The sequence below is a fragment of the Mytilus edulis genome, chromosome 13 (genome assembly GCF_963676685.1).
Source record: "Mytilus edulis chromosome 13, xbMytEdul2.2, whole genome shotgun sequence".
NCBI lineage: Eukaryota > Metazoa > Mollusca > Bivalvia > Mytilida > Mytilidae > Mytilus > Mytilus edulis.
In genome coordinates, this window is record NC_092356.1 from 69,766,872 (window position 1) to 69,895,820 (window position 128,949).

Sequence of the window (128,949 nt, forward strand, 5' to 3'; positions counted from 1 at the left end):
AAACTAAGAAATGTTTTTACAAGTGCAAAATGTTCTATGATAGATATCATTTTGTCAGACACTTTTCTTTTTTTGATTTGGTGCTTATAGCATGCCAAAAATCTGTATATTTAATAGAGTTTAACATTAAATTAAGCGTTTTACTCTTAACAGACGTATAACCAACCCGATTAACAGACCAATCGCCCATATAGCCGCATACTCAATATAGCTTAACTGACCAATCTCTCGGTTAGCCGAGTGTCGGCCGTGACGTTACAGTGTGATAAAAGACCAATAAATTTCAATTGGGAAGGATTTTTTATGTAATATGTAGGTATATACCTTTCTCTTAAAGACAATAATTTGTTTATTGGAACATACAAAAAAATAATGATATTCGTCACCAATGGTATTTGAATCGCAGTGACAGCATATACGATTTTCTCTTGCATTGTTTTGTATGAAGCATAAAACACACCTCTAGATGAGTTTGTCATATCAGCAGATAGACTCTGTCCGAATTGATCAACCAATCTCTGTTTTATTTCTTTTTTAATATCCGAACTTTTGATATCACCCTGCGCATTCCAGACAAAAGAAAATCCTGTATCATCTAAAATTTGTTTCATGGAAGATAACCATTTAAATTAGTATTGGCCTGAGTTATGTAAGTTATACATTAAATGATACAAGATCCCAGATAATGTGTTACTACCGCTTTGCACTAGCCTTGACCAAAAGCATAGTAATTTAGTTTTGATATTAATATTTAATGGAATTCTGCCAGTTTCCCTATATACCACATAGTTTGGTGTTGTTGATCTCACATTCAAGACTCTTTTTAGCAAAACGCAAGTGCACCTTTTCAATCGGGTGTTGCTAAACGGCGGAAACGGAAAACGGAACGGAATACGGAACGGAAACAGTAAACGGAAACAGAAAGAATTAACATCTTTTCTTTTTGTTAATTTTATCTACATAGGCATGTTTTGTATAGTATTTCACATGTTCACAAGAAAAAACCCAGAGGAATGAATTTGAAATAAAAGATTTCAAAGCATAAAGTATTGAAATAATTACCAGGAGATGATGAGACTATGTTTTTGAAATATTTGATAAAGTCATGTGTACGTAGTTCATGCGATTCAGGATAGTCTGTTCGATTTTTCTTTTCTTTTTTAAATTTTGATCAATGTCAATAAGATAGCAACCCAACATCACGAAACAAATCTCTATGGGCCTATAAAAGATTGACATCGGCCTTGATTCTATAAATCGAATGTGAAGTAATAAACTTGGGGGAAATCCTTTGCATCAGTTTTCTTCTTTGTTTTTTTTTTAATTGCCTTGAAACAAAATTAGTGATGTGGTGTATCTTGTTGCGTTTTGGTAGTTTTTAATGATTTTGGTGTTATGTCAAGACATGAAAACTCATTCTGCTCTGTTCTTTTTTATGACGGAAATGATACTTTATTTCACACTACGCATCTGATCATTTTGATGTTTCTATTGGCCATACACCCATTTTTTTCAAGATATCACTGATATCATTTACTTTATAACACCTGACCAGAACAGTTCCTTGAGATACCCCAGAATCAACGGTCTGTTGGACCCACATGTTTGATGTTGTTCAATTTACCACGACTCTTTGCTTGCGGAAGCATAGGAATGAGTAAATCCAACATTGCATGTGTTTTACCTGGTTTCCTGTAGCTGTTTAATTTTGATTTGATAGTTTATATGGGGCGACGCGTTTTCAAAATATGAAATAAATATATCTGTAAGGTGTTCTAACGATTTTTTTGGCGCAATACATGTAATTGCAACTTCGACATTAACGTAAATATATAAAAAGAAGATGTGGTATGATTGCCAATGAGACAACTCTCCACAAGAGACCAAAATGACACAGAAATAAACAACTATAGGTCACCGTACGGCCTTCAACAATGAGCAAAGCCCATACCGCATAGTCAGCTATAAATGACCTCGAAATGAAAATGTAAAACAATTCAAACGAGAAACCTAACGGCCTTATTTATGTACAAAAAATGAACGAAAAACAAATATGTAACACATAAACAAACAACAACCACTGAATTACAGGCTCCTGACTTTGGACAGGCACATACATACATAATGTGGTGGGGTTAAACATGTTAGTAGGATCCCAACCCTCCCCCTAATCTGGGACAGTGGTATAACATTACAACATAAGATTAACTTGAAGTGGACGTGGCCGGGTACTTATATATCCCAACAGCAAAAAGACACTAGGTAGTACTCGCAGTTAACTGACAGCTAGTTCAAAGCCACTATAACAACCAACAAAAAATCATGCATCTAAGACGTAACCATTGATGGTACTATAATAATCTAGACGAGAACGCATTATGTTGGAGCATACTATATGTTGCAGCATCCTGCAGTGAATGCATGTTTGATATACTTCATACTTGAATAGCGGAAATGCACAAATGTCTCCTGATGTCCATTCATCACGTATCATACTGGAATTGATGATTGTTGAAAAAATGGTGAATAATAATATGATAGCTGCTAATTCATTTTATATTTTTTTTTAACATTCTATAACCTATTTCGTCTGGCCCTCATACTTTTTATGTATTGAATCAATATTCAAATTTTGTTTTCGTCCATACTTAAGTTATTATGTCTTTCCAATTTGGATGTAACGGTTTATTTAGTGGTATATAAATTTAGTTGATGTCTTCTTAGTTGATACAATTATAGTGATATATTCATTCAATATTTTTTGCTCTGTCATGGTCGTTTTCTGCTAGTACTAAGACCTGCTTTAGTCTTTAATGGTAAACTTTGAGAGTTCTTTTTTTAACAGATCTGGGTCCTGCTAAGTGAGCTTTTCTCATCACTTGGCGTTCGTCGTCCGATTTTCGTCTTTGTTAACTTTTACAAAATATCCAGGCTCAGTCTCTGAAACTACTGGGCCAAATGTTATTGAACATATGGCTTTTAAGGAGTCGTCCGATAGTTTTGGTTAAACTTTGCAACAATTATCATCGGTGTATCTAGTTTAAAAACTGTGTGAAAAACATGTCTAATCTGTCATCGGACTCGGACTTCTTTTAAAATTAGGTTTACTGTGTATTGCTTCATATGTGTTTCTTAATTCTAAATTGGCTAGAGGTATAGGGGGAGGGTTGGGATCTCACAAAATATGTTTACCCCCCCCCCCCCCCTTCCGCATTTTTTCGCCTGTCCCAATTTCAGGAATCTCTGACCTTTGTTAGTCTAGTTTATATGTTTTTGGAGTTTAGTGTGACGCCCATTTTCACTGAACTAGTACACAATTTTATTTAGGGGCCAGCTGATACCTCCTCCGGGTGCGAGATTTTCTCGCTGCGTTGAAGACCAATTGGTTTTCATCGGGTTGTTGCTTCTTTGACATTTTTCATTCTCAATTTTATTAGAATCTTGAGCTCTACCTTATGTTCATTCACGCCAAAACGGTCAAATGACTAGGAGTTATCGACCTTATTTGACGAATTTTCTCACTTACATGTTCGCCTGTTATATTGAAATATATGATAAATAGATAGAAACTTTTAATAGCAAAAATTACAACCAAGATCTATTGATGTTCATAGTTCTTTTTTCCCTCCCCTTAAATTCCGTCTATTTAAAAATTTCTTTCCGTTTCCGTTCCGTTTTCCGTTTCCGCCGTTCAGCAACACCCCTTTTCAATCATGTCAATATTTTCATGACCCCAGATTTCCGACCCATAAAGTAAAATTTGAGCGACCATACAATCAAATAGTCGAAACTGCAGATCTGAAGGGATATTTATGTTTCTTAACTTATAGTATAATGCATACAGTGCTTTTTGTGATTGTTCAACAAGTTTTTTCTTTGATAAATTAAAATTACAATTGTATCTTGTTAATAATCCCAGGTAATTATAACTGTCGGTGAGCTGTAACTCCTCGCCCCTTAGCATTAATCTCATATTTCTTTTCCGCTTCGCCTTCTTAAACACCATTCATTACTTTTGTCTTATCAATGTTTACATTTAGTTTCCAGTCAATACAGTATTCATCAAACTTGTTTAACATTATTTGTAAATCGTTAGCTGATTCTGCCAATAATATTGTATCATCAGCATATTATAACAAGAAAATTCGAATATAAATGCCTAGTTCATTTAGACAGTTCATTTACCTTTTCTAAACCTGTCATATCATGCTGAATAAAATAGCTTTCAAGATCATTAAGGAAAAGAGAAAAAAGAAAGGGTGATAAGTTTTCACCTTGCCTAACTCCAACTTTGCACGGAAAGAAATTTGAACAACTCGAGTTATGTCTTGTGTTTTTACTTTTTACACATGATTTGACATTAGAATAGAGGTTATGAATAGAGTTGAATATTTTGCCGGTTATGTTACTAGAAATATGCTTTTGCCACAGTCCTACCCTCCATACAGTATCAAAGGCTTTCTTGAAATCTACAAATGTGCAGAATAAACGTTTTCCAGAGAGTAAATAAAGTTGAATCAAACAGTATAAACTAAATATCCTTATACCCTTTCCTAAATCCCGCTTTGCATTTTGAGAGTAATTCTACTACTTGTGCAAACTTGTCTAGTCTGTTATTTAGTATAGCTGTACTATACTTTACCTAAACATGATACCAGTGTAATACCTCGATACGAGTCTGGATCGTTAAGAGCTCCCTTATTCTTATAAATGGAATTAATTATTCCCATTGACCAGATTTCGGGTATAATCCCTGTGTCGAACACAAAATTGAACAATTTTACGTAAAGAGGTAAACATACGGTAGACATGATAATAAACTCGTTTCTTATTCCATTATATCCAGCGGCTTTGTTATTTTTTTAAATTTCTATCTTTGTATCTGGTTGATTATATAGGGAATCATTGAAGCATGACTGGAGCGGCCCCCCTTAGGTCAGTCATCGGGCCCCCCTTAGGAAAAGTTCTGGATCCGCCACTGATTACAATGCATTTAGAAATTTGCCCCTTAATAAGTTGCGTAACTCAGTGAATTGGACGTCACACTTAACTCCAAAACGTATAAATGAACTCAAAATAAAGACTAACAAAGGCCAGAGGCTCCTGACTTGGTACAGAAGCAAATATATGGCGGAGTTAAACATGATTTGTGAGGTCTCAACCCTCCCCTTATATCTTATACTTAAATGGTTTTATTAACAGGTAGACTAATTGATTTTTGTTTAACACCCAGTGGCAAATATTTCATATATGTTCCAAGATTTGGCTTTTATAAGACGTCGTACTAAAGTAAAGTATCAAGCGTAGCTTGGACCAAATCAATTGTTTTTCCCCGACAACACACTTTATCATATGGTTTAACATTGAAAGGATAAACAACATTTGTTATTCTTAAATCTCATTGAAAAACATTTAACAGAAATAATTAAGTCATCTTACTTAAGATAATCAAGATTATTAGCAGCTTGACTCTTTGATGTTTTCACTTCTTGTAATTGAAGTGTGATTATCCTTATCTGTTATAACTGTATGACTATAATTGTGCCAAATATTAAATCATGCACAAAAATTATGAAATATACTTTTGGGGTTACCAAAAAACAAGTAGCTTTGATGTTATGTCTAAATAAGGGAGATTTGCTATAATACATTTGTATGTTTTAAATTTTAATATGTTGAAATATGCTCACAGGTTAGAGAACACAAAGGACGGTTTACTATATGACGCATATATTTGTAAGAAAGTGTTACATCGGCAAATATTGCAACATGGTTTTCGAGTATAAACTTTTCATGAAATAACTAGACTTAACATGTTAAAAATAAGTGTTAGTCGAGTATGTTACATTGTAACAGTTATGAATAGTTTATGTGAAAACTTCTAAATTATTGGAAAGATTTTAGAAAAAAAGCGCTTAAATAAGTTAAAGTTAAACTTTAGTTTTGTTTTATGTTTTTTTATGAGTGTGTGAAGTGAGTTTGTGTTATGAATCGCTACACGTATCCTTGAGTTTTCGTTATAAATGATATTGTCAGTAGTATGTATTGGTTCGGTGCATTACGTTTGCCCGCATTACCATTACATTTGCGCAAAAGACTCATCAGTGACGCTCGATTCAAAAATATTAAAAAGGTCGTTTGACATCGGAACTACATGTATCATCATTTGATGCACACACGTTCTATGGTGTACTTGATATTGATAGTGTTGGTTCTGTGCAATCAAGGGATAATGAGATACTTAGTATGCGTTTGCAGTTCCTTTCTCTTTTCGAATATTTTTGACTGTTAGTCAATAAAGTCAGATACATTTTTTAATATTTTCACTGAAGTATTAAAGATCTTCATACAAAAAGTGCTATAATTTATTTAATACCTTCAGTCATGCTGAAGAATATTAAAAGATACATAATATTTTTACATAACAACGACTTAAAGTCACAATGCATTTAAAATGTTTGAATTAACGAATAAAAAACATGATAGTGTATAATGTAGAAATGTTCTAAATTTTATTGTGTAATTGTTTTACATAATAAGAAGGGCAAGCATTGCTGACAGTATTGCAGTCAGTTCGAGAGCACGCAAACAGACACGTGCAATCGCTGTTAAAATCTTTTTAAAGAAAAGAAGTAAAATTTATATTTTATATTTATATATATCAAGATAACTTTATAGTTTACAATCAGTACTACTATCATGTTTTATCTTTATCCCGACTTAGAAAGATTGATGAATTACATTTATACCATTGGAAGACTATGAGAACATGTAGTGTCAACCAGATACCCAAAGTCTTAAAGAGCTGCAGGTAACTATCCGTAAAAATGGTTAAACCTCATATCATGTACTAATTTTTAACTATACAAGACCCTAACATGACAAAAAGTGATTCAATAAAAAAAAAAACACAAATAAAATTGAGAAAGGAAATGGGGAATGTGTCAAAGCGACAACAACCCGACCATAGAGCAGACAACAGCCGAAGGCCACCGTTGGTTTTCCCGTTTGAATGGTTTTACACTTGTAATTTTGGGTCCCTTTATAGCTTGTTGTTCGGTGTGAGCCAAGGCTCCGTGTTGAAGACCGTACATTGACCTATAATGGTTTACTTTTTTTTAATTGTTATTTGGATGGAGAGTTGTCTCATTGGCACTCACACCACCTCTTCCTATATCTATACACACACACACACACACACACACTCACACACGACAATTACAATAAAAAAGCAAGATATGACAGCGCGCCCCAGCACTAATTTACAAAAAAAAAAAAAAAATAAAACGATATATAATAAGACAATTTTATATGAAAGTAGAAATGAGACCGTCATTAATTTTCTAGTTTTTCTTCTTCTTCATAAATTAGTTGTACTACACAATGAAACTCAAACAATTGTCAGTTATGCAGATGACACACTTATATCTATGAGAATCTTCTGAACACAGCTATTACTGCAGTTAAAATTCCAATAAGACTCAAGTTGAGGCGAATTTGCGTGACGCCACTTCCCATGTCTGAAATGAAATATAAGTACTGAACTGTATAGGGCCAGTAAGAGAACAAATGATTATAAGTTGAGAAGTCGTAAAATATTTAAGCAAATCCAGGCAATGCTTTTTGGGACTTTGAAACTAAAACAATGGTGTTAAATTGTCAAATTGACATTTATGTTAATTCATAACATTGAAGCTGACCGAGTTGTCTTGATAGTCCAACAACTGTATCACTAGTTTGTGAACACTGAGGTTATGAGTTCAAATACTGCACGTGGCAAGTTCGTTCGACTACAATTTGAACTGACTTGAATTTCAGTTTTCCTGCCGAGGATCGAAGGGTCTCTCCTTGCTTTCCGGTCTCGTCGTATAATAAAATGTGACCACAAATAGCCAAGAAATTAAAGTGGCAGTTAAAACAACAATAATGTCAATCAATTATAATTGTTAATGAATACGTGAAAATATCATGACTACAGATCTACCATTCAGTTCATGCGAAACAGTCGAAAAATGCTGCGCACTGAATTATTTCTATATACCGGTGATGCATTTCATTGCTGTAAGTGATTATTCTAAGGTGCGCTCTTTTTATATTTGCCTTTATTCTGTGGCTGTTTTTCATATTTGTATTGTTTATGCATAAATCAGGTCGTTGTTGTTTTCAATTTTTTTTTTTTATAAAAATGCAGTTTTTCAGAACATATTACAAATTTAACCAAAAAAAGTCCACAACCTACACACAGTAAGACAAACGAATAATGATACGGAACACATCCATCCGAGCAACTCACAGGTTCACTACTGTACAACCCCAAGACATCTTTATGAACTGATTTTGTATAAGTTTCATTCGATTCTTTATACCAAAGGTTTGTATATTGATGGTCGATTATATCATTTGTTGCAGTGTCACAGTCTTATAAAGTAAACATGAATAAAACACCAATCAATTTAAATAAGACTCAGGACTTGTCATTTTCAAAACTGATTCCAACAGCTACTAGTAGTTAGTTGTCTGTTTCCACAAGTTGTGTGGTTGTTAGTTCTCCAGTAATAAAACAGATTTATACCCTAGAAAAACGTCAAGGTCAAGCAATTGTTTATAGTTGTTTACATCCACTTCATTTAAACTATGTTGATTTGTTGTCTTATTGAAGGTAGTGCCACATCTCCTTTTTTATGTAATAGTATAGTATTTGCCATTTCCGAAGCTCTTTTGTTACGTGGTAACCAAAGATACAAGTGACAGGTTTATAAATATGGCTATATCTTGAAAATTACAGTAATACGTACCTTGTGCGATTTCGCCTAAAATGTATAAATATAGTCATGAAATTGTTTTAAAACAGAGTTATGATGCGGAAAATTGGGGTTTTGTTTTTTCTCCTTCTATAATGAGCAATATATAATTTCAAGAACAGTAAAAAAAGAAAAGAAGAGAATAATACCAAAGGGACAATTAAACTCAAAAGTAAAAAAGAAACTGGAAAAAAAACCAAAACGACCAGCATACAAAAACTAAAGACCACGCGATACAGACACAACCAAAAACCGACAATGATCTCGGGTCATCCGGAAGCATATGACAATATAATTTAACGCCTTTACTTACACTTTTAAGAACAGTTAGATATTATCCTCTTTCTACATCCGGTTTTGTCATTTTAACGATATTTTTAGTACCAATAGAACTAGACGTTATCCACACTTAACAAAACAGAATTGTGTGCCTTGTAGTCTACATACAGGAAGTAAAATTACGAAAAAGAAATGTTTTTCTTATCTAATTTGTCTTTACCTTTAGTTGGACATCCTACTGCTTCACACGATGATGTATCTGTTTCATTCCCAATGCAATACCTTCCACCATTTGTCGGTACAGGGTTTGTACAATTTCTCTCCCTCGACAATATCTCTCCGTCACAACTGTCTGGACAATCAGTCCAAGATGACCATGATGACCATTCTCCATACACTAAAATAAATTACCAGACAGTACAACACGGATAATTGGATTGAAGAGACACAATAATTGAGTCCGAATAAAATAAATATTCCGACGCGAAAATTTCCATGCTCCCCTCATCATTACGTCAAATAGGTGTCCTGCTGACATTATTGAAAAAATCAAAGAGATGTTAATCAATGGATTCTTGTTTCATTGACAATCATACTAAAATTCCTAGTTTTCATATCATATAATTTATAAGAATACTATACGGATAAATTTACCTGGACATTTTGCTGTGTGGCATGACATGAAATCTGTATCATTTCCCATACATTCGTTTCCATTGTTTTCTGGAATAGGGTTTGAGCAGATTCGTGTTCTGTTTAGATTTTCATCTGCGCAGGTTTCTGGACACTCAGTCCAAGGTGTCCAATTTGTCCAGTTACCATCAACTGTCGAAATATGTAGAAAATAATCGTACCATGCAGACATACGTTAATTCTAACATACAGTGTTTTGTCCATTTGAATTAATTACCGATTTGGGTAAACATCTCCATCATCGATAGATTAATGCATTAAAGGGGGACATCTTTACATGGAATGTAAACATTGATCATCACGATCAACATTGTAATTCCATTATTTTTTTAACCTTAATATTCTCCTTATAAATAATTACGTAAGAAATAATTTATGGAAGCCATAGATTTGTTGGAAAATCACACATGGCCTGGCCCGTGATATTCGATTTTTGTCCAAAGCATTAGTAACATTCATTATGACATGCATCTCTGAGTCTGCGCTAAGTATAGATATATAGAGAATTTTATCACGGTGATGTTTACAAAGCAAAAGAAGCACATCATATCATAATTAATGATAAATAAAACCTTTGCATTATGTATTATCCTACCTGGACATTTTGCCGTGTAGCATGACATTGTATCCGAATTGCTTCCTTCACACGTTTTTCCGTTATTTTCTGGAGAAGGATTTGTGCAGGATCTAGTCCTGATAAGGTCATCATCATTACAATTTTCTGGACAATCACTCCAGACTGACCATTCGGTCCATCCACCATTCACTGTAATGTAAAAAATATTTGATTTTTGAATTTGTAGTTTTATGGTTGGTTTTAAATAAGTAGCTCATGATGACCCATTTAGGTCACACACATGTATCTTTGCAATTTATTCAAGATTACTAGAGTAATAAATGAAAAGTAAGTGCATAGAAGAGTAAACAATTAATATTTTTGCAATTTACCTGGACATTTTGCAGTGTGACAAGACATGAACTCTGTATCATTTCCTTGACAATCTGTTCCTTCGTTTTCTGGAGCAGGATTTGAGCAGGATCTTGTTCGATTTAGATATTCATCATTACACGTTTTCGGACAACTTGTCCATGAAGTCCAAGTTGACCATAGTCCATTCACTATCAGAAAAAAGATATCAACATAATGACAGATAGATAGGGCAACAGTAGTATACCGCTGATCAAAAGTCATACATCGGTTGAGAGAAAACAAATCCGGGTTACAAAAGCTAGGGAAACACATCAACTATAAGAGGTACATAAATAAGAGCGTACGATGTCTCGTCTCACTTCCATTTAACCCGTTAAATAGCAATCCAAATGTCTAAACCAAACATGACAAAAAGTACAGTCATAGCTGAGCAAGGAATCAAAGCTTTGCATTTAAAAAGTTTACTTTCTTTTTTTATCGAGACTGTTCTTCCCTTACGGATGAAGCATAGCTAGCAGAAAATATTTACCCACCAACAACACTATATTTGAATTAATAGATTTCTGTATTATTAACAATTTATTAGCCCATGTTACTTTTAAGTTTCAAAGCATTAGTTTTATATCGGTATAAATTATTTTTTTTGTAATCAATATTCAATTGATTGTAATATAATATGAACGTGAAATAAAATAAGGTTAAATGACATTTGAAAATACTTTCATATTGCAGTTGCAGTGAGAACCCCTCTGATTTTGATATCTTCGGGAATTCAGACTATCATTATTTGTCGCCTGTGATAATTGAACCATAGATTTTATTTCAGACATTTATATTCAAGTACTACTAGTATAATTGAGGACGATGACCTATAAAAAGCAAATGTATGAAAACATTTAACATATCAATGCTATATCATGTGAATATATAAGTTAGCTGCTTTCTGGTACTATCATACTTTATCTCATTTTATCACTATCATCATCATTATTTTTGTTGTTCTTATCAATTTTGCTCTTTATGATATCATTTTTCATTTCAATTAATATCTGACCTGGACATTTTGCCGTATAACACGACATCACGTCTGAGCTACTTCCTTCGCACTCTTTTCCATTGTTTTCAGGAGAAGGGCTGGTACAAGATCTACTCCTAATTAAATCCTGACCACTGCAGGTAAATGGACAGTCACTCCATGCGGACCATTCTACCCATTCGCCATTCACTATACAATAGTAAAAATATGCAATTCTTTACATTAATTGTTATTTGTCTAGCTTACTTAAATGAAAGTAGTATTCTTTATTTCAGTATACAATTTTTTAGATTGGAAATTTTTCCTCTTTAAAGTGTAGTTTCTGTTTGGAAACCAAACTGAATTTTTATATGTTTTACTAAGTTTCAAAATTTAAACCAAGAACTAAGAATACACTTTATAACACGAATAAAGAAACAAATTAATAGAATATTTTAGAATTTCAATATCGAATCAATTTCCTTGATATCACTAAAATTAACACCTCTAAGCACTTCGAATGTTTTGATTCTTTGAGCGGTCATGAAGACGATAAGTCATGAAAACCGCTTTAAACAATTAAGCAATTCTTAAAAAGTTTTGATAGTTACCTGGACATTTTGCTGTAAGACAAGTGATGAATTCTATATCAACTCCCTCGCAATCTTTTCCATTGTTATCAGGTTCTGGGTTTGTGCAGGATCTGGTCCGATTCAAAGTTTCATCATTGCATGTTTCCGGACAGCTTGACCATGATGTCCAACTTGTCAATCCTCCATTCACTGTCGTAAAAAGAAGAACCAATATGACCTTGTGAAATCATACGAGATCTATTTTCATTCAAATTTAACAAGTAATATGGCAATCACAATTAATTGTATGTCCTATAATTTCTCCCATTTATTTGTATTGTAGTCCTGTCATGTAATGTTGTTATTTTAATGTTATATTTAACATTGCCAATAAAGCGGGAGGTTTGGCATGCCACAAAACCAGGTTCAACCCACCATTTGTTTTTAAAATGTCCTGTACCAAGTCAGGAAAATGGCCATTGTTACATTATAGTTCGTTTCTGTGTGTGTTACATTTTAATGTCATGGTTCTGTTTTGTCATAGTTATCCTCTTATATTTGATGCGTTTCCCTAAGTTTTAGTTTTTAACCCGGATTTGTTGTTTTTTTCAATCGATTGATGAATTTCGAACAGCGGTATACTACGTACTGTGCCTTTATTTAAATGTATGTCTATTTCAGCTTTTATTATCTCCTTTTAACTTTCTAAGTTGCGATTCAGGAGTGTTCTCACTTGACGGATGAAGAAGACATATCAGCGATGCCTTACCTAGCAACGTCTTTTCTCGAATTTGCCATTTTTCTCATTAAAAAATATGTAACCATATTTGTTAAATATTGAGTAAAACCCTCTCGTTTGTATATAAAGTACCATTAATAAATTGCTTAAAAATATAACATACATGTATGTGAGTTTTTTTTTTGCTAATGATCCAAATATCTTCCAGAGATGAAATTAAATAGATTTTAAAAATCAACGATAACGGGCTTATGATTGTGGGCGCCAGACGCGCGTTTCAGTTTTATTAGATTCATCAGTGACGGTTACATCAACTTCGAAGTCGTAAAGCAACATCTATGTAAAGATTTCGAAGAGTAATACTAACTAGCTATAGTAATACGACATTCTATACCTACCGAAAAAACCAAAACAGTTGATATACCAAAACAAACAACATATTAATGATATTTCATGTCAACACAAAATTGTTGACTACTGCGCTTATGCAAATAACACTATGCGTTACTGTATGGCCTTCGATGACAAGCAACATTCATCCTATCTTAAAGTTATAAACGCACCCGACGGCATCATATCTTGCTTCTAATGTTTCAATTCGTTTCCAAATATAGATTACATTTAACTTTGTATCACTTTGTCTTTTTAAGTGTTTGTTGTTTCATTTTCGCGTTTTACTGCATTGATTAAGGAACCATGTACCAAATAAGGTCGCAATAACAGGTTTATTGGCCGACCACTTGAAGATTTTCTTTTTTTTTTAATTTTATACTTCATATCGTTATCATATGTTTTATCATTAGTTGATTTGTATTGTGTTTATTGCGTCAGTCAAATAAAATTGAGAATGGAAATAGGAAATGTGTCAAAGAGACAACAACCCGAACATAGAGCAGACAACAGCCGAAGACCACAAATGGGTCTTAAATGTAGCAAGAAACTCTCGCACTCGGAGACGTCCTTCAGCTAGCCCCTAAACAAATATGTATACTAGTTCAGTGATAATGGACGTCATATTGAACTTCGAATTATACAACAGAAACTAAAATTAAAAATCATACAAGACTCACAAAGACCAGGGGCTCCTGACGGGACAGGCGCATAAATTCGGCAGGGTTTATATTTGCTTATATATTAATTAAGTTCTTATGAATAACCTGGACATTTTGCCTGATAACACGACATCACTTCTGTCTTGCTTCCTTCACACTCTTTTCCATTGTTTTCAGGAGAAGGGTTGTTACAAGATCTACTTCTAACTAAATCCTCGCCACTACAGGTAGCTGGACAGTCACTCCATGCGGACCATTCTGTCCATCCGCCATCAACTATAGCAAATAAACTCATCATAATTACCAGACCTAAAAAATTTCACTTACGACAGACGCGCGTTTCGTCTACACAAGACTCATCAGTGACGCTCGAATAAAAAATGTTAAAAACATTGTAACATTAATTATATTTGCATTTGATCTAACAAGTTTGTTTTTTTATTGATTTTTATAAATTGGCGTTGTCAGTTTATTTTTACTTATATGTGTGAATTTGAATGATCTTTTGGTATCTTCTACCTCTCGTAACCAGAATGTACACTGCTGACTTATCCCGCCAAAATATTTACATCTGCTGACTTATCCCGCCAAAATACTTACATTCTATTAACAGTTATCCAATGTCTATACCTTTTATATTTAAAATTTCTAATAATTTGCAATGAGGTCTCCTTGAACTCTCATTAAAGGATTCATATACTTCACAATTCAAGGATTAAGCACATTCTTTTCAGCGAATTCATCTAATAACTCGGAAAAACATAAGTTTTATCTATTTAACCAAATACAATCGATTTGATATCATATTAAATGCACCTGGACATCCCTGCATATTGCAGGACTGTGACTTAGAATCTTCACCAATACAATCAAGTCCTCCGTGCTCAGGTTCAGGATTATTACAGTGACGGGATGAGTACTGGATACCACCCCCACATGAGACTGAACAGGTACCAAATGCATCCCAATCGCTCCATACACCATTAACTTAAAAACAACGATATCACAAGTAGAGTCTCAATGTGTTTTTTTTATCTTAACAATAATGGAAGTAAGTACAGCTTATAGTATATATTCTTTGTTTGACAAATTAATTTTGCATGCACCATATTCCACAAACACACACGTAATAAAAATGTTAACGACATTAAAATTCATTAAATCACTCTACTACATAGCACAAAATAAAAAAACATAATGAAGAGTATGCCATACATAAAACTATTCAAAAATAATACCATATTTTTTCAGCTAATATCAAGTTGGTTTACTTCTTCATAAGGCAAACAAATTGAAATACTTGCCCGAAAAACATTATACTTATAAAGATGTAGAATTTACTAACACATAAAACGTTCGTAGAAAATTATTTATACCTGGACATGGTTCAGTATTGCATGACCTTGATTGTGATGATAGTCCACTACATGTTACACCAGTTCCAACAGGTTGTGGATTAGTACAAGTACGTCCACTGGATTGTGTTCCTCCACCACATTCAACAGAACAGATTTCCCAACTAGACCAGTCGGTCCAACCACCGTTAACTGGAAAAGTACAAAAACCTCAATAAACAACATTGAAAGAAACTTATTCGAATAAGAAAGTTGTGTACTATTTCTACATCGAGTGTTTGTATGAGCAGAATTTATTTCTGAATATTGCTAGTAGAACCTTCAACTTCTCTAGGGAAAAAAAAGAAAATCGGAACATTGTATGATGCTTGTAAGAGCATATAGATATCAGATACTCATGTTTTTAATTTCATTTACTTCATCTTAATATAGGTAAAGATGTAAAGTAATCATCACCATATGTATATGTTATCTAGATGGTATTATGTGACCATCATTATTGTTCCTATTTCTAATCGCCGTAATAACATCATTGTCGTGTAGTGGTCTCTTGAATCCTTATTTTTCTTATTTTTACCCTAATTTATCATCAAGGTCTTTTTATTTTTAATCTTCTTTTTTATTTCTTACTATTATATCAGATGAAAGTTCAAAAATAATTTCTTACGATTTTCACATCTGTCTCCGAAGTAATTCTCGTTACAGCTGCACGTGCCAGATGACCCGGACGCAACACAACTTCCACCATTTTGACAAATTACACCATCACATGGTTGTATGCCTGAACAAAAAACAATAAGTTAAGGAGCTGAGCTCATATGGTTAAAAGTCGCTGTTCGCAACTCAAGCAATGGCAAACTGTGTTTTCATAATATTAAATTGCTTATTAGAGGGGGTTCAGAACATTTTATATAATCACGAAATATAATGATTCAATTTTCTTTTAACTTAATTACTTAGTTATCTATGCTAAAAAAATCTATGTTTAAGAACCTTTCATTATTAATTTATATGCATACTAAAAGGTAATCCAAGTGACGCTCTGCTGTTTGACAAATAGTGTGACGTCATGAAACCACCACATCCGCCCATGTGCATTTCCCAGTCACAGTAAAAATCAGTATCCATATAGTTATTCGTTGACAGTACTGTAGACGAATCGATCCAACCCGTCATGAAACTATTGGAATCCCCTAATCTTCCAGGTGATGCGTTGTTTGGATTATAATAAAATGTGATATAACTGTTCGGATTGGCATCACAATTTGAAAACGTAAAGTCCTTTCCGGCTGCACGGAACCCTTGTGTGCCATAGTTTCTTACTAAACTCTCGGGTAAGAATCCGAGAAATAAGTACGGTTTTAAAGCTGCGTTTCGACTGTCTGGTCCTTGATACGAAGTATGGGCATTGTAACCAAAATATAAAGTGGACGAGCTTTTGAATGAAGACAAATTTTCAACGATAACCTCTCGTTGTTCGCCATTGCTACGTCTGAGGCGGATTTTGGCAAAATCTCTTGTTGTGAACAACAAACTCATATCTACAGCTGAATTGTGGGATGCCTTAGAGATGTACGTGTAACCATAGTTACTTTCGAATGAACAATACACGTTGATTGCGTTCCCATTGTGATGAATGACGTAATTTCCATTTGAGTTCCGGTTGTCGGCCAAGTATATGTCTTTGCAAGAATCTATTCGAAAAAAAGATTTAAAAAATTTAATTATTATCATTTACGTTTAATAGCATATTTTAATTGTGAAAGTATTAAAACTTGTATTTTTAACATGATATTAATAGTATATTTTAAATAGGCCAACTCAAATAGTTTTAGTGTAAGCATATGACATTTTTTTCAAAGACGCACAATATTTTTTTTTTTATCTATGAAACTATGATAATTTGTCATTGATAGTATTTATTTTTTTTGACATTTGTACAAATTTAATTATCCATGCAATTATAATGAAGGTATTTTATGATTCCTACTCAGTCATATTAACTGTAATCTTTTGATATTATTCAAAAGATACCTTCGATACACATTATTTTGATTTGAGCCACACAAGTGGCAGGTGCATTCGACTTCATCCTAAATTGATTATATGATGACTAGGATCGATGTGTCTCTCCAGGCATTCTGAATTCCTCCAACTAACCACCACAAAAAAGCAATTGTGATGAAAGTGGAATTCAACACAAAGAATCAATCAAACAATTATTTAATATTAAAGCATTGCGCCAGTTATTTGAATGTGACTTTTATATTGTTTTGTTTCTGTCTTATTGTAAACGTTTATATATTACAGCCACTTCTTTTCGAAGATTTTTTGTGCAGACTTAATTCAAGCACTATTTTATTGTGAACAGTGCTTTTACAAGATAATATTGATCATGCTGTCAACAAAGGGTTTGAATACCACAGATATGTTTATCAAATATCCATTTTTCCACCATGTGTTGTCTTTACTTACCGTAGGCACTTGTCCTGTAAGTTAAACAAACAACAGCCCAATACAGGAACCACAACTGTGATTTCATTGTTTTACGTTAGTCACTATCTTCACGCCCTAGAATAGACATTAACCATAAAAAAATAAAGTTATTAAGTCAGTGCAAATTTTATCCCTTGCCGCATTTATAATTAAGTTGTTGATTGGTACACTTCAAGTGACAATTATCATATGCATGATAAGAACAATCATTGTAATCTCTTGATGCATGTATCAGGGCTTGCTTTTCCGGAGTTCATTCAATTAATTCAGTGGTTTTTTTTTAAGACTTCTATCTTTAAATAGATTTGTGACATTTGACAATTATTTAATAACTATTGTCTCTAATTAACAGAATATCCAAAATAAGCAACATGTAAAGAAATGTTGACACGACTCTGTTTCAGTGCACTGTGTTTTCAATGCTTTATATTTTCTCATATTTAACCCGGTAATCCATTTAACATTCTTTTGATGAAAAAGTGATAGTTATTTGAAAACGGTTCTATTTTACAATAAATATAAATTAATCACAGCCCGAGCAAATGTCTAAGCACTAGTGTGCCACAATGATCTCGGTGCGATCGATTCTAAATTGTTTATAATGGTTTTTTTTCTTTCAAAATTACATTATTAAAAATAATTGATTCTCTTATATACATTGAATAGTTTAGGTCTATACTACAATCCCCTTCCCTTTCATGAATGTGACCTACTGGAATAGACTATTAACCTGATTTGTTATCACATAAGCAACACGACGGGTGCCACATGTGGAGCAGGATCTACTGACCCTTCCAGAGCACCTGAGATCACCCTAGGTTTTAGTGATATTCGTGTTGTTTATTCTTTAGTTTTCTATGTTGTGTCATGTGAACTATTGTTTGTCTGTTTGTCCTTTTCATTTTCAGCCATGGCGTTGTCTGTTTATTTTCGATTTATGAGTTTGACTGTCCCTTCGGTATCTTTCGTCCCTCTTTTAGGACAAATGTATGTTTATCGTTGACTGTCCAATCCATCTTCACACATGAACATATTCACCTTAACATAACACATGGTTTTTAAGTTAGAATTTTACCGTTTTATTATCTTAGCTATGTCATGCTAGCCTAACAGAAAGTAAGACTTTGTTGGATATTTATCTCATCTGCAAACACGAAACCTATTCTTATGTTTATATTAATAATGATTCGCCCTCTCAGAGTCATAGTCGCGTAATGGAAAAATGGATTTATTACATAAAATATAAATAAAAAAACTCAATGTCTTTTATCATTGTTATAAGTTTCAGGATATTATATTGACTATATTGAAAAATAAACATGCATTATGGAATTTGTATTTTCAAAATTTAGAAATTCCAAGACAAAAACAATTTTTTAACTATATTTTCCTCACATTTGAACTGAGGAGTTAAAAGGCATTATTTATATAAATGTCCATATAATAGTAAAAGGTGAGAAAAACAACTATTTATAAAAGCATTTTAGAAATAGATGATATGTAAAATGAATAAATGAAATTAATGAACGTATGAATTTGTAATGTCTTTAATAGAATACTTACGAGTTGGACTTCTTTCTTATGGACTAAATGAGAAATTTTGTTTTTCCCTTTAATTAATGAAACAATATTTGAATGTCAATATAACCTTCTTTGTAAGCTGTAAACATTAATTTATGAAAGGAATGTTGACTAAGAAAAAACCCACCAATGTACTTTTTATCTGATACCACTGAAATTGCCTTTATCTCTCATTTATGGAAAGTTCGTTTTGTGCAATTAACCAGAAGTATTTAAAGAGATTGCAATTACAGTCCTTAAAAATACTTGACCAACTTTTTAGCAATTAGAAAAGTAAACAAACAAAACACTGCCAATTATATATTTACTTTCTGATTATAATACACAACAAAAGAACTTATCTAAACTTTATTATTCTTAAGGAACTGACCCACAATTTTTTGAGTTATTTCAAATTAAAATTTAAAATTAAAATAAAAAAAAACAGCTGGTATTTAAACAATTTAAAACAATTGTTGAAAGTGACATCTACTTTGACATCTAAAGAAAAAAAAAACGAAAGTATTACAATATGTTAAACTTCATTTTAGTACTTTTCTATTATAAAGTTCACTCCTTATCTTTAAAATTAACTCTTTATTACTTCTATGTTCACACTACAATAATAGTCAAAATGTACCAAAATTGTACTAATATCATGACAGTTGATAATACTTGTTACACTAACCAAATAAATTTGAAAAAAAACAAAATGTAAATGATTTTTTTTTCAAGGATAAAAGCAATTAAAAATGTATATTCAAAAGTTTAAGTATTGAACTTTCAGACAACGCTCATAGTATAGTTACTGTATTTATTCAAGTTTTAGTCATTTTAGTAGTTTACTGTGAATAGTACAAAATCTTTTTTTATTTTGTATGTCAAATCTTTTTGTAATTAGAACTATTCTGACCAATCAATCCCTTTGAATGGTTTATAGCTTTTTGTTATAATGTCATACAGGTATAACACTGTTGCAGTTTATAGGAAGGGGGATGATCGTGCGAAAACATTTTAAATCCCGCCAAATGCGTACTGATGTTGTTTATCATCTCAATAACGTGCTATATTGTTCGTTTATTTGTCTTTGTTCTATTATTAATATTACTTTCCCTGTTTGGTCTGTTTTCTGTGATATCCATTTGACGTGGTTCGGTACTTATGCATCACGTTTTTGTCATTCTTTGTTACATATAATCAAATGTACCAGGATTCTAATTTAATACGCCAGACGCGCGTTTCGTCTACATAAGACTCATCAGTGACGCTCAGGTCTTAAACATTTGACTTTTTTGTTTTGAATTTTCCTTGGAGTTTTTTATTTTTGTTATAAATAAAGGCAGCAGTAGTATACCGCTGTTCAAAACTCATAAATCCAGGGACAAAAAACAAAATCGGGGTAACAAACTAAAACCGAGGGAAACGCATTAAATATAAGAGGAGAACAACGACATAACACCAAAACGTAACACACACAGAAACGGACCAAGCATCAGACAAAACACCACGAGAATAACAAATATATATAATACTTTCCCCAATATGCGCGACTTGAACGATGTATAATATTCAGGAGACGTTTACCCTGTCGATACATTCTGTAAAATTGCTGATGTTCAAAAGTATTTAAAACAAAATGTGTTTAATGATTATTTTATTCAAAAGCTTAAGGATCGTAAATTGGTGCGACAACAATACCCGTGCTTGTGATTTGGGTTGAATTGATCGTTGAGGATATATAAATTCAAAGTATGTCTTTTCTTAGTAAGCCTTTGGATCTTTGGATCATTTGCTTGTGTTGGCTAAGTGAAACACCATTTTTGATTAGAAACATTTTTTAATGTACCTCCATGTGGTATGTTTCATTGCACTAGTTCTGCTCCACGTTGTTAATGTCAATCCATTATTACGACCAACTGAGAGTAGAACAGGATTATCGTTAACATGTCAACCTTTTTGAAGACAAGCAAATCTAATATACAGAACAGACGACTTTTTTGTCCTCTAAAAAATACAATTTAGAAATATTTTTATTTCTCTCAGTTGGTTAAACTGATAGTTGTGAGATATAGCTAGGTTTGGAACCTGGTTTAATCCACCATTTTCTACACAAGAAAATGTCTGTACCAAGTCATGAATATGACAGTTGTTATCTATTCGTTTGGTGTGGTTGATCTTTTGATTTTGCCATTTTATTAGGAACTTTCCTTTTTGACTTTTCCTCGGAGTTCAGTATTTTTTTGACTTTACATTAACTATAACTAAATTTTATAGACTTAAAAATTAACTGAAAGTCTTACATGTTCACTTTGAGACGAAGAAGAGCAAAACAAGGCTTACACGATGTTTTTGTCATAAGTGTGGAGTCATTAATTCCAACATCAGTTTGTCAGTCTTTTTAGCAAACTTCATTTCTATGGAATAAAACACGAACTTGTGAATTTATTTGCACTTAATTTATATTTTTGATTGTAAGCTTATACAATAAAATACGTAAACAATGTCCCTTTAATGTTTTAAGAAGGACTGATTTTTTTCAATCCGTATTTTTGCGACTTTGTCTAATTGCTTGCTATAACTTATCTGCATATTTAAAAAGAGAAGCACAATAATCGGTGCATGTGCAGTAGGATTTGTCTACCCTTTCCGGATGACCTGAGATTCAGCCCGGTTTTTTTTGTGGTGTTCTTGTTTTTTTATCTTTATTAGTTTTCTTTGTTGAATTATTCATAACAATCAAGCCAAAAAAGTGTAGCATATAAAAAAAAATAAAACAACGACTTATTGTGAAACAATTTATTTTAATTTTTTCATACAACGAATACAAAAAAAAAGTATTATACTATAGAAGATATATAGAAATGTGATAACAATTTTTTTTTAATTCTGTAACTGTTTTATATTATAAGCACGGCAAATAGTGTCGACAATATTGCAACCAGTTTCCAATTTCCAAGCAGAATCATACAGTCGCTGTTAAAATCTAAAAACAGAAATTGAAACTGATTATATTTAAATTCTTAAAACTCGACATGGAGTGTCCATGTTGTCATGAAACTTTCGAATGAGTTGCCAATGCAGTTTTTACTGTTATATGTCAACTTTGTCAAAACAAAACGGGTGTCACATGTGAAGCAGGACGATCAACCCTGTTTATTATGGTGGGGTTCGTGTTGCTCGATTTTTTCTATGTTGTGCTTTGTGAACTGGCTTGTCATCATTTTTTATTTCTTGCCAGATTGTTTTCGGATAATGACTTTGAATGTCACGTTTATAAATTTTGCGTCTCTTTTATAAAGAATTAAAAGTAATACTATTTGAAGGTTACAGATGCAGTTTCATGTTGAATAAGGATTAGCAAAGCCTATTGTCATAATCCCCCATAATTATGTGTCATATATTTTATTATTTGGTGTGGGTTTCTGTTTCTGCTGTTTATATTACTTTCTCTAATTCTTCGTCAATTTATCCCTTTCTGCACCCATTGTATAAAAAAATTTAATCAACGTGTGGTTCGTTTGATCTCAGTACTTCATTGGTTAAAATCCGATTGTGACGTCGAATTTTCTTGCTGTCCTCTGAATTTCCTATTGTGACGACATGAAAAAAGGCGACCATGTCTGACGACGTCACATAGAAAGAACACATCTTTTTGCAGATCATTCGAAAAGAAGGAATAAGTTTGCCTGCATAATGTTAGAAAATCATTAGAGAAACAGATTCCACCACCAAATCTCGTGTAATACGATATTTATCCACTCTCGACAGTTAAATTATCAATTTTAAAGTCCTCGCCGAGGCGGCTCGGACTTTAAAATTGAAAATTTAACTGTCTCGAGTGGATAAATATCGTATTACACTCGATGCAGTGGTGGAATCTATATTTATACATCTCTCTACAAATTGAGTATTGCTATCGTAATCCAAATCTCGATATTACTTACCAGGTTCTAGTTGTACTTCAGCTGGAAAAAGAAAACAAATTTTATAACTGGAAGAAGACCATCGTCTTGGATATACGTATTCAAGATTTCTTCATAGTTTATTTTGGTATTGCAATATGAACTTTATCTGCATAAATGTGATTTTATTTTTAATTATACTAAATGCAATTACCAGAGCTCAATTTATAAACATGTTGAAATATTGTTGGACTCAGATCTACGGCGTACATATCCGCCTGTGTAAGGCAAGTCATTGGTCGTCAACTGCATTGTTTTCTATTTGCACGACATTTGCCATAGATTTGGAAACAATTAAAACCGCCATAGATTAGGAAATTATAAAGGAGAAGGTTCACGAAGGGTTAAAATTGGCCTTTTTTTAAATTTAAAAAATAAAATCAACTTATTACAAATTTCACAAAGAAATACTTGTGATAATACTATTAAGCAAAAATATTTTTGTTTGTACCTACCTTTAAAATTTATGTAGCTATGACCCCCTTAAATAAACATTATTTGTATTTCAGGTCAATTTGGCATTTGTTTTCCATAAGTGTTATTGTTTTTTGGATTATTTAATTTTGGCTGCCATCCATGATCCAAAACGTTTTTATGTTGATGAATTCTATATCAAAATTGGAATCTTTTGGTTAAAACACATTTTTGATCATAGGTGGCGGCCAAAGTGTTTCTAAAGGTCTGAAAATTGCACGCAATCATTATATTTTGACAAAATGTCCAAAATGGACTTACTTTATGTACATTTATGAAAGGAACTGATTCGATAATAACATGAATAAGGGTTTTGAAATAGACCAATTTACGAACCAAACTGTGACCTTTTTGGTGTTTTATGATAAAGTTGATATTTATGCCATTTTGTGCCATAAGCGAACCTTGTCCTTTACCGTACATTAGAAAATTATAGAACTTGTCATAGATAGATAAGGATTGTTAAAAATCTGTAATAGATTTGGGATAGCATGACGTCAGATTTGCCACATATTTGGAACACACAATTTATTTAAGGAGAATAATAAAAAAAATCCTATTTAAGGTAAAAAGAAAATTCCCTGGAATAAGTTATAGATATAATCAATAGTGTTTCAAACCTGTTGCAATCGTTGTCGTTGTAGAAATTCCATTGTTTGTTGTTGAACCTGTTCCTTCTGTTGAGCTTGTCGTATTAGAATGTTGATCCCTAGTCGATGATGCTGACATTCCTCGAGTTGATCCAGTAGGATCTGAATGAGGATCTCTGGCGGTCGATGATACTGACGTTCCTCGATTTGGTCCCGTAGGATCTGAATGAGGATCTCTGGCGGTCGATGATGCTGACATTCCTTGAGTTGGACCTGTAGGATCTGAGCGAGGATTTCTGGTGGTCGACGTTTCTGACATTCCTCGAGTTGGTCCCGTAGGATCTGAATGAGGACCTCTGGCGGTCGATGATGCCGACATTCCTCGAGTCGGTCCCGAAGAATCTGAATGAGGACCGCTGGCGGTCGATGATGCTGATATTCCTCGAGTTGGTCCGGTAGGATCTGAATGAGGACCTCTGGCGGTCGATGTTGATGACATTCCTCGAGTTGGTCCTGTCTGATTGAAATGGGGGTTCCTGGTTGTGGATGTTTCTGACATTCCTCGAGTTGATTCAGTATGCTCTGAATGAAGATCTCTGGTGGTCGATGTTGCTGACATTCCTCGAGTTGATCCGGTAGGATTCGAACGGGGATCCCTGGCGGTGGATGTTGCCGACATTCCTCGAGTTGATTCAGTATGATCTGAATGAGGATTACTGCTGGTTGATGTTGCAGACATTTCTAGAGTTAATCCAGTAGGTTCTGAATGAGGATTTATGGTGGTCGATGTTTCTGACATTCCGCGAGTTGGTCCTGTCTGATTGAAACGGGGGGTTCTGGTAGTCGATTGTTCCGATATTTCTCGAGATGGTCCTGTCTGATTGAAATGGGGATCCCTGGTGGTTGATTGTTCCGATATTCCTCGAGTTGGTCCTGTCTGATTGAAATGAGAATCCCTGGTGGGTGATTGTTCCGATATTCCTCGAGTTGGTTCTGTCTGATCGAAATTGGCATTTCTTGTGGTCGAATGGTTTGACATTCCGAGAGATTGACCTGTTAGATCTTTATACGGATCTCTGGTAGTCGATTGTTCCGATATACCACGAGTTGGTTCTGTCTGATTAAAATTGGGATCCCTAGTAGTCGATTGTTTCGACATACCATGAGTTGGTCCTGTCTGATTGAAATGGGGATCCCTTGTAGTCGATTGTTCCGACATATAACGAGGTGGTCCTGTCTGATTAAAATGGGGATCCCTAGTAGTTGATTGTTCAGACATACCACGAGGTGGTCCTGTCTGATTGAAATGGGGATCCCTAGTAGTTGATTGTTCAGACATACCACGAGTTGATCCTGTCTGATTAAAATGGGGATCCCTAGTAGTCGATTGTTCCGATATACCACGAGTTGGTTCTGTCTGATTAAAATGGGGATCCCTAGTAGTCGATTGTTTCGACATACCATGAGTTGGTCCTGTCTGATTGAAATGGGGATCCCTTGTAGTCGATTGTTCCGACATATCACGAGGTGGTCCTGTCTGATTAAAATGGGGATCCCTAGTAGTTGATTGTTCAGACATACCACGAGTTGGTCCTGTCTGATTGAAATGGGGATCCCTAGTAGTTGATTGTTCAGACATACCACGAGTTGATCCTGTCTGATTAAAATGGGGATCCCTAGTAGTTGATTGTTTAGACATATCACGAGTTGGTCCTGTCTGATTAAAATGGGGATCCCTAGTAGTCGATTGTTTCGACATACCATGAGTTGGTCCTGTCTGATTGAAATGGGGATCCCTTGTAGTCGATTGTTCCGACATATCACGCGGTGGTCCTGTCTGATTAAAATGGGGATCCCTAGTAGTTGATTGTTCAGACATACCACGAGGTGGTCCTGTCTGATTAAAATGGGGATCCCTAGTAGTTGATTGTTCAGACATACCACGAGTTGGTCCTGTCTGATTAAAATGGGAATCCCTAGTAGTTGATTGTTCCGACATACCACGAGTTGGTCCTTTCGTTTCGAAATGAGAATCCCTTGTTGTCGAATGTTCCGACATTCCTAAGGATGGTACAGTGGAACGTACATAAGAATCTCTTGAAGTAAGTGTGTGCAACAATCCATTTGTTGTTGAGGCATGCATTCCTGTAGGATCTGCATAGTGATCACGGGTACTCGATGGTTGCATTCGATTGGTTGTTGTGGACATTAATATTTTAATTGTAGTAGTTTGAGCTGAAATATAAATGTATTTACTTAGCTAGTACTTTGATGATAACAGCTACTTATTTTAAAGATATATTGCAATTCGATGATGATTATTTATCTTTTATACAGTATCTCAATAAAATGGTTTTGAGACAATAAAGATATTCTATGTTTTCTTTCTCTTAACGCGCAATTTGTAACACAAAACGCAATATATCTACATAAGAAAATGACTGTACAGAGACAGGAATATGTCAGTTGTAACTTATTCGTTTGATGTTCGAGTTTTCGGTTTTTTCTGTTTGCGTAGGAACTTTCCGTTTAGAGTTTTCCTTGTAATTCGGTTTGTTTTTATATTATTTTGTTTTATACCCTCCACATTAATTCATCTTACCGACATACCTGAACAATCGTGCATGTTACAAGGTTCTTCTTTTGTTCTGATTCCAGTGCAATGAGCACCACCATTGGTCGGAGCAGGATTCGTACAAGTTCTGTAATATGTAACAATGCCACCTCCGCATTCGTTACTACACGAAATAGACACTAACCAGTCGCTCCATTCCCCATTTAAAACTTCTACAAAATAGATTAATATTTATTGCAACTTTTAGCTATTTAAAAACCTCCACTTAAGAACTCTACTATTTAAACAAAAACTGGTATGTTACAAGCGCAAATTTGGAAAAAGTTCAAAAACACATATATTAACCTTCTGTTAAGGATGTTCCCTCCTATGTTACAAATAAAGGCCTTGTATTATAATGTTTTTAATCGATAGAATTTAAACAAGTGACCTAAAACAGCAGAATAAAGTAAACGTCCGTATTCCTATTTTTGAGATACAAAAAATTGCTTTAACATTTGACAGGACATGATTCTCTTTAACGTTTTCATACATTTTAAATTTGCTTCTTTTTTCTTTAAAGACGAAGAAAAACAAAACAGCTTTTAAAATTACATGTAATAGAATAATAAAAGGAAAAGTAGCGCTTCGCGGACAAAATTACAATTACCACTAAGTGGATAAAACCCTAGGATTACGAATATTTGACAAAAAGTCAAAAATAAGAGTAGCCAACTTTCTTGATCCGAATTCAAATATAAAACTATTTATTCCTAAAAAGCGAACAGTTTGAAACTTTTAAATCATATTTTGGATTTTGTAAATCAATAAACCAAGATATATACGTGATTTGCGCTGGAGTTTTTCAGTACTAGTATTCAATTCAATTTATTTTACTTGTATTCTAACATGTTTTTATAAGATAGAGAAAATCTAGTAATTTTTATATCGAAATTGAGAATGGAAATAGGGAATGTGTCAGAGACAACAACCCGACCATAGAACAAGCAACAGCACAAAGTCACCAACAGGTCTTCAATGCAGCGAGAAATTTCGCACCCGGAGGCGTCCTTCAGCTGGCCCCCAAACAAATATATATACTAGTTAAGTAATAATGAACACATACTAAACTCCAAATTGTACAAAAGAAACTAAAATCAGAAATAATACAAGACTAGCAAGGCCAGAGGCTCCTGACTCGGGACAGGCGCAAAATTGCCGTGGGGTTAACAATGTTTATGAGATCTCAACCCACCCCTATACCTCTAGTGAATGTAGAAAAGTAAACGCATAACAATACGCAAATTAAAATTCAGTTCAAGAGAAGTCGGAGTCTGTTGTCAGAAGATGTAACCAAAGAAAATACACAAAATGAAAATAATACATAAATAACAACAGACTACTAGCAGTTAACTGACATGCCAGCTCTAGACTTCAACTAAACTGCTTGAAAGATTATGTCTTCATCATATGAATATCAGGCACAATCCTTTCCGTTAGGGGTTTAGTATCATACCATCATAACATATATGAGAAGAACATAACCCATATCATGCCAACAACTGTTTAGAAAAAAAATATAAAAAAAAAATGTGTTTACTAAACACTTCTTTATTTATGACGCCTATAGGTTCACCCCAAGATGTATGTTCGTTTTCTGTTATAGACACAATATGAGACATCTCATTCAAATGATAAGATCTTATATCAAAACCTAACGTTTTGAGTTGACATCTAAGATCATTTTCTAATACTTACCCGACTCACAAACTTCGCCTGTATATGACGACGGACACAAACAGATACCAGTTATGCAAGTACCACCATTTGTGCACATGATTCCATCACATTCATCAACTGAATAAAAGCAATCGTTTCATTGAAAAAATGACAATTACATTGATACCAACAATTCATTTTATTGCTTGTGTGTTGTCGAGAGAATTGGGTTGGCAGTCACAATATAAAATGACATTTTGCAAATTCATTACTTTTAAAATTAACGCAACAGTAGTATACCGCTGTTCAAAAGTCATATATCGATTGAGAGAATACAAATCTTGGTTACAAACTAAACCCGAAGGAAACACATCAATAAAGATTAATGTTAATATATATACTAAAACTGGTCTTTCAATGTATGGATTTTGTTTTTGTGCTGTTTACTAATTTCTGTCTGTCTGTGTTCTACTTTACAGGAATACATCAATTTTTAGAATTTTAAGTGTAACTCTTTTGTTAACAAATTAGATTACATGTGTAACGTTTATATATAGAACCTTATCTTTTTATTTAATGTTCACTTACTTGGACATTCCTGTTTAGTACAAGTTTGTGTTTCTGAGTCATCATTACCACAATCCTCCCCGCCATGATCTGGAGCTGGATTGGAGCATGATCTTGTTTTTGTTTGTGTTCCTACACCACATGTCACAGAGCACGTGTTCCAAGGTGACCAATCAGACCATCTACCGTTTACTGTAAATATCAACTAAGTACACTAACAACATATAAATATATGATAACTATCAGTTGCCTGATAAAGATAAAATGTCAATCAACAACTTTATGAAACTTGTGAAACCGAAGCTCTGACGATGTTTTTTATCAACCTTGAGCAAAGACAAGATAATAGTTTAAAGATAAATGCTCAACGCCGACGAATTGGCCTTATACTTATTCTGCAGTACTTAAGGTATGAATTGAAAGGCTTGTGAAATATACATATCAGGACACACTTACAAAGTGGCGCATCCTCTTTGTCTCCTTTGGGATTTAATACACTCCTTCATTTTGTCTTTGTAACCTTGATGCCTCCTCCGAATGATAACAAAATGTAACAATGAGTGAATAAAACAACTCAGAAATACAGAACTAAAAAACAGAGGCGAATCTCTCAATTGATTGGAAATTTGGAACGTTTGACTTACTTGGACATTCATGTTTAGTACAAGTTTGTGTTGCTGAGTCATCATTACCACAATCCTCCCCGCCATGATTTGGAGCTGGATTGGAGCATGATCTTGTTTTTGTTTGTGTTCCTACACCACATGTCACAGAGCAGGTATCCCAAGGTGACCAATCAGACCATCTACCGTTTACTGTAAAGATCAACTTAGTACAATAACAATGATATGAATATATAATAACTATCAGTTGTCTGATAAAACTAAAATGTCAATCAACAACTTTATGAAACCGAGGTGCCCAATCAGACCATCTATCGTTTACTGTAAAGGCAATATATACATTTATTCCGTATCTACGTCCCAAATAAGACATGATAGCCTTATCGTATAGATTCTAGGTACTAACCTTGTTTATTATCTGAATTACGTGTCAAATTTCCCCCTTTCTGTCATTGTATATTCTAACTTTACAGTTTATTCATTCTTGATTATATACTTATGAATCGGTACTTACACATCTCGATATTTTGTTATTGTGGTATGGTAATTTGTGCGATTTTTTATTTCATTTTTGCTGTCTATATGCCATCTTGTGTTTGTTTATATAAACAGTTATTTGTTTTAATATGGATTATATGCATCCCAATTTTTGACATTTGAACCTATTATGTCTGCTTACACATAGTGGTCAATATAATGGAATTCTATGCAATTGCTATGTAAGTGAGAGGTTTATCTAGCTGTAAAACATGTTTAAGGTAGATATGGTGTCTTGCTCCCTCTTGGATTTAGAAATACAAGAAAACAAGGTCTATATCTTTAATAGAATGTGCAAATTTTGAGAGAAACAGGAAATTCATGTGTGAGAATTTCAATATAGAAACGACATGTTCTATCATATTTATAATTGTATTTTACAATAACCAGAAATATTTTCTTTGATTATTTTTTTTTCCAACTTTGCAACATAAGGGGAAGCAACTCAAATACAAGGGCAGATGATTCAGGTAAAGGTTCTTTTAAAAAAGAATGTGTTAGGAATTTACCTATTTTATTATGTAACAAAAAAACGGGTCTGGTGACCCCCTTTTTTCATTTTCTTAACTGAAAGCATACTATTAAAGCTATCTTCTCGTATGTTATCTCAAATTTCTATGGTTTAGTTTACACTTCATTGCAGAAAATTGGGTTTGCAAAGCATAATCTATACAAAAATCTGTCAATTTGTAACACCTTGTAAAGTGAAAATAAGCCCCGTGACCCATTTTTTTATACTATTTTTTAAAAAGCATGATATAAACTACATTTTGGCAAAATATTAAATAATTCTATAGATTATAATTAAGACACCCTATTAACCTTAAACCCAATGTTTGCCAGACGGAAATGTCTTTATAAGTGAAACAATGAGTACATGTAAAATATATGAAGCAACGTGTATAAAAATGAACATGATACAAATGTTCGCATACTTGGACAGAAGTGTGTATTGCAGGACTGTGAAGCTGAGCTGTCACCGCCACAGTCTAATCCATCATGCGTTGGCGCTGGTTTTGTACATGTTCGAGTCTTTCTTTGTGTTCCACCACCACAATCAAGCGAACATGCTGCCCATGATGTCCAATCACTCCATCCACCATTAACTGAAGACAAATTAATGTTTCCGTAAAAACAAATGAATCAAAGCTTATACAAGTCTGACTATGCAATGGACTTATACAGGTTATATGTATGTTCAATTAGTAAAATAATTGTTTTAGGAACTCCCCTGCTCATTTCGAAATAATATTTTGTCGTCTATGTTATATTTCAGCACAGTCGACTTTAATCAATTATACCACCAGAAAATTAAGTCAGTATACAATACATGCTGACATTGCAATTACTCGAACAAAATATGCATAGCTCCTACCTGGACAACTCTGAGTATTACATGACTCTGACTTAGTACTAGAACCGGAACAATCGTCCCCTCCGTGGGCCGGAGCTGGATTATTGCAAGTACGTGAATATGACATTGATCCGCCACCGCAGGCAGCAGTACAACCAGATGCAGTCCAATCGCTCCATTCACCATTAACTAAAAAAGGATTTTTCTAAATAAAAGTTAGATTGAATTGACTCTATCTGATGTAAACAAAGGCAACAGTTGTAAACCCCTGTTCGAAAGTCCGGGTTACAAACTTAAACTTAAGGAAACACATCAAGTATGAGAAGAAAAAAACGAAACAACAGAAATACTAAAGTGCAACCAAAAAAAAGACAATGTAACACACACATAACAACTATAAGATGACTTTTGCCATTTTCCTGACTTGGAACAGGACATTTAAAGAAAATAATGGTAAATTAAAAGTGCAGGCGATCCTTAACTTTTTTAACTATTTTACTAACACTGAAAACAAACTTTGCAAAGGTATTCATGGAAAAAGGTACAACTAAAAGTATGTCAAAGCGTTTAACAGCGGTATACTATTGTTGGCTTTATGTATATTGCTAAGCTTCTCGCCAAAATTGCTGGTATAAATTGCATTGATAATAGCGTTATTGTATCCTTGAAAAACATTGAGGTCTTTTGATGTTTCATTTTCCACAAATCTTTAGAGACATATCTAGATATGTCACAAAGTAAAACCTACATATCGCAATGGATTCCTACATGAAAAGTTTAATTTCTGCGTCGCGGGATACGAGTTCCAATAATATGTGTAGTAAACGATATGAAAAATCGTTTTCGTTGTAATAAAGGCTGCAAACAGATTTGATGCATCTTCTGTAAAACCTCGTTTAAATGGATTTTGTGATGGTAGTAGCTCATATTCTTGTCTTCCTTTAACAATGGATTAAAAGATTATAAAAAAAAATACTTCAGGTATGGTTTTATCCCTCTTCTTTTTAAGGACAGGTGTTAATATACCATTCTTTATACTTTTTGTTACGTCCAGATTAGTGAAAATGTTATTGATTATACTTGCGATTTCCACAAATATTTTATCTACTGCTTCTTGATAATGCTCAAAACAGATATCCTTTTCATCTGATGTTTTGTCAGTTTCCTAATTGCAGTTTTTACTTATAGCAGTTTGCAGTTTGCTAGGCGGAAGCTTTCCAGATCAAAATTGTTTTCGCCATAAATTGGTGTTTCAAGCTTTTTGAAATGCCCCCAGGCTTCAAGTATATTTTCTCCTTCATATTTTGTATTTCCAGTGTAAAGTATATCAGTATTCAATGGTTGGATCTTTGTTGTTTTATTAATCTTTGGGATATTTTGCTGTCTTTTTCCGAAGCTTGCATATATTTTTTGCAATTTTCCTTATTGGATGCATGTGCCTGTCTCTTTAATTGTCGCAGACGGCGCTTTCTGTTTTTGAGATTTAGCACTTTTTAATCCGCATCCTGATTTTTGATGGTTTTATCTATCCAGCTTTAATGTGCAGACTTGTCTTCATAACATTCTTGGCTAATTTTGCAGTTCAATTTGACTTTGCCGACAGATGTGAGTGTTTTCAGTTTTCTATAGCTTTAAATAGATTTAATACCAGCTTTATGTAGTACTTTGTATACGTGACTCTACGTTGTTTGGTATATTTTTTGGTCTATATGTTTTACCAAGACTATTTTAAATAGTTGACTTGAAGAGACTTTTATCGCATTTTCTCAAGTTTGGTCTCGTATGTATTTTGACAGGGCAAACAGTACTGGTATATCTTTTCACGTTTAAAACAAAAGCAAGGACAAGGTACGATAAGACCAGTTTTTGTCCTCCCTTTTTTCTCATTTTCTCAAATTCTGTTTTGAAAAGATAATCATTATGTTAAATTATTCCCGGATGCTTGAAGTTTGTTTGGATGAACTTCAAACCCATTAATTTTAGCAACTGGGTGAGGTGACAGGGGTTAAATTTCTGTTATTTTTCAAATATTGTAATTATTATCACTTTGCATGTGTTTCGTATAACGAATTTTAGTTTTAAGTGCCTGCGCTAACGTAACTCGGGAATATTTTTCTTCCAATGTCATTAGCACTGTTTTTACCGTCTGAATCGCCGTAATTTTCTCCGGGTCACGTAGTGACCCTATTAAATTTTAAGAAACAATGACCAAAAATCGTAATTTTCCCTTCTTCTGGCGTTTTTTGTGCCCTTTTACCCCTCTTACCTTACCCATTTTTTTAAATTAATGGTTTTGAAGTTCATCCAAAAAAACTTCAAACCTAAGGGAATGTTTTAACGTGATAAGTAGCTTTCTAAAACAGAATTTGAAAATGAGAAAATAGAAGGGGGCATAAACGGGCCTTATAGTATCTTGTCCCTTGCTGTTACAGGCGTATGATCGGAAGTATTTGTAGTGTGACTTAAAGCTATCTTTACAGTCAGTTTTAATTGCTGTATACTTTTTTATTTAACAAAAAATAATCAATTTGTAAGACTTATTTACCACCGTGATGGAAAAGAGTTGGCTTTATTGGGTAGCTATCTGGTAAATGTAATTGTTTATATTTTTGACATAGTTCGTGGTTCTGTTGTGCTGTTCTATGTTGTTTTGTATGTTCTATTTTGTTCTGTGTTTAGCATGTCGAAATATGCTATTGTTTTGTTTATTTGTGTATTTCTCTGTCCTGAGTGTTCTTGCATTTATTTGAACTGTATTCCTGTCATGTAGTGTTGTCATTTGAGTGTAAACTTTAACATTGCCACAAAAGCGTGAGGTTTGTCTAGCCACAAAACCGGGTTCAACCCACCGTTTTTTTTCTTAAAATGTATTCTTCCAAGTCAGGAAAATGGCAGTTGTTGTCTTTTAGTTCGTTTCTCTGTGTGTCATGTGTGTTGCATTGTCGTTTTTGGGGTTTTTTTTTTGCAAAATCATTGTTTCTGTTGTTTTGTTATTTTCCTCTTATAGTATAGTTGATGTGATTCCCTCGGCTTTAGTTTGTAACCCGGATTTGTGTTGTCTCAATCGATTTATGACTTTCGGACAGTGGTATTTTACTGTTGCCTTTCTTTGTGAAACCTTCAAATACTTTGTTTCATTTTCTATAATCAGGATGCAAGGGTGCATTCATATCGTCACATAGGATGATCTGGTAAATTTCTTTATATTTATCCATAATTTTTGAAATTTGATATAGTGTATCTTTGAAACTATTGTCTCCACTAATTTGGGCAGATGGCATATATAAATCAATTACTAGTAGATATATTAAATTTGGGTTACTGTCTGTTGTTAGTACTTGAATGAGATCATTCCCATCCGGCATTATATTAACTGCATTGGTCAAGTCTTTCTGCCAAAAAAATGCTGTTCCACCGGTACCATAGCCACGTATTGATGTATAGACTGATATCGGGTAATCAGTAACAAAAAGATGGTAGCCAATGAAATGATTATAAAATGACAGTGTATATAAAGTGACTACTGAACAGACCTCTGTCAACAACAATGTTTTGTATGTATATATTACAGGCATTTTCTAAATTTAGGCATTTTGTAAAATGCCTGAAAACTTTTAAGGCATTTTCTAAAATACCTGCAAGATTCAGTAATTAAACACAATGTCTAAATTATCTAGGCATTTTTCAAAATGCCTGGAAAAAATTAAACGGCATTCTACAAAATGCCTGAATCTATTTTAACATGAATATCATTAATGTGGTCATTTTATAAATTTCCTGTTTACAAAACTATAAATTTACCGAAAAACTAAGGATTTTCTTATTCCTGGCATAGATTACCTTAGCCGTATTTGGCACAACTTTTTGGACTTTTGGATCCTCAATGCTCTTCAACTTTTTACTTGTTTGGCTATATAAATATTTTGATATGAGCGTCACTGATGAGTCTTATGTAGACGAAACGCGCATCTGGCGTACTAAATTATAATCCTGGTACCTTTGATAACTATTTACACCACTGGGTCGATGCCACTGCTGGTGGACGTTTCGTCCCCGAGGGTATCACCAGCCCAGTAGTCAACACTTCGGTGTTGACATGGACATCATTAATGTGGTCATTTTATAAATTTCCTGTTTACAAAACTATGAATTTACCGAAAAACTAAGGATTTTCTTATCCCAGGCATAGATTACCTTAGCCGTATTTGGCACAACTTTTTGTACCTTTGGATCCTCAATGCTCTTCAACTTTTTATTTGTTTGGCTTTATAAATATTTTGATATGAGCGTCACTGATGAGTCTTATGTAGACGAAACGCGCGTCTGGCGTACTAAATTATAATCCTGGTACCTTTGATAACTAATTATAGAATGAAAAGTTAAAAAAAAACTCATTTGAAAGCTTTCAACAGTTTTTATATGGTATTACTGAATAGAAAAGGGTAAAGTTTAAATAATCAAGAATATATTTTACATAATTATTCCAAATTTATGACAAAATAATAGAAATGTTATACATATTTTCTGACATAGTGATGATAGATTGAAAAAGGCAACATCAGTTCATGTTTTGCAAGCTTCTAAAGTCGAATACTCAACTGAAAAAATCAGGGACATTCATTTTACTAAAAATAATACGTTTTGTGTGAGGGTGGAGTAAAGCTAAGAATGGAAATCAGGAATGTGTCAAAGAGACAACAACCCGACCAAAGAGCAGAAAACAGCCTAATGTCACAATGGGTCTTCAATACAGCGAGAAATCCCGCACCCGGAGGTGTGTATCAGTCCTTCTGCGATTTTGACATAATAATAACAAATTCACTACTGGTATTTGAATACAGAGTGAGTATGTATTTAACATAATTTCACTAAAAAGAACATAGCAAATGACATATTAACCTTCCAAGCTGGGTTTTGGAGAATAAATCAAATTTACCGAACCAATAGTTATTTTCTTTGCAAGAATCTGTGTTTTGTCCACTTTTGTCATATATGCATCTCAATGATATCCTTCTCCTATAAATTACCTGAAACTGAACAGGCAATTAGTGGAATTTTTAGTTACAAGTTTTATTTATTAATACACTTTTAGTTGCAACCATATTAAATATGGTTCAAAAAAATCAACACAAAAATCGATTTGTTTTTGCCCCAGATGACTTTTAAAATGGTGCAAAAATGCCATTTTTTGCATTGAAATTGAAATAGCTTTTATTAACTCATCGGTGACCTATAAAAAAAATTCAAACAAGCTGTACTTAAACTAAACCGTGATTTTAACAAATTAAGCAATTACTGTAAAAAAAGTTCTTTTTTTATTTCGATATTATACCTTTATTGCTCCAATAAGTTCAACAGAAAAAAGTACTTTAAAAAATGAATGCCTTTCGTAGGCAGATCGTGAGCTTGAATAGACGATGACCCCATTGTTTTCATTTTATTTTGCTATTACGTATATATTTTAAAGTTTATTTACAGATAAAATAGCGATATCCTTTATCTTAAAAAAAAAAGAGTTATGATACCCTCGAGCCCCTTAACCTATACTAGATAAATTATCCTTTAGATTTAAATCTTATCCCTGCTTAACTTTTTACTGAAAACAGTATTATCCTAGATTCGGTATGTATAAATATATAGTGTTATAAGATAAGATAAGATAAGAAAACTTTATTTTGATTCGGCATGAGTACAAATAAGCAACACAAGCTCTAAGGAGCTTTTGACCGAATATAAAAACATATAAATAACATAAAAACAGTGTATTTTGACATATATAAAACAACCTGTAATACAAAATTGAAATCTCACATACAAAGCATGCAATAAAAATAAGCAACACATTTTCGAATGAAGTAAAAACATGCTTGACCAGAGCAACCAAAATCAGCATAAATAATAAACAGTTCAAGAATTATCTGCAAGCAGAACACTGTCATTCCAAACCGTTCCAGGACTGAACAAGACTTTTAAAATGTGAAAACCTGTTTTCAGTCCTGAAATGGTTTGGAAGAATGTTCCATAAAGTAGCAGCAGCAAATTTGAACGATTTTTTACCGTAACGGGTTGACTAGCTTTACCTGTGGAATTTCAAGAATATTTACATACCTGAAAGAATATTTAGACTTTTTGACATTCACCAAATTTTGTAAACACACAGGAGCTATGTTGTTTATAATTTTAAAAGTTTCTAGAGCCATTGTTCTTATCCGTCTGATCTGCTAGGAAGGCACCTTAGCTTTAAGTAAGAGGTCCTCGTAGGAGCTGGTAAAATCCTCATACACAAAACGGAGTGCTCTTTCCTGCACCTTTTCTAGTTTTTTGAAATTTTTCTCAGTGCAAAAATGCCATGCCAAAAGGCAAAAATTAAAATTACTAAGAATAAAAGTATGAAATATAGTAAGTTTACTAAGTCTATCCAAAACAAAGCCTAAACGTTTTAAAACATTTAATTGCTGTGATGCCTTCCTACAGATTGAGCTGATATGAACATCAAAATTTAGCTGGTAGTCTATTTCAATGCCTAATAATTTTACTGTTTTTTCACATGTGAGGTTCGAATTTTGAATATACACAGATGGGTTCTTTTCAAAGGTCTTTTTGCCAACAGCCAAAACTTGAAATTCGTCAGGATTTGCTTGCATTTTATTTACCATGAACCACTCAATAAGTATTTTTGAATCCGATTCCAAAGTTGATCGAAATCTGGAGTACAAAAAGACAAGGTATTTGTCTCAAATACTCAAATGTTATTTTAGTCAATTTACTTGAAATATATTAATATAAATAAGTATTAAGATTTGTGACACATTTTAATACACGTACACAACTGTTTGTGGTGTTCCATAACAAAAAATAAGAAAAAAACTTTTATTGCGCGCTTACAAAAGGGTCTGGAGGGGGTCTGTTATTCTGTAAACATTTAATTTCAAGTCACCCCTTTTTTCTCTAATCTTTAAAAAATTAACCCCTTTATTCTCTAATCTTCAAAATATTAACCCTTTTTTCTAATCTTCATTTTATGGCCTCATTATTCTCTAATCTTCATTTTTTAAAGGGTATTATTCTTTAATCATTTAACCCGATCCAAACCCTTTTATAATATTCATCCGAGATCGGAGTATTTGAGTCGAATGTGTTTTGGGGTTCGTTATTGGTCTCTTCGGGTTTTTTTTGCTTTGTCTAAAGCTGCGAATAACAGTGAACACTTCCGGGTTAAAATGTGACGTCACATATTGGAAAAGAAGAAAACACAAAGACACTTTTACCTTGATTTAAAAATAATAAGGAACTTTATGGTAGAAAAAATCGAATCAAATATCTAAGTAGAGAAGAAATGAGTGAACTCACTCCAGACGAGGTAGATTATTGAAGCTAAACCAAAAAAAATCAACAATAAATTGATTTGTCATGATTCCTTATTTTCAATGTTTTGACCGAAATTATTAGTGAATGTATAAAATTATGGCTAATACTCTTTAAAACCCTTTGACTGTTTGTGTTACATCACATAATTATCCATTTAAGTATATTATCTGTATCTGCATTATGGAAATTTCTGTTGCAGATTAACCACATAGAAGTAGATGTAAAAGACATTGATAATGTCATAATTCATTATGTCTTGAAGATCTAATTCATTGTCCTGTGACAACTTTATTGTTGATAAATAAATGTTATCCCATAAGTGTTGCATATATAAAAAAGGATAACTCATCGCAATAGACCAAGTGACACAGAAATTAGAAATTATAGATCTCTGTATGGCCTTCAACAAAACACTAATACACTATATGCCCGCCATTACTGGACATTACATAGGTTCCAGCCAAATTTTGACATCAGAATACAAAATATCTAAAGCCACAATAAAAAGGATTTATGTGTGACATCAATAGCTAAAGTGGCACGGATTCTCGGGTCAGCCGGGATTAGTGATAGGTGTCTAATTAATGTCTAAACAAATGAACGAAACAAAATATGTAACACAGCAACAAATGACATCCACCAAATCACAGCCTCCCCACTTGGGACGGTATCAGGTCCGTTCGTGCCCAATATACTTTCGCATCCTACACGTTCGCACCCAAGGTCCATTCGCACTCTACACGTTCGCGCCCAATTTTAATTTAAATTCCAGTTGAATAATTGGAAAATCATTATTGTTAATTTTAATTACTTTGATGTAAATACTGAATGTATTTATAGCTTGGTATGAGTAAAAGATTAAATATTTTAAATGAAAAACACAAAAGATAATTGTTTTTAACAGCTTGGTCCCTTTGATCTGAAACAATGAAATAATAAAATATAGCAATACACTATTATATAAACCAAAACATGATAAAATTTATTTCATTTTGAAACAAGCCAATGAAACAAAGTTTTATAGGCAATACACTAAACAAAACATGATTAAGTGTTATTCAACAAAAAATAAAACATTGACAGAATCCCACTTTAATTAGAAAGGAATATTATTTTTTTTAACAATACACTTTCAAAAACATGATTAAGATTTATTCAACACTTAAAAAATGCTGTCTCGCTTTATTTTGAGACAATGAAATCAATTATACTTTTAGGAATACTACTTGCCAAAACTTGATTACAAATTTATTAAACACAAAACCAATAAAAATTGGGCGCGAACAGACTTTGGTTGCGAACATGTGGGGTGCGAAAGTGAAAGGGGGCGAACATGAGTGGGTGCGAACGTGAATGGGCGGGAACGGTCCCAGATTCACTTGGGACAGTCACATTCAAACAGAATGTTGTGGGTTTAAACATGTAAGTGTGATCTCAACCCTCAACTAGGACAGTCATGACCGTGGTGTAACGGTACAACATAAAAATGAACTACATTCTGTATAAAAATCAGTTGAAAAATGCTTAACTCATCAGATGGATCCATACAAATAGATCTAACACATACATGTAGTAAGCCAAGCACATGATCAATTACATCAATTTTTTTTTGTTTTGTTTCTTTTGACTTTTAACCTTTAACCTGTTAACTGAAACCATTGTATGAAACCAGAGTCAATTTCAGATTAAAATAAATGTTTTGGGATTCTTATTAACAGCTAAATGATAGTTGTATCCATGATGATATATAGGACCCAGCTAATTAAACATGGGTATTACCCACTGATGCACAGGTTTCTGGGATGGAAAATCATTTGTCCATGATGTGGAATATAGAAATATTTACATTTACTACAATGTACATATACTGACAAAATGTCAGATACATTTAGTCCAAATGACTTCAAATGTCAGAACTAAATAGTGTTCAAGTAGGTGCTGTATACTGACTACTGTTTGTGTCAAATTGTGGGTATGATTGTCAATGAGAACTATCTTTTGAAAAGGGCTTACCTCATCAAATTGACACAAAGCAAAAAAAACACAACATGCTCAAAAAGACTAAAGACACAAGTCATCGATCGAACACGGTTGTCAGTAGTAATGCAGATAGAGATCACATTATAAACAAAATAATATCTGGTTTGAGATTTAATTTTCCACTAATTATAACAGATAAGGAGAAGACGTCTGGCCAGGTTAGCAGGAAACCAGACTACCCCTCCAGATGGAGACAGGTCATCGGGAACCCAGTCTACACCTTCTAGTCAGTCTTCAGAAAGACAATCAAGTCAGTCAACACCAAGTCAATCATCATTAGACACTTCACAGAGACGAACTCTTCCAAGTAAGTCATTAGTAAATTGTAGATCCTAAATAAGTCATCAGTAGATACTAAACTAATACGAACTCTTCCAAGTAAATCATCAGTAGATACTTCACAAAGTAGACATGTTTATGCCCCTTTCGTAGTGGAGTTAAGATTTACCCTTGTCTGTAGGTCCCAAAGTTGGTTTCTGTTGTCTAACTTTAGTTTGCCTCAACCAAATGTTAAGAAACGTATACACGTATATATATACACACAATGCTTATTACCACAAAACACAGATTAAGATTGAATTTTGGTGGCATCACTATAACTTTTCTAGAGTTATGCCCCTTTACAAATGGGAAAATTGCTGAATGCCTAAAAGTAGCATACATGTATCTGCAACAAGAAAGATGAGTTTGGGAGGAAAAAACAAAGAGGTTATTCATCATGTTCATTTTTGTCAATGTATAAGAAAAGACCTGTTTTAAAAAAGATTGCATTACAAAAGTGTTTTTTCCTAACATTGTGCCCTCATATTCTTGCTTGAACACCGGTTTACGGAAATGTTTTAATCTAATTTTCAATGATTTTTTTTTAGGTACTTTAAGTGTAGACCCAATCACACCAGACTCGCAGAGAAGTATGGAAGTGGATTCAGAATGCTCAGAAAAACAGTAAGTTTGATTTAGAAAAGTATGGAAGTGGATTTAGAATGCTCAGAAAAACTGTAAGTTTGATTTAGAGAAGTTTAGAAGTGGATTCAGAATGCTCAGAAAAACAGTAAGTTTGATTAAGAGAAGTTTAGAAGTGGATTCAGAATGCTCAGAAAAACAGTAAGTTTGATTTAGAGAAGTTTGGAAGAGAATTTAGAATGCTCAGAAAAACTGTAAGTTTGATTTAGAGAAGTTCAGAAGTGGATTCAGAATGCTCAGAAAAACAGTAAGTTTGATTTAGAGAAGTTTGGAAGTGGATTCAGAATGCTCAGAAAAACAGTAAGTTTGATTTAAAGAAGTTTAGAAGTGGATTCAGAATGCTAAAAAAAAAAGTAAGTTTGATTTAGAGAAGTTTAGAAGTGGATTCATAATGCTCAGAAAAACAGTAAGTTTGATTTAGAGAAGTATGAAAGTGGATTTAGAATGCTCAGAAAAACAGTAAGTTTGATTTAAAGAAGTTTAGAAGTGGATTCAGAATGCTAAAAAAAACAGTAAGTTTGATTTAGAGAAGTTTAGAAGTGGATTCAGAATGCTCAGAAAAACAGTAAGTTTGATTTAGAGAAGTTTGGAAGAGAATTTAGAATGCTCAGAAAAACTGTAAGTTTGATTTAGAGAAGTTTAGAAGTGGATTCAGAATGCTCAGAAAAACAGTAAGTTTGATTTAGAGAAGTTTGGAAGTGGATTCAGAATGCTCAGAAAAACAGTAAGTTTGATTTAAAGAAGTTTAGAAGTGGATTCAGAATGCTCAAAAAAAAAGTAAGTTTGATTTAGGGAAGTTAAGAAGTGGATTCATAATGCTCAGAAAAACAGTAAGTTTGATTTAAAGAAGTTTAGAAGTGGATTCAGAATGCTAAAAAAACCCAGTAAGTTTGATTTAAAGAAGATAAGAAGTGGATTCAGAATGCTCAGAAAAACAGTAAGTTTGATTTAGAGCAGTATTGAAGTGGATTTAGAATGCTCAGAAAAACTGTAAGTTTGATTTAGAGAAGTATGGAAGTGGATTTAGAATGCTCAGAAAAACAGTAAGTTTGATTTAAAGAAGTTTAGAAGTGGATTCAGAATGCTAAAAAAAACAGTAAGTTTGATTTAGAGCAGTATTGAAGTGGATTTAGAATGCTCAGAAAAACTGTAAGTTTGATTTAGAGAAGTATGGAAGTGGATTTAGAATGCTCAGAAAAACAGTAAGTTTGATTTAGAGAAGTATGGAAGTGGATTTAGAATGCTCAGAAAAATAATTAGTTTGATTTAACATTGCTGTCATTGCTCTTTGTGTTGACATAATCTGTGACTAGAAGGGCAATAAATTATATTGTAAGAGTATTCTTTATATTTAAATTAGATTATGGAGACCCATTATATTATATAAAAGAGCATGTTTTATATTTAGATTGGATTCTGGACACCCCTTATAAGAGTATGTTTTATTTTATGATTGAATTCTGGAAACCTGTGAAAAATGTGCTTTATTTTTAGATCGAATTCTGGAAACCCCTTTTAAGAGTATGTTTTATTTTTAGATTAAATTCTGGAAACCCCTTTTAAGAGTATGCTTTATATTTAGATTCCAGTCTCAGATGGATGTTGATTCTGGAATAGAAACCATGGAAGTTGATGAAACAGAGACTAAATATGATGTGAAACGTCGACGGGTAAATATAAGTTTAAACAGACACTAAATACAATGTGAAGTGTCGACGTGTAAAAACAAACCATGCAAACAAACATATATAAACAGACACTAAATATGATGGGCAACTTCAACAAGTATATGTTAACATAAGTATAAACAGACTTTAAATATGATGTAAAACATTGACGGGTAAATACAAACAAATATATAAACAGCCACTAAATATGTTGTGAAACCTCGACGGGAAAATACAAACATAAGTATAAACAGATACTAAATATGATGTGAAACGTTGACAAACAAACATATAAACAGACACTAAATATGATGTGAAACATTGACGGGTAAATACAAACAAAAGTATAATAATGGATCATGATAATTATTGTAACATTAATAAAGAGCCTGTCTAAAAAGCTTTGAGCATGCATGCTCCGAGCTTCCTTTTAAGAATTAATATATGATCCCTAAACAGACATTTAATATGGTGTGAAACGTTGACGGGTAAATACAAATGAACATGTATATAACATGTATAAACGTAACGTCTAGGGAATGTGAATTGATGGTTTTCACTCTTGAAATGTAAAATTCAAGAGGAACTGTATGATCTTTAAGGGAATGTAGATTGAGGTTTTCACCCTTGGTGTCAAACCTAAGAAGGCAAACAACCAATCAGCATGATAAGACACATATTTTGCTTCATTTTGTATTTCTCAATGATGTATATCTCACATCTCTTGTTATACTTATTGTGACAGATAAAATGCTGACTACTAGGCATGTCAGAGAACGCTGGATAAGAAATAACAGAAACATGCAAATTTTAAGAAAAGATAACCAGGTGAAGTAGCCACTCAATATATTGTGAAATACAAATATTTTCTCGTAGTTTGACTTTAAATCAAGACTAATAACGTGATATTTCAGGAGGTCGGTGCTGAAGCTAATGAAGAACAAATGTTAAGTGCAATAAGGTCAATATTCCTGGTGTCCTGGAAAGAAAGTTCATCTGATACGCTTCATTTACCACAACTTAAGGAATCAGTAGAGGAAGGTTAGTATTGTCTGTTAAAAGGTATTGTGTGACTTATATATGTATAGATTCCACAATTGCAACAAGTGTATTACGATATTTCTCCACTCGAGACAGTTAGTTTTTAATATTAAAAGCGCCAGGCTTGCCAAGCTTTTTAGATATTTAAAATTTAACTGTTGAGAATGGAGAAATATTGTAATACACGAATTACAGTGGTTGAATCTGTTTCTTTAATGATTTTTATCCTTCCTTTTCAAAGATTTGAGGAAAGTTGTGTACTTTTGATGTAACGTCATCAGGCATGGACGCCTTTTTTCGTGACGTCACAATAAGAAAATAAGAAAATTTAACGTCACAATTAAATTTCAAACAATCATTTGCAGAGAACAGATTTTTCATTAGTGAGGAGAAATATTTCTCACACTGGTCAGAAAATGTGAAGATAGCACAAAAATTAGAAAACAGGCCTGTGAAGACAATGAAGATATTCCATAGGCATACGATAATTAATATAGAGGAAAATCAAAGCGTCAAAAAGTTTAAGTGTTCAAGTCTTATATGTATACGTATTTCTGACAACCTCCCAGAGTAAACAAACAGTTTATAATTTTCATAATAAGGTCTTCATGATCAAAGTATTAATGCACATGTATGCTGCTCATTTTTATGCCCTACCTACAATAGTAGAGGGGCATTATGTTTTCTGGTCTGTGCATTTGTCCATCCACCTGTTGGTCTGTCTGTCCTGTTTCAGGTTAAAATTTTTGGTTAAGGTAGTTTTTGATGAAGTTGAAGTCCAATCAACGTGAAACTAAGTACACATGTTCTTTATGATATGATCTTTCTAATTTTAATGCCAAATTAGACTTTTGACCCCAATTTCACGGTCCACTGAACATAGAAAATGTTAGTGCGAGTTTCAGGTTTAAGTTTTTGGTCGAGGTAGTTTTGATGAAGTTGAAGTTCAATCAACTTAAAAAACTTATGTACACATATATTGTTCCCTATGGTATGATATTTCTAATTTTAAAGCCAAATTAGATTTTTTACCCAACTTCACCGTCCACTGAACATGGAAAAGGATAGTGCAAGTGGGGCATCTGTGGTCATGGTGTTTGAATACTGAATAACAGCACTTCAGCTCCCTAAAAAAAATCACTTTGTTATCAATTTTATATACAGGTTGTATAGATTACAAAGATTTAGTGAATGAGACAGTAATGGAAGTATTGTTGAAGATACAAGAGAGCTCTGATAATCCTATCCTGAAACTTAGAACTGCATCACCAAGGAAACCAGGCTCCAGTCCTAAAACGTGAGTCTCCAATCCAAACAATTGAGGTTCATTGGAAACAAGTCTATGTAAAACACTGATAATGAAAGCAACAAAATGTACACTTAATAACAAAATGAACTTTATATAAGGATGACAGGTATATCATAAACAAGAAAAGGAAAAATTCAAAATTGTCTTTAATTTTTTGTATAAATAATTCTTCAAGAAGTTTTAATATCAAGGTTTTAAAAGAATCACTATAAATTAGGCCATAGTATCTTCAATATCAATATGCTACCAGGAAAATTGAATTATTTCCTCACTAATTTTACATTTCAAGACCAACGGTATTACATGTTTTATGGTTTTGATGGTGGACTACTTCTGTTGATAAGTATCAAGGATAATTTGTCCATGAGATTCGATTGTTATATTATTCCATATGTTAATTAAAAGATTAGTTATGAAGTAGAGACATTAATATTGTATTTATTTATTTAGATCTTTAGCCCCAAGTTTACAATTACGAAGAGAATTTAAGTATGAACCAGAGAAATGTAAGGATACAGATTTGATAAACTATTTACTGGACAGCTATGATAGAGTGGCTATTGAAGAAAGAACAGCTCCTAAGGTATATATATATGAATTCTGCAAAAAAAATTTAATTACTGTGGATTCATTAATATTCCTTAGATATTAATTTTTTCTTGGATTTCGTGGGTACAATGGAACCAAATTCAAATTCAAATATATTTTATTGCTAATCAAAGCGCCCACAAGGAGCAGAACAATCAACATTAATTACATACAAATGATTACAAGTGATTCAATATGATTAAGACACAATGTTATAAAAGAAAAAGAAACCAAAAAATATATATCAACACAAATACAAGGAACCAAGAATTTAAATATTCAAGGAATTGCAAATTTTGTAAAGGAATGTATGCAGACTTTATCAATACCAAGAAATTAGATATCCACGAATATGCAAGTGTTTCTCAAACCCCAAAAAGTAGTACCCACGAAAAGAAATGAATCCACAGTATATGAAAAGCAATGGTTTCCTTATATATCAGTATTGGTATATTATAGTCACTGTCATCTCATATATGATAAAGTGATATGACTCACACTAACAGTATTGGTATATTATAGTCACTGTCATCTCATATATATGATAAAGTGATATGACTCACACTAACAGTTTCTAGGTTTGTCCTTAATAGTCACTGTCATCCAATATATGATAAAGTGATATGATTCACACTAACAATTTCTAGGTTTGTCCTCAATAGTCACTGTCATCCCATATATGATAAAGTGATATGATTCACACTAACAATTTCTAGGTTTGTCCTCAATAGTCACTGTCATCCCATATATGATAAAGTGATATGATTCACACTAACAATTTCTAGGTTTGTCCTCAATAGTCACTGTCATCCCATATATGATAAAGTGATATGATTCACACTAACAATTTCTAGGTTTGTCCTCAATAGGCATAAATATAATTGCTACAGGACATAAAGCAAACAGAAATCAATCAATCAAACACTTAGTGTAAGACAATCTTTGTGATGTCCTTTACTTTTAAGTTAATTTGGATATATATCTACATGATTAACTAACAATAACTTCTTAGGTGAGGGGCCATTTTGCATTTTTACTATTTGACATAATTCAACTATATATAACAGTCTTAAGCCTTGTCACATAGTTAAATTTCTGTCACATCGTTTTCCATTGACTTAAAAGTATTTTGAAGATGAAATTCACTATTTATTCATTTGCATCAATATTACAGAGAGCAAGTATGCCACCTATGAGTACGATGTTATCTTCAGCAAGGAACCAGTGTGTCTGCCATACAGCTATGGTTTTACAAGGAGTGTTTACTAGACCAAGGTAGATTTGTATGAATGTCATTGAGATATAAAAATTGTAGAGTTAACAATAATTAGTTTTTGAAAATGTCCAGATCTGTGGTGTTGTATTTATTGTGTCATCATTATACCTTGCTTTAAAAAAGGGGGGGTATACTGTTTTACCTCTGTCTGTCCTTCCATCAGTCTGTCCGTCCCATGAATATTTTTCGTCACATTTTTCTCAGGAACTACTCTATCAGGATTTCTGAAATTTGGTTTGAGGCTTGATATAAGTCAGCTATACCGTGTGATGCATTTTCAGATTCATCACTCAACAACTTCCTGTTTACCGAACACTTGTATGATTTTACACCTGATAGCCAAGTTGAAAATTTTTCGTCACATTTTTCTCAGGAACTGCACTACCAGGATTTCTGATATTTGGTTTCAGACTTGATAGAAGTCAGCTATACTGTGTGATGCTTTTTTAGATTCATCACTCGACAACTTCCTGTTTACTGCACACTTGTATCATTTTTACACCTGGTAGCCAAGTTGAAAATTTTTCGTCACATTTTTCTCAGGAACTGCACTTCCAGGATTTCTGATATTTGGTTTCAGACTTGATAGAATCAGCTATACCGTGTGATGCATTTTCAGATTCATCACTCAACAACTTCTTGTTTACCGAACACTTGTATCATTTTTACACCTGATAGCCAAGTTGAAAATTTTTCGTCACATTTTTCTCAGGAACTGGACTAACGGGATTTCTGATATTTGGTTTCAGACTTGATATAAGTCAGCTATACCGTGTAATGCGTTTTCAGATTCATCACTCGACAACTTCCTGTTTACCGAACACTTGTATCATTTTTACACCTGATAGCCAAGTTGAAAATTTTTCGTCACATTTTTCTCAGGAACTGCACTACCAGGATTTTTGATATTTGGTTTCAGACTTGATATAAGTCAGCTATACTGTGTGATGCGTTTTCAGATTCATCACTCAACAACTTCCTGTTAACCGAACACTTATATCATTTTTACACCTGATAGCCAAGTTGAAAATTTTTCGTCACATTTTTCTCAGGAACTGCACTACCAGGATTTCTGATATTTGGTTTCAGACTTGATATAAGTCAGCTATACTGTGTGATGCGTTTTCAGATTCATCACTCAACAACTTCCTGTTTACCGAACACTTGCATATTTTTACACTATTAATATTATCCACTTGTGGCGGGGGTATCATCAGTGAGCAGTAGCTCGCAGTTTCACTTGTTGGTCATTGCATTACATATGGGAATTTTTACAAGTAATTGACACAAAAAATAGTGAAAGTTTATTTTAGCATTTGTCCACTCTATATCTTGAGGACAAACTCCAAAGTTTATACTAAATACAGTAACCAATACCAGAGGATGTGTCATAATGTATGTACGACTTCCTAGGTCAAAGATCAATGTAAAAAACTAAGGTATCAGCTGACATCCCCATGTCCTATGGTCAAGACACAAATTATTTGCCACACATTATTCACAGCGAGGCCGACATAGATAGCTCCCATCTCAATGATGTCTAGTTTGGGTTACTTATGATACACTGTATGGGTATTGTCTAGTTTTTTGTATGTTTACTGTTTCTTGCTCAACCAATCAAATCCTGTTTCCTGACGGGTGTGTGTAAAAACATGTGATATAACTGGAGATTCTTATTTCTTTCAGTTTTGCAAATTTATGACAAATTCATTTTTTGTGAATATTTGATTTTGTGGTTTAGCAAAAGTCTACATACATGACATACAAGCCTTAAGATTTTACTTCTTTGAATATTTTATTTTTTTCTTCACATATTTCCACAAAATTGGTACTAATGAATAAAATGAGTTCACAGTATTTGTTTTTTTGTACATAATTGATTTTTTATTTATTTTCAGATCTGGAATGTCCTTATTATTACCTTATTTATTGTCTCATAATCTTCCTCGAGGATTTCTACCAGAACTTGTACAGACAATCTGTCCTGATAAAGATTCATTCTGTATGGTAAGTTACTAAAGTCCTCTAGGGAGCTTTTCTCATCACACAGCATCCATTGTTCATCGCAGTCGTCAGTTTACTTTTACAAAAATATTATCTGAAACTACTGGGCCAAACAAAACTAAACTTAGCTTAAATCATTCTTAGGGTATCTAGTTTAAAAATGTAACGATGACATTACCCATCAACCAAGATGGCGGCCATGGCTTAAAAAAGAACATAGGGGTAAAGCATTTAAAAAGAGCAAATCTGACATTGGTATAAAAATGTTCCTCAGGTCAAGATCTATAAGCCCTGAAATTTTCAGATGAATCAGACACCATGTTGTTGGGTAACTGTCCCATATTAGAAATTGTTAGGAAATTTTCCAGTTTTTCGTTTATTATGTTGAATATTATAAAAGGGAGAGATAAACTGGACACAGCAAAATTGTTCAGCAAAGTAAGATCTACAAATATTAAAGTCAACATGACCAAAATTGTCCCAAAAATGAGTTATTGCCCTTTAAAGTAGTTTTTTTGTAATTTGTTATCCATACAAAAATCTTCTTTCATCCTTACGCTCTATGGTTAAAAAATAGGTAACCTATGACCCCGACCATTAACCAAGTTGGCTGCCATAGCTAAAAATAAAACATGGGGTAAATTGCAGTTTTTGGCTCATATGTATCTCTAAAACTAAAGCATTTAGAGCAAATCTGAGGAGATATATTGCTTATCAGGTCAACTTCTATCTAACATGAAATTTTCAAAAGCATCAAACAACGCTTTGTTAAGCAAAGTAAGTTCTACAAATAATTCAACATGATCCAAATTGACAATTGACGCCTTCAAGTTATTTGTCTTTAAAGGCAATTTTTGTAAATTTGTACAAAAATCTTTTTCTCTAAATTTACGGGGCCACCATCACCAAAACAAACTGAGAGAATTTTGTCATGAATTCTGTTCTTTTCTATAATGTGTGTCCCTTGTTTAATATGCACATAGACCAAGATGAGCAACACAGACTCTTTAGAAAGATAAATTCTATGGAACGTCAACACTGTCTTGTTATGACCATTTTCATTATATGATGTGCATTTACCTTTATATGATGTGCATTTACCTTTATATGCTGTGTTTTTACCTTTATATGATGTGCACTTGTCATTATATTATGTGCACTTGTCATTATATGATGTGCAAACACCTTTATATGATGTGCAAATATCCTTATATGATGTGCAAATATCCTTATATGATGTGCAAACATCATTATAGTATGTGCAAACATACTTATATGATGTGCATACATACTCATATGATGTGCAAATATACTTATATGATGTGCAAATATACTTATATGATGTGCAAACATTCTTATATGATGTGCAAACATTCTTATATGATGTGCAAACATTATTACATGATGTGCAAATGTACTTATATTATGTGCAAAGATCCTTATATGATGTGCAAATATACTTATATGATGTGCAAAGATCCTTATATGGTGTGTACATATCCTTATATGATGTGCAGTTTCCCTTATATTACGTGCAAACATCTTTATATGATGTGGTTGTGTCATTATATTATGTGCTTGTAATCTTATATTATGTGGTTAGGTTTACTTCATTATATGATGTCGAAACGTCATTATATGATGTGCTTTCATCGTCGTTATGGTCAATGAACATGATTACGATTAGAATGATTACTGTCTACGTCATAACTGATTCCGATCTGCTTCTGTAAATTATTAACCCGGCTCAAATATGTGTCTATCGCTAGCGAAAGTGCAATTTATAGGGAAAATGAGACAAAGCAATTTAACAAAATCAACGTTTCAAACATTTCGGTTGAAGATTAAAATCAGTTGATACAGGAGCTAGTTGAAGAAATCTCCGGCTGTGGAGAAAATGATAACAAATAAGAGCCTTTTATAACTTGCTATTCGGTTTAAGCATAGGCTCCGTGTTGAAGGTCGTACTATGACCTATAATTGTTTCCTCTTACAAATTATGACTTGGATGGAGAGTTGTCTCAGTGGCTCTCATACCACATCTGCTTATTTCTATTTATTGCAAAAGACACCATTGAAATCACAGTCTGTTTCAAAAATATTTCATAACAATAGCTATACAATTATCTACTGATGCATACTATGGCGAGATGGTTTGTTTTATAAAATGTTATTGAATAATATTAATCTGTAAATGGTAAGATGTATAATGTAGTAATGAATATGTACAATGATATTACATCTAGTATATCATATAATCTGTGCTACTAAAGGAGTAGACCGATTTCATTGAGTCGCAACTCCTCTAAAACCATACCAAGTCGGAAATATGTGTGATAGGACTTTTAATTTGTCTTTGAACCAATCTTTTTTCCACAGAAAACGCCAATTATGTGAGAAAATACCCAATTTCGAAGACTGCAAGCTTAGTCGACGTAGTGCCCACAAAATGCGAAATGGCTATGTGGGAAATTATAAAAAATGAAAAAGTGGTATCTTTGCTAATGAGACAACTCTCCACAACAGACCAAATTACACAGAAACTAATGACTATAGGTCACCATACGGTATTCAACAATGAGCACATATTGGCATATACAGATTGTTTATTTTCAACTTATTTTAATAAAGATTTTTTTAATTGCTAATAAAATTCTGAAACATTAGTACTAGTATGTCAACAGATTTGGAGTAGCGTTAACGATTTCTGAGATATAAGGGGTTGATTCCTGATGAAGTGTTTTAGATTTAATTTTTCGTCCAATTAGATCGGATTTTACCTTTGTGGTACTTATTTTGATCCTTTTCGGTAATGGCAACGGATTTTACGTAGACGATACAGTTATTGAGTTAAAAGGGGGGGGGGGGGGGGGGGGGGACACTGAAAATCACACTTTGCCACACTTTTTCCAATTTAGGGTATTTAATATTTTTATTTTCCAACCGAGATGAATGGGGTGACGCCCGTCTTTCGCATTTTGTTCCTCTTTTCCGTCTCTTTAACAAAAAATAGAATAAAAAGCATTAACTTTGTAATTACTGTGTCCACCTTATTACTGTATCATCATTCTTTGTTTCAACACTTGCCCACTCGCTGGCGTCTCCTTGTATCATCGGTACAGCGGATATAGGTACTAACCAAGGGGTCGTGATCGATTTTTCTTCTGACACGGTACGAAAATCTTTGTTTTGTTTACATTATATCAATGTGTACTTCAATCTAAACATATTTGTTGTTTTAAGAAATGTTTTGGTCGTAGGTTGGTGATTAGTCTCACTATTTGCCCAAAACAAGAATCCTTACTAAAAACATGAGCAAATACTTTGTCATCCGATATGATTCTATATTCATTGCAACTCTTTTTCTGATAGAAGGCCACTGTTTGTGCGTAATAAGTATAGCTGTTTCAATAATTGGCATTGAAATATTTTGTACATAATGTTATTTTTCGATATTTTATTCCGACAAGAAGCGTTGTGTATAGCTGACCACATGAATCGTTCTGTACGGTGCATAGTTAAATGAATGTACGGTATATAGTTTTTCATGCTTCGAAGTACCTACAAAGCTATATCCGCTGTACCGATGATACAAAATAGTAATTATAATTCGGAATACTTTGCTTGCTTGTGACAATGGTGTTCGACAAGGAGAAAACTTATCACCTTTCCTATTTTATTTACTTTTGATTGACTAAAATAATTTCTTAGTGACTAGAAATATTACATGACTTAACAGAACTATACCAGAAGATCTGGAAAGAGAATTAGAAATATATCTTAAGTGTTTTGTTATATTGTTTGCAGATGACACGGTGTTGTTGGCTGAAACAGCACAGGACCTGCAGACTCAACTCAATGCTTTCCATGATTATTGTAAGGCTTGGAACTTGAAAGGAAAGTTGTCAAAATTAAAGTCTTAGTGAGTTTTTTTTTTGGACGGATGCCAAAAAATCTCCGATTTTCTTACAATGATACTAACATTGAGATGATAAAACAATATAACTATTTGGGTATTGTTGTTACTAAAACGGGAAATTTCAATATGACAAAAAACATTTATCCGATAAGGCTTTAAGCCATGTACGAAAACTTGAAAACAGGAAGGATGTATAAGATTTCTGTAAAATGTCAACTTCAGCTTGTTCGTTTATAAAAAATATATAAACACGTGCGTTTGTCCTCCAGCTGGCTTAGTAATTTTGAAACCTCTCTCTCTCTTGTTTTGTATATACTGTAAATAGTTATTATTTTTATCTCTGTATACTGATGTCATACATTGACATTGCTATTATATAGATTTAGAGGCCATAAGTATACCGGTATGGATGATTGATTGACTGTTATTTCGCGCAACTTTCAACACTTTCATGCTATTTCGTGGCGGTGAGTTTATATTGGTGGAGAAAGCAAAAGTGCCCGGAGAGACCCCCTGACCTTCGTTTGGAAAACATACAATTCTGGTCAATTAAGATTGGAATCGAGCTTACCTGCCACGTGCGGGATTTGAAATCGCACACCTAAGGGTTGACATGCTAGTGATACAGCAGTTCGACTACTTATAAAAAAGAAGAAGTGGTATGACTGCTAAAGAGACAACTCTCCACAAGAGGTCAAAATGACACAGAAATAAACAAGTAAAGGTCACTGTACGGCCTACAACAATGATCAAAGCCCATACCGCATATTCAGCTATAAAAGGCCACGAAATGACAATGTAACCACTCGACCACCCAGCGCCCATCACTTTCACCCGAAATGGATGAAAGGAGATATGGAATGAACCTGAACTCGGTGTATTACATTAACGTGCAGCTTTTTATCATGTTTTTTGTGCATATATTTCACAGTTTCAACTATAGATGATTATGGGTGGATTCTTGAGGTCCAGCAGCAAATTGATATATGCATATTCGTACAAGAACATGTTTAACCCCGCCGCATTTTTGCGCCTGTCCCAAGTCAGGAGCCTCTGGCCTTTGTTAGTCTTGTATTATTTTAATTTTAGTTTCTTGTGTACAATTTGGAAATTAGTATGGCGTAAATTATCACTGAACTAGTATATATTTGTTGAGGGGCCAACTGAAGGACGCCTCCGGGTGCGGGAATTTCTCGCTACATTGAAGACCTGTTGGTGACCTTCTGCTGTTGTTTTTTTATTTGGTCGGGTTGTTGTCTCTTTGACACATTCCCCATTTCCATTCTCAATTTTAATGTGGTATGAATATTAACCCTGTTTTGTACTAGACCGACACCCTGAGCCGGACTTTTTAACATGCTAGTTCAAAAGGAAGCATTCCGAAGGAAGACATGTATTTCACCTTACCCGGACACATTTTTATGATTCCGAGCCGACCAGCTTTTGCTCTTAATCCTTAATCCCGCGTGCTTATATAATTAGCTGGGAAGCAGCATGTAAATAAGAATTTTAAAGTCTTTGGTTTTGACCCGGCCGGGGTTCGAACCCACGACCTCTCTCACTCAAGGCGAACATACTACGACGAAAGTACCACCACTAGACATGCAGTAACCCGCAATATAAAAGGTTTCGTGGGAAGCCGCTCATATACTAGTATTCACCTCTAGACTCAATTAAACAGGGCTAACTTACCGACCATTGATATTTTTATGTGAGGGTGGGGGGCAAGTTGTTTTTTAAACGTTTGATTCTAAATTTCTTGAAAGAGATTTTATCTATTTCAGAAGGGAAGCGAAATAGTTTGTTTCTATTTAAAATGAGGAAAAAATAAAACAATGATGAAACTTAAAAAAAAAATAAACCATGTTTTTTGTTGTTTTTTTAATTTCGAAAAAGGAAATACACGTGCTCCTTCCCTCAAACTAGTCGGTGTCTAACACATTTATTTATTTATATATGATGTACAGATCATCTGTTTCAGCTTTGGATACAAGGATCTGACAACACTTCATTTTATTTTCTGTCCTTGTATATATTACATCAGCCAATGACATTTCAGCCTTCAAATTTTTGAAGGTGTGTATCAATCCAACAAAACCAGAGAATTGAGCGTTTTTAATCTGGTGTCTAAATGAACTTAAAACATGCACTGCATTTATTTATTTTTTACTGAGACCTGTTGTTCTCTTACATATAGAGAGTGGTGTTTTGGATTTCCAAAGTGAAGATTTACGGCAGCGGCTTTTAATGTTTTGCGTTTATCCTGGAAACATAATAGATTTAAAAAAAACAAATAGTGCAATGTGTCTGGAAAGTAAAGGTACTTTTTGGGCAGTTTTGGCTTTTCAGAGTTTTGTTGTTTTATTGGCTATTATCTTGATAACTAATAATAGAGAAATCTTTTCTTGCAAGGTATAGACAAGAACATATATAATCAAAGTACTGAAGTATGAAAATCGTTTGCGACTTCAGGGAACTAGTTTATTCTTATGTTGCACTGTTATACCACTTTCCAGGTTAGGGGGGGGGTGTTGTGATCCCGCTAACATGTTTTACCCCGCCACATTATTTATGTATGTGCCTGTCCCAAGTCAGGAGCCTGTAATTCAGTGGTTGTCGTTTGTTTTTGTGTTACATATTTGTTTTTCGTTCATTTTTTTTTTACATAAATAAGGCCGTTAATTTTCTCGTTTGAATTGTTTTACATTTTCTTATCGGGGCCTTTTATAGCTGACTATGCGGTATGGGCTTTGCTCATTGTTGAAGGCCGTACGATGACCTATAGTTGTTAATGTTTGTGTCATTTTGGTCTTTTGTGGATAGTTGTCTCATTGGCAATCATATCACATCTTCTTTTTTATATTAGTTTGGATTTGCCGTTTGTGGTTTCATTAATATTTACCACACCTTCATTCAATAATAGCATCAGATGAAAAATTCTCTGCTAGAAGAAATTGTTGAAACTAAATTTTCAGGTTTTAACAATTCAGATGAGCGAAACGAGGCGTAAAGATTGATGCCTACGGTTGACGAAGAATTCGCCATAACATTATACCGCGGCAAATTTATAACTATATAAAATTGAATGCCACTTTTCCTATCCCCTCTTTTTTTGTTACAAATGACCGGTTCCTTATATGAGCCATTACTCTATCAGAGTCCGATTTATTCCCAATTGTTTGTGTCTATCTTGAGAATATATAAAGAGAAACTCGAACAGCTAACCATGATCAGAAAGGCAATATTTACATAAATGAAAATACTAACATTCGTGTATTATCTTCGTATAGAAAAATTGCTAACGTTAGGTATACCGAAATTGACAAATATAATGCCTTCCCTCGTTAAAACGATCATATAGCATGATATAAAAGAATTATTTATTCAATTCAATAACCTTAACCGTATTGAAGACTCCGTATGTTTATTATTAAAGATTTGCGATTTAAACAAAACTTTGCAATTCATATATATTTTTTACAATTTTCCAACAATATCAGATGTGATTTTTTTGCATCTTAAAACGAGGTACTAACATGCTAAGGTTTATCTCAAGTCTCAACCATTTTCCAAACGGTAGCAACAGATTTGATCCTAATTAGAAGTAACGGTTACTCCGCAGACGCAGATCGGAATCAGTTATGACGTAGACAGTAATCATTCTAATCGTAATCATGTTCATTGACCATAACGACGATGAAAGCACATCATATAATGACGTTTCGACATCATATAATGAAGTAAACCTAACCACATAATATAAGATTACAAGCACATAATATAATGACACAACCACATCATATAAAGATGTTTGCACGTAATATAAGGGAAACTGCACATCATATAATGATATGTACACATCATATAATGATATGTACACATCATATAAGTATATTTGCACAGCATATAAGTATATTTGCACAGCATATAAGTATATTTGCACATCATATAAGGATCTTTCAACATAATATAACTATATTTGCACATCATATAAGGATCTTACAACATAATATAAGCATATTTTCACATCACATAAAAATGTTTGCACATCATATAAGTACATTTGCACATCATATAAGTATATTTGCACATCATATAAGTATATATGCGCATCATATAAGTATGTTTGCACATCATATAATGATGTTTGCACATCATATAATGATGTTTGCACATCATATAATGATGTTTGCACATCATATAAGGATATTTGCACATCATATGATGACAAGTGCACATCATATAAAGGTAAATGCACATCATATAAAGGTAAAGGCACAACATATAATGAAAAATGGGCATAATAAGACAGTGTTGGCGTTCCATAAAATTCCCTCAGGTATATGCTGTGAATGGTACTTTAAAAAGAGAAATAACAAAAAAATGATGAACGGCAATCAACACTTACCAAGTACCTTTACTTGGATTCTTTCAGGAAAAAAAAAATGAACAAGCAGTAACAAACAACGTCAAACAAATACATATAGTTCAGATATCTTGACCTGGTACCTTATGGGGAAACATTACTTGGTAAACTAGTTATACTTATGGTAAAATAGCAGCTCTTGTTACAGATAGTCATCTTATTTATGATAGAATTCAAATATCTTTTAAAAACAATATCTAAAATCTGTTTCCTGCAGTGTTAATTATCTGGTTCCCTCATTGGTCTACACAATATGTTTATACTGCTCCTCTTTGTTTACATTGTAGATATTTGAACCAGTTCTGCACTGTTTAACATGTATGTTTATACTGATCCTCTTTGTTTTCATTGTAGATATTTGAACCAGTTCTGCACTGTTTAACATGTATGTTTATACTGATCCTCTTTGTTTACATTGTAGATATTTGAACCAGTTCTGCACTGTTTAATATGTATGTTTATACTGATCCTCTTTGTTTTCATTGTAGATATTTGAACCAGTTCTGCACTGTTTAACATGTATGTTTATACTGATCCTCTTTGTTTTACATTGTAGATATTTGAACCAGTTCTGCACTGTTTAACACGAATGATCCATCCTTTGTCTCTAGATAGTGATGAGTATAAGGACCCGCTCTGTGTGTTGACAGAGCTATGTGATATAAAAAGTGGCAATACAAGGCCAGTCTGTTCACTGGTATGTACAAATCATTGTTGTTACTTTTAAAAGCCAAGGGCAGATAACTTTACTGAAGTTGAAAGGACATTTTGTAGGGTGTTTTTTTTCAAGAAAATAAGGCCTGTGACAGCTATCGTTTTAAACATGTAAGTAACACCAAAAACCTTTGACTGCATCTTTGTTATTACATGACACAATGTAACAATAAAAAACAGTTTTAAAACTCTTTCAATACAAATTTTGTGATGTGTGATATTGATGTTCTTTCCATTGTATAGATCCAGAAACAGGACATAATATAATAATTCATTTATATATATATATTAATAAAAACTCCTTCAATACATGTGTTGTGTAAATTAATGTTCTTGCATTTGTATAGATCCAGGTATTGGGATTGCATGTTTGTATTCCTTTAGATAATTCTTTCTTTGTTTTTTACAGATAGTAAAACAGAATAACTGGTTACCCGATTCTTTAACACAAGCGGCAGGGATAGAGTTAGAGAAGTTGTCCATGTTAGGACCATTTCTTGGTTTATCATTGTTTGCTGAAGACAATGTGAGTTGGTAATTTAACAATAAAAACTAGCAGTGTAAAATATTATAGTAAAAAAGAAATTTCACGGTAGATGGTTTTGAATGCATTTTTCTATAACAAATACAATACAATTTTCAAGAAAGCATTCATTAAGCATTATTTGATTTAATGTAAAAGTTCCATTTGAAAGTGGCTATTGTGAAGTCTTCATACAATCATTTATTTGCTTTTGGAGTATCATCTTGCAGTTAATTTAGTTTTATGTCTAATGTAAATGGCATAAATAAAGGCAACAGTAGTATACCGCTGTTCAAAACTCGTAAATCGATGGACAAAAAACAAAATTGGGGCAACAAACCAAAAATGAGGGAAACTCATTAAATATAAGAGGAGAACAACAAATACAACATCAATACCAAACACATGAATCTGGGATAGTACCGTGACACATCTTATAGTTATGTGAATTCAAACTCAAATATAAGAGAAAAAACAAATGACACAATGGAAATGTAACACACACAGAAACAAACTATAATATAACAATGGCCTTATTCCTGACATGAAAGAAAATAATGGTGAGTTGAACCTGGTTATGTGGCATGCCAAACCTCCCTCTTTAATGGCAATGTTGAATATAACTTTGAAATGACACCATAACATTACAGGACTACAATACAAATAAATAGGAAAATGTATTAGACAAAGAAACACATGAATAATAGCATTATGTAGTAAAGGAGATCTGTAGTACATTTTTACACATTGTGACTTGGATGGAGAGTTTTCTCTTTGACGCATCTTTCTGTATATTTCAAAAAGGCAGCAGTTGAAATGACATATAAAATCAAAACAGAAAATATCATTTCAACAATCAGCCATATTCTAATATGTATCATGTCACAAATATATGTTGTATTTTTCCTATGTATTTAATGTACATGTATCATGATGTATGTGAATGGTATTGAACAATTTATATTTCAGACTAGAGTGGTAGAAAAATATTTTTCTGGCCATCAGTTAACACCCGACAATATCAGGATAACACAACAGTCATTACAACATGGCTTAGAGTTTGTACGAGTAAGTACACATCCACTACTTAATTTAAATGAGAAAACCAATGGACTAATTTTTAAATAAAAAAAAAAAGAACAAAAACAAATATGTTACACATCAAAAAACCACAACCACTGAATTACAGGCTCCTGACTTGGAACAGACATATATGCATATAGAATGTTCCATGGTTAAACATGTTAACGGGATACAAACCCTCCCCTTACCTGGGACAGTAGTGTTACAGAACAACATAGAAATAAACCATAAAAAGCAGTTGAAAAAGTCTTAACCCATCAGATAGATACAAATAGATAGTCTGCATAGAAAGTTATTTTCATGGGTGTAAAATTTCACGATTTTCATTGAATAAGGTATATAAAATATTCTGGGGGATCAAAACTTTTATCATTACCTTTGCATGTACTCTTTTAAATTGGCATAATTATACCCCCGCTTTGAAAAAGGGGGGTATACTGTTTTACCTCTGTCTGTCCGTCCGTCCATCAGTCCGTCCATCCGTCAGTCAGTCCGTCCCATGAAACTTTCGTCACATTTTTCTCAGGAACTACAATACAAGGATTTCTGAAATTTGGTTTCAGGGTTTATCTAAGTCAGGTATACCGTGTGATGCGTTTTCAGATTGATCACTTGACAACTTCCTGTTTACCGAACACTTGTATGATTTTACACATGATAGCCAAGTTGAAAATTTTCGTCACATTTTTCTCAGGAACTACAATACAAGGATTTCTGAAATTTGGTTTCAGGATTTATATAAGTCAGCTATACGGTGTGATGCGTTTTCAGATTCATCACTCGACAACTTCCTGTTTACCGAACACTTGCATATTTTTACACTATTAATATTATCCACTTGCGGCGGGGGTATCATCAGTGAGCAGTAGCTCGCAGTTTCACTTGTTTTTTTTGGCGATTTTATTCTATCCACAAAAGTAAGCAAAATTTTCTCCCTGCGAAAGTTACCCACTATACAGTTCATCTAACAAAAACACAGAGTGGACGTGGCTGCATACTTGTTAAACCCAACAACAAATAGACATTAAGTACAGACCTGAGAGTACTTACAGTTACTGACAGCTAGTTCAAAGTCATCAACAACTGATCATGCACCTAATATACATTTGTTTATGTAAATTTAGATGGATGTACTTTTTATTTATATAAATGTAAGGTTTTTATATATATTTTTATTAGTACAGTAGACTCCGGCCAATCGGATACCCAAAATGTCAGCTAAAAATATCCGATTGTCCGATATATTCAATTAGCCGATGAACGTATATTCCTCCAAGTTTGTTTTTTTAAATTGACAGACACAACCCTAAGATACCAATAGCTATTATAGCTGCTTTATTAATGGAAATTTGTAACTAATCTCAATGTTTTTTTCAGGTACAAGTTCGGATAAATCGGTTGATTGAGTAATAGATCGATCAGTTGATTACAATGTATTTTGTTTAACTGTCAGTCTGTTGATTTTTTAATTATGTGTTGATTATCTGAATAAAATATGTACCTCTTAAATAATGAGACTTGTTGTTTTTGCGTGATTTGTTTCATTTGTGTGTTAAAACAGGTAAAAGCTAAAAATAACTATGAATTCTCGGAAGTAGGCCACAGGTAAATCTATTAATAGCTTAAGAAGGTGATCGAACTCGGATCTAATTTTCTACAGTTTTTTATTTATGAAACACATTTCCATTTCAAGTAATACAACTACTTTTATGATTATAAAATTGGACATCAAGATGAGGAAAATTAATTTACTTTTCTATCATCTCTGCCGTGGTTCAAAATAAAAGGCTGAATATTATGTAAATTAGGAAAATGGCGTACATGTGTACAAGTTACATAATTCTATTTCACCTGGGATATGCTATTGACACACGATTCCTTATTTTTACACGGGACTTTTATATATATTTTAATAAATTGTTGAGAAAGAGGTACTTTTCATTCATATTTAATAATTATTGATGAACATCACGCACAGTTTATTATTTCTGTCGTGTCCTTGTTTGTGAAGTAAATGATAACGATCACATTTTGATAAACACATAACAAACACATCTTAGGCAAAATATAATATCAGATTCATAAAATAAACAAGACAACAAGAAGAAACATGTTTTATTTGACTATTAAAGATCGTTTTATTAATAAAATGAAACATTTCTGTACTGAAATTTTCTTAAACTTCGTAATGGCGCAACTTCCGGCTTCATTTCCTGTCAAGAAAAATATGAAATTATTTCAAAATATTCGATTGTACATGGTTTCACACATTTTTCATGAATATTCTTATCCAATTAGCCGATATATTCTAATAACCGATATTCGATTATCCGATGTATTTTGACTGAAATGTATAGGGAATGGTTCGGTGTTTTGAAATAATATTACAATAGCCGATATATTCGTTTAGCCAATATCCGATTAGGTGGAGTCTACTGTATATTGTCATAAATTTATTTTTCATATCAGCATATTATTATAATTTTTAAAATATTTATTTCAGAATGAATTATATAAGATAATGCATACTATTCTAGTCAACTCTGAGAGCAGAGATTCAGCCTTGTCTTTCATAGCCACAGCTTTAGAGAGAAACTCCAAAAAATCTCAAATACAGGTTAGTTTCATCTTACAGAACTATTTCAAGTGATGTTTATGTTAGTTTATTATAAACAGATTCCAAGATAGTTGCTGTTGTTTCTTATGGACAGTGCACAAACACTTTTTGCTTACTTGATCTTTATTGTTAGTGAGCTGTATGTTTATACCCCTGCTTTGGAACCCGCTTTGAAAAAGGGGGGTATACTGTTTACCTCTATCTGTCCGTCCCATGAATATTTTTGTCACATTTTTCTCAGAAACTACAATACAAGGATTTCTGAAATTTGGTTTCAGGATTTATACAAGTTGGCTATACCGTGTGATGTGTTTTCAGATTCATCATTCAACAACTTCCTGTTTACTGAACACTTGCATATTTTTACATCAGTGAGCAGTAGTTAGAAGTTTCACTTGTTTATTCTTTGAACTTTATAAATGGCATGTTACTTATTTCCGTGATATAATTTATTTTCCAGGTAGATGAGCGATATGTTGCAGGAGACGGCTTTATGTTGAATTTATTGTCAGTTTTACAGATGTTAACTGTCAATAAAATTAGTCTAGAAAAGGTTGGTAGCATATTCATATTAAGTATAAAGAAGATTGTTGGATTTTAATATGAAGTATGGTGGGCTGCTGCCAAAAAGTTATGTGCTTATTTGTCATGAAGGTACCACCATTAGGACCCTTATGAAGGTCAAATTTGATATTGTTGATGGTCACTTTTATTGTTCAAGAGTTATGGTCCTTGGTAGATTGGAAAATGGTAATTTATGGCCTTTCTGTGCATTAATTTATGAACTATTCAACTTATTCTTTCAAATTTTATTACATTGTTACAGAAGACATAATGGAGGTTAGTTTCGATATTTATGATTTTCTTTTTTACTGTTTTGAGAGTTATTGTCCTGGATAGATTAGGATATGTCACTGAATATAGTCTCCATGCAATAACTCATGAACCACTCCACTTATGTTTTTTCAAAGTTTGATATGTTGTTACTTCTAACATGTACCAGTTTGATGTTTACAATTTTAATTTTTACTGTTCATGCCATTTATCAATGTTATAAATACGATCCTTGATAGGTTTACATTATTTATAAAATGAGCGGAAGGTTTACTGTTGTCAATGTTAATGTGCAAGTTAATAATGGTGGTCCTAATGTGACAAATTCACTCTTTTTATAGGTAGATCCTTATTATCCATTTCATCCTAATTCCCGTGTCAGCATTAAGTCAGAAACGAGACTTCGAGCTCTACCTAATGATTGTGACAAGTGGACAGAAAAACTCAGTAAGTGATATTTATCTATTCTATTCTTTTAAGTACCGTATATTTTCGAAATTAAAGCGCATCGTTTTATAAGCCGCACAGCCGTTTTTAGGGGGGAAGATTGTTTTTGTCCTTACATAAAACGCACCTGAATATTAAGCGCACACTGAAGAAAACGTATATTTATTCTACTGACCTTAGAGTGTTATGAATGTTCACTCCGTAATATGTTTCATTTCTATTTTCAGATTGGTGAGAAAGATGAAAGTATTTTTGTATTTATTTATTTGTGTCAGAATTAAATAAAAAATGTTAATAAAATGATTATACTTTTCTCATTGTTTTACTGACGCCGTTTTGTTTGTTGTTGTTTTTTTGTCAACAATGGCCATGTGTCTACAGCGTGGGTGTCTATTGATCATTTGTGGACTTATTGTTTTGATTGAAATTAATTCTTTGGTGATTGCTTGTAAATTGTTTGAATTGGAATCAATAATTTTAATTATTCTTGCAAATGTATTCATTAAAGGTCACTCAAGCCATAAAACTGCCATCGTTTACCTTGATGATTACGTAACTACCTGTAAGATGTTTACAGGTCACAATAAGTTGTGAAGAAAAAATTGTCAAATAAAATATCGAGAGAATTTTATTGTTGTTTATAAAATAAAAGTTGAAGTTTAAGATAGCCCTAAACATTTTTCAATTTAAACTTGGTTAAAAACTACGACACAATCCAATTTGATTTCTGCAAGGTCATTGTCTATTTTTAACTGAAAGTGAGATGGGGCACGGAAAGGGGAATTCATATAAGACGGCGAGATATAAAACTTGTCTGTTGTTTATCATAACTAAATAAAGTTTAATGGTGAAAATAGTGTGATATATTTTTTAGAAGTGTTATATTTAACACGATTTTCTTTTGAGTACTTCATAGAAATAAAATATGCATAGAATTAGAAAATAAAGATCGATAATTTTAGCACATTTTTATCTTTTTTAATAATTTACGTTCTATAGAGAAAAGATTAATTAAATAGAAGATAGAATAAATATTTTTTTGTAAAAAAATGAAATTTGTTAAATCATATTTATTTGCAATAGTTAAAAAAGATTTGGTTCATTAGATAGGCGTGGAAGGCGTGGTCATTGTTTAAAAAAACATTGAAGCCAGTTTTCTCAAATGTTTTTGAAAACCAATAATTTAAAGGCTATTCTAAAACAATGCGCAATATTAAGAATTTTTAAGAGAAAAAAATTGGACGATCTCACTTGTTCCAATGAAAATTATTTTATGTCATACGTTAGTTTTCAACCCAAGCCGAGATTTGTAATATAATGTCCATTTTTTTATAATGAATATAGTTTCAAAAATGCCACCGAGAAAGAGTTATACCGCCACTTTCAAGCTAGAGGCCGTGAAATATGCTAAAGAGAATGGCAACCGAGCTGCCGCTCGCAACTACACCATCAATGAGTCCATGGTTCGCTCCTGGAGAAAACAAGAAGACCAACTTAGACTGACTAAGAAATCTAAGCGTGCCAACAGGGGTCACAAGGCAAGGTGGCCTGCCCTAGAAGACAAGGTTGAGAGCTGGATCCTAGAACAGAGAGCATCACTTCGTGGTGTCAGTACTACACAGATACGTCTGAAGGCCATTGCCGCTGCCAAGGAGCTCAACATAGTAGATTTCCAAGGTGGCCCTTCCTGGTGCTTACGTTTTATGCGCAGGAAACAGTTATCCATTAGATCCAGAACAACCGTTTGCCAGACTCTTCCTGCCGACTTCGAAGAGAAACTTGTCAACTTCAGAGCGTACTGCATAGACAAAGTTGCTGACTTCAACATTAGTCCAGACTCAGTCATCAACATGGACGAGGTCCCCCTTACTTTTGACATGCCACTTAATAGAACAGTTGAGAAACGTGGTACAAAAACCATTAGCATCAAGACCACCGGGCACGAAAAAGCAAGCTTCACCTGTGTACTATCGTGTACTGCCTCTGGGTTCCTCTTACCACCAATGCTCATCTTCAAAAGAAAAACCATGCCTAAAGAGAACTTCCCAAAAGGCATCATCATCAAAGTCAACGAAAAGGGGTGGATGGACAACGAGATGATGAAATCCTGGGTCACAGAATGCTATGTCAAACGTCCAGGTGGTTTTTTCCACACCAGAAGAGCCCTCCTCGTCATGGACAGCATGAGAGCCCATATCACCAAAGAAGTGAAAGATGTTTTAGAGACAGTTAACACCACTCCAGCAGTCATACCCGGTGGAATGACAAAGTTATTGCAACCATTAGACATCAGTGTCAACCACACCTTCAAGATGCGTATGAGAAGCCAGTGGGAAGAGTGGATGACCTCCGGGGAAAAGTCCTTTACAGCAACAGGAAGACTTCGTCGTGCCACACTAGCAGAAGTAGCTACATGGGTTGTGGACTCAGCAAAGTCTGTACCTAAGTCATGTGTCGTAAACGGGTTCAAGAAAGCTGAAATATTCGCTTACAAAGAAGATGCTCCAATGGTTGAGTCCGATTCTGAGAGTGAAGACGATGAGCCTCTCATCAACATGGATACCAGAATCACACCAGAGTTAGCAGAGCTATTCCATTCCGACACAGAAGATGAAGACTTTGATGGTTTCAGTGACTCAGAAGACTAGATAGCATCACTTTAAGAACATTTGTGCTGAATACAAACTTTTAGTGCTTTTCCTAAAGATAATAATTTATTGTGCTTGACTTGTTATGTTTATATCTAATTTATTTGTTTTTGTTGAACTTGTCTTAGCATATTAAATTATGAAACTGAATTATTATTTTTTATTTCAAATATCTGAATATGCGAGGTTACAATATTTCATCAAAGTATTTCATTTTGAAACACAATAAAACAACAAGCAGTTACTCCTCAATAGTATATCCTGTATGGTGCCTCTTTTCACACACGGTTTATCGTTCTTTGTTTGTGTAATACCTGAGTTCATTTCAACACATGGTTATCATCACCTTCGTTTTTTAAAAGAAACTTGGAACATTGGAAATAAACAATCACTGTCTTTATTATTTCATATAGAAGAAAATTAAATATGATTTTTCAACAACATTAAAAAATTTAAACAACAAACAGTCGCATCTTCTAGGTGAATACACAAATAATATCCTTTATGGTACCTCTTTACAAACACGGTTATCTCTCTTTGTTTATGTAACATTTCGATTCATTTGAACACATGGTTGTCAACTTCGTAAACAAAGAATGAAATAAAGAACAAATGATCAAGTAAATATATTTATTCATGACAAAATAAAGCACATCAACAGTTTATAAAGTCACTGCAAGTACTTGACAATCTTCTGACGATCTCCATAAAAAATCCATAGATATTTTTTTCACGCTTGTCCCTGAAACACAACAAAAATACATACATAAAGCGCATCTGAGTATAACACGCAGGGTCAATGACAGAAAAAAAATCCCGCGGCTTATTTACCGATTTTAACGGTAGTCATTATTTTACATGTACCGTCTTGTTTTAAACAGTGAATCAAAGTTAGGTCATCAATGCTTTCTAATTACCAATAGCTATAAAGCAAGCAAAAATTGTTCAATGTGATCAAGTATTTATCAGCATGTATATATATATAGTCTCTATCTATAATACATTTTTTATACTGGTTGTTTTTGATTAAAAAAAAATTAAGGAAGGAAGAAATTTTTTCACCTAAAAAGATCATTGATTTTTAAAATTATATATCGTGTATATAATTAGTAGTTTGATGTATCAACTTAACATGAAGTATTTTTAGTTATCTACAACCTTTATTCATATCAACATAGGGATAGTTAGTGAGATGATTCAGAAATCCTTTTCATAGAATCTTTTACAGCTCTCACTCTAAATTACAACCAATAATATTCATTTTAGAATAAAGACAAATTCATTTATCGATTATTTTTTTTCAAAATATTTGTTTAATGAAAAAATATTTAAACCTGCTCGTTGTATTTTTCTCCAGAATCTGAGAAGAAGCCCCCATGGCAGGATCCTAAGTTTCCTACAGAGTGTTTCTTTGTGACGTTACACTGTCATCATCTCTCTATTGTACCTGCCACACGACGTTATCAACAAAGGTTAAAGGCCATTAGGGATGTCAGTCGTATGGTGGATGAACTAGAGAACACAGAACCAATATGGAGTAAACTACCTAATGCTGCTAGAAATAAAGAACTTCTAAAGAAATGGAAATCTCAGGTCCAGGTATGGGGTCTTATATCTCTGATAGAAATAAAGAAGTTCTTAAAAAATGGAAATCTCAGGTCCAGGTATGGCTCTTATATCTTTGATAGAAATAAAGAACTTCTAAAGAAATGGAAATCTCAGGTCCAGGTATGCATATGGGGTCTTTATAACTCTGCTAGAAATAAAGAACTTCTAGTGTTAAATTTTATTCAAGTAGACCTACTACTTCAGGACCATTTACTTTACTTTGTTGAATATTTAAATTTCTGTTTCATGTATTATATCCATAAGTTCTATGAAAATTGAGGTCCAATGAATAGTAATGAATCAACAGTATCCTTAAATCTAAACACAACCAACTATCCTTAGCATTACATCTGTAATTATTGGGATAATAAGGTTTATATATTATTTTATATTACAGAGACTAAATAAAAGTAAACTTTGTGCTGATGCTGCTGTGTTAGATGAATCTCTGTTAAGAAGATGTTTACAATTCTATGAAGTACATTCTGATTACATGTTAAAAGTAGCCGATCCTAAAAGTTCAGGGTAAACAATAGTTTTGTTCTAGACTTTATTTGTTATTAAAAAAAGAAGCCTATATGATAAAGAAATAAATGCATACTTTGTGTAGTCATCAAGTTAATTACAATATTTATCTAACCCTCTGTTGTTGCTGTATATATTAGTCCCAATATTATCAGTCAAAGCTTTATTTAAATCAAATCAAATCATTTTATTTCCTAATTAAAGGGCCCTTAACGGCATATCAATTACAAACAAGAAAGTAGTACACAAACATTTACATACATCATTTTAGAAAAAAACAATTATTAATATAACATGTACATAAATAAACAATTTGTGAGAGCGCTGCAAGTGTGCAAGAAAGATAACTCCAATCTAAATTGACACTAAGAATAAAAACCTATATTTTCTGTTTCAATTCATCTATTTATCTATTTTAGAGTAACCCTACCACTTCCCTCAGACGTCCCCATGCAGTTTGCTGCTTTACCAGATTTTTACATAGAAGATTTGGCAGAATTCTTACAGTTTATTCTTCAGTAAGTTGTAAAGATCAACCTTTACAAATGTATCAATATTTAAATTCTCTAAGGTAGATCAGGTTTGGGTTTAAAAATATTTTACCAAGTATTATTTTAAAAATATACAAAGGACACTTCTTATCCTTAAAATTAAATGATTAAAGTCCAAAAAAATCTTTTAGTGTATTTGAAATGTTCAGTGAAAATTCTTTCATAATTAATCAATGGCAGATAATCATATAGAATTTAACAGTTTGTGTTTTCAAGAACATCAGGTCAGGTCCCCTTATTTGAATTGGAAATTTTAAGTTCATTGTATTACATCAGTAACTATGACAACAGAAACAGAAGTAATTTCAGTAGTAAGTATGACAACTTATAGTATTTGTATTGTTATAGATATGTACCCCATGTGGCAGACGATCCCTCTATGGACAGAATTCTACACTTGTTGGTAGTATTAGTGTGTAGCAGTAATTATATTGGAAACCCATATCTGATCGCTAAACTAGTAGAAGTTATCTTTGTGATGAACCCTGCCGTACAACCCCGGAGTCAGAGTCTCAATGAGAAATTTTTAATGCATCCATTAGCTTTACAACATTTAGTTCCAGCTCTCATGAACTTTTATACAGGTATGTAATTTAGATCCTCACTTGTAACAAAACAAAAATGTGGTATGTTTGTCCATTAAGCCTCTTGTCTATTTTGCCAGGGTTGACTTCCAATCTCCTGTCTAATTTTTCTAAAAAAAACTACTGGATGATACTGTAAACTTATTTTTGCTGACACTTTGTTACAGGTTTAGCACTTTCTAGCCCATTTCGCGGAAATTTAATTTCATGAATCTTAAATTTACTTAATGTAGTTTAGTAAGGAAACTTGCAAATTTTACATATTCGCAAATTTTTCTACTTGTAAAAGTTGCAAATATTAGTTTACAGCAATGGATATTGATACTTTAGTTATATTCTTCAAGTTGTACAATCAATGATAATGTATGACTCAAGAGGTACATGTAATCTTCTTAAGCTCTTGCTTTAGTCCTTCAACTTATGTTCATCAAACACAATCCAAGGGCTTGTTTATAAGAAGTTGTGGTATGATTGACAATGTGACAACCCTCCACAAGATACCAAATGAAGCAGAAATTAACAATTGGTCACTTTAAGAGTTCTGAAGTCAAAAAGTCTGCTACACATCCAGAACACCATATACTCAAAATTTAACCCTAATAATTAAAATTATCTTTATCTATCTGAAATCTATGACTACTTTATTTTTTGTTATTCAGCAGTGACTAGAAGAGAACTTTAAATAAACTTTTGATTTAAATATTTCAGATATTGAGTCTACAGGAGCTAGCAGTGAATTCTATGATAAGTTTGCTATAAGATATCATCTAAGTATTATACTAAAAGTAATGTGGACAATACCAGCTCATCAGAACAGAATGATAGAGGAAGCCAAGTAAGTATTTTCTTTGTGATTAAATGATTTAATGGGGGACCACTACTTGTATGCCAATGATAAGTTGGTTTGCTATTTCACATTTGGTATACTGTTTAACATTTGGTATGCTGATTGATATTTAGCATACAGTTGTATATCATTTACAAGCCTTATTTCCAAAGCAGAGGTGGATTTAGGGGGCCCGGACCCCCCTTTATTGGAAAAAATTTGGTTGCTTATATAGGGAATCACTTAAGCATGACTGAAGTGGGCCCCCTCTTAGGCAGTCAATGGGCCCCACTTATGAAAATTTCAGGACCCGCCACTGCATAGAATTACATAACCACTTTTCTCATCAAACTAAAGTTTGTATTACGGTCAGTTTAAAGAGAATCGCTTATGATTAGTCAATTGTATTTGGTATGCAGTTGTATCAACTTTGGTATATTTTATTTCCACAGAAGATATTTGGCCCTGTATCTCCAGTCTTGATTGTTTTCCATTATTTACATCTTACTATTTTATAAACATTTCTTATTATAATGAATTCATCGATGATAGGTAAACCATTTGTAAAAACCTTAACATGTTTAAGTTTTATTTTTAGGAAAGGCAAGTCATTTGTAAAATTCGTTAACATGTTAATGAATGATACAACGTTTTTGTTGGATGAAAGTTTGGACTGTTTAAAACGTATTCATGAAATTCAAGAGGCATTAGAAAATACAGAAGAATGGGAGAAACAGTCAAGGGTAAGATAGTAGTAATATTATTTAGTAAATTCAAGAGGCATTAGACAATACAGTAGAATGGGAGAAACAGTCAAGGGTAAGAAAGTAGTAATATTATTTAGTAAATTCAAGAGGCATTAGAAAATACAGACGAATGGGAGAAACAGTCAAGGGTAAGATAGTAGTGATATTATTTAGTAAATTCAAGAGGCATTAGAAAATACAGTAGAATGGGAGAAACAATCAAGGGTAAGATAGTAGTAATATTATTTAGTAAATTCAAGAGGCATTAGACAATACAGTAGAATGGGAGAAACAGTCAAGGGTAAGAAAGAAGTAATATTATTTAGTAAATTCAAGAGGCATTAGAAAATACAGAAGAATGGGAGAAACAGTCAAGGGTAAGAAAGAAGTAATATTATTTAGTAAATTCAAGAGGCATTAGAAAATACAGAAGAATGGGAGAAACAGTCAAGGGTAAGATAGTAGTAATATTATTTAGTAAATTCAAGAGGCATTAGAAAATACAGAAGAATGGGAGAAACAGTCAAGGGTAAGAAAGTAGTAATATTATTTAGTAAATTCAAGAGGCATTAGAAAATACAGTAGAATGGGAGAAACAATCAAGGGTAAGATAGTAGTAATATTATTTAGGGGAGAAACAGTCAAGGGTAAGAAAGTAGTAATATTATTTAGTAAATTCAAGAGGCATTAGAAAATACAGTAGAATGGGAGAAACAGTCAAGGGTAAGAAAGTAGTAATATTATTTAGTAAATTCAAGAGGCATTAGAAAATACAGAAGAATGGGAGAAACAGTCAAGGGTAAGATAGTAGTAATATTATTTAGTAAATTCAAGAGGCATTAGAAAATACAGACGAATGGGAGAAACAGTCAAGGGTAAGATAGTAGTAATATTATTTAGTAAATTCAAGAGGCATTAGAAAATACAGAAGAATGGGAGAAACAATCAAGGGTAAGAAAGTAGTAATATTATTTAGTAAATTCAAGAGGCATTAGAAAATACAGAAGAATGGGAGAAACAGTCAAGGGTAAGATAGTAGTAATATTATTTAGTAAATTCAAGAGGCATTAGAAAATACAGAAGAATGGGAGAAACAATCAAGGGTAAGAAAGTAGTAATATTATTTAGTAAATTCAAGAGGCATTAGAAAATACAGAAGAATGGGAGAAACAGTCCAGGGTAAGATAGTAGTAATATTATTTAGTAAATTCAAGAGGCATTAGAAAATACAGAAGAATGGGAGAAACAGTCAAGGGTAAGATAGTAGTAATATTATTTAGTAAATTCAAGAGGCATTAGAAAATACAGAAGAATGGGAGAAACAGTCAAGGGTAAGAAAGTAGTAATATTATTTAGTAAATTCAAGAGGCATTAGAAAATACAGAAGAATGGGAGAAACAGTCAAGGGTAAGAAAGTAGTAATATTATTTAGTAAATTCAAGAGGCATTAGAAAATACAGAAGAATGGGAGAAACAGTCAAGGGTAAGAAAGTAGTAATATTATTTAGTAAATTCAAGAGGCATTAGAAAATACAGAAGAATGGGAGAAACAGTCAAGGGTAAGAAAGTAGTAATACTATTTAGTAAATTCAAGAGGCATTAGAAAATACAGACGAATGGGAGAAACAGTCAAGGGTAAGAAAGTAGTAATATTATTTAGTAAATTCAAGAGGCATTAGAAAATACAGAAGAATGGGAGAAACAGTCGAGGGTAAGATAGTAGTAATATTATTTAGTAAATTCAAGAGGCATTAGAAAATACAGAAGAATGGGAGAAACAGTCGAGGGTAAGATAGTAGTAATATTATTTAGTAAATTCAAGAGGCATTAGAAAATACAGAAGAATGGGAGAAACAATCAAGGGTAAGAAAGTAGTAATATTATTTAGTAAATTCAAGAGGCATTAGAAAATACAGAAGAATGGGAGAAACAGTCAAGGGTAAGATAGTAGTAATATTATTTAGTAAATTCAAGAGGCATTAGAAAATACAGAAGAATGGGAGAAACAGTCGAGGGTAAGAAAGTAGTAATATTATTTAGTAAATTCAAGAGGCATTAGAAAATACAGAAGAATGGGAGAAACAATCAAGGGTAAGAAAGTAGTAATATTATTTAGTAAATTCAAGAGGCATTAGAAAATACAGACGAATGGGAGAAACAATCAAGGGTAAGAAAGTAGTAATATTATTTAGTAAATTCAAGAGGCATTAGAAAATACAGAAGAATGGGAGAAACAGTCCAGGGTAAGAAAGTAGTAATATTATTTAGTAAATTCAAGAGGCATTAGAAAATACAGACGAATGGGAGAAACAGTCAAGGGTAAGATAGTAGTAATATTATTTAGTAAATTCAAGAGGCATTAGAAAATACAGACGAATGGGAGAAACAATCAAGGGTAAGAAAGTAGTAATATTATTTAGTAAATTCAAGAGGCATTAGAAAATACAGACGAATGGGAGAAACAATCAAGGGTAAGATAGTAGTAATATTATTTAGTAAATTCAAGAGGCATTAGAAAATACAGAAGAATGGGAGAAACAGTCAAGGGTAAGAAATTAGTAATATTATTTAGTAAATTCAAGAGGCATTAGAAAATACAGAAGAATGGGAGAAACAGTCGAGGGTAAGAAAGTAGTAATATTATTTAGTAAATTCAAGAGGCATTAGAAAATACAGAAGAATGGGAGAAACAGTCAAGGGTAAGAAATTAGTAATATTATTTAGTAAATTCAAGAGGCATTAGAAAATACAGAAGAATGGGAGAAACAGTCAAGGGTAAGAAATTAGTAATATTATTTAGTAAATTCAAGAGGCATTAGAAAATACAGTAGAATGGGAGAAACAGTCAAGGGTAAGATAGTAGTAATATTATTTAGTAAATTCAAGAGGCATTAGAAAATACAGAAGAATGGGAGAAACAGTCAAGGGTAAGAAAGTAGTAATATTATTTAGTAAATTCAAGAGGCATTAGAAAATACAGAAGAATGGGAGAAACAGTCAAGGGTAAGAAAGTAGTAATATTATTTAGTAAATTCAAGAGGCATTAGAAAATACAGAAGAATGGGAGAAACAGTCCAGGGTAAGAAAGTAGTAATATTATTTAGTAAATTCAAGAGGCATTAGACAATACAGAAGAATGGGAGAAACAGTCAAGGGTAAGAAAGTAGTAATATTATTTAGTAAATTCAAGAGGCATTAGAAAATACAGACGAATGGGAGAAACAGTCAAGGGTAAGATAGTAGTAATATTATTTAGTAAATTCAAGAGGCATTAGAAAATACAGTAGAATGGGAGAAACAATCAAGGGTAAGATAGTAGTAATATTATTTAGTAAATTCAAGAGGCATTAGACAATACAGTAGAATGGGAGAAACAGTCAAGGGTAAGAAAGTAGTAATATTATTTAGTAAATTCAAGAGGCATTAGAAAATACAGAAGAATGGGAGAAACAATCAAGGGTAAGATAGTAGTAATATTATTTAGTAAATTCAAGAGGCATTAGAAAATACAGAAGAATGGGAGAAACAGTCAAGGGTAAGATAGTAGTAATATTATTTAGTAAATTCAAGAGGCATTAGAAAATACAGTAGAATGGGAGAAACAATCAAGGGTAAGATAGTAGTAATATTATTTAGTAAATTCAAGAGGCATTAGAAAATACAGACGAATGGGAGAAACAGTCAAGGGTAAGATAGTAGTGATATTATTTAGTAAATTCAAGAGGCATTAGAAAATACAGTAGAATGGGAGAAACAATCAAGGGTAAGATAGTAGTAATATTATTTAGTAAATTCAAGAGGCATTAGAAAATACAGACGAATGGGAGAAACAGTCAAGGGTAAGATAGTAGTGATATTATTTAGTAAATTCAAGAGGCATTAGAAAATACAGAAGAATGGGAGAAACAATCAAGGGTAAGATAGTAGTAATATTATTTAGTAAATTCAAGAGGCATTAGAAAATACTGAAGAATGGGAGAAACAATCAAGGGTAAGAAAGTAGTAATATTATTTAGTAAATACAGAAGAATGGGAGAAACAGTCCAGGGTAAGATAGTAGTAATATTATTTAGTAAATTCAAGAGGCATTAGAAAATACAGAAGAATGGGAGAAACAGTCAAGGGTAAGATAGTAGTAATATTATTTAGTAAATTCAAGAGGCATTAGAAAATACAGAAGAATGGGAGAAACAGTCAAGGGTAAGATAGTAGTAATATTATTTAGTAAATTCAAGAGGCATTAGAAAATACTGAAGAATGGGAGAAACAGTCAAGGGTAAGATAGTAGTAATATTATTTAGTAAATTCAAGAGGCATTAGAAAATACAGTAGAATGGGAGAAACAGTCAAGGGTAAGAAAGTAGTAATATTATTTAGTAAATTCAAGAGGCATTAGAAAATACAGACGAATGGGAGAAACAGTCAAGGGTAAGATAGTAGTAATATTATTTAGTAAATTCAAGAGGCATTAGAAAATACAGACGAATGGGAGAAACAGTCAAGGGTAAGATAGTAGTAATATTATTTAGTAAATTCAAGAGGCATTAGAAAATACAGAAGAATGGGAGAAACAGTCAAGGGTAAGAAAGAAGTAATATTATTTAGTAAATTCAAGAGGCATTAGAAAATACAGACGAATGGGAGAAACTGTCAAGGGTAAGATAGTAGTAATATTATTTAGTAAATTCAAGAGGTATTAGAAAATACAGAAGAATGGGAGAAACAGTCAAGGGTAAGATAGTAGTAATATTATTTAGTAAATTCAAGAGGCATTAGAAAATACAGAAGAATGGGAGAAACAGTCAAGGGTAAGATAGTAGTAATATTATTTAGTAAATTCAAGAGGCATTAGAAAATACAGACGAATGGGAGAAACAGTCCAGGGTAAGAAAGTAGTAATATTATTTAGTAAATTCAAGAGGCATTAGAAAATACAGAAGAATGGGAGAAACAGTCCAGGGTAAGAAAGTAGTAATATTATTTAGTAAATTCAAGAGGCATTAGAAAATACAGAAGAATGGGAGAAACAGTCCAGGGTAAGAAAGTAGTAATATTATTTAGTAAATTCAAGAGGCATTAGAAAATACAGAAGAATGGGAGAAACAGTCAAGGGTAAGATAGTAGTAATATTATTTAGTAAATTCAAGAAGCATTAGAAATATTCAAGAGGCATTAGAAAATACAGAAGAATGGGAGAAACAGTCAAGGGTAAGAAAGTAGTAATATTATTTAGTAAATTCAAGAGGCATTAGAAAATACAGAAGAATGGGAGAAACAGTCAAGGGTAAGAAAGTAGTAATATTATTTAGTAAATTCAAGAGGCATTAGAAAATACAGAAGAATGGGAGAAACAGTCAAGGGTAAGATAGTAGTAATATTATTTAGTAAATTCAAGAGGCATTAGAAAATACAGAAGAATGGGAGAAACAGTCAAGGGTAAGATAGTAGTAATATTATTTAGTAAATTCAAGAGGCATTAGAAAATACAGACGAATGGGAGAAACAATCAAGGGTAAGAAAGTAGTAATATTATTTAGTAAATTCAAGAGGCATTAGAAAATACAGAAGAATGGGAGAAACAGTCGAGGGTAAGAAAGTAGTGATATTATTTAGTAAATTCAAGAGGCATTAGAAAATACAGACGAATGGGAGAAACAATCAAGGGTAAGATAGTAGTAATATTATTTAGTAAATTCAAGAGGCATTAGAAAATACAGACGAATGGGAGAAACAATCAAGGGTAAGAAAGTAGTAATATTATTTAGTAAATTCAAGAGGCATTAGAAAATACAGAAGAATGGGAGAAACAGTCAAGGGTAAGATAGTAGTAATATTATTTAGTAAATTCAAGAGGCATTAGAAAATACAGAAGAATGGGAGAAACAGTCGAGGGTAAGATAGTAGTAATATTATTTAGTAAATTCAAGAGGCATTAGAAAATACAGAAGAATGGGAGAAACAGTCAAGGGTAAGATAGTAGTAATATTATTTAGTAAATTCAAGAGGCATTAGAAAATACAGAAGAATGGGAGAAACAGTCCAGGGTAAGAAAGTAGTAATATTATTTAGTAAATTCAAGAGGCATTAGAAAATACAGAAGAATGGGAGAAACAGTCAAGGGTAAGATAGTAGTAATATTATTTAGTAAATTCAAGAGGCATTAGAAAATACAGTAGAATGGGAGAAACAGTCAAGGGTAAGAAAGTAGTAATATTATTTAGTAAATTCAAGAGGCATTAGAAAATACAGAAGAATGGGAGAAACAGTCAAGGGTAAGAAAGTAGTAATATTATTTAGTAAATTCAAGAGGCATTAGAAAATACAGTAGAATGGGAGAAACAATCAAGGGTAAGATAGTAGTAATATTATTTAGGGGAGAAACAGTCAAGGGTAAGAAAGTAGTAATATTATTTAGGGGAGAAACAGTCAAGGGTAAGAAAGTAGTAATATTATTTAGTAAATTCAAGAGGCATTAGAAAATACAGTAGAATGGGAGAAACAGTCAAGGGTAAGAAAGTAGTAATATTATTTAGTAAATTCAAGAGGCATTAGAAAATACAGTAGAATGGGAGAAACAATCAAGGGTAAGATAGTAGTAATATTATTTAGGGGAGAAACAGTCAAGGGTAAGAAAGTAGTAATATTATTTAGGGGAGAAACAGTCAAGGGTAAGAAAGTAGTAATATTATTTAGTAAATTCAAGAGGCATTAGAAAATACAGTAGAATGGGAGAAACAATCAAGGGTAAGATAGTAGTAATATTATTTAGGGGAGAAACAGTCAAGGGTAAGAAAGTAGTAATATTATTTAGGGGAGAAACAGTCAAGGGTAAGAAAGTAGTAATATTATTTAGTAAATTCAAGAGGCATTAGAAAATACAGTAGAATGGGAGAAACAGTCAAGGGTAAGAAAGTAGTAATATTATTTAGTAAATTCAAGAGGCATTAGAAAATACAGTAGAATGGGAGAAACAGTCAAGGGTAAGAAAGTAGTAATATTAATTAGTAAATTCAAGAGGCATTTGAAAATACAGACGAATGGGAGAAACAGTCAAGGGTAAGAAAGTAGTAATATTATTTAGTAAATTCAAGAGGCATTAGAAAATACAGTAGAATGGGAGAAACAGTCAAGGGTAAGAAATTAGTAATATTATTTAGTAAATTCAAGAGGCATTAGACAATACAGAAGAATGGGAGAAACAGTCAAGGGTAAGATAGTAGTAATATTATTTAGTAAATTCAAGAGGCATTAGAAAATACAGAAGAATGGGAGAAACAGTCAAGGGTAAGAAAGTAGTAATATTATTTAGTAAATTCAAGAGGCATTAGAAAATACAGAAGAATGGGAGAAACAATCAAGGGTAAGAAAGTAGTAATATTATTTAGTAAATTCAAGAGGCATTAGAAAATACAGACGAATGGGAGAAACAGTCAAGGGTAAGAAAGTAGTAATATTAATTAGTAAATGGGAATTAAACAGTTACGACTCACAATATATTGTTGAATTATTTTGTCTGAGCTAAATGTCCACCTGGCTCAAATATATTATGGAAGCCCTGACTGACTTATAATGTATTGTTGAATTATTCTACCTGAATTATATGTCCAGAGTTATTGAAATATATTATAGTTATTGGTAGGGTCCACTTTATATAAGTAGCCACAAAGAGATACTTTTTCTGTCACCTGTACCACACTTTATGTAAATTCACAATTAAAAAACAGATATCAACTAAAATTTCAAACTTTTCTTTTTAATTATATAAATATTGGAATCTGTTACTTTTTTTTTTGTGGGTGATTTTTGGGGTTACCTGTTAAAAAAACCATTGTGCTTATATTACAGATGAAACATGTCTTCCCTGAAAAAAAACTTGCATCATTTTACACAATTATCATTGATTCAAGAAAGATACGCATAAAACTCAGGATTTATGTTAATACTTTAATGTCTACTTTGTATTTGAATTAATTTTCAATTGCTAGATTAAATATTCAATTGCCAGATTTTATGTCAGGTTGGATAGGAAACAGTGGGTCAATTATGTCTATGATGCACAGGAAAAAATTAGGGAGATGGTTGCTAAGATAAGAGTTTTCATGGATTTTGTATTTTCAGGAGCAGCAACAATCACGACAACGACAACTAGCCATGGATGAGAAGCAATGCCGATCTTACCTCACCCTGGCCACAGAAACAGTTGATATGTTCCACTATCTTACACAGAAAATTATTGGTCCTTTTCTGGACTCAGTAAGTCTTGATTAAATCTTGCCATCTTTTTTAATACATGGGTCGTTAAAAATGGGTGCTCCTGTTGTTAATTTTTTTAATGTTAAACTTATTTGCTTGGTAAGCGATAAAAGCTCCTTGGAGCCTCTAATTTAAAGAAGTCCTGTAGGTTCTTTGAAGGATTCATTCTGTGTTCTATTGAATAAACAAATAAAAAGATGGGAGCTCTATTTTAATTTATGATCATTTTACTAATTCCAGCATCTAGATGCCATACATCTATACATCTGTTGTTGAATGTTTTATTAACATTTCAGATTAGTAAATGTCTTTAACCTTTCTTTGTAATCTCTATATGTGACGAAGTATTGACAAATGTGTTTTATTTCAACCTCCTTTCTAATTTTAGCATTTAGGGGACAGACTGGCAGCTATGTTAAATTTTAACCTGCAACAGCTATGTGGGTCAAAGTGTAAAAACTTAAAGGTGAAAAACCCAGAGAAATATGGATGGGAACCTAAAAAACTGCTGGATAGTTTAACCGATATATATCTACATTTAGACTGTGATGATTTTGCTAAAACTATAGCTAATGATGAAGTAAGGAATAATAAGAAAGTTTTTGGTCTCTTCATAGCTGTCTGTTCGGTGTGAGTGATGGCTCCATGTTGAAGACTGTACTTTGAACTATAATGGTTTACTTTTACAAATTATTACTTGGATAGAGAGTTGACACTCATACCACATCTTCTTATATTTATTATACAAGTGTTTGTTGGCACTTGCAAAGAACAGATCAGTCATATGTACTTTGTACCATTTCTTGTAATAAAATGACACAACATTATATTCATAGAGGAATACATGCATAAAGTAATTCTGATTAGAAACTTCAATGGGAATATATTTACATTTATAATTTGGAAGCTCACTGTAAAGTGTAGAAAAGCTATCAAGGGAGACAATAGATACATCAAGAATGTAGTTAAAATAGACATTGATCATATGTGAAGTAATATTATTGCTACACAGTGATTATTCCACATTTCATAAATATCTGTTTTTCAAAAATCATAGAACTTTCTTACTAAGTCGCTGCAGGTTCTGTCTATATACAGTTATCAACACATTTGTAAGGGTTACATACCTATATCTTTTATTGGAAACCTATCAGCTGGGAAAACAATAATTTGTTTGTCCAATTAAAACAGACAACCATTTAGTCAAAACAGATAAGAAATAGACAAACAACAATGACTGGACATTACACATCATTATCTTATGTACAATACTATTCTATCTGCAAATCATTGAACATGATTTAATGGACAAGACCAGTATTTATATATTGTATGCAAAACTAATTCAGGTTAAATATGGGTATATTAAACAATAAGCCTGATTAGCTATGATGACACTTTTCTGTTGACATCACTGTTGCTTGACATTTCCTAACCGAGAATACCATTAAATCAAGTATATATTCAACACTGTGCCATAACTTATCTCTAATTTGGAAATTTCTGTAAATTGACTAGAAAATGTATGAAGATATAAGATAAAAAAAGTTTTTTCTACCCCTAGACATTAAAGACCTGACCAAGATCATGTTCTGAAATGTAATTGATTTCATATATAAATGGGTCAGCTATCTGTCAGTTTCATTAGAATTGAGATAACAATATTGTATTTAAGCTTTGACAGCACCAATTGGTGATTTGATGGTCACAAATACCCGTTAACCTGCTGCGCTAAAATATCAACAGAAAAACTTAAAATTAAGGAATAACAGTACTATAGTTGAAGAGTTGCCACAGTCAATTGTAGATTTGCTGGTCGCAAATCCAGTTTTACTGGCGACGCTAGCAGAGACAGTAAAACCGAGATTTGTGACCGTCAAATCAAAATTGACGGTGGCAACTCTTCAACTACAGTACTGTTATTCCAATTCTAATGCATTACAAAAAGAAAAAATACGATAAAACCTGAAAAAATGTCTTAATTTGACAAATAGAAAAAACTGCGCGAAACTTCATGAATGATATTGGTACAAAGACGTCAGGCTAAAAATGACGTCATAAAAATGAAACTTACAAACTGGAGGTTATTACGTTACCTGTATGCTTCAAATTTGGATAAAATTACATTAAAACCGTGAATTTGAGGTGTTGTTTTATTTTCGATTATATAGTAGTAATCAAACGTTTGTTGATTCAATCAATTTAAAATGGCGGATCCCTCCTTAGTTATGCCTAGTCAACTGTGGATTTAACGGCAACTTTCAGCCAATGAAAAAAATTGTGACATCCAAATTGCATTAGAATCACTAATTGATGTCACTGGAGCATAAAATACAATACAGTTATATCCTAAACAGAAAGAATCTAAATACATTTTACAATGAGTGTAACTGCTTTGGTATATATATATATATTACAAACTTGGTATATTTTGTATTTTAGAGGTCCTATAAAAAGGAATTGTTTGATGATGCAATAGGTAGAATGAGACGAGCCAGGATTAAGACTGAACAAGAGATTGATAAATTCCGTAAACTACAAGATAAAGTTGAAGAATTGGTCAGGGATAAAAACTTAGCAGAAACGGACTATGGGGAAATTCCTGAAGAATTCAAAGGTAATATTTTGTTAGTTACATCTACTTTGGACATCAAGGCCTGATTGATGTAGTGTGTTTCTATACACATTATTTTTGCATTTCCCAGTCTGTTACTGTTTTCTGCATCACGAGAAGTTGTGGCTTAACTTTGTTTCCAAACAAAACAAATAAAACAAATCTTTTCATCACAGGTTGAAATTTTAAAAATATATGGCTAATTAGGTTTAAGATATTTCAAGTTATATAGATATACATTCAGTTTTGTTAGTTACAATTTTGTTACATAAAATTGAGAAAGGAAATGGGGAATGTGTCAAAGCGACAACAACCCGACCATATAGTTACATACATATATCAGATCAATATATATATTTTCAGATCCTTTAATGGACACCTTATTAGATGACAGATAGATTTATTGTATCATCTATATATATTTTCAGATCCTTTAATGGACACCTTATTAGATGACAGATAGATTTATAGTATCATCTTTATATATTTTCAGATCCTTTAATGGACACGTTACTAGATGACCCTGTGATATTACCTAGTGGAACAGTGATGGAAAAGTCCATTATAATGAGGCATTTATTAAACTCACAGACCGACCCATTCAATAGACAGCCCCTCACTGAGGATGAATTAAAACCAGGTATGTAAACATAAATTACCCTTGACATTTAGAATAGATCTTTCCATCCAAATGGATTATAACCTATATGTTAACATTAGAGACTTTGAATTCACACTACTGAAAAGTTTAATAAGATCAAGTTTCAAAAAGGACAAATCAAGTTAGAAGTTGAAGAGCATTAAGGTCCAAAAATTACAGCTTAGGTAATCTACTCCTGAGGTAGAAAATATTTATTGGAAGAACTGAATTTGTAATAGTAGAGAAAATGTAATATCTTAAGTGAACCGTAAATAACAGTTATATATATGTTTGTTTATAGCTACAGATCTCAAGAAGAAAATTCAACAATGGAAGATTGAGAAAAGGAAACGTTAGAATGAATGGAATGTTTGTAATGGATGAATCGTCATGGATGTTTGTCAGAAAAACTTTTGTCCATGTATTTGTGAAGTATATGGACTATCTCAAAGATTATACTTTTAGTCATAATTTACAGCTGTATGTACCATCTCAAAGATGGTTCTTGACTAAAATAAATCATTTATTTTGTAAATGTGGATGGATTTTTATGACAGATCAATTTTTCTGATTTGTAAAAACAATGAGTATTTAAAACCATAATATTGTAGCTGCAAGTTGGAGTTACTTTTTATCATAAGATGTCAAAATATTTATCTTGGTAGCATTTATTTTACTGGAAAAAAAATGATTTCACATTTGAATTGTCATAATAAGAAAATAGTTCAAAATTGTTAATCCGAATCTAATTATTTCTGAAATTTTGTCTTAATATAAAGTGTTAGAAGAAGAATATACAACAGTGTGTAAGGGGCTACAGGAACAGTGAATGTTAATAGAACAATAGATTTCTGGATGGTTTTATGTTATTCAGTTATTCAAAGATGACATTAAATCACTGATATGCCACTTCAAATGTTATCAAGATGTTTGTACTTTGAGATAGTCTTAGATGGGATTTATTTTATGAGCCCTTTGACCTTTGCTCTTGATGTCAAATATGGTTTCAATCAGATTCAAGTACAGACATTATGTCCATGCTCAATTAACAAGGATTAAAAAAATCACAGTTCTACTTTCTGTTTTATGTACACCTTCAGAAATTTCATTGGTTGATATAATAATAACCAGAACAGAAAGTAGAAAGGAGTGTTGTGAGATCCTTGTTAGCTTAACATGGACATAAGATCTGTATTCTAATCAGATAGATGATGTTTTGAATGTTCCTTCACACATGTAAATGTTATGTATCTATTTAAGAGAACATTGGAGCTATAAAATAGCTATTGTTTGTATTCAGCTCTTATATTTGTTCCCCTTTCTTTGACTCCTTATGGGTGTCAATGTGCAATCTGGTTTGTAGCTGTTTAACTGTGTTATTAATAAGATATGAATCATTCAAAAGATTTGTTGTGCAAATAAGAATTAAAAACATGGTTTTCCTTGGATTAGGGCATTTGTGGATTTCCAAGCAAAAAGTATGAAGCCTTTGAAGTAAACAATTTCAGTACCTATTTCCTTTTGTTTACTTAACCTGGCAACACAGGTTGTGAGTTCAAACCCTGTTCTCGGAATATGTGATAGAGTAAGGTCTTAATTGACTAAGAGCCAGTGAGTTAAATAGAAATACCTAAACGTTTTTCATTAAAGTATCTGTTTAAAAGATAAGAATTTCTTATTTAAGAATGTACTTATAAATTATATAAATAATTATGTCCGGGATTATTCACATTGGGCATACAACAGTTGTTTTGTCATGGTCTGTTCTCATACGGGACACGTATATAAAGGGAATCCAATATTGGATTGTTCTCAATTTATAACGAGTGATATTTGTAGACATTTTTTTAACTAATTATTCTCATTTGAGATCAAGAAGGGTCTGAATTTTCCAATAAGAAAATCTTACTAGCACAAAAATTATAGATAAGAATTACATTTATGATCATTCTATTTTGCTGTATTGTGATACAAACTTTAAGGAGTGTTTATAAAGGCATTTTAATGTATATGAATGAATGTGGAATAGATTTGTGTGAATATGTGTGTTAATATGCTCAGTTTTGGTTTCCTTTTTCTTTATTGCATAGAAATTGTATAAGTTTGATACTATATATATATATATACATCTGGTCAATATGTCTGTGTTATTAAAAACAAATATACAGGAGTAAAAGAAAATAATGATAAACATTCTCCCATTGTCTGCACATTATAACATTAACCAGTGCACACAATCACTTGTTGATCAAGTGGCATACACAGTGGCATTGGTGGCATTAAAGTCCAATACTACAAGCTAGGGAAAATCATTTTTATGCCCCACCTACGATAGTAGAGCGGAATTATGTTTTCTGGTCTGTGCCTCCGTTCGTCCGTCCGCTTCAGGTTAAAGTTTTTGGTCAAGGTAGTTTTTGAAGAAGTTGAAGTCTAATCAACTTGAAACTTAGTACACATGTTCCCTATTATATGATCTTTCTAATTTTAATTCCAAATTAAAGTTTTGACCCTAATTTCACGGTCCACTGAACATAGAAAATGATAGTGCGAGTGGGGCATCCATGTACTTGGGACACATTCTTGTTTTCTCTGAATCTACTTGCAAACTTTAACAATTTCGTTTTGTTCAAATGAAAAATATGGCACAAACATATGTTTTGAATTAGATTGCCCAATTTAAAAAAAAATATCCTTTAAGCAACATTGAGACATATTTTGAAACTATTTTGGGATTGATGGAAAATATTTGCATATGATCCTCATTGAATGTTGGGCAGTTTTAAATATAATATATTTGTTCTCATTGAATCCTGATATTTATTTACATGGTTTCAAGTCTCATAAATTAGATGTGTACACATCTTTTTTATTTACTTACATTATAGTGATTTAAAACTATGTACCAGCAACAGAGATGTTTGACTTAATAAAATATTACAGTTTCTTTAAGTTATTTTCATTTTTCTACCTTATATCCCATATCTATGCGTAATTAACTGGCATGTGAAACATGACAGAACCTTGACATATTGATATAGTAAAATAACAAAAGTAAAAAATACAGAACTCCGAGGAAAATTCAAATGGAAAGTCTTTAATCTAATGGAAAAATCGAAAGTTCAATCACATCAAAAGAATGGATAACAACTGTCATAATCCTGATTTTGTACAGGCATTTTCTTATGTATAAAAATGGTGTATTAAACCTGGTTTTGTAGCTAGCTAAACCTCTGACTTGCATGACAGTCGATGTGTTAACAAAACAAACAGACATGGTGGGTAAAAATGTCAAAAGCATTCTTTTGGCCTCATCAACATTTTTGTGTTTCTCTTTCAATACTTCAATACTTCAGGATCCATTAGAAATACAAAGGTCTTATTCCTGCAAAGTTCCAAAGTTACGGACCAATCCCAAATACTTGGTCAAGCTAATTTCCAAATCTTATGACCTATCGAGGATAGTTGATTTAGCTAAATTCCAAAGATTATGATCAATCAATAATACGTGGTCCATTTAAATTCAAAAGTTAAGGACCAATCCCAAATACTTGGTTCAGCTAAATATCAAAGTTGAAGGACAATCCAGAACACTTGGTCCAGTTAAATTAAAAAGTTCGGGACCAATCAAGAATACTTGGTCCGGTTTAATTCGAAAGTTCCAAACGAATCCAGAATGTTTGGTCCAGTTTTTAAAATTCAAAGGTCCAGGAACAAGTCGGAATTCTTTGCCCAGCTGAATTCTTAGTTCGAAACCGTTCCAGAAAACTTGGTCCAGTTAAATTCAAAAGCCAGGACCATCCAGAATACTTGGTTCAACTAAATTCAAAACTTCGGGATCGATCTAGAATACTTGGTCCATCTTAATTCAAAAGCTAGGACCTGGCCCTGAAGTCATAAAACTTTCCAGTTAGTTGTTTGTACTCGTACTCCAAAATCAACCAATCAAAATGCTGAATTTCAAGTTTCGAGCTTATTTTGTGCTTCGAGCACTGAGCAAAGTTTCATGACTTCAACCCCAGTCCAGAATACTTGATCCAATTACATTCTGAAGTTCATAACCAATCAGGAGTACTTGCTTCATCTTAAATTTAAAGTTAAGAACCAATCCACAAGATTTGGTTCATGTTATACCAAATCAGGCGGAAACCCGGTTGAAATAGAACAAAAGAATTGAAGCTCTTTGTTAGAGAATGCGATAAATGCTTACTGTAATGTTTACTATAGTAACAAAAAATTTAAAAGTTAATAGAAACAAATAAGATGACAATTTTCTTCTCAATAACAAAGTGTTCTATTTTAAAAACACCATTCGCATAAGGTTTCAATTTATCTATTACACAGTTAAGGTAGATTCATGGTATTCCGCCATCTTGGATTGAACAATCACAGTAAAAAATCGGTCTAGTTATTTGCCTAAATCTGCAAATTTGATGACAGATTGGCAATTTAATGGTTAGACTGTTTAATAATATAAAGAAAACTTGGCAATTTATTGTATAATCCAAAATATTTAAACAAGTATCATTTTTCTTGCTTTTAGAATCATTTTTTTCAAACAAACCATTTAAGGGAAGATAACTCTTTTAGTAAAAAAATTATACTGGACAGATAGGGAATTTTTTTCTTTTTACTTGTAGCAAGAAAACAAGTTCGGTGACACCATTTTTTCTTTTTATTTTCTTAAAACATATTACAAAACCTATCTTTTCACAATTTATTTCAAAATTCTATCTCATAGATTTTTTTTTATGCACACAAATGTGTTTTTCCATGTACAATCTAACCAAATTTAGGCAATTTTCAACGACTCATAGCTTGAAAAATAGCACGGTGACCCCTCCTTTTTATTATATTTTTGAAAAGAGCATATTAAAATCTTCATTCTGGCTAAGTATAAGAAAATTCTGTCTCAAAAAATATTTACTTATGATCTACCTTAAGCAGAACAATTGGATACCAAGTCGACGACATGGGTATCTATCAAGTTGGATGTAGAAAATGCATAACTTCCGATTTAAATAAAAAAAATTACCACGCACATATCAATCTATTAGTTCAGTAATTTTCGTGTATGCCCTTCCATTATGTGACTCAAGAAAAAATTCGAATAAATGGGTAACAATTGTATCGAAAAGAGAAAATCGAGTGCACCTTTTTATGTTAAGGCGTGTTTGAGTTGAATATTTTGTCTTGAACACGTACAAAGCAATAATATTTGATACATCATCTCGCTTCAGATTCTATCATTTTCATATATCAAAGCTACAGGTTGACTTTATAACATAAAAAAAAAATCACAGTATGAAAAGATGAAATATATGGGTTAAGTGAAATGCCTATCTAATGAATCATAAAAACAGAGAAGGTGTGTTCGAATAGCTATTTCTTTACTAAAAGTACTTGACGACAGTCTTGCAAGTTGGATTATGAAAATGCTTATCTTCAAAAAAAAAATTTGTAGTCTTCAACCACCAAAAAAATCTAGTCTGCCCTTCCACGAAATATTTAATTAGAATTTTTTTAAATCTTAATAAATTTTCAAAATTTCCACCTGGCAACCGATTAGACAATAGTTTTTTAAGTTGAATCAATGCAGACAAGATCATTAACTGATGTTCATAGTTAGTTGATACATTTGTCTTTTAAAATACAACTGACATATAAGGATCGTAATTGTGCTATGCGGATAAATTTGTCGGTTTTCAAGAGCAAAATTGGCAGCGCGTCATCCTTACAATTGCTTCCATTTCTATACGATTGTGAAAATTAACTGGCGTAATGGGGAGATAATTTTGACGAAGGAGAATTCTGACTGCAAATGTAAGTACCAATCCAGAATACTTGTTGAGGCAAAAGTACGCGACCAATATAGAATAAATGTTCCAGCTAAAATAAAAAGTTCAGAACCAATCCGGATAGTTAGTCCATCTTAATTCCAAAGATTAGGATCAAACCCGAATACTTAATCCAGCCGAATTCAAAAGTTAAAGACCAATCCAGAATATATGGTCCAGCTAAATTCAAAAGTTCAGGACCAATTCAGAATACTTTATCAATATGAATAAATTCCTTGTGTTTAAAAAAAATGTTCTTATGATATAAAATAAATTCAAGCATATAATAAGTGTGTTTTTCGTTTACAAACAACATATTAAATAACGAAGCCTTGAAAAAAGTAAAATAACAAAAATACAGAACTGCGAGGTAATTTCAAAACGGAAAGTCCGTTATCAAATGGCAAAATAAAAGGCTCAAAAACATCAAACGAAAGAAAAACAACTTTCATATTCTTTACTTGGGACAGACAATTTCTTATTCAGAAATTCTTAAACCTGGTTTTATAGCTAGCTTAACATCTCACTTGTATGATCCAGCTATGTGTTGATCTGTATACGGCCGGAGTTTTGTAAAGTTTTCATATCCAGTGTAAAGACGGTGAATTTTCGTCGTTTTCCTTGATGTTAATAACAAAAGAAAGAAGGACAAAGGAGTAGGTTCAGTAAGACTCCTTTTTGGCCCCAAAATATAGCAGTTTTACAAAGTTGTTAAAATGTAAACTTTTAGTTATTTATTGGACAGTAGAATGCTTCTGCTACATAAATATGGGCTGTTTTTGACATAACAAGCACATATATCGGGTACTAGCACCATAAAGTCATGCTAATTTACTGAAATCTTCACAATTCTAGCATTTTAGTTAAATTTTAGACAGTTTTCAGGTAAAACGAAAGTGGCCGCATTCGTGTTCATCCTTAATATTGAAATGTAAGTTGTATTTTATGATAATACATAATATATATAAAGGTTGAGGATGAACACGGATGCGGCCACTTTCGTTTTTGACAAAAACCATCTGAAAAGTGACATTTTTCAGCATATTTGGTAGATTTTTCATATATGAGCTTGAATCGGATCGTTTTTAATTACTAAATCAGTTAAAATCTTTCACATAAACTAATTGATTCAAATGAAATAGACACTTAAGTGTTTAAAAAGTGGTCAAAATCTTTCGTCAGATGAACCTGAAATTTGAGGCCAAAATCGGTCCTTACCGGACCTACTCCTTTGTGATTTTGTAAAATTTCATCCTTTGAAAATGATATAAAAGAATATGCAGGTTTACCAGTTGTGCTGTTTATTTAAAGCTCTGTTGTGAGACATTGCAAATAATGGTTTGTACATACGAAGACAATATTATGCAAACTCCGGATTCCTGAATGGGTTAGAACCCCTTGTGCCCATAGTACATCTAAGAGTGTGAATGCATCATCGAATAGCTTTGATCCTTTCAGATATAGTTACCAATTATGGTTCGTCTGGTTAGCGCTTTTGCCACTTTCTAGCATAGTCCAAATACTCACAAAGTATTACCCATATACCTATTCGGGTAAGGATTTAGATAAAGTCTAATGTAAATAGTCATATAAAATTTAGCTCACAAACTATAGAATGTATGTCCTTATTATTTTGTATAGATTACAAGTTTTCCTTCTCCTTCAACTGGATCAAAATTTATTGGATATGATACCGAAACTTTTTTTTCTCAAATCATGGTTTTTGTCACATTTAACATAGTAATGTAATTGCTTTGTCGAGTTATGTTTTATCCTCATTTACAACAAATTCTATTTTATTCTGATATATTATTGGTAAATAAAGATATATTAATATTATATGCAGGTCACCAGTTATCACTCATTATCAAATTTATTCACCCCGAAAATTCAAGTTGTTTCGAATGACACAATGCAATCATGCAATCAAGTAACAACTTGTTTAAAGTAAAATGACAAAATCATAAAAAAGGAGTTAAAGGTAACGTACCTTGCATTTTTTATATAACGGGTAAGTTTCATATTCGTCGAGTTTAAGAAATTATAAATCGAACGACTATGACGTATCTACTTGAAAATAGATGTATTATGATTTTGAGATTAACACTTGTTGCTGCATGCATGTCTGGATCAAAGTAAACGAATGAAAAACAGCTTGTTCATTACTTATTCCAATATGAAATTCTACAGAAAATTATTTTTTCTGAAGACTGAAAGTATTTATCGTATATCAATTGGGCTACTAGCATCCGTTTTAATCATATCAGCAACTCATAGTTTGTAGTCCTTTTTATCGGAACAAAGCATTATATTATGTCCTAGGTTTAACAAAAATAATTAATTACCCATTAGAAAAGTTCTTGATTGATGGTTAAATACAATAAGTAAAAGTTTTCATGGTACTATTTTATCATTTTAAGGATTATAATTGTAATATCAGACAACAATTGTTAGTGGTTACAGATATTCAATTTCGTATGTCAATACTTCATATACAAAGGATGTTGCATTGTGCAAAACCATTTTAAAACAATCAATCATATGTTCTATATCCTATATATTAAATAATGAACTTTGGTCTCTTGATGCTGTAATTATTTGTCGTGATGGTTTGTATCAGTGCTATGTGCTTGACGACAGACAATATCTGATATCAGGATTGAAAGTAAACATTAAATATAAAAAGGGATACGCATTAGTGTACAAAAACTGTTATTTTCAATTGATTTACAAAAAAGTCAACATTTGAGAATATTTTATAATATCAAGAAAGGTTTTCAAACATCTTAAATCGAAGTACTATTGTCTTTTAAAAAGATTGAACACCTTAAAAGACAAACACTTTCATCGTCACTATGTAGGCCAAAAAGAGATTAATTCTTGTTATATTTGCATTGTTTAGCATATATATATATATATATATTGATAATCTTTCTACCACATTCATAATGTTTGCAGTCATCTTCCAGCACATAACAAGTCCTGTTTACATCCATTAAAACAGAAGACATTTTTATTGTTTTACCAGCTGGACACGGACGTGTGGAAACCATACCGTAAGAAAAACGAAATGTTGGTTAAATTATTGGTAGTAATACTCATGTGGAATTTGATTGGTACGTATTTTACAATATAATTATACTGATAAAATAGTTAGTGTTGACAAGGAACATAACCATTTCTATAAAAATTACAAGTTACTTAACATTTACACTTTATTATGATAAAGAAAAACGCACAATAACGGCTAAAAAGGACAATTGTGATAGATATTTATAATAACTTCGTTATCGAGGACCGACGGGATGATGCGCGAACACCAAATTTTACTCAGTAATTCAATGAACATATGGTATCATTATTTGAATGAACATCGGAAGTATGACAAGTTTGTTATTTTATTCACTTGATGTTGTAAGTATTAATTTTAATCTACTATAAGTTGCGCACAATAATTTACACTACATCGAAATAACTAGTCTCTTGCTCTTCAACTTCGTACCATTCTTTTAAAGCACTATTTTCTGCATTAGGAAATATCTGTACCAAGTAAGACATATGACAGTTGTTTTCCATTCCATGTGTTTGAACTTTGAATTTGTCATTTGATAAGGGATTTTCCTTTTTGAATTTTCCTTGGAGTTCGGAATTTTTTGTTATGTTACTTTTTGAAGATGTTGCTTTAATACCGATTTTGTTAAAGATAATACATTTGTCATCTGTTATAATACTAGACCGAAAATATCTCCACCGATAATAGCCAACAATATTGGCGTGAAGGATGCAATGATCATTCAATGCTCTAATTTAGGTCCGTGCGAAAAGATTATGTTTTGAAATCGCAATGTTACAATCGCTAACAATATTCAAGTTTACAGAATATCACTTTTCACAATATTTTGATCAGTGACGCTGAAATAAAAAAAATAAAAATGGTAAAATAAAGTACGAAGTTGAAGAGCAAGAGACTATAGTTATTTCGATGTAGTGTAACTTATTGTGCGCAGCTTATAGTAGATTAATTAATTTGCTGTAATGAATAGCAGTGTACGTGAAGATTCCAGAGACCCACCAAAAACCTCGGTGTAAATTAGATCTAAAAGAATTCGGTTTAAACTTTATTTTGAGATTGAATATATGTAGACTAAGAAATCTGAACAAGATTTAAGTTAATGTCGTTATTACTTGCTGCAGTATTATCATAGATGAGTAAACAATTATATAGATGACAACAATTTGATCGTGATAGAGAGAGAGAGAGAAAAAGAGAGAGAGAGAGAGAGAGAGAGAGAGAGAGAGAGAGAGAGAGAGAGAACTTTGTAAGCCTTTGTTTACATATTCGATGTCCAAAACCCATATTTGACAATTACTATGTAAAAAGTAAAATAAAAAAAATACTGAACTCCGAGGAAAATTCAACACGAAAAGTCCCTAATCAAATGGCAAAATCAAAAAATCAAACACATCAAACGAATGGATAACAACTGTTATATTCCTGACTTGGTTTAGGCATTTTCTCATGTTAAAAACTGTGGATTGAACCTTGTTTTAAAGCTAGCTAAAGCTCTCACTTGTATGAATAAATGCAACAGTAGTATACCGCTGTTCAAAATTCAAAAATCGATAGAGAAAAAACAAATCTGGGTTACAAATTAAAACTGAGGGAAACGTATCAAATATAAGAGAACTACAACACAACAGAGACACAACACCGAAATGTACAAAAATGATGTAACACACACAGAAACGAACTATAATGTAACAATGGCATTTTTCCTGACTTGGTACAGGTCATTTTATGAAAAAATGGTGGGTTGAACCTGGTTTTGTAGCATGCCAAACCTCCCGCTTTAATGGCAGTGTGAATTATAACATTAAAATTACAACATTACACATTGAATGACAGTCGCATGTTTAATTATTTAAAATATGACAAGATACCACCACTTTTATATTTCAATCAGCAGATAAAGTACATGATATATCATATTACAATGAAAACCAGTCCTGGAAAAAACTGATCTCTATTTCTTGGCCTCACATTTCAGCATGCATTCAAGATATGAGATTTAAAGAACTGTATCCATCCAAACGCATGCGTTTCTCAGATACAACATTTTATCTTTTCCAACAGCCATCAACTGCTTTAGAGGAATGTACAGTAATTTGTGCACAAAACCCTACTTGTAGAACGGTTTTTATTTACCAGGACGTTTGTTTCGGAATATCCACGTTGACGCCAGAATCAAGCATGCGTTCAAAAGTACGGGCATTTGTTAAGCAACCAAGTGACGGTATGTAATGTTTAAGAGGGTGTCCATGGAAAAACCAGGCAGTGGATGGCACATGATATATTTTTGTTTTCAATTTTTTTTTCATCTATTTCATATCACAAATTCATTCTTTCTCAAAGTTAAATTTTGTTTTTTTATTAACTGCAACAAATAAAGAGAAACAAAATACATAGAGAGCACTTAAAATTCATTGAAAAGGGGAGATAACTCTTTCCTGAGCCATCCACTGTTGATTTAAAAATATCTTTGACATATATATCCTTTGTATGATATAAACATTGCATTGGAACCAAAAATTAAGTGGGAAAATTTTTTTGTTGTGCCACCCATATCATAGGATTTGCCTGATATTTACTTGTACAGCCTCTTAAATGATATCCATAACATAGGCAACAAAGAAGTTGGCCGATTTCAAAGACAATAGAACATGTATGAAGAAATAGTTTAGATTGGAAAAAATAATGAAAGAGCTTTACAAAAGTCTTATAGACGGCACAGTTTACAAATGATACATAGTATAGACTATGTGACAAAACAGACAAGTAAACCAATAAAACAATAATACAATTAGTTGAATAAAGCAAAAGCAAAAGAAAAAACGATAAAGTATGGCTGATTACTTCCACGTCATTTGATCTCTGTTAAAAAGTTGTTTTGTCGGCAATTTGAAAATAGTAAATATTTTGAAAAACATATATGAACAAGCAGCACAAATTTGTTCTTACAGTCATTTCCAGTCCAGCTTAAACGTATTCTGAATTGACTGAAAAGGCAACGTTTTCCATGTTTATCCCGTTGACAAATTAGCTCTACCTCCTTGCGTAGTGTATGCAATGTACTTAGTTTTTGTTTGATTTCTTGCTGTATATCTCCTCATGGATGTATTAAATTTGAACATGGGTAGACTTCTGTTGCCGAGATTTTATCAGACGGATATTATATAAATATAGGAAGATGTGGTATGAGTGCCAATGAGACAAATCTCCATTCAAGACACAATTTATTAAATGTAAACCATTATAGGTCAAGGTACTTCTTCAACGTGGACCCTTGACTCACCCCAAACAGCAAGCGTTAAAGGGCACCAAAACAATTACTAGTGTAAAACCATTTAAACGGGAAAACCAACCGTCAAATCTATAAAAAAAAAAAAAAAACGAGGAACGAGAAATACTTACGAATCTCATATAAACAGACGACAACCACTGAACACCATATTGGTTGACATAACCTTGACTTCATTTTCTTGGATCATTTTCAGTTTTATTTTTGATTAGTAAAGAAGTCGAGACATTTCAGCTTGGACACTGTTTTTGGCTCACCAATCAAATCCTGTTTCCCGTCTGGTCAAAACAAATCCTCGGAGTTCAGTATTTTTGTGATCTTACTTTTTTAATGATACCAGTTTTAAAAGATCTATCTAAAGGGTAAAATAACAGAAGTGCCGACCTCAGAGGAAAATTCAAAACTGAAAGTCAATGACAAAATCAACAGCGCCAACACATCAAACGAATGGATAACAACAGTCATATTCCTAACTTGGTACAGGCCTTTTCTTATGTTGAAAATGGTAGATAAAACCTTATTTAATAGCTAGCTTAACCTCTCACTTATATGACAGTCGCAATGCTGTGTTATAATCCCGATCACTATTGAAAAACAAATTTGTAACAAAGAAACACAAATATGTAACAAAGAAACACAAAAAGGCTCCGTGTTGAAGGCCGAACCTTGGCCTATATTGGTTTACTTTTATAAATTGTTATTTGGATGGAGAGTTGTCTTATTGGCACTCATTACACATCTTCCTATATCCATGTAGACAAATCACATTAGCAATAATGAAAGGTGAGAATACAAAAAAAATCCATATCACAATAGCACAATGACGGGATGTAAAGGTGCATAGCCATGTCATATGTTACAAAGAAACACGAAAAGGCATTAAATGAAAGCAAAGTATAATTCATTCCAAACGCCACTATATATATATAAACGTCATATATGTATCACTTCATGCAATAAATTAAACCAAATACAATCTATCAGTCGCTTAAATGATGCAGGTGAATTTTTTCTGCCAAATTTGCTAACTCATGATAATAGATTTCCCAGATACTGTTAAGTCTGTTTCATATCTTGACTTACATCTAGAAATTGAGTTCATCTTCTCGATTATGAAATTTCCTTTTCTGTGTAGCAACATTCCAGTAGTGATATGATATTGATGAGCTTGCGTTTCCGATCATGATGTTCTTAAGATAGGGCTGCTGCTGTGTAAAAACAAGGACTCCTAGTATAAAAAACCGTTCTTTGGAAAATTTAACAGACGACAACACGAGTTTGTTGGCAGTTATAGAATATTTCACAGATGACGGTGGAAATTTTCTAATTTTCATTACCACAACCCCATTCCCTTTTTCTTCAAAGTGACTGATTTGATTGTTCATCGAGTTTTGCTATCAAATAGAGGCGAAAGATAAAAATGAGAATAAAAACTCGAGAATAAATGACAACAACATTGAATAACAAGAAAGAAACCAAAAGATAAATAACTGTATACAAAACATAGAAAACTAAAGACTGAAAGACTGAGCAACACGAAGCCAACCAAAAACCGTGAGTTATCTCAAGTAACACGACTTGTGCCACAGAGTCACCTTTTCGGTGTTATTGATATCATCATGGATTTTTGAAGGGGTTCCTGTTTCCAGTCTTCAGTTTTCTGTGTTGTGTTTGCTGGTTTTTGTTACTTTTCTTTCATTTGTGCCATGATTGTTTTCAGTTTGGCTTCGACTAATGAATTCTTCCACTTTTCTATTCTATAGAGCTTTAAAACAGATATACTTGTCAGTGTCCTTTACACAAATCGAACTAACGAGCGAATATTCTGAGGATGACTTTATATGTGTGATGGTTGTTACTGATTATTTTATATGTACCCTCAGAATGTGATGGCTTGAAAGAGGGACGAAAGATATCAGAGGGGAGTCAAACTCATAAATCGAAAATAAACTGACAACGCCAAGGCTAAAAATAAAAAAAAACAAACCTAGAAATTAGACCGTTGGTTTTCCCGTTTGAATGGTTTTAAACTAGTAGTTTTGGGGCCCTTTGTAGCTTGTTGTTCGGTCTGAGTCAAGGCTCCGTGTTGAAGGCCGTACATTGACCTATAATGGTTCACTTTTTCAAATTGTTATTTGGATGGAGAGTTGTCTCATTGGCATTCACACCACATCTTCCTTTATCTATAAACAATCGTACACATGACACAATATAGAAAAATAAAGAATAAACAACACGAACCCCACCAAAAACTAGGGGTTTATTAAGAAATGCTATGTATGACGATTAATACTGATAATTATTGTATTTTTATCTTCAGAATGTGGTGGCAGAGACTTCGTTTATTATGACGGGCTATGTGTGATGGCTAGTACTGTTAAACTGAACTGGTATGAAGCAAGAACATATTGTGAAAACCTAGATGGTCACTTATTGGTCCTGGATTCCCAACAAAAACTGAACAGCGCAAAGGAGTTACTACAAACCTACTGTACGTTATGACAACCCTAATGCTCATTAGATTCAGCCAAAATAATTACAAAAGAGTTAAACTTTTATATTACCCTTATCAGACCACATTCAAAATGTGTTATTGCAGATTAAGCTGCAAAACGAAAAACATATGTATGTCTTTCTCTCATGACAATGCATCTGCTAGTGGATTAATTTAAGGTAACAGTAATTTATCGATTTTCCAATGTCACAAATTCATTTAGAAAAAATACAAATCATGGTTAAAAACAAAAAACTGAAAAATTGCACGAACTCCTAAAGGTAAGCGTCACCTGATATGCATTATGGTCTGGATAGGTTTTTGCAATCAGTGTGGTTCTTCCCAAAGTAAGATTTTTAAACAATGAATTGATATCTTTTATTCTTATGTTTGTACAACAGTACTGTTAATTGAGAAAAATGATATCGATCTTGCAATTGACCATGTGGAATATCAGTTATAGCATAAAAATGAATGTTTTGATTATGACTGAAAACTTGTAAAAACTGTGATTGAGAATTTTGGAATATAACTTTAAAGTATCCACATGTGATTGACACCACCCATTGAGTATCCCGGTCACAATATTGTGAAGGCCGTATTTTATTGTAGAGAGACTGGAGATAAGAAAGTTGTTTAATGCTCCGCTGAACATCTATACGACCCGATTATTTAATCGTACTTATAATAAGAATTATTATAACGTTTGGCACACAGTTTAAAACAGGACATTTGCGTCGTCCTTTTGTATGTTAACGCAAAAAAGAAAAGGACGGATTTTTTATTCTTTCTTTCGTGAATAACTCAAGGGTATATGTAAGATTCCAAGTTTTGCTGTTAATGAAAAGGCATTGAAAATAAGTATTTTTTTTATATAAAAAAAACATTGCCTGCTTCAGCAAAATCACATATATTGTGAGACCTGAAAGCATTCTATAATATCGGCCTTCTGAAACGGTTAAACACCCATTGTTATTATGGCTCGTCGTAGTATTGAATGCATGACCGAACAGCTCTGATCCATTTTGGTAAACCATTTTTTGAAAGTTCTCATCTGCATCCATCAAAATTCTAAAATTCTTATAATTATTAATTTTTCCAGATGCACAGGTTTGTCTGTTCACTTTGGGCAAATTTTGTTGTGTACACCCAGCCATTGTAGCCAAAGGGGGTACATGAACCTTAATAGCGTTCTTTGCTTCAATTGAACAGACATTGATAAGCTCAAGAGTTCAGTGTTTTTACGGGGGAGATAATATTTTGACACTAAATTTCCTTCTGTGTGATTCGGTCAAAAATATACTAGAGGGGCTTTGTTGATATGTCAATTTTCTAATTAATTATCCCTCATTCTACGTACTGAATCAAAAAAGATAACAAACATGCTCATCTCCGAGGCAAATTCAAATAGAGGCTCTAAAGAGCCTGTATCGCTTACTTTGGTTTTTGTGCATATTATACAAAGGGTACTCTCCAACATAGAGAAGAGGAGAACAGACTTACTGACAAAAGTGTCTATTTGTAGATCTTGTATTACTGCTTTTCAGTCTGCACATGTTTAGTTTCTTTGTCTAATTTAATAATAGATCTAGCCTTGCTGATTATTTTTGTGACCTAAATCATATTAAAAGTAAAATCACAAAAAATACTGAACTCCGAGGAAAATTCAAAACGGAAAGTTCCAAATCAAATGGCAAAATCAAATGATAAAACACATCAAACGAATGGACAACAACTGTCATATTCCTGACTTGGTACAGGCATTTTCAAATGTAGCAACGATGGATTGAACCTGGTTTTACAGCACTAAACCTCTCACTTGTACGACAGTCGCATCAAATTCCATTATATTGACAATGATGTATGAACATAATGTCACAAATAAGAATAGAAGAACAATACCAACCGCATGAAAAACTTGGGGTGATTTAAGGTGCTCCAGTTAAGGCATAACAGTCAAAAAAAGAATGTTTCTCTCTTAAAATCATAGATTTCATAATAATAGGCAAAAAAGAAAAAAGAATAAAAGAATAAAAAATGTCATTTATGGGCTATGACTCTGTTAAGAATTTGTCTAACAGTTTTGACGTAAATGAACAATTGGTAGATATAACACTAGAGGCTCCCAAGAGCCTGTATCGCTCACCTGACTCAACTTGGGTTTTTGTAATCATATAAAAAAAGATAAAATTTGGCTACAAAGTTACAAAACTTGGTCAGCACCTCATAAGGAACATTCATGCTAAGTTGGGTTTTATTCCATTCGGTGGTTCTCTAAAAGAAGACTTTTGTATCCATTTCCAATAGGGTCCTATGTTAAACTAAACCCCCCGCTAGCGGCCATCTTTGATGATGGATCGGCTACAAAGTGACAACACTTGGTCAGCACCTCATAAGGAACATTCGTGCCATGTTTGGTTTCATTTGATTCGGTGGTTCTCTAATCTAAAAAACGTCATTTGTATGCATTTCCCAAAGGGTCCTATGTTAAACTTAGTCCCCAGCGAACGGCCATCTTGGATGATGGATCGGCTACAAAGAAACAATACTTGGTCAGCACCTCTAAGGAATAGTCATGCCATGTTTGGTCTCATTCTATTCATTAGTTCTCTAAAATAAGTCATTTGTATACATTTCCCATAGGGTCCTTTGTTAAACCCTATGTTAAGTTCCCTGCTGGGGCCATCTTGGATGATGGATAGGCTAAAAAGTTACAACACTTGGTCAGCACCTCATAAGAAGTATTAATGCCATGTTTGGTTTCATTGCATTCAGTGGTTCTCTGAAAAGAAGTCATTTGTATGCATTTCCCAAAGGGTTCTATGTTAACCTAAGTCCCCAGCGAACGGCCATTTTGGATGATGGATAGGCTAGAAAGTAGCAACACTTGGTCAGCACCTCATAAGAAATACTCATGCCATGTTAAGTTTCATTCTATTCATTGGTTCTCTAAAAGAAGTAATTTGTATGCTTTTCCCATAGGTTCCTATGTTAAACTAAGTCCCCAGCTGGCGGCCATCTTAGATGATTGATGGGCTACAAAGTAACAACTTATTTGCTCCTTTTAGTTTTCTCTATTTATAAAGGTTAAAACATAATATACAAAACTTGCATTTTACCCTTCTGATCTATTTTTAGCCAAGTCAGCCATGTTGGATGGTATGCAGGATCATCTGACACAATTTTTAAACAAGATACCCTAATGATGATTGTGGCCAAGTTTAATTATATTTGTCTCGGTAGTTCCAGTGGAGAAGATTTTTTGTAAAAGATTACAAAAAATAACCCAAAAAAAATATCAAATATTGACTACGAAGGGCAATAACTCCTTAAAGGATAAATTGACCATTTTAGTCATGATGACTCATTTTTAAATTTTATTTTGCTGAACAATTTTACTTTTTACAGTTTATCTCTATCTATTATAATTTTGCTATAAATGCTTTGGTTACAGAGATATAAGCCAAAAAACGGCATTTTACCCCTATGTTCTATTTTTAGCCATAGCGGCAATCTGAGTTGATGTGCAGAGTCAACGGATATATTTTTTTAACTAGATACCATAATAATGATTTATTTCATGTTTGCTTCATTTTCGCCAAGTAGTTATAGATGTTAAGATTTTTGTAAGCTTCCAAAAATTCATGAAATATTGTGAAAAATTTACTTTAAAGGGCAATAACTCTTTATGGGGTTATTTTGATTATGTCGACTTATTTGTAGATCATACTTTGCTGAAGAATTTGGCTGTTTACTCTTATATCTATCTATTATAATACTCAAGATAATAACCAAAAACTGCAAAATTTACTGTTAATTACCAATTCAGTGGCAGCAACCCAACAACGGGTTGTCTAATGCGTCTAAAAATTTGAGGGAAAATAGATCTTGACCTAATAACCATGTTTACCCAGTGTCAGATTTGTCATAAATGCCTAAGTTTCTGAGATATAAGCCAAAAAGCTGTATTTACCCTCATGTTTTTGTTGCTATGGCGGCCATCTTGTTTGATGGGCGGGTAATCGGATACATTTTTAATACTTGATACCCTATAGATGATTTAGGCAATGTTTGATTCAATTTGGTCCAATAATTTCAGAGAAGAAGATTTTTGCAAAAACTAACGGACGACGACGGACGGTGGACGCCATGTGATGAGAAAAGCTTACTTGACCCTTTTGGTCTAAGTGGGCTAAAATAGAGAAGTCCATACAAACTGGAAAAATCAAACGTTATCAATCAACAGAACAAGGGAAAACAACTGCCATATTGAAGAAAAAAACATTGATCTGCAAAAAAACTGACATCCATTCTATACTGATATGTTTTTGGGGTCTTAAAATAATGCTGATAACACTATCGACATGTAGCTAGTGTGAAATGTTTTTTTTTCATAGGCAGTTTTTTGTAATTGTTTCTGAGGATCTTAACATTTTTTATGGGATTAAAATGGTAAAATTATATAAAACTGTCTACATTTTAATATTTCAGATCAATACTTTGATTTGTATGTAGGAGCATCTGACGGATCAACAGAAGACGTGTGGAAATGGGTTTCCGTGACAACGGCATCAGATTTTTTCTATTGGCGTAAAGGACAGCCAAACAATGAAGATACTCAATATCCCAATAAGACGGCAAACTGTGGAGCTGTTTATCCTTATAATGATCTGGAATTACATGATGAATACTGTTACCAAGAGAAAAGATTTATTTGTGAAATGTAATGACTTAAACGACTATAATAGACAGAGATACCGGGTGATTTTCAATAAGATAACCATCCGACAGAGTACAAATGAGGTGGATTTAAGGAACTTTTATGAATAATGTTATCCCATATATAAATGTCTGCATTTTCTCCCTCTTTCTCCTGTCGTGCACATCCTCTTGTTTTCATTCTAAAAATATTAACAAAAATACTGAACTCCAAAATACATTTTAAAACGGGGGAATTCCATAGAACCTGACAAAACGAAATTTTAGCCTGGCATCCCGACCAAGTCTCTTCTTTGCGTCGAGCAGTGAACCAGGGTTCCAGGCAAAATCAAATGCTTGGATATATCAAGCAACAAAACGAAAGGAAAACAACTGCTGCCTTTCTATTTTGGTACAGGATTTTTTTCAAAGAAAATATAAAGTTTTAAAACATGATTTTATAGCTAGATTACTCCCCCCCCCCCAACCGCCACCCCCACCCACTTTTATAACAGTTGTGTATTGAGACAACCCCTTATGGGTATGCATTCACATATTTCCACGATTTTTTTTTCATCTTGGTGATGTCTAAGGCTAAATCAAGCGCAAAATTTACCAATCTGCTTGTGTGTCAGTGTTCGATTAGACGTTAGAATCATTGGTAACTTAATTCATCTCGGATTTATTTTTTTGGGGGAGTTCTTGTAGGACAATTATTTTGTAGTGCTTTGTGCACGTGTTTGTCGTTTCTTTATTCATGTTATTTAGGACATCGAGTTGACTGTACATGCATTTTTCTTGTTTTTGTCCATTCGTAGTTTTCATATATAATTGTGTTTAAATCGTTGTAAAGTTGCTTCTGTATATTCTAACTATATCAAACATGGTGTATTTGTAAACGAAAATAACTCTTTATAAATGGCCGTCTCCTTATCTTATATCATAAATAAAAAGATTTTTCATGGGCGTAAAAAGGATTTTGTCACAGAAGAAAATATGTAAATATGGTTTGCGTAATATTCAGTCAAAAAAAATCATGAATACACCTGAAACATTTCTGCCGTGTCCGAAAAAAATCCTACTTATTAATATTTAAAATCAGATACGATCACTTTTCATTTCAATAGAAGACCCATTATGAGCAACATAAGTACCAAGGTCCATTATTATCAAATTTAACACTTATAATACAATCGAAAACAGTTCATTTTCGAATATAACACGAGTAAATAATATATCTATGAACCATAACGCTCAGTGTCCGTTGACCATGCACTGACTAGAAGTGTCATATCAGTTATGATGATTTTTTATGACGTAAGACTTAACTTCCCTAGTAGTTGATGCAGATGAACTGTTATATATTCATCTGAATACAGGAGTCGCCAAGTGCATGTGCTTCGATGACACCCAACATAATAACATATATATGAATAATTAAGCACTTATAGTTATGAATAATACACAAATCTTCAAAAAATGAATTACTTTGTCCTCTAGTGACTGATTCACTTGGACAGGTATACTAAATAGTCGTCCAAATGTATTACCTAGTTCTTTTCGTGACTGAATCACTTGGACAAATACACTAAAAAGTCGCCCAAATGTTTCACCTAGTCCTTTTCGTGACTGTTGTATTTTGACAAGTATACTAAATAGTCATCCACATTTTTCGCCTAGTCCTTCCCGTGACTGATGCACCTGGACAGATATACTAAATAGTTGTCCAAATGTATAACCTAGCTCTTCTCATGACTGTTGCCCCTGGACAAGTAAACTAAATAGTCGTCCAAATGTATTACCTAGCTCTTTTTGTGACTGATGCATCTGGACAAGTAAACTAAATAGTCGTCCAAATGTACTACCTAGCTCTTCTCGTGACTGATGCATATGGACAAATACAATAAATAGTCGTCCAAATGATTCACCTAGCTCTCCTCGTGACTGATCATCTGGACAGGTATACCAAATAGTCGCCCAAATATTTCGCCTAGTCCTTCCCGTGACTGATGCATCTGGACAGGTATACTCAATACTCGTCCAAATGTTTCGCCTAGCTCTTCTCATGATTTATGCACCTGGACAGATACATACTCAATAGTCGTCCAAATGTTTCACCTAGTCCTTTTTGTGACTGTTGTATTTTGACAAGTATACTAAATAGTCGCCCGAATGTTTCACCTAGCTCTCCTCGTGAATGATCGTCTGGACAGGTATACCAAATAGTCGCCCAAATGTTTCACCTAGCTCTTCTTGTGACTGATGCACCTGGAGTCGTTCAAATGTTTCACCTAGCTCTTCTCGTGACTGATGTACCTGGACAGGTATACTACATAGTCTTCCAAATATATTACCTTGTCCGTCCCGTGACTGATGTTCCTGTATATGTATACTTAGCAGTCGTCCAAGTGTATCACTTAAAATCTAGTCCTTCTCGTGACTGATACACCTTGACAGGTATAATAGATACTCGTTCAAATGCAAGTTTTGCTACGGGCTGAAAAGACATTCTAATATGTATTGTTAATATTGGTCCATTATGTATTTGGATTTTTTAAAACATACTTGCAGCACAACTTGCTTGTCCAAATTCTAAGCGAAAAAGTCACACAAATTATTTAAAGACACAGGTTTGAATTATGAGGATTTGATTTATTTATTATTAAGAAAGCATATAATTCAAAGAGAATTTCATTATTTTCATTAACCAAATAAACTGATCCTTGTAATAGTTTGCTTATCTCAATATTTAGTGAAGTGAAATTCAGAGGAAAATGAAATGCATTATCCAATTTACAATTCAGAGCTAGAGCATCTGGAACTAGCTATATCGTCGAAGAACACCTTGATATCTTTCTTTTTCAATCTTAAGAGCGTTTGCTGATGCACACAATCTGATCAATTTGTTTTCTGAATATAACATGCTGTGAATTACTGTTACAAGCATGCTAATATTTTTCAGATTCAAAGTCCTTTTGATCAGTTTATAAAAACACATCTGCTCGGGGGCCTCCCATTCTTGATCAAATAAAGTGTACATATAACTTACTATTTATTGCAAATAGGTTTTATTAGTTTCCTTGTTGTTGCTTTTCAATTTTGGTAATAAATTGACGATATCTTAACTTTTATGTAGACTTTTTAAAATAGACAAATACTTACTGACAATTCATGTGACATCAATTTGCTGCCCATGAAGCGTGTGTTCTTTGATTATTTTATCGTATATATTCAAAGAAAATGTGCAATGTACTATATATATTTATATCATACGGTTTCTTCGATATTGTAGTGTGGATTAATATGTTAATTCATTCTTTATGAAAACTTATTTATTAAAGATTGAAATTAAAAGTAGTCCGTGTATTAATTTATCTGAATCTAAACGATACAATAAAGGCTTCTCTTTTGGTTTTATTGTATTAGTTGTTGGGTTCGTCTCATAATTCATGAATAACACATCGCCAGTTTATTTATATTCATAGTAGACATTATTTGGCAGTGTTATTTAAAAAATATAAATCATCTCCAGGAATAATTTTATATTCAATACTATAATTAAATACGCTATATGCATAAGAAGAAATTTATTATTTCATACACATTAGGCTCAGTTCAGTTCATTTTATTTTAGTTCCATGCATATATATATTTGTAAGTACACATATAAAAACAACTTCAGTTCAGTCTTGGAGAACATGCTTTCTGTTTAATTTGATGTTACTGGCTTTGCACTTTGAACAAGCTATCAGTAACTGTGAGTATTCTTGGATCGCTACTTTGTGTCTTTTGTCTTTATGTTAGTTGTTTTTGTGTTTCGTGCCAAGTTGACGATTGAGTCAATCCATTTTCAACTGATTTTTTGTGTCGTGTCTGTCGAGATTAGCCATTTCCAATTGATTTGTGTGTCGTTCCTATCTGTCGAGATAAGCCATTTCCAACTGATTTTTGTGTCGTGTCAATCTGTCGAGATAAGTCATTTCTAACTGATTGTTGTGTCGTGTATATCCGTCGAGATAAGCCATTTCCAACTGATTGTTGTGTCGTGTCTATCCGTCGAGATAAGCCATTTCCAACTGATTTTTTTGTCGTGTCTGTCGAGATAAGCCATTTCCAACTGATTTGTGTGTCGTTCCTATCTGTCGAGTTAAGACATTTCCAACTGATTTTTGTGTCGTGTCAATCTGTCGAGATATTAGTCATTTCCAACTGCTTGTTGTGTCGTGTATATCCGTCGAGATAAGCCATTTCCAACTGATTGTTGTGTCGTGTCTATCCGTCGAGATAAGCCATTTCCAACTGATTTTTTGTGTCATGTCTGTCGAGATAAGCCATTTCCAACTGATTTGTGTATCGTGCCTATCTGTCGAGTTAATCCATTTCCAACTGATTTTTGTGTCGTGTCAATCTGTCGAATTAAGCCATTTCCAATTGATTTTTGTGTCGTGTCTTTCTGTCGAGATAAGCCATTCCCAACTAAATTTTGTGTCGTGTCAATCTGTCGAGTTAAAGACAAATCCCTCTATTGTTTTTGTGCATATATATATATATATATATATAAGCGCAATAGCACTATGCCGTCAGCGGTTTATGACGTCGCGGTTTCCGCATACACGAAACGTTAATGAGAGTTATTCCTCTTTGACCCGATGGAGAGAGTGACACTTGTTTTGATATGTCTATTTGCCGAGAAGAAAATGAAAATTGTTTTTGTATAATAGACATGTTCCAGAATGGGATATACACATTAATTATGTGAATTTAGTGTAGCTGAAACAAACAATAAAACAACAAATAATAAAATATATGAATAAAAAGACAGTCAGCTATACAGCAATCAAACAACAACAAAAAACACAAAACGACTGTCAAGAAACGAAACAAAATCTGGATACTCGACAAAAAGTTGAAACAATTAAATTATAATATAATACTAATTTCCATAATTTGCTACGTGAATAGACTTACCTGTTCTTTAGAGTCAATCTCTTTGGTAGGTTTATAATTGTATTTATATTTCCACAAATCATTAAGAAAGTACGAAAATCAGCAAGCATGTCATCAAAATTCAATGTATCTATAGCAATAGGTACATCTCGTACATATATATACCTATATATGGATATGGCAAATTGCACATACGTATTATGAATGTGTACAGCGATTACATTTTTACACGAATATTATATTTAGATTTCTGATTAACACCAACAAAACAGTAACCATGGACGCATACGTGTAGAATAAAGTCCATCTAGAGAAGTTAACATATACGTTTCTAACATAAGGATTGTAGGTTTTTGTATTTGATGACTCCGAGTCTGGTCCGATTTGCCAAGTTTTATATTTATGTTCTTGGTGCACATTTTTTATATAAAAAACAACATAATCGTGGCTGTGTTTAAAAGTTGTCGGAATAAAGAATTAAAGAGGAATACATATGGAAAAAAAATCAATAGTTGATTTAAGAAAAAGAGGTCGGACTAGGTTCCATTCATAATCACGGTATGACATCTGTATGAGTATACTTAGACTGAGTTTCTAGTAATATTACGGAATATTTCGATATGCACAGATGCCTAAACAGAAAGAATGTTAAATAGACCCCGTTAACACTTGCACAAAATTGAATCGATCTTTTTAGAGCATCTCGCGTTTACAATCTTTTTAGAACTTGTGCGTTTATATTTAGTATACATTGCAATCTTAAAATAATCAGTCTAATCATTTCGTTAAAAAAAATCGTATAAAATAGAGTAAGCCGTAAGCGAACACCTGATTCACAACAAAAATTTAAATTATTTTCAGACGTAAATATATCTTTACAAAGTTTTCTTTTTATTGTAGTGTACTAAGTATACGGAAAGGAAACGAGCGCTGTACGGAGATTGGTTTCACATAAGCTACTAATCAACGCTGATCTCGAAACTTTATGCGCGTTTGAGTTTAAATCTCGCGATAATTAACGATATCATACGTGACAGGGGGCTACTGATATTTAGCAACACAATAATAAATCAACAACATCCAGGGGCGGATCCAGGAATTTGGGAAGGGGGCGAACTTTTTAATGTTCGCCGAGCGGAGCGATGCGAAAAAAAATTGGGACCTTTTATAGGCTAAAAACCATAAAATAAGTGTACAATGCACTTTTAAACGGTTCCTGGCGTGGGGCATGTATATTCTATAGTTGCTGTAAAGTATAAGTGTTGGACATTTTTTTATGCTGTATTCTCCCTATTGATTGTCTGTCATAAAATGATAGTATGGATCCAAAGCTGATATATTTGATGTGGGACTTGTCAGTAAAAAATAGACATGGAAAATTCTCGTTTGTTGTATGTTAAGTTAACATAACCTCACAGATTTCTTGTTGTAAACAAGAAATACGTCGGGCTATTCAATGAAATTTACAATACGACCAACACGAGTTAAAAAAAGTCAAACAAGCAGTTTTTATCCAAATGTTTGGTTGATATGTTTCACCCAACAAAATTGAGGGAGGTGAGGGGTTCCAAATCAACCAAAAGCTACGAATGAGTCTGAAATGACAAAGAACTTATGAATGATGGTCGACAAATGGAGACACAAAGGCCACACTCAGCAGACAAGTTGCAGTCTGGTCTTGAAAATATTCAATATATCAGTTCAACAAAATGGAAATTCTGGTCAGACATGCAAACCTCGGCCCCCAACAAATACGCCCGTTTTTTATTCATGTTCATTTAATACTAAATAATTCTGTTGGAAATTTTCGTTTCTAATAGCAAAAAAGATTATTGTTTTCAATCCAGATACGGCCAGAATTTTTATTTAATGCAAAAATCAGAGTCAGATATTTTTTTCTCAAATACATTAGACTGCCTCCTCAAATCAAATGGTTCGTACCTTAATTAGACTTTAAATCTATCTAGAGCTTATACTGACTGGGGATCATTATTCAGCTATCACGCTATTTTAAAATAGGCTGGGGAGTTTGGGGTTAAACATGTTTTCGTAGGTAAATATTATTGCTGTGGATTTTTTTTCATGAGAGTGTAATAGAGTAGTCCTGTTTGGTTGAATTGTGAAATAGATGTCACTACGTTCTTGCTCAAATCGGTGTCGCTTTGAAGGTATCATGGTTGTCATACTCAGCATAAGCAATGTGTTACTGCAATTTGCAAATTTATTTATATTGAATTTCAAAATAACTAAGTGACGTTTTATTTTACGCACTGATCATCTCCACCATGTAGCGAATCACATGACTTTGACATAATCAGTAAATACCAGCGAAACATATCTTTATAAGTAAAGAATTGTCGCATGCAAATTAAATACACGGGAAATGGCAAAGTTCACAAAGTCTTGTCTGATAAATCATTCTACAAAAAAAAAGTCCAAGCAAAAAGGGGGGGCGAACGCCCTCTACGCCCATCTCTGGATCCGCCACTGACATCTCTGTCTCTCGTGATGTATGTTGGAGATTTTTTTATTTTAAAGATCTTAATAATCGTGTATTTTATATATTAAGAATAAATAGTTTTACCATCTATACAGAGAATAACATAAATTAAAAATTAAAAAAAATAGATTAGACATGCGCAGTTAAATGTGAAACTGGTGTATTTTCCTTGGAGTTCAGTATCTTTGATCATTTTTGTGATTTTACTTTTTTATTCAATATAAAGATATATGAATCCAATATTTTAAAATTAGAACACGCCTTGAAATATATAATATACAAATGTCGTTCCTGAGACCAGTTCATCACATAAACAAGTAAACAGGTATTTTGATTTAGATGATTTTAACAAACTTTTACAGAAACGATTAACCAAAGTGTTTGAGCTTTTGATTTTTGCCATTTGCTTGGGACTTTCTGTTTTGAATTTTCTTCTGCGTTCAGTATTTTTTATGATTTTGCTTTTTATAAAATATATATATGATAAAATGTGTATAGATAAACTCATCATAGATATCAGGACAAAATTTTGTATATACGCCAGACGCGCGTTTCGTCTACAAAAGACTCATTAGTGACGCTCGAATCCAAAAAAGTTAAAAAGGCCAAATAAAGTACGAAGTTGAAGAGCATTGCGGACCAAAATTCCTGAAAGTGTTGCCAAATATAGCAAAGGTAATCTATGCCTGAGGTAGAAAAGCCTTAGTATCTAAAAAATTCACCAAATTAAAAACAGTTAATTTATAAATATACCTATATCAATGATAATTCAAGTCAGCACAAAAAGTGCGGACTACTGGGCTTGTGATACCCTCGGGGAAATAAATCTCCACCAGCAGTGGACAACACCAATAATAAAAAAGGAAAATGTATGTTATTGTCTATAAATATTTCGGATAACAGATATCCTTTATCAATTTTAATGATTTCAAATTAACTATATCAATCTATTCTGATTTAACTATTACAATCTTGAAATTTATACAATTAGGACCAAACACAAAAACTCTTGTAAAATGTCAAAAAAAAATGACTTGGGTTAATAGATATTTACAACATCAGAGACTGCACTATATATGCTTCAAATTAAAATAGTAATGTGCGATATGAACTGGTTCAATTCTAAAACTTCAGAAGTGACGACAGATAAGATGTTACAATAACGACTGTGTGGATATACATTCCCAATAAACAATACTAACCGATCTTATCTAGTAATATATTTTAAATTTGAGAACGGTAATGTAATTACAACTGAGTTAGCATATTTAAGCATCCAAATAAATAGCAGTTAAATAATGATAAAATAACAATTAACAAACTTTGGAGCCTGTAATTCAGTAGCTGTCGTTTGTTTATGTGTTACATATTTGTTTTTCGTTCATTTTTGTACATAAATAAGGCCGTTCGTCTTCCTGTTTGAATTATTTTACATTGTCATTTCGGGGCCTTTTATAGCTGACTATGCAGTATGGGCTTTGCACATTATTAAAGGCCGGCGTACTGTAATTTTTGTGTCATTTTGGTCTCTTGTTCCGAGTTGTCTCCTTGGTAATCATACCCAACTTCCCTTTTTTTTTAATATACATGTATTTGACTAAGGTTATAAGTAATTAAACATGGCTGCGTACTTCAAAAATGAATAGAACTCTGCGATTTTAAACTGGTATAATTCAAGAATTTTAGAGTTGATAAGGATAAAGAAATAGCAACAGAGACTGTGTAGTAATACGTAATATATCCCAAATGAAAAGCGCTGCTTGAATTAGAACTCATCTTTTCATTTTTCCTATTTGGTGCCAAAGTTTTTTAATTTGCTTATCCAACATCCTTCCCGAGTGAGTCTATCCTCAATCAAGTAGTGGGCTCTTGCAAGGGATACAGAAACAAACGATGTTTGACTGGTGCACACAATGAAATAAATGAAAAGATATAGTTATAATTCGCACAATGCTTTACATTTGGGTTATATAAATATTACTACACAGTCTCTTTGCTATATTTTTACCTTTGTTTACTCTAAAAAAAAATAACTATATTAGCTAAAATTGCAGGATTCTATTCATTTTTAATGGAACAAGTACGCAGTCACGTTCAATTACTCAACCATTGTAAAAAATTATTATTTTTGAATCAGTTCATTATTATCAAACTTATTTGGATTTAAATACGCAGCCTCTGTTGTAATAACTTTAGCGTTGTCAAGTTTGAAATAATATATCAGCTTAGATCAGTCAGTGCAGTTATTTTGGAATGTATTCCCACGTAGTCTTTATTGTTAAGTCTTCACTGCCATCACCTTTATTAAAATTTAAGAAACGTACCAGTTTATATCGCACATTGCTATATACTCATCATAGATACCAGGATTAAACTTTGTATTTACGCCAGACGCGCGTTCCGTCAACAAAAGACACGTAAGGGGCCTTGTTAAATGTCCACGGACTTTTCAGAGCTCCCGAAAAAGTAAACTGATTTCATAGAAGAACTGTCTTATCAACGTATTTATTGCGACAAGTATTTGATAAATAATCTACCTAAAAGTATTTATCTTGAAGTAATGGTAAAAATGAGTAACGAAGAGTCCTTTAATGAAAACTCGGCAAGTGACCAAACAACAACAAAAATGGCGTCATATGCGGATGCCACAAAAACTGAAAATGATAAAAGTAAAGCTCAAAACAGTGACTTTGGGTTTTCTGCAGCCAAACCTGTATTTATATTAGAGACTGATCTCTTCGGTACTATAAAACCAAAACCTGTAGACTTTTTAAATCATGCAGAGTTGTACAGTGATATTGGCCATGTAGTTGAAGAAAGCCATTTGAAAGGTCTTCAAAGGGTTAATGGAATGTGGCGGATTTATCTTGATAGTGAGTCAGATAGGGAACATTTGATAGCTAATGGTCTCACTATCAGGAAAAAACACATCCATGTACATGATAGAAACCCAAAATTTGTAGTTAAAGAACACATCAACTACTTACGCATCCGGATAAAAAATGTACCCTTATCTGCAGACGACAACCAAATTGGTAGATATCTTGAGACCAAACATAATCTCATAATTCACAACTTCAATCGTGAAAGACTACGTATCAACGGATTTCTTACCAACTGTCAAACTGGAGACCGATTATTTATGGTAAGTCCAGTACCTGGTATACAGCTACCTAGATTCATTAGTATTGGAAAATACAAAGCGCTACTCATCCACAAAGACCAAATTGTAGTAAATCCTTATGCTAAATGTAACAAGTGTTTACAGATGGGACACAAACAGGAGACCTGTGACAATGACTGGGTATGTAACTCCTGTGGCAAATCAGGTCATAAAGCCAAAGAATGTCAACAACTGATGGACGATCCAACAGCAGATCAAGATCAGAATGCTGATTCGATTGTTACTGATAGTGTACCTGAAGCTGCTAACATTGATAACGCTAAAGATGAAACTAAAGATAAGCAACCCACAAGTGAAAGTTGTGATGATTCAAATGATGACAGCGAAGATGATGACCAACAATTGGTAGTCCACAAAGAACCTGAACAAATTACTGCGATCAGTGAGCAGACAAACAAAAAAGACAAAAAGACAAATGGAAAAAAATCAAACAAAAATAAATCAAACAAACAAAATCTTCCCAAGTCAGCTTCTGGACCCTTGGATCACTATATGAACTTTAAAGATCCGAATACTCCAAGCCAATCAAAGGGGAAAAGGCAAGCAACAACGCCGACTGATGAATTACACAAAAGAGTAGTCGAGCCGACAAAACAGAAGACAAATCCCTAACCAGTGTCCTAGTTAACTTTAATGTACAGTAGTGTGATTTTCAATGCACAGTTTTTGTGCTTGTGTATATATGTTAGTAATATTTTTATCTTATCTGAAAAATGTGAAAAAAATAATTCATTGTGTGATACAATATTAGATTGTATACACTCTGTAAAGAAAAATATATTAAATGTTGATATGAAATATTTTATTTATATGAATATCATGAAAACAAATGAATATGATCAAATAGTTGATTCATTGAAAGTTATTATCATCTTTTTATTAACCATGAATCAATTCAAAACACCTGTAAATCCCAATCTGAATGGTGTCAGTTTGATTGGTAAATTGACTAACTTTAGCTGCGTTCCATATCACTTAGTTGATGAAATCACTTCTTTGAAATATAAAATCCATGTTAATAAATTTGTCAATTCCTCACATACATGTACTAGGAATAACTTTAAAACTGCTCAAGATCTGCCATATACATTATCTCACTTAGTTCACCAGGATACAGATAGTATCAATTTCAACGATTGGCATATTAAAAACACCACTATTGCTTTAGGTATCCAAAAACTGAAAATTAGTTCCTCCTATATAGTTCACATATTTTTTGTACAAGCTACGTCCACATCCATGGTAACTACCACTCTAAAATACCTGAAAAGAATTGAAACATATGTAAATAAAAGTTATGTGTTTGTTCTTTTACAAAATAGCTTATATCAAACACTCACATCAATAAACAACTATTTAAGTAGGTCAATCAATGTAATCATTAATGTAAACATGTATCTGCAACTATTTTTAATTGTTCAAAAATACTTTCTCTTTTTAATTTACATTATCGTCATACATGTGACATACCTAACTAAAAATAGTATAACTACAGTTATATTCATATGCATGCTGACCCGATTCCAAAAACCCCTAAATTTCTGGGTTTTCACCGTATCTAAAAATAGATTACTGGATAAAACAATTCAGAGATCAAAGAGAATCATGATAGAATCTTTCCTGATTATTGGAAAAGTGAACAGTGATTTGAATGATACATTTGTATATTTAAATACAATTAAGCTTTGTTATTCGTGTATGAGAAACATAGTATTGATATGTAAACAAACAAAATTTAGCTCGAAAAGGGTTAACATAATCAAACCCGTTATTTATGTTATGTTATACTGTTATAATAGTAATTTCTTGCAAATATATTTTTTTATAATGATATTTTTATTACTATATTGTGTCTTTGAAAAAAAAGAAGTTAACCGTGCATTTAACCTTGTGTATTTACAAACATGTAAATAATGTAATAAGACATGTTGTTCTAATAATAGTCTCATTAACATGTACTATTAAGTGGGTTATTACACTAATTATGAGAACCAGAATTGTACAGCTATATTTAATGTATAAAATTGAATATTCCTTAGGTAAAAACAATGAGTGACAATATACATCTTATATCCTTAAACTGTCAAGGTTTAGGACAGAAAGAGAAAAGAGAGAGATTATATTTATGGAATAAACATCAAAAATGTAATATATTATTTATACAAGAATCCCATCTAATAGAGAAAAATGAACATATTATTAATAGTGAAGTAAAAGGTAAATTTTTTCATAGCTATGGAAGTTCCCAATCAAGAGGCGTTTCAATAATGATTAAAGACAGTTTAAATTATAAACTAATAAATGAAGTTAAAGATAATGATGGCAGAATTATTTTGCTCAACATTGAAGTTAACGATAACATTTTTACCTTAATAAATGTATATGCCCCAAACATTCATACTAACAGAAATAAATTTTTCAAAAAGGTAAATAACATCATAGAAAATAATCGATTAGGTATTTTAATTTTAGGAGGGGACATGAATGAAACTTTATTAAAAATAGATAGGAAATCAAATAGCTCTCATAAATACTATAAACCAGTAAATAGCCTTAAACAGCTCATTAAAAAACACAAATTAATAGATATATGGAGGGAAATAAATCCAAACAAAATTCAATTTACATGGAGAAGGAAAAACAATACGAATATAACAAGCAGAATAGATTTCTTTTTGATCAGTCCAGATATAAGGCCACATGTAATCAATTCTGATATAAGACCTGCTATGATATCATACACTGATCACCAAGCCATTTCGTTAAAAATAAGACAAAATCACCATGGCAGAGGAAGAGGTTTCTTTAAAATAAATAATAGTATTTTAATAGATGATAATTATAAAAACCATATAAACAATCTTATTCTAAAATATAAAGAAAAGGCACTTACCAGAGATTCAAGAGATATATGGGATATCTTCAAATCTGAAGTAAGGGACATAACTGTTATGTATTGTAAATACAAGTCATCTGAAAAGAAAAATAAAATAAAAGAATTAGAAATGAACTTACAAAGATTAAATAATAAAATTAATCCTTCAAAAGAAACTAAAGATGAAATAGAAAAAATTGAAAAAAATCTAGAAAATCTTTATAAAGATGAAGTTAAAGGTGCACAAGTAAGATCTCGAGTCAAATGGTTAGAAGAAGGGGAAAAAAACACAAAATTCTTTTTAGGTTTAGAAAAATCAAGACAAACAAAAAAAAATATTTCGGCATTGAAAGATAAGCAAGACAAAATTATAACAGAACCATCAGAAATTTTAAATTTAGAAAAATGTTACTATGAAAATTTATATAAAAGTACAAATCCAGATGTTAATAATATTAAGCAATATGTTGAAGAAACAAAAATAGATCATAAATTAAGTGATGACGAGAAAAGCTCTCTAGGCGGCAGCATCTCAATAGAAGAATGCACAGAAGCCATTTTTAATATGAAACTAAACAAATCACCAGGTATAGATGGTCTAAGTGTTGAATTCTATCGCACATTCTGGGATAATATAAAAGAACTAGCTGTAGAAGTTTTCAATAGGTGTTACGAGAAAGAAGAATTAACAACATTACAAAAAATAGGAATAGTATCTTTATTGTACAAAAAAAATGACCCGCTATCCCTAGACAATTATAGACCTATAACTTTACTAAATGTAGACACCAAATTAATAGCCTATACTTTAGCCCAACGGTTAAAACCTGTTTTATCAAAAATAATAAATAGTGATCAGAATGGATATGTAAAAAATAGGTACATTGGTTTTAATATCCGACAGATTCAAGATATCATAGACTACTCTGAAACTTTTAATATAGATGGTGCTTTGTTATTTATAGATTTTTCAAAAGCTTTTGACTCGTTAGAATGGTCATTTATGTATGAAGCTCTTTTAAAATTTGGTCTCCCGCAGTCGTTTATTAAATGGGTTAAAACTTTATATAATGGTGTCAAAGGTTGTATGCTAAATAATGGGTGGATTTCTGAAACCTATAGCATTTTTCGTGGTATTAGACAAGGGTGTCCCTTGAGTTCGATAATTTTTGTTATAGCTGTAGAGATTCTGGCATGTAGAATAAGACAAGATACAGGTATTAAAGGATTTCAAATCAAACTTGATTCTAAAACACATAGTCTTAAAATATCACAACTTGCAGATGATACTACTCTTTTTCTTAAATCAAAACAAGAAATAAGCCTGGCATTAAATTTAATTGAAGAATTTGGAAATCTTTCTGGTCTAAAACTTAATAAGTCAAAAACTGAAGGAATATGGCTAGGTAAATTAAAACATTCTAAAGATAAATATGAAAACATTAGTTGGAATAAAAGCCCCATTAAAAGTTTAGGTGTATATTTTGGAACTAATAAAATTGAATGCCATAAATTAAACACAGAAAATATTTTGAGGAAGTCAGAAAAAGCAATTTCAAATTGGAAGAAAAGAAAGCTTACAATGATTGGACGAATAACAGTAATAAAAACATTAATTATACCAAACGTAACCTTTTTAGCATCAGTAACTAATTTATCGAGAGACTTTCTAACACAATTTAAAAAATTAATATTTAACTATATATGGCAAAACAAAAATGAGAAAATCAAGAGATCTACTCTATGTAATGATTATCAGGATGGAGGTTTAAAAATGATTGATATAGATAGTTATATAACATCAATCTATATATCTTGGGTTAAAAGGTTAACAACAGAAGAATTTTCTAATTGGAAGGTTATACCCTTATATTACTTTAACAAATTTGGAGCAAACTTTGCTCTATTTAACATGAACCCTGAAAATATATATGACATACCAAATTTAAAAAAAATTATGCCAGAATTTTATTTTGAAATTTTAAAAAGTTGGTATAAAGTACATAATAGTTCAAAGATAAGCAAGGGGTTAAATTTCAAATGTATAAGACAGCAATTTATTTGGGGTAATCAATCAATTAAATTAAATGGTAAAAGTCTTGTTTTTCCAAACTGGATAGAAAGTGACATTCTTTTTATTAATGATATCATAGATAAACAAGGAAATATCTCCCAAAAAGTAATCTTAAATAAATTGAAAGAAAAATCAAACTGGATAGCAGAACTTTCTAAACTGAAATCTGCAATTAAAAAGGAATGGAAGCTCATGTTAAAATCAAATCAATCAATTTCAACTAAAGTTCAAACAGATAGAAATCTTTACTTAGAAACAAAAAACAAAGCCAAATCAATTTGCATTAAAAAATTAAAACCTAAAGATATATATAATTATATCAAAGGTATAGAGAGTGACACACCTATTGGTTTCATAAAATGGAAAAAAAAATTCAATCTAAATTCCTCAAATCAATTACATGATATATTAAACTTTACATTTCACCAGTTAATTGATAACAAACTAAAAATGTTTAGGTGGAAATTGGTCAATTATATATTGCCATGTAAGCAACTGCTTTATCAATGGAAAATAATGAAGGATAATCAATGTCATATATGTCACCAAGTAGACAATTATAATCATTTTTTCAAAGAGTGTGAATTTTTACAAGAATTTTGGATTAAAGTTGGGTCATTACTAGATAAAATAAAAATAGGTACACATATTTTATCAATGCAAAATTTAATACTTGGATACAAAATTCATGACAGTTCATATTTTGATATTAATGTGTTGTTAACAATTGTTTTATTTGCTGTTTACAAAAGCAATTATGCATCAGAGTTAAAACATAAGTACATAGATGTATACAGGGTTTTTAAATTAGAATTCTTAGAATGGTATGAAAATAGTATACTCTTAGAAAGAAAATGTAGTAAATTTTTGAAAGAAACATTTAAATATATATAATTCACAACAATGTAATTCAATAGCTGAGGCGTACAAGTACTTATTGAGTAGTTGTGTGACAGAGAGTGTGTGTGTGTGTGCTAGTTTTGTGACCAAGTTTGTGTGTAGGCACATGTGTGTGTGTCTGTTTATGTGAAAGTTAAAGACATTATACTCCATGTACTCGCAGAGCAATATTATGTTTTTCATTTATGTTTTATGTATACTGTTTCTCTGTTTACACGAAACGATTGTCAATACTTTATACAAAGTATAAAAAAAAAAGTCTCATTCTTTATCCATCATGTCCATGTTTTGACCATGTTAACTTTATCATATCAGAATGTCATCAATGTTTGATTCTCATAATAGGCTAATGCATCAAGTTTCTCAGTATTCTGTAGCGCATTCAAGTAATCGTTAAAGAATACAAAACAGTTATTTCATTAAATTTAAAACTTACCAAATTAATTAAGAATATTCCAACATACAAGAATGAATAAAACGCACGTGTTCAAGATACATAATAAACATCTATACCACGTGATATACAATTAAAATAAGTAGAAAAACGTAAACAGAGAGAACGTATGTTTTCCGGATTTTATTGCTATGCAGTTTTTGTAAACTATATAGATTGTAATAATATATTAACCACTTATAATACGTTTATCTTGTGAATCCCCTGGTTCATTTGATAATTCACACACAGGGATAAACCTATCTGGGATAGTTGTACCTTTTAGGGTATTTGTTAACAACCAATAGTGCAATAAACTGAATAATTATTAAAAAAAAAAAAAAAAAAAAACAAAAGACTCATCAGTGACGCTTGAATTCTTAAAAGTTAAAGAGGCCAAATAAAGCACGAAGTTGAAGAGCATTGAGTACAAAAATTCCTAAATGTTTTGCCAACTATACAGCTAAGGTAACTATTCCTGAGGTAGAAAGCCTTAGTATTTCAAACATTCAAAAGTTTTGTAAAAAGTTAATTTATAAATATGACCATATCAATGATAATTCATGTCAGCACAGAAGCTTTATTAGAAGCATATATATGCATTCCCTGTTGTAAATACCTACGTCATTTTTGAAGTTTTAGATTTATGTATAAGAGTTTTTGTCTGTGTTTTTAATTGTAAAAAAATCAAGATAGTATACTTAAAAATCAGAATAGATTGATATAATTCATTTTAAATCGCTGATGGAGGATATATCCATTATACGAAATAGTGTTATCATAATTTCTTATTATTGTTGTTGAAAAATAAAGTTCAATGGTTTGATGTTAAGAAAATATTTCCACCTAAAGATGTAGAAAGTTTCTATAACTTCAAATAAGGATATTTGAGAGCGGAATTGTAAAGTCTTCATATTGCTGTATCACTCGTTTGTGATGGTTTCACTAAAAATGCGTCGGACTGAAGAAAAATATTGTATGCATAATTGTAAAATTCTAATAAAATTATCAAGTTTAATTTTGATACATATTACGATTCCCATAATACATTAGAGTGCTTTAATGTGACAATAACACAAGGTAATCATAGACACAACTATTATTGTTGCGTTCGTATAACTAATCCGTTTATATTGGCTTAGCTGGTACCTTTGATAACTGTTTACCCAACCCTGTATTCCAGCCAATTAGTCTCCAATGTAACATTGATTAATTTATGATTTTTGGTTGCTAAACGTCCAGTGGCATATATTTCATGCACGTTCAGGACGAGAACAAGCTAACAATAAATACAATAGGTAGGTCTTGTAATAGAGGTCATGGTCGGGGAAATTTGGACCTCCTCTGGAAAATAAGGGTATATTGGATAGGCCAGTAATTTTGCCTTGCAACAGGCCACCTATGGACCCCTCTTGAAACGGGTTGTTGCAAGGGTTCTTAACGTGCAAAGAGCGGAACAATAACGCTTTTATTATTGTTACATTATATTGTAACCGTACCCAGTGCCTAAATTTAATGTTTCCTTTTTAGCTCACCTGGCCCAAAAGGGTCAAGTGACTTTTCTCATCACTTGGCGTCCGTCGTCCGTCGTCCTTTAACTTTACAAAAATTTTCTCCTCTGAATCTACCTTGCTAAATTGAACCAAACTTTGCCTTAATCATCCTTTGGGTATATTTGGTTTTAAAAATGTGTCCGATGACCTCAACCAAGATGGCCTAACAAGAGGAGAAAATGCAGTTTTTGGCTTATATCTCTGCAAGTAAAGCATTTAGAATAAATCTAACATGAATGAAATGTTCATCAGATCAAGATCTATCTGCCCTGATATTTCCAGAAGCATGAGACAACCAGTTGATGGGTTGCTGCCCCTGGATTGGTAATTTAAGGAAATTTTGCAGTTTTTGGTTATTATCTTAAATATTATATTAGATAGAGATAATTTGAAACAGTAAAATTGTTCAGCAAAGTAAGATCTACAACTAAGTTAGCATGACCAAAATGGTCAATTGATCCCTGTAGGAGTAATTGCCCTTCATATTGAATTGATTACAAGTTTTTTTAAATTTTTGTAATCTTTTATAAAAGACTTCTCCTCTGGAACAACTGAGACAAATTTAACCAAACTTGGCAACAATCATCATTTTATATCTTGTTACAAATGTGTCAGATGACCTGGCCTACCAATCAACATGGTTGACATGGCTAAAAAAAAGTATATTTATAGGGATACAATGCAAGTTTTATCTATTATTTTTTTTAGCCGTTATGAATAGAGAAAATCTAAAAGGATGCAAATATGTTCAGAATAATGAATAATCAGAGATATTTTCATATATCCTTATAGAAGACACATTTTACGCGCGTCTGGCGTATATACTAAATTTAGTCCTGGTATCTATGATGAGTTTATTTACAACCACTGGGTCGAGATTTATTTCCCCGAGGGTATCACAAGCCCAGTTTTCAGCACTTTTTGTGCTGACATGAATTGTCATTGGTATGGTTATATTTATAAATTTACTGTTTACAAATTTTGAATTTTTTGAAATACTAATATAAAAAAGAAGATGTGGTATGATTGCCAATAAGACAACTATCCACAAAAGACCAAAATGACACAGACATTAACAACTATAGGTCACCGTATGGCCTTCAACAATGAGCAAAGCCCATACCGCATAGTCAGCTATAAAAGGTCCCGATAAGACAATGTAAATCAACTCAAACGAGAAAACTAACGGCCTTATTTATGTAAAAAAAATGAACGAAAAACAAATATTTAACACATAAACAAACGACAACCACTGAATTACAGGCTCCAGACTTGGGACAGGTACATACATAAATAATGTGGCGGGGTTAAACATGTTAGCGGGATTCCAACCCTCCCCCTAACCTGGGACATTGGTATAACAGTACAACATAAGAACGAACTATAAAAATTAGTGTTGTCAACGATTAACCGGTTAACCGGATACCAAAAAAACTAACCCGCTAACCGGACATTTTTTTCAATTTTAATAGATTTGATATAAATTGGTATCGAAATCATTAAATAGTTATGTTTTATTTAAAAATTTTCGTCGCGGTGATTAATTTGACAGAGCAATTATCCAGTCTATTGATTGCTATTGTTAATCCGAAAAACATAAAATTAATTAGAACTTGTCGCTCAGCTTGGGGCAAGATCTTGATGAAACATAATTAGTATACTAGTTATTTTAACAGTAACTTTAAATCAGTAAAACGATTAAATTTTACGATTTACTTCATTATTTTATTTTTGATCTAATAGCGTGTACAAATGTATACCTACTTCTAAATGTGCAACCTCCGTCGTGTAAGGCTTTGATATACTTTAAATGAAATGTTAACTAAAATATTGTGAAATCCAAAACAATGTGAATGTACTAAATGCATACGTGATAGTACGAGTAACATGCTTAATCATTTCAAATTGAAACACTCCACATTAATATCGGAGACAAGAGAAAAGGAAAAAAATAATCGGTTTCAGACATATTCGCTTCTACGAGATCAAGAAGTTTTTTTTCTATTTTTCAATCTGAAGTTGATACAAACGCCATAGTTGATACGTTGTATCTGCCTATTAAAAGTCAAACTTCGCAAGGAATCCTCACAAACAAGCCTTATAATGCTTAAGGACAAAAAGCGTGAATTTATGACTTGGATGGAAGGTTGTTACCACATCTTATAGCTATGTGTAGGGTACTAAAGATATATGGCTTTCAAACACCAACTTAAACTACCGGTTAACCGGTTAATCGGTCGAACGATTGTCCGAGTAACCGGTTAGGTAATAGTGTACGATTTGACAACACTAATAAAAATCAATTGAAAAAAGGCTTAACTCATCAGATGGACAAAAATACAAGTGGACGTGGCCGGGTATTTATACATCCCGACACAAAAAGACACAATGAACAGATCTGAGTGTACTCGCAGTTATCTGCCAGCTAGTTCAAAGCCACTAACAACTAATAAAAAAATCATGCATCTAAGACTAAACCATCAATCCTTTACACATCCAACATCTAATGGATTTAGTATAAAGACGTCATAAACAGCCAGAGAAAAACATGACCGTGTGCAATGCCACTTGAGGCTTTTCTACCTCAGGCATAGATTACCTTAGCTGTATTTGGCAACACTTAGGAATTTTGGTCCTCAATGCTCTTCAACTTCATACTTTATTTGGCCTTTTTAACTTTTTTGGATTCGAGCGTCACTGATGAGTCTTTTGTAGACGAAACGCGCGTCTGGCGTATATACTAAATTTAGTCCTGGTATCTATGATGATTTTATTTACAACCACTGGGTCGATGCCACTGCTGGTGGAGATTTATTTCCCCGAGGGTAACACAAGCCCAGTAGTCAGCACTTTTTGTAACGACATGAATTGTCATTGGTATGGTTATATCTATAAATTTACTGTTTACAAAGTTTTGAAATTTTTGAAATACTAATGCTTTTCTACCTCAGGCATAGATTACCTTAGCTGTATTTGGCAAAACTTTTTGGAATTTTGGTCCTCAATGCTCTTCAACTTCATACTTTATTTGGCCTTTTTAACTTTTTTGGATTCGAGCGTCACTGATGAGTCTTTTGTAGACGAAACGCGCGTCTGGCGTATATACTAAATTTAGTCCTGGTATCTATGATGAGTTTATTTACCATTTATTTTCATTTTTGCCTATTTTCATCAAAACGAGCTAGGTCAAAACTATGATATTTAAAGAGATACATTTGTTTACGTTATACTTTATACTTTAGTTGTTTTACTAAAACACTTGATGTTAAATTTTTGTTTACTTTTTAATTGGAAAGTATCCAAAGAACCGGTATATGTTTCAAATACCAAAAGGTTCATATATGTTTTCCTTCTTTTATTGTACATAATCTCTTTTATATCTTGCATCACTATAGATGTCTCATAAAGTATGTCATAATATTACATACAACCAATACATATAAACAAATATATATAAGTTATACATACATGTAGAATTAAGAAATATCATGTATCAGATCACTATAAAAATGTTAAAGGCATATTTGCATATATGCTTCTTAGTATAATGATTTTGTTTGTGTTGTTCCATCATCTTAAATTAATGGGTTTTATCAAATCAATATTGTAAAATGTGTACAAATTTACTAAAAACTGCTGTATTCGGAATATTGAGGGTCTCACCACTGACAAGTGTTATGTTTATCTTTTTAATACTGGTTAATGAAATCATTACAGTGTGTAATGGCTGGTCATTATCGCGTATGATACGATTTTGACACGCCTACCGGCATAGCTAATGAATATGCATGAATATAGATAAGATCAGCACGTGTAGCAATAAACTGAGAGTTGTAGATTTGTAGTATAAATGTATAGATGTAGTTTTGACATGTTTGAGAATAGAAAATAGTTACAAAAATATAATTATTAATTATTAGTATCCGAGCAAGTAAAACACGGATCTATCACAAGATAAATGACCCACATTTCAACAAAATTATTTCTCAGTTTCAGATTATAAGCTTTATTGAAACTTGGACAAATGATGTTAATGTTAATGAAATAAGTATCCCAGGTTTCTGCTTTGCTGACAGTAATAATAGAAAAAAACATCATAAAACCAGACGCAATTCTGGTGGAATAAATATTTTTGCTAAAAATTCCATTTCAAAAGGAATAAAACAATTACCAAAATATCACACTGATATCCTTTGGATCAAAATTGACCATGATTTTTTAAAATTAAATAAGGACATATATATTGCTACAGTATATATGTCTCCAGAAAATTCTAGCACGAACATTACCGGGTTATGACATTTATGACAAGCTTCTAGCTGATGTTGTTAAATACTCTAATTTAGGGCACATTATAGTCCAAGGCGATTCCAATGCCTATACTAATACAAAACCAGATTTTGTTGCCTTTGATAATTCTTGTACTTCAAATCAAGATGATTTACAATAAATTTCTGATCAAAATACACCAAGGAATAACCTTGACACCAAACTTGTCAACAATAGTGGAAAGTATCTACTGAATTTATGTAAGGAATCAAGCCTTATAATACTAAATGGTAGAACCATAGGTGACTTACATGGTAAACACACTTGTATTACATACAATGGATGTAGTGTTGTAGATTATATGCTCGTGTCTAAAGAATTATTACATATAGTTGGTTATTTTGAAGTACATGACTTTACTTCTTTGTCAAATCATTGTATAATAAGTTGTTCTTTATTAATAGGTTTTATTATGCCTCAAAATACACCCCAATATCAGTTGGATCCTATCCCAAATAAGTTCATATGGACACCTGAAGCAATAAATCTCTACACATTAAATAGTAACAGTATAGAGAGTAAAAACAAATTTGAACAGTTTTTGAAATCAACTTTTAAAGACTCTGCTGAATCAGCAGTAAATTCATTTAATACTATACTATATGAAAATGCTTTGAAGTCTTCTAAACTAGTAAAGAAAGTCTCAGTCAGAAATAAAAATCAAAATAGGTAAAAAAGACGACCTTGGTACTCTGAATCTTGCCGTGAACTTGGCGTTACAGTAAAAAATTATGCAAAGTTAAAAAATAAACATCCCTATAATTCTGAATACAGACATAAATTTTATTCTTTCAGATTTAGACTTAGACGTCTATGTAAATATGAAGAAAATAAATACAAAAAAGATATATTTTCAGAACTTTATACATGTAAGAAAGACCCAAAGATGTTTTGGAACATTTTGAATAAATTAAGTAGACGAAAAAGTAATAACAAAGAAAATGAATCTTTACCACAAGCAGATTTCATCCAGTTTTATAAAAATTTGAATAGCGTTGACATAAATCACAATAGTTTTCACTCTAAAATTATTAAAGATTTTGACTCTCTAAAAGAAAAGTTTAATTTATCACATGTTACAGATGACTTAACTCACTTGAGTTCAGAGATAACAATTGAAGAGATAGTAACAGTTATTCGTTTAACTAAAAATGGCAAAAGCACATCAGCCGACATGATTTCAAATGAAATGTTGAAAAATGCAATCCCTATTTTAATAAAACCACTTCATAAACTCTTTAATAGCATATTCGAAACTGGTCAATTTCCAAGACTATGGAATGAAAGCTTACTTGTTCTCTTGTACAAGAAAGGGGACAAATTTGATCCAGGGAACTATAGAGGTATATCTATTAGTTCCAACCTGGGTAAACCTTTTAATAAAGTTTGATATAAACGTTTAGTAAAATTTATGGATCTCAAAAATTTAATAAGTAAAAATCAAATAGGTTTTAAAGAGAAAAGTCGTACAGCTGACCACATATTCCCTCTTAAGACCATAACTGATCAATATAGACATAAAAAGAAAAAGGTTTTGCTGCTTTCATAGACTTAAAAAAGGCATTTGATACTGTATGGCGACCAGGTTTATTTTCCAAACTCATAAAACATAATATCCCCCAAAAATGTTTAATGTTATTTATTCAATGTATACTGATACAGTATGTAGAATAAAATTCTCTAATGGGTTGAGTCCTCCATTCCTATCAGAAAAGGGTGTTAAACAAGGTGACGTATTGAGTCCCCTTCTTTTTAACTATTTTATAAATGAACTAGTAGGTAATCTTGATAACAAACATACGGATCCAGTTGCCATTGGGGATACCTCTTTGAACATTCTTTTATATGCAGATGGTATTGTTTTACTATCTGAAAGCAAAGAGGGTCTACAAAAATCTCTTGATATTTTACATGAATATTGTTCAACATGGAAACTACAAGTTAATACTGATAAATCAAAAATTATGATATTTAATTCTAATGGCAAGACATTGTTAAACCATTTTACTTATGATAATGCATATCTTGAAACGGTAACAAATTATTGTTACTTGGGTATTGTTTTAAAGTATAATGACAATTTTTGCCTTGCTGTGAATACTCTAATGGAAAAAGCCAGGAAGGCATATTATAAGATAAAGAAAACTATAGGTCTCAACAACCCATGTAGACTTCTTGAAAAATTGTTTGATTGTTTAGTTACTCTCATTCTAACATATTGTAGTGAAATTTGGGGGGTGGATTCACATTTTAAAGACTCTGATCCATTTAAAAAACTTCATGTTAAATTTATTAAAGACATATTAGGGGTTCACTGTAAGGCATCTAATGATGGATGTCGAGCCGAACTTAATAGAATTCCCTTGAAAAATAAAATATTATATTCAATATTCAACTACCTGAACCATATAGTTTCTTCAGAAAATTCTTTGGCATATGATATATTCACTAAATCTGTAGATTCAAACCCTTGGGTCATAAAGGTCAAGAGTCTTTTGAATGAACTTGGAATGTCTTATATCATCAATAACTTTAATTATGTTAAAGGTAATTTAAAGTCTATTAACATAATTAAACAAAGAATTAATGACCAATGTTTGCAAGTTCAAAATGCAAATATATCTGAATCCAAAAAGTTAGACTTTTTCAAGAGTGTCTACATAATGGGCAGAAGACCACCCTATGTTGATATATTGAAAAACAGAAGTGACAGAGCTGCAATATGTAAGATCCGTATAAGAGCTCATATACTGATGATTGAAAGAGGGAGACATCTAAATATTCCCAGAAATGATAGATACTGCTCTGTATGTAATTCTGGTCAAACTGAAAATGAAAAACATTTTCTTTTACATTGTGAAAAATACTCAACTAAAAGAGACATATTTTACCATAAAGTTTCAAATATAATCGTTGATCCTACAAAATTTCAAAAACATGAAAATAATATAATCTTTTTATTAAATAATAATTCATACACAATCCTCAAATTGACTTCCTCTTTCATCTCAGACAGTTTGAACCTGCGTAAAGCAGAACAAACTCTATAAAATTGTCAATATGTCTAATTCATAATCATTGT

At 32.5% G+C, this 128,949-nt stretch overlaps 4 protein-coding genes across 6 annotated transcripts; 2 read left to right on the forward strand and 2 right to left on the reverse strand.

Annotated features, from left to right (window-relative positions):
• Positions 1-6,347: 6,347 nt before the first annotated feature.
• On the reverse strand, positions 6,348-19,607 carry LOC139501400 (A disintegrin and metalloproteinase with thrombospondin motifs adt-1-like). 2 transcript variants are annotated; one of them, XM_071290452.1, is made up of 15 exons: positions 19,497-19,593; positions 17,913-18,008; positions 16,457-17,131; positions 16,105-16,218; positions 15,459-15,629; positions 14,899-15,069; positions 14,188-14,358; positions 12,331-12,501; positions 11,759-11,929; positions 10,722-10,892; positions 10,369-10,539; positions 9,735-9,905; positions 9,301-9,477; positions 8,796-8,810; positions 7,298-7,520 (listed from the first exon to the last, which is right to left on the reverse strand). In XM_071290452.1, exons 2-15 carry the CDS (start codon positions 17,977-17,979, stop codon positions 7,429-7,431), a joined length of 2,508 nt encoding a protein of 835 aa, XP_071146553.1. In that variant the 5' UTR covers positions 17,980-18,008; positions 19,497-19,593; the 3' UTR covers positions 7,298-7,428. The 2 variants fall into 2 exon arrangements, with proteins under 2 accessions (XP_071146552.1, XP_071146553.1); XM_071290451.1 differs by lacking the exon at positions 8,796-8,810 and having other exon boundaries at positions 6,348-7,539; positions 19,497-19,607.
• Positions 19,608-22,274: 2,667 nt separating this feature from the next.
• LOC139500521 (uncharacterized) lies at positions 22,275-34,148 on the reverse strand. The gene is made up of 10 exons (XM_071289267.1): positions 34,145-34,148; positions 31,895-32,062; positions 31,455-31,625; positions 30,004-30,174; positions 29,381-29,551; positions 28,832-28,930; positions 27,130-27,306; positions 24,550-26,754; positions 23,438-23,458; positions 22,275-22,476 (listed from the first exon to the last, which is right to left on the reverse strand). Exons 1-10 carry the CDS (start codon positions 34,146-34,148, stop codon positions 22,391-22,393), a joined length of 3,273 nt encoding a protein of 1,090 aa, XP_071145368.1. The 3' UTR covers positions 22,275-22,390.
• A 4,925-nt stretch (positions 34,149-39,073) lies between these two features.
• Positions 39,074-86,631, forward strand: LOC139501642 (ubiquitin conjugation factor E4 B-like). 2 transcript variants are annotated; one of them, XM_071290772.1, is made up of 26 exons: positions 39,074-39,233; positions 41,417-41,588; positions 42,151-42,226; positions 43,827-43,914; positions 44,826-44,952; positions 46,117-46,249; positions 46,712-46,844; positions 48,024-48,124; positions 50,024-50,132; positions 59,031-59,171; positions 59,598-59,714; positions 60,681-60,779; positions 63,298-63,411; positions 63,872-63,964; positions 64,587-64,692; positions 68,698-68,939; positions 69,346-69,473; positions 69,893-69,991; positions 70,373-70,608; positions 71,317-71,443; positions 72,033-72,177; positions 80,299-80,433; positions 80,822-81,013; positions 82,876-83,050; positions 83,541-83,687; positions 83,989-86,631. In XM_071290772.1, exons 1-26 carry the CDS (start codon positions 39,210-39,212, stop codon positions 84,042-84,044), a joined length of 3,315 nt encoding a protein of 1,104 aa, XP_071146873.1. In that variant the 5' UTR covers positions 39,074-39,209; the 3' UTR covers positions 84,045-86,631. The 2 variants fall into 2 exon arrangements, with proteins under 2 accessions (XP_071146873.1, XP_071146874.1); XM_071290773.1 differs by lacking the exons at positions 83,541-83,687; positions 83,989-86,631 and adding an exon at positions 83,411-83,460.
• A 10,025-nt stretch (positions 86,632-96,656) lies between these two features.
• On the forward strand, positions 96,657-103,101 carry LOC139500522 (hepatic lectin-like). The gene is made up of 3 exons (XM_071289268.1): positions 96,657-96,663; positions 98,201-98,371; positions 102,866-103,101. Exons 1-3 carry the CDS (start codon positions 96,657-96,659, stop codon positions 103,099-103,101), a joined length of 414 nt encoding a protein of 137 aa, XP_071145369.1.
• The last annotated feature ends 25,848 nt before the right edge of the window (positions 103,102-128,949 follow it).

Bases quoted from the DNA above. Each gene is read 5' to 3' on its own strand.
- LOC139501400 (XM_071290451.1), bottom strand. From the start codon at position 17,979: ATGAAATCACAGTTGTGGTTCCTGTATTGGGCTGTTGTTTGTTTAACT. The intron at 16,219-16,456 runs GTATGCATATAA...TTTTTTGTTCAG, and splicing joins GTCACTTGGATTACCTTTTA to GCATACAACCATGTGATGGT. The intron at 7,540-9,300 runs GTAAAGACAAAT...TATACAGTTCAG, and splicing joins AGTAGGATGTCCAACTAAAG to TACTTATATTTCATTTCAGA.
- LOC139500521 (XM_071289267.1), bottom strand. The intron at 29,552-30,003 runs GTAAGTCAAACG...TGATATTTACAG, and splicing joins TACTAAACATGAATGTCCAA to TAAACGGTAGATGGTCTGAT. The intron at 27,307-28,831 runs GTAAGTATTAGA...TCTATTTTGTAG, and splicing joins AGGCGAAGTTTGTGAGTCGG to AAGTTTTAAATGGGGAATGG.
- LOC139501642 (XM_071290772.1), top strand. From the start codon at position 39,210: ATGAGTGAACTCACTCCAGACGAG. The intron at 46,250-46,711 runs GTGAGTCTCCAA...TTATTTATTTAG, and splicing joins CCAGGCTCCAGTCCTAAAAC to ATCTTTAGCCCCAAGTTTAC. The intron at 63,412-63,871 runs GTTAGTTTCATC...TTTATTTTCCAG, and splicing joins CCAAAAAATCTCAAATACAG to GTAGATGAGCGATATGTTGC.
- LOC139500522 (XM_071289268.1), top strand. The intron at 98,372-102,865 runs GTACGTTATGAC...TTAATATTTCAG, and splicing joins GGAGTTACTACAAACCTACT to ATCAATACTTTGATTTGTAT.